The 144,179-nt window shown below is 34.0% G+C and overlaps 2 protein-coding genes and 1 pseudogene across 2 annotated transcripts; 2 read left to right on the top strand and 1 right to left on the bottom strand.

The window, feature by feature from the left end:
- Positions 1-8,469: 8,469 nt before the first annotated feature.
- LOC114079386 (ovostatin homolog 2-like) lies at positions 8,470-63,708 on the top strand. The gene is made up of 37 exons (XM_027920629.2): positions 8,470-8,534; positions 8,843-9,026; positions 9,931-10,087; positions 11,537-11,589; positions 12,076-12,096; positions 12,741-12,909; positions 13,493-13,577; positions 17,374-17,491; positions 20,455-20,566; positions 21,982-22,091; positions 22,430-22,588; positions 23,487-23,714; positions 25,272-25,326; positions 25,757-25,902; positions 26,260-26,409; positions 39,305-39,475; positions 40,261-40,405; positions 44,107-44,209; positions 44,664-44,892; positions 45,511-45,640; positions 46,991-47,109; positions 47,777-47,835; positions 48,546-48,622; positions 49,789-49,965; positions 50,658-50,739; positions 51,352-51,489; positions 55,039-55,060; positions 55,109-55,183; positions 55,557-55,722; positions 56,593-56,804; positions 57,656-57,865; positions 58,952-59,076; positions 60,159-60,249; positions 60,604-60,672; positions 62,384-62,486; positions 63,163-63,222; positions 63,633-63,708. The coding sequence occupies exons 1-36, from the start codon at positions 8,470-8,472 to the stop codon at positions 63,213-63,215; spliced, it is 4,368 nt and encodes a 1,455-aa protein (XP_027776430.2). The 3' UTR covers positions 63,216-63,222; positions 63,633-63,708.
- An 8,251-nt stretch (positions 63,709-71,959) lies between these two features.
- Positions 71,960-132,769, top strand: LOC114079384 (ovostatin-like). Its single transcript, XM_027920626.2, has 30 exons — positions 71,960-72,027; positions 72,623-72,806; positions 73,402-73,558; positions 85,278-85,330; positions 89,043-89,063; positions 89,654-89,822; positions 90,416-90,500; positions 92,645-92,759; positions 95,133-95,247; positions 96,950-97,059; positions 104,995-105,153; positions 106,057-106,269; positions 108,267-108,327; positions 108,879-109,024; positions 109,372-109,521; positions 110,610-110,780; positions 111,548-111,644; positions 114,850-114,991; positions 116,119-116,347; positions 118,172-118,298; positions 118,867-118,985; positions 119,928-119,979; positions 120,915-120,998; positions 124,248-124,424; positions 124,660-124,741; positions 127,536-127,692; positions 129,848-129,919; positions 131,015-131,180; positions 131,380-131,603; positions 132,662-132,769. Exons 1-30 carry the CDS (start codon positions 71,960-71,962, stop codon positions 132,767-132,769), a joined length of 3,813 nt encoding a protein of 1,270 aa, XP_027776427.2.
- A 167-nt stretch (positions 132,770-132,936) lies between these two features.
- On the bottom strand, positions 132,937-133,853 carry LOC114079383 (mitochondrial import receptor subunit TOM34 pseudogene; annotated as a pseudogene).
- Positions 133,854-144,179: the final 10,326 nt, after the last annotated feature.

The following is a 144,179-nucleotide window of genomic DNA, read 5'->3' as shown; positions in this document are numbered from 1 at the left end:
GGTCATCATTATCCAAAGTACATATATGAAGACACAAATTGGTGTGAATATACTTTGTATACAACCAGAGATATGAAAAATTGTGCTTTATATGTGTAATAAGAATTGTAATGCATTCCACTGTCATATACAAATAAAATAAATAAAAAAAAATAAAGGGGAGAAAAAAGGCCCAGAAAGCATGCCTGTGCTCTGCTGGGCAATCAACCTGCTTTGGCAATGGATCTGCTTCCACCTGGAGGAGGAGATTCTGTTCTCATCACACAAGGATGGCTACAGGGACTGATGGCAGCCATACCATTAGGAATCTGAAATAACCCAAGTATTTCTTCATTATGTGTTCTGAAGGAAGGTTCCTTGGTTTCTGATGGTTCCATTTAGGACCCGGCTACGTTAGCAGGACAAAGATCCCTTCTTCAGTCAGAGACAACATTCTCTTCAGTTTGTCAACTAGTCACTGAAATTTCAAAGCCTCTTCTGAGCAGTCTAATGAAACCACTCTGGGGCTGTGAGGGGCTTTCAAGAGAGGTCTCAGCACAATGTCGGTTCTCTCTCAGATACAACTTCATGAGCAAATAGCTTTTCCAAGTTGGCAGTTCAGGAGATAAGGAGAATTTCATGCCTCAAAGAAATAGGAAGGAAAGACAAGAAAGCAAACAGAAGACACTCAGGGATGATTCCATAGGCCAGGCCAAAAACAACACTGTAGTGCTTTGTCAAAACTCCTCCCAAAGCATAGATTTAGATAATAGATCTACTCACAGGAGCAGGAAGCCAGAGACTGTGCTTGCTTCATACCTGTGAGTCAAACTGCCCCATCTTGTGCAATGCCTTGGAGCACATTGGCACCATAAAAGAATATCATGTTCAAGGAACTCTGTTTCAGGTTATACTGAAAACTACTTAAATGGAGCACTTGTAATTGGCATTTCTTATTTCCTTCTCTTGTGCCAACACTGCTATCAAAGTAGTTTCCATACTGTTCTATAACTGGGTTGAAAAATGTCTTTCATATTAGGTTTTAAAATCTCTGTGTCGGAATCATGTCTTGCTAATTATTGAACACTTGCTACGTTTTGCAACGCTTGGGAGATAGTAACTAGTCAGTATTTATTTGTTAAATGGATGACATTATTTTACACAAACTATCATGCTTATTTTTATCCTCACCCAATTACTTGAAGGACTTTTCAAGCAATGTTCACATTACAAGCATTGACAGAGTCCAAAGGCAAGAGAGAAATGATGACCTTCAATTTGTTATGCACAGTAACTTGGTAATCTACCTTGAAGGTATTGTTGGAAATTCATGATCACCAATGAATGGACTGACTGATCATGAAAAAGCAATTAAGATAAATTATTAAATTGTCATACCTTGTTCCAAGAATGTAATAACAATTTAAATTTGCATGCTTGATATTTACTGTTAGAGTAACAACGTCAGTCAGATGGAATTTTGAATTGGCCTAAGGCAAACAGGATGTGAAATATACCTTTGAAACTAACTCCAGCATAGAAATATAATTTATAACCACTAAATGTATCATCACTGTATAATTGTGATATTAGAAAGTGGTAGAAAGATGAATGTGTGCAATTCCATTAAATAATATAAGAAGAGTAATATATAGATATTGTCTTTAAATAAATAATATAAAAAGAGTAATATGTAGATATTGTCTTTAAATATATCCACAGTAGTTACAGTGAGCTAGATGTACAGACTAAAATGATTATTTAGAGTAGTCTGAGGACTGCCTAGATCACAGTGAAGTAAGTTAGACCTACTCAGTTAAAGTTATTTCATTTCACTATTTCTTCATAATGAAAAAATAAAATAAAATACAATTTCCCAGTGCCTCCCTTGTTTTGCAAAGAAATACCTTCTTAGTTGATTTTACCAGTCCAGGAGTTGCTGATAGGAGGAAGAGTTCCCCCAATTCAGATGAACCCAAGGTAACACATTAGCTAATTATTGAGCACTTTTGTTTTAAATAGAAAACGGGAAAATCATACTTCGTATTCCAAATGTAGCATCCAATTTCCAGATTCAATGTTTTGATTCCATAATTTTATAATCAACTTTTTCCATGTTATATATATTGCTGCATCATCTAGCCTGTTTGTGTAACAACAGTTTGGGTTATGGAATTCAACAAAGTAAAATTAACACCTGAGGATTCTCAGTGGCACCTCTTTTGTGGAATCTTCTTTGATCCTGCTCCCCTCCAGGTAGAAAATATATGTTTCTAAAATGCAGGCTCCTCTACTCTTTCACTTACATGGTCTGGATTTGTTTTTGTGTTGATTTCACCAATCATATCTCCACATCCTTGAAAAAGCAAATCATACATCATTTTCCTTGATTTTACCCAATTTCAACACCTAAAATACATATTTATTGGTTAAGACATTTATTGAAAAGTGTGTTGACTGAATAATACTAATTGAAAGCAAAGTGTTTTGCTTAGGCCATGTTTCTCAAGATGGGTAGCAGAAATTTCTAGAAGAATGATTGTTTCTTAGATGAACTCCATAGTTATGAATGCTACATTATATTTTTATTGTTATTACATATTCTTTCTTCAATTTAACCATCCACCCCTTTAATGTTTTAGTATTTTCTCTTGCAAAAAATTGTGGAACTAAAAGTGTCTGACCTATATAGTGGTGGTAGCATTTAATAAGTTTTTGTGCCAGGCATGGTGGTGGTACATGCCTGTGATCCCAGCAGCTCGGTAGGCAGAAGCAGGAAGATCATGAGTTCAAAACCATCATCAGCACCTTTGCAAGGCCCTAAGCAACTCAGTGAGACCCTGTCTCTAAATAAAATAGAAAAAAGGGCTGGAGTGACATTTGTTTAGTTTTGTCTTTTTGTCTGTGTGGAATTAAATTGTTTAGGCAAATAGAAGGATAAAAACTGATCCTAAATGATCTTGGATAAAATTATGTCTGACATTGTTAAATTTTGTTTACAGTGTTGAAAAAAATGTAGTAATCATTCACTGGGTCCTGCTTTAGACATCTGTTTCTTTGCTACTTTATTTTATTTTATTGGTATATTTTAATTATACATAACAGTGGATTTAATTGTTACATATTTGTACATGCATCCCCCATTACTTCTTTTCAATAACTTATCAATGGTTGTGAATATTTTTTAGAAAATTTTTGAAAAACTAATGATCAGACAGTGATGCAAGAGATAACTTCTGAGAGCAAGAAGGGTAGTTTCACTTTTATGAAGCAGCTTATTCTTTTATGAGGAAAAAGCGATTTCCCTTTCAATGGATTGCCATATTAGAAACTGAAGAGTTTTATTTATTTAAAGCATAACTAACTTCCTAAACACCACTGATCTTGGGCAATACTCTTGCAGTGTTAATTTTAAATTTTATAAAGGTGAAAAAAGAAGTTTAATATGTTCTCACTAGCTCTCTAATAAAACTATTTTTATTAAGTTCTTAATGGATTATAACACCATATAGCTAGAAAAACTCAACAAAATATTTTCATGTTTTAAAAAATGTGTAAAACATAAAACAAGTTTTTTAAGGCATCACCTCAAATTTAGTTAAATGGAATTAGAGAAATAAACAGATAGAAACATATGTTTTGTTTTTGGTAGTGAGGATTGAACTCAGAGGTACTTAGCCACTGAGCCACATCCCCAGCCTTTGTTTAATTTTATTTAGAGACAGGGTCTCACTGAGTTGCTAAGTACCTCACTACTTTGCTGAGGCTGTCTTTGAACTCATGATTCTCCTGCCTTAGCCTCCTGAACCACTGGGATTACAGGCATGCACCACCACACAAGACATATCATCACCAGTATTTTTCTACCACTGACCTTCTTCCCTTTTGTAAATGGTTTCCCCATGTAATTATATCAAAGTCCATGATGATAATCTCATTCCTGTACTATAATGACTCCCAATTCTATATCCATATCTATTTTCCAGAGCACCAAATTATTTCCATTAACTGAAATCACCTCTGTTGAACTGCAGTTTCATCCTACTTAATATATACCAAAGTTAAATCCTCCCTTCATCTATGCTTATTTTGTCTTTAAGTGCAAAAGCATTCATCTTTAGTGTTTAGTTCCCTCCTCTCTTTCCTCTTCAATCCCCTATCAAAACAGCCTCAACTTCTAAGAATTGGAGTGAAAAAAATCTCTCTTCAGCTATTTCCATTGTTCAGAGTCTGAGCAAAGCTTTATATGTCTTTCTTATCATTACCCTCTTCTTACTCTTTTTTGTTTATCATAAAATAGAAGCGTTGTTATACTTACTGCTCTTTGCTATAGCATTCAGACTTCTTTGCACAAGTTACAGACCTTCACAAGGCAAACATATTTTAATCCGCTCATTGATTTATTTCATACCACACTCTTCAAGGAGTGATATCTTGGCATGGCTTTGATTTGCATTTCCATGCAAATTAGTGATTTTTGGCATTTTTCATATACTTGTTGGCCATTTGTATATTTTCTTTTGAGAAATATATTCATTTCTATTTATTCAAATCATTTTCCTATTTTAATTCAGATTACATTTTTTGCTGGTGTTTGAATTCCTCATATGTTTAATATATTAATCCCTTGCCAGATGAATAATTCATAACAATTTTTCTCGATTCTGTTGATTCATTCCTTTGCTATTTATTTTCAAGCTTGTTATTGATAAGACACTCTCTTTCAATTTTTGTGTTTATCCTTTGTTCCTTTCCATCCCTTGTATTGTATGGAGTGTGATAGAGAAGTCCCTTTTCTTCCACCATCACTTAGCATAAGATACGGGATACAGACTTAAAAACACACAGAGACTGGGAATATCAAACAATTATGACTAATATATAAGAGCTAATGGAAAATAGACAACTGCAAGACCAAATGAGTGTCATAGGAAGGATGGAAATTATAGAATCATAGGTGTTAAAAATTAAAAAAAAACAACACTGTAATGGCTATAAATAGCAGCCTTGATGGACTTATCAGTACACTGAACACAGCCAATGAAATAATCAGAGCTTGGAGATGTGGTAAAAGTAACTTTGCCATCAGAGGTACAAAGAAATGAGGGAAGGGGAAAATATGGCATAATAGACATAATATTGTATAATGAGTTAAGAAATTACAATATAAACATAATTGTGGGTAAAATAATTATCAGAAGAAACATTTGTGGTAATAATGGTTGAGATTTTCCAAAATTAATAAAAGAAATGAAACCCTGAGCACTCAAAGCTCAGGCTCACCAAGCAGGATGAATCCTTCCCCCAATCAAGTATCCTTTTCAGGCTGCTGGAAAAACTAAACGTAATTAGAGGAAATCTTGAAAGAAAGCAGAAAGAAACTAATACCTTAAATATGTAGGAACTATGATGAGAATTACAATGGACTTCTGCTCAGAAAACATGAAAACAAGAAGTAAAGTGAAATAGTGTTGAAAGAAAGTGCTGAGGCTGGGGCTCAGTGGTAGCACCCTTGCCTGGCATGTGTGAGGCACTGGGATCAATCTTAGCACTGCATATAAATAAATAAAGGTCTATCAAAAACTAAAAGAATATTTTTTTAAAAAATGTGCTTTAAAAATAAACTATATTATAGAAAATACTTTGACTCATGCTCAGGTGGAATGTGATCAAGTGGAGTTGACTTGAAATGTCTTAGGAGAGAAAGAAAATACAGAAGAGAGTATTGAAATTCATACATTCAAGTAAAATTGGGAAACAATGGGCAGTAACCACAAGGATGGACTTTTAACCCATAACATTACAAGATCTTGTCAAGTTCTCTATTCTTATGTTTCAAATTTGGAGAAATACAAGGAAACAAATTATTCTGCATTGAATATCATCCAATTTAGTTGGCAGAGATATTTAAAGTCAACTTTAGGTTTGTGTATTATTAGTTCTCTGAGTCTTATTAAATCAACAGTTACCCTCCAAGTGCTGGTGAGGACCTCTGTAGTCAATTGTGGTATCAAATAGCTTTTAATTCTCATCAGCCCAAGGACCTCTGCTTTCTATCTAAGTGGTTAGAGGGAAAGAAGAAAATTATCTTTTTTGCCTTAATTCTAGGATTATTTTACTAATTTAAAGTTACTGGAGTGCATTGGCCTTTTATTTACAAGTGTGCATGAGAACAATAAGACAGTGGCACACAGCTGAAGGAGACTTCTGGCATCTAGGCCTCACTTTGTTGCACATTGAAATCACCTGGCAGGTTTACCAAGTGCTGATTCGAGGCTCCCACCTCTAAAGACTTTTCTTTGTTCTGAGGTGTAGACTTAACATAGGGATTTTTAATGTGCAGCCAGACTTGAGAAGCTAGAAGAAGTTCTTTCAGCACAGGAACATCTACCCTATGTTGAGTAGTGGTGGGGCAGTGAGCATGCCCTTTTTTACTCATAAATGTGGAGACATCATGATCTCTTTATTTGTTACAATAGTCTTTCTTGCCACCTACTCTCCAGGTGATCTTATGAGGATTAATAGCTCAGTGTGAACTCCAGAAACACATTTGTGTTTTCTGAGGATTGCATGTAAGTTCCAGCACCAGGCCCAGCGCCTGCTACATATTCATGTTCAGCTGCTGACTTTACTCTCTTGAATTTCCTAACATCCTCCGGCCTCTCCTTCTTTTCCTACCATCACCTATGCTACCTCTGTCTTCTTCTTGCTTCCTTTTTATCTTCCTTTCTTCCTCCTTGTCTTCCTTTCTTCCCTTCGCTAATAGAAGGTAAAATCCTTCATTTTGTCTTATTAATTTTGTTATCTTTAGGAACCTAGCACCAACCTGGATGCATACAAGTTCTCAATAGGTATGTTGGGTTCATATATAAATTTTCTGGGATCAGAGCCCATTGGCCAGAAGACTAAGCTGATCACATGAAATTATTTTGGTATATCACGTTCATGGAGGGCGAGCTACCAAGAAAGCATGTTGGTTCTCAAGACAATTTTTAAAAATAGTGTATGACATATACTTTTGATAACACTGAGTTGTCTGGATAACAGCAAGAAAATTAGGGTCATTTATTCAACATAAAAGTTTTGCATTTGGAAATATACAAACACTTTAGAGAAGTTTCACTACTTTAGATTATTGGCCTTGGATATAAATATTTGGTTACTCTATACACAATCTGCTTTGTGGTGTCTTAGATGCTGGAGAATGAAAACTGGTGTGTTTCAATTATTTTGAAGATAGTAACTTAATTTAATATGAAGAGTCATTCTAATCATAAGCCTAATAGGCTGTCAGAGGAAAGGGTATCAGTCAAAACCAGAAAATAACAGTTTGAGGTTCCATTGGAATGAACTTATACCTTAAAATTATCAGGGAAGGCCAACAGTAGAAAATTAGCTTCTCTAGCAAATTTGAAGAGAGTTGGCTTTCTGTGCAGGGTTGAAGGGAAGGCATACAGAGACAGAAGTCCTAGATGGGAATGAGTAAAGAAGTAATGTCTCAGCTCTACTGAGAGCAATGTGGTCAGAATTTTCATAAACACTATTCTGTCTTGGTAAAAATATGTGGTCAACAAGGAGGCCCTGTTCTCACGTGCTTTAGATCTCGTAGTTGCATGTATTTTACCACTTGCCTTATAAGTCCTCAGCTATTATGTAACACACTGCAGACTGTCAAGAGTTTTCCAGTTTCTTTGCCATGGCTTGTTTGCTTTATAGAAATGAGATGTTTTTCAATTAAGATTATGGTATTGTTGTTTGCCAAGAAGTGGTGTGTGTGTGTGTGTGTGTGTTATTCTATTTAAAGATTTATTCCTATGTTGGGAGAAGATACTGAACATGGGTAAAGTAAACGTCATCAAGAAAATTATATTAAATGTTGAATGCATATCAACATTTTAAATGTTGAATTCTGCATTCTGAAATTATAAAAGAATCACTTAACAATTTCAGTTATATATAAAATCAGCCTATAAGGAGATCTGTTTGCATCATGTTTTGGCAATATCATAAATGCCCCTTCTCTCATAAGTCTGAAAAATTTACGTTTTGGGAATTGGTATGATAATTCTTTGGAGAAGCAATTTCTTCCAAGTGCTACCCTGGTGTAGCAGTGTTTTGATAACTGCGGTTAGTCCTGTGAGTGAAGTTTGGAAATGTGTCCAAAGTGTCACACAACTAGTTTCTTTGTTTTTCCTCTTTCTTCCTGTCCAACTTGTGCTGCTGATTCTAAAACCAGAGCATTATTCAGTGAACTTAAGCATGAACTTTATATAAAGTGATACTCCCTGGAGAAGAAATAGGAGATGTGATTTAAATGTGACAGGTGGGTCTCCTGACATTTGCTCCAAAAAGAAATTGATCTTTCATTGTGCATGACTATAAAAGCAATGATATAAAAAGGCAGAACAGAATGAAGAGAGAGTTGAAGTAGCTGATTTCTAATGAGAAAGTTTATTTTAAAGTTGTTGCTGTTCAGGCATTGGGATTAAAATGGTGCCTACCATTTTGCTGAGCACCTTTTTGCTTCATTGGACTATTGCTGTGGCTTCAGAACTGTAAGGGAATACTCACTATTTATACTAAACTACTAAAAATATGACCTTGTTAAAATAAGTCCAAATAAAATTTAATTGTCTTTTATCATTTCAACTTCTACAACTGAGTGCTGATTTTTCCTATAAGTGCTTAGCAAGCATAACATCTTAATCTTAAGACATCTCTTTCTCTACCAAAATTTGTTGTAATGCTACCTATCATAAAAGTGTATTTTAGGAATATTTCAATAAGCTAAAATAGCTTCTGGTGGATGTTATGTATTTTTCATATTCTTGTTTATAGAATGTTGGTTATTTTCTTTGCATAGGCAATATATCCTGTGGGTCCCCTCTGTGATACAGAGTTATTCTGCAGAAATAGCTTGCCTCCATCTTTTAAACCTCAATGAATCTGCATCCTTGAGTGTTTTCTTAGAATATGATGGATCTAATACCACAATTTTTGACCTGTCTGTGGGAGAAGACACCTTCTATGCTTGTGCAGATTTCAAGGTGAGGAACTGAATTTACTATTTCAGAGCTGCAGATGAGGACATTAAATTATTATTAAAAGATTATTTTTAAATAACAAAACTAGATTTTGGATGAGTTGTAAAAATTAGGGGGCACAATTAGGAATTCCAGAGAGGCAAGGAATAAAAGGAAAATTTATACATGCAGCAAGACTAATGAAATGTTGCTAATCTTCTATCATAAGAATTGATAATGAGATAACTACCTCACTTTAGATAGTAAAAATGTTTCACATTGTGAGGAAAGAAAATTTAGGGAAAAAAAGAAAGGTTTGAATTCAGGGCAACAGCAACAAAAAAAGTAAATGGAAGTCAAGAAGATACAAACACAGTTTATTAGAAAGTGTCCTCATGCTAAATTAAGCAATTGTAACAAGCAATCATTAATTCTTTTTTAAATTTTTAAATTTGTTTTAATTAGTTATGCATGACAGTAGAATGTACTTATATACTTTAGTATATCATACATAGATGGAATATATTTTCTCATTTTTCTGAGTATACATATTGTAGAATCATATTGGTCATACAGTCACATACATACATAAAGTAATAATGTCTGTTTCACTCTACTATCTTTCTAATCCCCACATCCTCTGCCTTCCCCTCCTTTCACTTCCCTCTACCTAATCTAAGGTAACACTATTCTTTCTTTTTTTTTTTTTTGCATTACAATTCTTAATACACATATATACCACAAATTTTGTATCTCTATTTGTATTTAAAGAATGTTGACACCCAATTCAACTCTTCATACATGTACTTTGTATAATGAGGTCCATCACATTCCACCATCCTTGAGTTCACAAGGATCTCTCTGCCTAACAAGTCAAATTAAGACATTATTTATGATTTTCAAACTCTCTGCTTTCCTATATCAACAGGTCTCTCAGAAGTCTTCTGAACAGTTTGCTTTTGTGACACTCTTGGCTAAGGGAGATACTCTTACAATCTTTGAGAGGAGATCTGTAGCAATCAGTTCAGAGGAGAAAGTAACTTTTGTGCAGACAGATAAGCCCATCTATAAACCTGGAGAGAATGGTAAGTCAAAAATCCCCTTTCCTTTGTATCATTGACTTTAGAAATATATTCTTCAAATTAAAAGCAATCCAAACATGTAAGATTTAGTCATGTTATCCTCAATATCATTGGATCATAAATTTTAAAAAATCTTATTGATGATCTAGGTAAAGTATGGGATAGTACCCTTTAACACAAGTCACTGAATATTTTGATTTGTAAAATTTACCCATCTTCCCCTTCCCTGTGTATAAACTCTAGTAACATAAAGGTATAAAGGTTCAAGCATGGAATGGGGAGTATAATTGATTTATTTGAATCATTGCTCCATAGTTTGCCAATTGGGCAAGTTAATTAACCATCTTCTTTTTTTAAAAACATCAGAAATTTATTAGTTGCTCAAAACATTACAGTGATCTTGACATATCATATATCATACATTTGTTTCAAATGGGATATGAATTCTTATTATTCCCACGTGTACAGATTGCAGGATCACATTGATTATACAGCCACGTTTATACATACTGCTATACTAGTGTCTGATTAACCCTCTTCTTAAGGTTCAATTATATCCTATGTAGAGAAAATGAAAATTTATCTCAAGAATATTGTGATAATGAATAGTAAAAGTGCCAATATTAAAGAGTGCCTAACACATAGTAAAGATCTCATAAGTGATATTTATTATTTTCACTATTATTACTGATTATCATAAGTGTAACTAGATGGATGATAACCTAGGCAGAACCCTGTATTTTTTTTATTACTATAATAAGAAGAAGGTGGCAGAAGGATGCAAAACTAGTGTTCCAAAGGGATTGGTTTTGGCTTGGTTAAAAAATATATATTGGGTTTTGTCAAATAAGTTTTCATCTTTGGAATTTAGTTTTCTCATTTTTAAATTTAAAGTTGATTAAAAGCATCTTTACATTTGGTCCTGATGAATATTATATGTTGCTATGGTTTATTGAAAAGAAGTACATGAACTAAATACAGAATTTTTATACTGAGATTTTTTGCTGCATTATATCATCTCTTCTGAATTTATTAAGTGTTATGATGATAGCTTCTATATTCTGTATGCAAAAAGAATCAAAATTTTTCTTTTCAACTGTTAGCTAGCATCAATTTAGTTTTTTAGGAGTACTATGTTCTCTCTTTCATCATACATTTGACATATTGTTCCTTCTATGACTATTTCTGCCACTTGGTCTTTAAGTGTTCCTCTGGCTCTTGGGGTAAAAGTCTCTGCTGGTAGCAGCAGCCAGTGTGTCAGCTTTGGTCATAGCAAAACACAATTAAGAGAAGAATGACAAATGCAATAAGAGATATTTCTTTCCCAGTGAAACTCAGTCTCAAAGGGTCAAATTGGAGCTGGGAAAAAAGGGGAATATGGTATTCTGTGATAGCAGGACAATTTAATTTCTTTATGTATTTGAAAAAGATTGTTCCTTTGTTTCCTTTTAGTTAAATTTCGCATTGTGACATTGGATACCCGCTTCAAACCTATTGAGGATTTGGTGAGTTCAGTCATTTCTAATGGTGCAATAACATTTGAACATATTAAACAAATCCATAGCTATCTAACACATCTTCAGGAAGCTTTCTAAATGCATGCAAATAAGGTTCCAAAGTAGAGTACAAGATAGGTATAACTTCAGTGCTAACCTCATATTTAAATATAAACTTTCATTTATAGGGAGTTGAGTTACAATTTTTTAGGTCTTTTTATCAAATAAAGAAGCGCGTGTGTGCGTGCACACATGCACACACACACACACACAAAAAAAAAAAAAAAAACACACAAGTTGCATGAAACTTCTTTCTACTTCCCAGAGAAATTTAGGTTCTATTTCATATTTGGGATGTGTTTGGCACTTTTATCTATAGAAATTTTGTTCTCTGAGAATCAAGGGCTAATTCTACAAGATATCATATGTATAGTACAGTATTTGGCCAAAAGAAATGTGCTATTAAAGTATTAATCTGTGTTTTCTCTCTTTCAGTATCCTTTAATCACACTTCAGGTAAGAGAACTGCTTTTTGTATCCATTATTTTAATTACTCATATAAATAATGTATGTCTTGTTCTTGTTTCTATAATTAGAAATCAAGATGACTGAAATAAAGAGAAGACAGTCTTTATGTGCATTACTCTGTAAGGCATCAGATTGAGATCTAAATTAAAGTCTGTTCCTTTTTATGTTAGCATGTTGGGCAAATGCAATATCTTGGGTTTTATGGAATATAAAAGATTAGACTCTAAAGCAGATATATATTTGAAAGGGTCTGATTTTGGTTGCCAAGCCCTTTTCAGTCTTAATTAATTCATATCTTATTATAAGAAAATGGAAAACACAAATACCTAAAATATAGAAATATATGAGAAAGTGACATTATTATAAAGTGGATTGTTTGCTTTTAGAAAATAATTAACAGTTTCCTTCTACCAGTTTGTCTAAAGTATTGTGGCCTTCAATTTATTTGCTATCTTATGCCTATTAGTAAATAGCTTGAATTTTAATACATTCAGAATACATTACTGAAGTGATGTTGTTTTAATGATTTAAGACAATTAGTTCCATATAATGATAGTACTTTCTTTACTTCTAAAATAAAGAAGGAAAGAAAAATATGCAATTTCTGATTGTCTTTATTTATTGTTTCCTAGGATCCTCAAAACAATAAGATTTTTCAATGGCAAAATGTGACCTCTTTCAGAAATATTACCCAACTGTCATTCCAATTGATTTCAGAACCAATGATTGGAGATTATACAATTGTTGTAAAAGGAAAATCAGGAAATACACTGATACATGAATTTACTGTTAATAGATACGGTAACCAATTTCTAGGTTTTATTTTCTCATATAAATGAGTTCAAATAAATGAGTAAAATTTTACATTAGACTTAGGCGAATGTAGGTGAAGCTTGATTTGGTTTTCTGCAATCATCTTCTGTTCTCTTATCAATCCTTTCTTGCTCCTCACTCATTATTCTGATCCCTACTTATCTGTTTCCCCTAGGAAACATCTATTTTTTAGAATCCAGATAGTTTTCTAGAATGTATTTAATATATTTCAACAACAACAACAAATGAACCCAGGGACTTGTGTATGCTTGGCAAGCACTCAACCAACTGAGCCATATCCCAGACCCTGTAAAGTTATGAGGACAGGAAAAAGGAAAAAAGAAGGGAGGGGGGATACTGAATTCTTAATGAGACACTATCACTTACTGTGGTGGACTAGTTTCACATACAAGTGGGGGCAATTGAAACATGGTCAGCACAAATGTAAAAATAGGAAAAAATTATGCCATCATAATTTTTTATGCATCATCACTATGGTTATCTACATGATTTCCATTAGTTTTTCTTCCAGCCATATGGGAGCTGAAAATATATATCTCTTTGTTTTCAGTGTTGCCCAAGTTTGAAGTTAAGGTCAGTGCTCCACAAACAATAACTATTTCAGATGATGAATTTCAAGCGGACACATGTGCTAAGTAAGTATTTATTATGATTTGTCCCCACAGGTAACAGAAAGCTCAGAGATAACAAAATAGTTTAGCTATTAAATTTGTTCATATGCTCACATTAAAATTCTTAGAGTATTTTTGAATATTTGAAAAATATAAAGGAAAATGTAAGAAATTAGCTATAATTAATTGTACTCATTGTCATTAACATTGTGATTAGTTTTCCTGTAATCTTTTAGGAATATTTTCTTTGACAGCAATCTTACCTTCTTATCTACAATACTTAAGAAAATATTTTTTCCTTATTATGTCATCCTTTTAAACTATTCTAATTCCTTTCTCTATCAACATATCTTTACATAGTTATCTTTAGCAAATTCACTGAACCATTATTATTTTATTATCTAACATGTGGGCTGTTCCATTTTATTTTTTTAGTAATTAATAATTTTGTAGCATGTACCATTCTATATTACTGTATAATAACTTTGAATTAACAGTTGTTTACTTAGAAAAGATTTACAAAAGGGGAAATACCAAGACAAAATAGATAAAAATCTTGTAATCTTTTGATTGCCTTATTGCTCACCAAAGTATTGTGCCAAGGTACAATTCCAACAGCTGGTACAAAAGTACCTACCTCACTTAGTCTTCACAATCACTGAATATTCCCATAAAAAATAAAATGAATATGAAAAGAGGGGAAAGAAAATCTAACATAGATACAATAAAATATTATTAATTGTATCTTTAAAATACATAAAAATAATAACAGAAAATGAGCTATTGAAATTGTCATAGTGGAACTAAGGAATTTTATACTTTAATTTGAATTCACTTGAGTCCTCTTAATACAAACAATCCAAATTTCTATTTTCTCCTTGGGAAATTATTTCTGATTACTGATATGCTACTTAGTGTCAAATCTCTCTGGCATATAGTGTAAAGTTTCAAGAAGTCAGAATAATGATCGTAATTTAAAGTAATGTAAGAAATAACTTTTCCAACACTAAGGGAGCCCTTTGATGACAGAACCAGGATTTACACCTGGGCTTTATGGCTTTAAAGATACTTCTTGATTAATAATTCCATTATACTTTATGTAAACACTTAAAATATCAATATTTGCCATATCTGTGAAATAATTTATGGCTGACATAAATTACTATTTTTTTAGTATTTTGGCAGTATATTAAAGATACATTATGTAAAGAACTGTATAGTAAACATGTGAGGATAATTTTTGAAGTTCTTCAGAATCTTGGAAACTTTTAGTCTTTTTTAAAGTAGTATTTAATATCTTTGAATTCTAGGGAAATGATCATAAAATTTTTCAGAGTTTCAATGTGAATCTGTGTCAGAATTAATATATGTGAGATTACATATTATCTGTTAAAAATCATGGGATAATCAACATAAGAATGAAGAAATCAAAGATCATAAACTGGTTTTGCTAGAAAACCCTACAGGAAGCCAGAAATTTTAATGCCTTTCGCATTTCTAATGTATTCAAATACCTTGTATTATGCTAAGAAAGTACAACCCCACAAATCAGGAGACCCAAAATGTTTATGCAAAACTTTCTAAGCCAAACACTAACATGAAATTGATTGTTTCTTACATTACTTTAAATTATGATCATTATTCTGACTTCTTGAAACTTAACATTATATGCCAGATACATTTGACATTAAATAGCATATCAGTAATCAGCAATAATAATCTCCTGCCACATGACCAGGCAACTACATAAGAGCTGTGCTTGCTGCAAAGATGTTACTGAGCAGGCTTTGATGGAAGGACGTGAAGTCACTGTCCAGATCTCAATTAACACAATCAAGGAGTTACCTTTTGGGGGTTGAATAGTACTGTACCAGTTGTGCCCAGAGATTTAGTTGGAATGGCTAAGGAAAACAACAGCAAAATTAGATTATTTTAGCAAACAATTTCAGAAATGAATTAGGCTTTTAAGAGTGAAGAAAATTTACCTACAGATAAAGAGATTTTTAATAAATTCCATTAGCACCATCAAAAGCTTTTCAAATCACAAAGGGCTTTCCTACTCTGTGCTGCATGAAGAAGTAAACTACATGTTCCAGGGACAAACCTTAGTCTGTAAATAGTTGTATGATAAAAATTTTATTTTATAAATAAAAGTTAGAAGAAATAATAAGATATTTGTCTTATAATTCTTACATCTTACATGCATTAATGAGACCTAACATTTTTGGCCCAATCTTAGTTCAACTTCTATTTTACATGTGGTTGATAATTAGAACTAACAAATGATTATAGTAATTTAAGTTGAATCAAGATGTCAAAAGCATAAAGTATTTTTATAAAAAAAGAGAAATAGGTTAGCGGAATGACAGGAGAACAGACCATGGAGTGAAACAGATCTGAGTTTGAGTTTTCATTCTTTCAATCACAACATGGGGAAGTTAGCAAATCTCAGTTTACTAATCAAGTTCACTGGAAAAATTAAATCATATAAATAAAGATCTGGTACAGATCAAAGTCCAACAGTCATAAAAGCAAAATATTGTAATCTATAAATTTCCTAATATTAAGATTGATTATCTCCTATGTATTTGCTCTCTATTTTTCTAAATCCAAGTGGAAAGAATCCTTAAGTTAAAAAATACAAGGGGGAGAAATGAATTACAGTAGAGGGGGTAGAGAGAGAAGAGGGGAGGGGAGGGGAGGGGAGGGGAGGGGGGATAGTAGAGGATAGGAAAGGCAGCAGAATACAACAGACACTAGTATGGCAATATGTAAATCAATGGATGTGTAACTGATGTGATTCTGCAATCTGTATACGGGGTAAAAATGGGAGTTCATAACCCACTTGAATCAAAGTGTGAAATATGATATATCAAGAACTATGTAATGTTTTGAACAACCAACAATAAAAATTTAAAAAAATTTAAAAAAAGAAAAAAAACAAACACTGATATTGACTAGCTTTGTGTTTGGTTGAAATTTTGTTGTTGTTGTTGTCAATGGATCTTTATGTATTTATATGTGGTCTGAGAATGGAACCTAGTGCCTCACACATGCTAGGCAAGTGCTCTACCACTGTGCCACAACCCAAGCCCACTGGTTGAAATTTTTCAAAAATTTGCATTATAGTTTTAGGAGAAAATGAGGTAATTTGTGTTGTGCTTGTATTATGCTAAGAAAGTGCAACCCACAAATCAGAAGACCCAAATGTTTATGCAATGTACTATGTACAAAAATACTTTCTAAACCAAACACTAACATGAAATTGGTTGTTTCTTACATTACTTTAAATTATGATCATAATTCTGATCACTCCAGAAGGTATTATAATTTTATTCAAAATATATCCAATTTATGTCAGTTCCAGAAATTTTTTGATTTTTGGAGTGGCAAAATGAGCATTGTTACTTAAAATGCTGATCTGGACATACTTCAAGAACCTGAATCATCCCAGATTTACTTACTTAAATACATATTTTCTGCTAAAGAAAGAGTCACAACTAATTTTTTTCTGATACTTCTATCAGATTAAAAATTATTTTAAAAAATTAATCATTAAATTTTATTTGTTGAGATTTTAAATTACTTCAGATACTATGTTATTGAATTTGGTTTTTTAAAAAGCAGCCACATCCTCCTAATAAATCAATTGACCAATTCTGCGAGGAAGACAGTGCCAATAGGTGAGGATTTGTAATTGAATTGGGTTAGATTCAAGTCTTCATAGTTCAGAGATTTCATGTATAATTGTTGAAAGAGTCCAGAAAATACTGCTCTCATGTCATTCATCTGTAATCACAAGTGCACCTTTTCCCACTAGGTACACTTGTGGCCAGTCTGTGCAAGGAAAAGCCCAAATCCGAGTATGCAGAAAATTTTTTTCTTCTACAAGTTGTGAGAATGAAAACAATGAAATATGTGAGCAATTTATTGCACAGGTACTAACTATAATACTAAAAAAATCTAATTTTTGGCTATTTTATTTCTTTGATTTCATTTATAAAAAGGACTTAACACTATTTTCATTTTGTATAAAATGGAGGACTCAATTACAAAGGGTAAAAAATAAGGAGAAAATACAATGTCTAAAAGTTTCTTACTCTCTAGGCAATGTATATTGTTATTTATTTATCAGTTTTTAGAATTTTTAAAATTTGAAAAAGATTTTTTTTGCGTTCTTCATTTTATATACTAAGTGGCCTCCCCAATCTTTAAATAAACTAATCTGCATTATTTTTCACTATGCAGCCTAGACTTGTCCTTTTAATACAGCTTATGTTCAAACATCTGCAATTCAGATCATATACATCTATTGCTTTAGATTTGCAGTGGTATGTGTATGATGCTGGGGATTGAATTTGGGGCCTTAATATGTCCCCACACCCTGAGATTCATACGTCAAGCCCATAGTTGCTTTCTTCATCTATAACATCATAACTTTAAGATAATGACTCCACCCATTTCTTTTAGTGAGAATTGACTTTGGAATTCCCGTAGTGAAATTTGCATATATCCCATAGTATATATCTGGTTGTCCTGAAGTTACTCCTCAAATTTGATGATCACCCTCTAGGTAAATATCAATAATTGCATATACAGGCAAAAAGAACCCCTAACTTTGTACAGGAAATGCAGGCTAAGAAGTGTTAAATGAATTTCTTCCACATCAGTTGCACATCGTTTCACTGAGGTTGTGATGTAATGCAGTCAACCATTTTACCTAGTGAAAGGTGTTCATTCAGCTAATGTTTTTTCTTTCCCTATATGAAAAACATAGCATTAAAAAAATCTGATGCAACAATCTCTATGTGAGAAGTTTTATTTATTTGAAACATTCCTTGGAGTGAGTTTCCTGAATCTAGGAAACTATAGATTGATATAAACATAAAGATTATTTCAAGAAATATTAGCATATTGCTATCCATAAATTTTAGGCATTCAAATTCTTGTCAGCAAAACATGGGAGTATATTTCCAAAGTTATTTCTAGCAATATATTTAAGACTTCAATTTTTTATCATTTTGTCAGACAAATTTATTTTGTTTTAACATGTATTATCTAATTCCTAGCTAATTTGGGCATCTTTTCATATTTTTGTTATTAATTTGGATTTGGTCTTTTGAGAACTATTAATTGGCTCTGCTTTTCCCTATTAATATAAAACTAAAACTTTCTTTCATTATAAACATTATTCTCTATCCTCTAAGCAAATTTTTCCAGTATATTTAATTAAGTCAAAGCATTGACTTTGAAATTATGCTATTTTTGACATCCCAAGGTTCTTACCATTTATGGGTTTCAGGATTATGGAGAAAATGTCTGATTTGTCCTTCTGTTGTACATGTAACTACCTAAGTATGCTTTAAGAGTATTTCAATTTCTTTAGTAAACATAAAATTAATTTTTTATATGTTTAATATAAGAAGTTTGTTTTCTCCCATATGGATATTGAGTTCATAGCACTCATTTTACATGTTTGCTTTCCCTCTTCATTCTAAATGACTCTTGTGTTTGCCTATTGTATAGGTTTTTAGTATAGTCTTATGTTATTTTGGGGTCATCATCATTAGCCTTCATCTTATTAATTCTTTTTCCTAATATTTTTAGTTGAAACTTTAAATATACAGTCATCCCTCCCTATCAATGGAAGTTGGATCCACAACCCCCATATACGAAAATCTATAGATAGCCGGGGCGCTTCTATAAAAGGGTGTAGATTTGCATATAGCCTAGCACATCCTCCAGTACACTTTAAACCTCTCTAGAGTACTTATGATATGTACAAATGTACATGTGATTTCAATAGTTGTTATACTGTATTATTAAGGAATAATGACAAGTAAAAAAGTCTGCTTGCGTTCAGTGCAGGTACACTTTTTTCCAAATATTTTTTCCATTATTGGTTAAATCCATGGGTGTGGAGCCCACGAATACAAAGCTTCATTTAGTAATACACATATTCAGTGCTTTATATTTTTCTTTCGCCACACAGCTTAATATTATTTGATGCAAAGCTTTTTCCTTTACCCCAATATCTAGATTCTTACTAGTTTACATTATTTTTCTCTTTGAAGGATTACTGAAAATGTTTTTCTCCTAATTTTAAAGACATTAAGATTCTTTTGGCCACTTTTAATTATTTCATTTTAATTTGTATTATTTAGACAAAGTAGAAGTAATGTTTTTGATGTCATTGATAAAATAGTTCCTAGTCTAGAGGAGTACACACTCTACAAACTACACACTTGTTTAGCTCCAACACCTTTTAACTCTGTGGCCTTGAGTAGGTTATATAATGTACTTGTGTTTCAGTTTATTCATCCTTATAATTGGTTTAATAATAGTGCCTGGCTCATATGACAGTTTTGAGGACCAAATGAATTGACAGGTACTTCTGTTTAAAATTTAAATTAGTAAATATTTTTTTCAAATAAAACAAAATCTTTTAAATTATTGATGTTACTGGTCAAAGGTTATCTACAGATTTTTCCTTATTTTAAATGAACAATTGATCTGAAGAAGTGTTTATTTTGATGGTACACCTTTAAAGAGTGATTCTTTTCCACCTGTTTTAATGCCTTTCAAGATGATTTTAATTAAAAGTAATTAAATATTACTTTAAAAATATTATTCAACTTCATTTCCATCCTTTAATCTCTTCCCATTGACACTGCTTTCAATAGAATTTATTTTGAATCTGTAAAATAAAGATTATCTACTTTACCTTTTTTTGATATGCTGATATAATCTTTCCCCTCCCCTCCCTTCTCCTCTTTAGTTTTTTTTCTTTAATTATTTCAAAAGTCAGGGTTGGTGGTTATATACTTTTGCTAAAATTTCATAGTTTTTAAAATACTCTTAAATCCCTAACTTTTCCACTATATTTCTCTTTATTTTTCAGTTGAAAAATGGTTGTGTTTCTCAAATTGTACATACAAAAATCTTCCAATTTTATCGTTCTGGACTTTTTATGACATTGAATATCAATGTAGTTGTTACAGAATTTGGGACAGGTAAGAATTGAATTTTATGTACAACTGGGATATCAGCTTACTGGGAAGAAGCTTTTTGAGTTAGCAGTATGTACAAAATACACATCAATTATTGCTCAAACTGGTAAAATGTACTTTTTGCCTTTAGGTCAACTTGAGGTTTGTTTTTGAATAAAATTCTCCTAATTATATTTAAAGATAGAATAATTATGTAACTTTTTTATATTTTCATCTGTTTTTGTGACTCTATTAATCAGAAGTAGTAGACTTGAGCTAATAAATTGGCTATTCCTTTTTAATTATATATATATATATATATATATATATATATATATATATATATATATATATATCAATTGATAAAAAAATTACCAAAGTCTAACATCTGATTTAATTCTCAGTTTTTAAAATCTATGTCCCCAGGACCAATCCAGTTTTTTTTTTTTTTTAAACACAGTCACATTTTGTTTACCTTGCTTAACAGCTATAAGCAAAGTAGAGAACTTCTGTCAAATACTCAACCCAGAGTGGCCCACACCCTAGAATAACTGTTAGGCTCTTTATGGAAGTTTATCAACCCCTGATTTATTAGAATTGGGAACATTTGCAAGTGAAAAAAAAACTATTAGTGAGAAAATAATTTTGTACTATGTATGTACAAACTCATACATATATAGTGAGTGCTCAGTAAATATTTGTAAAAAGAATAAAAAACCAGGAAAGTGAGATTTTAATTTGGGCAAGGGAACCAATTGAATTGCTCATAATTTCTTGTTACTTAAAAAGGGGTTGGACGTATGCTATTTAGTGATTTATGTACATATACTTGATCAATATTGTGATAGCTCTCACAATAGGTGAGTTTGTCACACTTACTATTAGCAACTTAGCTAAATATATTTCATTCTGCCTATTTACTTGGTTTTTTGATATCTCAAGCCATTTCTTTTTACTTTGCTTTTCAAATCTGAATAAAGTCTAAATATTACATTTATTTTGTAGTGTCGAGAAAGTTTTCAGAAAGTGAAAATCCTATTGTGGAGATGTTTAAGATATTCTCCATCATAAAGTTACAAGCCAGAACTGAGTGAATTGATAGGAAGGAAGAATTTGAGAGCATTTTCTCCTGCTCCTGATTTAATTATTTCCATACTAACATCATCATTCCTTTTGAAGATACAGATTGTGTGTATTTCAAACAATTTACATCTCCTTTTCAATATAGAACAAAAATGTAAACCTGTGTTTAGAGAGTTCTCACATGTACCATGTACCTTAAGCTTTTTTTTTTTTTTTTCTTTTGGGGTTTTGAGATTGAAGCCAGGGCCTTGCCCATGTTAGGCAAATGCTCCATCATGGAGCTATATCCCCAGCTCTGAAATATTTGGTGGAATAGTTAATTCTTTCTGGACACTGTGTTTCCTCATTTCTTACAGGTGTACAGATCAGTGAAAAGACCTCCATTTTTATCACTCCATTGCTTGGCAGAGTGAACTTTGAGAATACGGACCCTTTCTATAGAAGAGGAATTTCTTATTTTGGAACTGTAGGTTTAACTTTAAAAAATGCAGGTCCTATTTCATTTTATTAGATCACTGATTATCCTTTGAAAATTTCTGGATACTTTTTTTTCTACTTTCATAATACATTTTCAGTATTACCATGTCTGATATACTGAAAAAGTCCTAGGCTAACAGTAATAAATACAATCTTAGCTGTTTCCATATTTTATATATAAACACATAAATACTTAATGAAACATCTTTCTGTTCATTAGAATTTAAGAAAATTTCTATTGTGTGATCAAAGTTAAGGACAGAAAATTATTTCTCTGTAGGAATATGACATTTTATATTCAAAGAGTATTAACATTTTTTTGTACAGCTTAAATTTTATGGTCCTAATAATGTACCTTTGGTGAGCAAGTTATTGCAATTGGAGCTCAATGATAAATTTATAGGAAATTACACTACAGATGAGGATGGTGAAGCTCAGTTTTCCATCGATACTTCAGATATATTTGATCCAGAGTTCAATCTGAAGGTAAGACATCAAAGAACAGATGAAGACTGGTAGGTATCCCACGTCATATTCAAATGTTAGTAATTTTGAACATTAGGAATCTCTCTCTCTCTCTCTCTGTCTCTCTCTACCTCTGCCTCTCTCTCACTCTCCCTCTCCCTCTTTCTTTCTCTTTTACAGATCCTCTCTCTGAGGGTATTTTTTTTAAATTATTGTTTATTTTTAGTTACATGACAGCAGAATCCATTTTGATATAATTATTCAAGCATAGAATATATCTTATTCTAGTTAGAATCTCACTCTTATGGATGTGCATAACAGTGGGATTCACTGTGATGTTTTCATATATGTACATGTGAAAATCACGTCAGATTCATTCTACTGTCTCTTAAAAGACAACATATGTTTTGTTATTTGCTTGTTGGTTAAATAATGTGTGAGATTTGCTCAAGATGATGAGAAGATAATGATACTACAATACAATCATTATAAGTTCTATAACAACCAGTATTTTCTTCTGAGGAGTTAGAAATAGCTCATGAAGAAAATTTGGCTTTTTTTTTCCCTCAGATCATTTCATACATAAATAAGGGAAATACTCTGATTTCTCTTTTCTGCTGCTTAAATGGAATTTTGCAGTTAAACAATTTGTCAGTCTTCAAATGTAGCTTCAGGAAACAGAGATTACATTTCATTCTCTTTCAATCAAAAGTAAGAAACAATTTATTGTTAGTCTAGTAAAATGTTTATACAATTATGGTATAAAAGAGAAAGCTATTATTATTTCACTTCCAATAACTCCACAATGAAATGTCAGCCCCAAGCTAAGTTTCCTCCTTGCTTGGAAGACATGTCTTCTGTTACTGTCTTTGGAAGTCTTTGCCTCTCTAAGATCCTTCTCTTTCTTTTCTCATGTCAGGCTTCATATGTTCAACCTAAGAGCTGCTATCCTAACAGCTGGTTGACACCTGAATATTCGGATGCCTACTTCAGAGTCTCACGCTTTTATTCACGAACCAGCAGCTTCCTGAAGATTGCTCCTGAACCGAAACAGCTTAGATGTAACCAACAGAAGATTATTACCATTCATTACTCCTTAAATCCTGATGCATATAAGGATGATTCACATGTCAACTTCTACTATTTAGTAAGTCTCAGTTAGTGTATTCTTGGAATCCTGCCTAATTATGAGTCTTCTGAGCACAGGACAGTTCAGACAGTGTGCATTAGTTGTGCCATGCCAATCTGAATGAATTCCACCCTCTCACTTTGCTGGCAAATGCTACAGGATCCATTAGAAACAAACAGATAAAATGCTCTCAGATTATTTGTTTCCCTAAGATTTAAAAACTTATTATTCAGAATCTGCTTTTTTCGGTATTCAATTATTAATTCATATCAGGTGTTTAGAACGCTTTGTAATAGTTGAATATTAGGCAGATGCAAAAAAAATACAATGGAAGATTCACTTTGATAAGCAGTAAAAGGAAGTAGCTGGCCTGTGTCTATCCATTTTGTGTCTTCTGCCGCAGTCTGGCTGGGCACAAAATCACGAGCCACTCAAGCAGGAACAAAGTTTATTTTTTTGAAACTGCCGCCAATGTCCGGTACCGCCCGGGAAGATTTTTTCCACCCACGCGGCCTCCTCCTGACCCGCAGAGAGAGCTCCTCCCCCGGAACTCCCTCCTACTGTACTTCCCCAACCAATGGGAACTCTCCAGGAGTCCCATAGCCGGCCTAGGTGAACAGCAGGAGTCCAATATCCATATGAATGCAAATCTTAACATAATCATATCATCTCAATGGCTAGCTGGCGTCACCTTTAGACTAAAAATGCCATGCATCATATACTTGGCTCTTAGCAGTCTTCAAGGCAGATTGCAGAGTGACAGACAGACTTGGAAATTAAGGCAGCCCACCCTCTTGTTGCTTCTTGTTGTTTTTGTTGTTGTCATTGTCTTCTTCTTTTGCTTGTATTTTTGCGGGTGTGGGTGGGTACTAGGGACTGAACCCAGAGTCACTCTACCACTCAGCTCCATCCCCAGCATTTTTACTTTTTTAAGACAAGGTCTCACTAAGGTGCTTGTGGCCTTGCAATTTTTCTGAAGCTGGCCTTGAAGTTGTGATGCCCCTGCCTCAGCCTCCTGAGTCACTACCACACACAGCTTCCACCATCTCCTCTTAATCAGACAAGTTAGTCCATCTTGGACAGGTTCTTTAAACTCCTTAAGCCTTGGTTTCCTCAGATGTATATATGTAATTAGAAATGATAAGTTTTCCCTCCTAGGGTGGGGATTCCATGTCAGGTACTGCCCTTGTATGTATTGGCTGGCTTCATCAGCCTTACGGAAGTCTCATTTTTACAGCTAATGGAACAGAGGCAAACAGATAGAATGATGTGTCTTAAATCATATAGTTGATGGAGATTAGATAAAGACATATTCAGAGCCAGAAAGTCTGGATAAAATTCTCCTCCTCCTACAGTGCATTTCACATTGTTCACAGAGTTTCTAGTCCATGATAGGCTCCCAATCTATTGTGGTTACTTTCTGTTCTTCTTCAAATATGCCAAGTTCACTTTTAATTTGTGGAAGCTTCCGTATCTTATGTAACAGAATTATCATGAGATAATTCATTATATAATGACAATATGATATGATATTAGGCAATAGATTTCATAGTGTGTTTTCTTTGTCCTGCACAGATGATGGTGAAAGGAGCTATCTTTGTCAGTGGACAAAAGGAAATCAAAAACAAAGGTGTATATAATGCAACCATTTATAAATATGTACTTTACCTTTTTTCTCTTTGAGGAAATATTATTAGAGAGTCTAGAAGTTGAATTGAAATAAGAGCACTTATTTCAATTTGAGGACAGAGTACAAATAGGATGGCTTAAAAAAGCTGCTAAATAATTGGATAAATGACAGTTTGACCTCTTTCTACTATTCCCAGGTCATCGAGTACATTACAGAAAAGGGATTTCCAAAACCAGAGTATTCTAATTACCTACATTACCCAGTCTTATTTTTCATATGTAGTTGGCATTATTTGATTTGCTTGTCTTTAAAACAAAGCCTAATTTGTGCTTTATATCTTATGGATGATATAAGTCATTCTCTTTTATCTAAGCATACCCAGTGATGCAAGAAATTTTTGGCATTATCTGTTAATCTCCTGTTTACACAGCCTGGAATGGGAACTTCTCATTCCCCATCAGCATCAGTGCTGATCTGGCTCCTGTGGCTGTCCTCTTTGTCTACACCCTTCACCCCAGTGGAGAAATCGTGGCTGACAGTGTCAAGTTCCAGATTGAGAAATGTTTTAAAAACAAGGTGATTTTTCTTCTATGTGTGACCTGTCCAGAGTAAGAAGAGTAAGCAGTTTGCTTCTTACTACCTCCTTAATGGACCACTCTGATCTTTACGTGGCAATCTCACAATAAGTAGGGGTATCAATAAAGTTATTAGGGAATCAGAGAATTGCCAAAGGGAAAGAATTATCCTTGACAGTAGTGCCAATCCCGAGATGAGAGAAGGGTGGTAAAGGAGATGTCCCTTTAAGGAGAGTTGAGGGTGAACATGGGCTGGAGGAATATATGTACAGAATCTATAAGGATTTCTTTAGAAACTATTGAATTTATTCAGATTTTCCTCATAGAAATCATCTCTATTCCTTTTCTTTCTCTTCAGGTTAGCATAAAGTTCCATAAGGAGCAGGGGCTTCCTGGCTCTAATGCCAGTCTCAATCTTCAAGCAGCTCCTGACTCATTCTGTGCCCTCCGGGCTGTGGATAAAAGTGTCCTCCTGCTGAAATCGGAACAACAGCTATCAGCTGAAAGTGTAAGATCCCTGATTTCCTATCTGGACTCTAAGTCTTACCCTTCATATGGAGCTTATGTGACATGGAACATGTTGAAACTATTGACTATTTCTTCCTTTGTTACTTTGTGAATTATTCACTTATTTTCTTTGACTTACTCAACACTCATAGTAAAACATAATTCTATAGATGATGTTTATTAGTTCAATGGGGATAATAAGACAATGGAGATCCAGGAAATCATCTTCATCATGGTAGTCAAAATTAATATCATCAAAGATGGGAAGATGGATCTTGTGTACCGTGGGTGTAATATCCTGAAAAACACATCATTTTTTGTGGTATCCTCATCAACATTTACACTTAAATTTAGCATTCATTGATAATTCTTGCCTGAACCAATATTGTTATAATAGTTGATGGTGGTTTTTCCAGTTTTACTTCTTCCTCTTTACTTGAGGACACACTTTTTTTTTTTTTTTACTCAATGGTACATAATTTATTGCTATTCTTAATTATTTTTATGTTCAAATTGTTCCAGGTTTGTTCAGTAGGAAAATCATCAAGTTGGTCTCCATGTCCTCTTTGGTATGTCCATATGCTGGTTCTAGCACTCACCAACTTTCTACTTTAAGAGGTTCCAGAATTATGTTGTACATTCTTTGCATTAATCTTAAAAATCAGTATTTTTCCAGGGATCCCTGATTTCTAGTATAGAATAATAGTAATCTAATTTATCTTGTTTCATTTTATAGCTATCTAGTTGATACAACACCATCTTTGCTCTGTTAGTTTAAAATATGACCTTTGTCATATGTTTCTATTTGTAGTTATGTTTATTTCTGAATTTTATATTCCATTTCACTGGTCTGTCTTATCATGTCTCAGCCCCACACTGTTTTAATTATAGAGAATCTGTGGTAAGTACTAATTTTTGTTGTGAATCAAATTCTTTGGCTTTCCTGGGTGCCCCAGTCACTTCAATTTTATGGTTCCCATAGATATTCTTGTTGATTTTATGTACCAACTTATTTCCAAGTTCTCAAATTCCAGCCTATTGATATTTTTTGTTGTAATTACATAGACTTTATAAATTAACTTAATAATTTCATCTTTATGGGATGATGTTCTGATTAAGACCAATAAATCTCTGTTTATTTGTCCAAGCATACTTTTGTGTTCTTTGTGAATTTTAGTTTTAAATAATTCTCTTAAATAGTTTCTTACTAAGCTTACCAGCATTTAGCTTACCAGCATTTTAACTTTTTTTCTGTTTACTGTAAATAGATTTTTTTCCTTCCATTATATATTCTAAATGTTTTTATTTCTGTTCTTGGGAGTTATTTTTGCATAGTAATTTTATATTTTGCAAAATTGCCAGATTGCTTTTGGTTGAGTTAGTTTTCCATTGGTTTTCTAGGGGCTTTTAGATATGCAACTATATTATCAGAAAATAGTTTTACCTTTCATTTTTCATTTTATATGATTATTTTTTCCCTTAACATGAGTACAGTACCAAATTGCAAGGCAACAATAGCATTCTTGCCTTGTTCTTAACCTTAGTATAAATGACTAGTGTTTGGTGCATTTGTGTATCATAGACTCTTACCAATTTTCTTTTTCTTTTGATGAAAATAATTTTTTTAAGCTTTTCTTCTATACTAATGTCAGTTTTGGCATATTGTTATTTTTTAAGAAATTAAGATATTTTATATATTTTAAATTTTTTGTTGAAAAATGGACTCTCAATAATTTTACTATGTTGCATCACTACATTCCTTTTATTTTTATGTTTTCCTGTATTATATAATTGTTATTTTGTATATTTGTACTTCTTTCCTTATTAGATTAATTAGTAGTTTCCCTATTTTGCTCTTCTCCCCAAAATAGGATTTTAATCTATCAGTAAGATGCAGTATGGGTTTTTTGGTACTCGATCACAATTTATCATTCCCTTAGCAGTACTTCATTTTGTTGTTGTTGTTTTTAGCTAGTTTTTTCTTTAACATAAAATTTACACAGTTTTCTCATTTTTTTTATTGGTTTGAATGTTTAGGAGTTTTTCTGTATTGTGTGTGTGTGTGTGTGTATGTGATGCATGCCCCTGAGGATCAACCCCACGGCCTTGAGCATGTTAGGCAAGTATTCCAGCATTGAGCTATACCCAACCCTGATCTCTACTTTCAAAAATATCCCATGTATTCTGATATGTGATGATGGCTCCATTTTTATTTTAAAGAAATTCTTCAATTTCTGTTTGCATTTGTCCTTTCATCAAAAATTTACTTACTAGAACATTTTTTAATTGACCTGTAAAAATGCCTTTTTATTTTGGAATTTTATTTTAGTTTCAATTTATAGTGTCTCATAATCAGTAATATTTCTATTTTATAAAGTCTACTGATATATTTTTGTGCCCAAATACGTTTTTTTTTTTTTAATTTTTTATTGTGGGTTGTTCAAAACATTACAAATTTCTTGACATATCATATTCCACACTTTGATTCAAGTGGGTTATGAACTCCCACCTTCACCCCATACACAGATTGCAGAATCACATCAGTTACACATCCATTGATTTACAAATTGCCATACTAGTGTCTGTTGTGCTCCACTGCCTTTCCCATCCTCCACACTCCCCCCTCCCCACCTCTCCCCTCCCCTCCCCTCCTCTCTCTCTACCTCCTCCACTGTATAACCCTGAGGGTCTCCTTCCATTACCATGCAATTTTCCTTCTCTCTCCCTTTCCCTCCCACCTCTCATCCCTGTTAAATGTTAATCTTCTTCTCCTGTTCTTCGTCCCTACACTGTTCTTAGATACTCTCCTTATATCAAAGAAGACATTTGGCATTTGTTTTTTAGGGATTGGCTAGCTTCACTTAGCATAATCTGCTCTAATGCCATCCATTTCCCTGTAAATTCTATGATTTTGTCATTTTTTAATGCAGAGTAATACTCCATTGTGTATAAATGCCACATTTTTTTTATCCATTCGTCTATTGAAGGGCATCTAGGTTGGTTCCACAGTCTTGCTATTGTGAACTGTGCTGCTATGAACATCGATGTAGCAGTGTCCCTGTAGCATGCTCTTTTTAGGTCTTTAGGGAATAGACTGAGAAGGGGAATATCTGGGTCAAATGGTGGCTCCATTCCCAGCTTTCCAAGAAATCTCCATACTGCTTTCCAAATTGGCTGCACCAATCTGCAGTCTCACCAGCAATGTACAAGTGTACCCTTTTCCCCACATCCTCGCCAGCACTTGTTGTTGTTTGACTTCATAATGGCTGCCAATCTTACTGGAGTGAGATGGTATCTTAGGGTGGTTTTGATTTGCATTTCTCTGACAGCTAGAGATGGTGAGCATTTTTTCATGTACTTGTTGATTGACTGTATGTCCTCCTCTGAGAAGTGTCTGTTCAGGTCCTTGGCCCATTTGTTGATTGGGCTGTTTGTTCTCTTATTGTCTAATTTTTTGAGTTCTTTGTATACTCTGGATATTAGGGCTCTATCTGAAGTGTGAGGAGTAAAGATTTGTTCCCAGGGTGTAGGCTCCCTATTTACCTCTCTTATTGTTTCTTTTGCTGAGAAAAAACTTTTTAGTTTGAGTAAGTCCCATTTGTTGATTCTAGTTATTAACTTTTGTGCTATGGGTGTCCTATTGAGGAATTTGGAGCCCGACCCCACCGACTGTAGATCGTAGCCAACTTTTTCTTCTATCAGACGGCGCGTCTCTGATTTGATATCAAGCTCCTTGATCCATTTTGAATTCACTTTTGTGCATGGCGAGAGAAAGGGATTCAGTTTCATTTTGTTGCATATGGATTTCCAGTTTTCCCAGCACCATTTGTTGAAGATGCTATCCTTCCTCCATTGCATGCTTTTAGCCCCTTTATCAAATATAAGATAGTTGTAGTTTTGTGGATTGGTTTCTGTGTCCTCTATTCTGTACCATTGGTCCACCCGCCTGTTTTGGTACCAGTACCATGCTGTTTTTGTTACTATTGCTCTGTAGTATAGTTTGAAGTCTGGTATCGCTATACTGCCTGATTCACACTTCCTGCTTAGCATTGTTTTTGCTATTCTGGGTCTTTTATTTTTCCATATGAATTTCATAATTGCTTTCTCTATTTCTACAAGAAATGCCGTTGGGATTTTGATTGGCATTGCATTAAACCTATAGAGAACTTTTGGTAATATCGCCATTTTGATGATGTTAGTTCTGCCTATCCATGAACAGGGTATATTTTTCCATCTTCTAAGATCTTCTTCTATTTCTCTCTTTAGGGTTCTGTAGTTTTCATTGTATAAGTCTTTCACCTCTTTTGTTAGGTTGATTCCCAAGTATTTTATTTTTTTTGAAGATATTTTGAATGGAGTTGTTGTCCTCATTTCCATTTCAGAGGATTTGTCGCTGATATACAGGAATGCCTTTGATTTGTGCGTGTTGATTTTATATCCTGCCACTTTGCTGAATTCATTTATTAGCTCTAATAGTTTCTTTGTAGACCCTTTTGGGTCTGCTAGGTATAGAATCATATCATCTGCAAATAGTGATAATTTAAGTTCTTCTTTTCCTATTTTGATGCCTTTAATTTCTTTCGTCTGTCTAATTGCTCTGGCCAGTGTTTCGAGAACTATGTTGAACAGAAGTGGAGAGAGAGGGCATCCCTGTCTAGTTCCAGATTTTAGAGGGAATGCCTTCAGTTTTTCTCCATTCAGAATGATGCTAGCCTGAGGCTTAGCATAGATTGCTTTTACAATATTGAGGTATGTTCCTGTTATCCCTAGTTTTTCTAGAGTTTTGAACATAAAGGGATGCTGTACTTTGTCAAATGCTTTTTCCGCATCTATCGAGATGATCATATGGTTCTTATTTTTAAGTCTATTGATGTGGTGAATAACATTTATTGATTTCCGTATATTGAACCAGCCTTGCATCCCTGGGATGAATCCTACTTGATCATGGTGTACAATTTTTTGATATGTTTTTGTATCCGATTCGCCAGAATTTTATTGAGGATTTTTGCATCTAGGTTCATTAGAGATATTGGTCTGTAGTTTTCTTTCTTTGAAGTGTCTTTGTCTGGTTTAGGTATCAGGGTGATGTTGGCCTCATAGAATGAATTTGGAAGTTCTCCCTCCTTTTCTATTTCCTGAAGTAGCTTGAAAAGTATTGGTATTAGTTCTTCTTTAAAGGTTTTGTAAAATTCTGCTGTATACCCATCTGGACCTGGGCTTTTCTTAGTTGGTAGTCTTTTTATGGTTTCTTCTATTTCCTCAATTGATATTGGTCTGTTTAGGTTTTCTATATCCTCCTGACTCAATCTGGGCAGATCATATGACTTAAGAAATTTATCTATGCCTTCACTATCTTCTAATTTGTTGGAGTATAAGGATTCAAAATAGTTTTTGATTATCTTCTGTATTTCTGAAGTGTCTGTTGTGATATTGCCTTTTTCATCCCGTATGCTAGTAATTTGAGTTCTCTCTCTTCTTCTCTTCGCTAGCATCGCTAAGGGTCTGTCGATTTTGTTTATTTTTTCAAAGAACCAACTTTTAGTTTTGTCAATTTTTTCAATTGTTTCTTTTGTTTCGATTTCATTAATTTCAGCTCTGATTTTAATTATTTCTTGCCTTCTACTTCTTTTGCTGTTGTTTTGCTCTTCTTTTTCAAGGATTTTGAGATGAAGTATGAGATCATTTATTTGTTGGTTTTTTCTTTTTTTAAGGAATGAACTCCAAGCAATGAATTTTCCTCTTAGAACTGCTTTCAATGTGTCCCATAGATTCCGATATGTTGTGTCTGTGTTTTCATTTATCTCTAAGAATTTTTTAATTTCCTTCTTGATGTCTTCTATAACCCATTGATCATTCAGTAACCTATTGTTCATTCTCCAAGTGATGTATGCTTTTTCCTTCCTTCTTTTATCATTGATTTTCAGTTTCATTCCATTATGATCAGATAAGATGCATGGTATTATCTCTACTCCTTTATATTGTCTAAGAGTTGCCCTGTGACATAATATATGATCTATTTTTGAGAAGGATCCATGTGCTGCTGAGAAAAAAGTGTAACTGCTTGATGTTGGGTGGTATGTTCTGTATATGTCAATTAGGTCTAGGTTATTAATAGTGTTATTGAGTTCTATAGTTTCCTTATTCAACTTTTGTTTGGAAGATCTGTCCAGTGGCGAGAGAGGTGTGTTGAAGTCTCCCATGATTATGGTATGGTGGTCTATTAGACTCTTGAACTTGAGAAGAGTTTGTTTGACGAACATAGCTGCACCATTGTTTGGGGCATAAATATTGATGATTGTTATGTCTTGTTGGTGTATGGTTCCCTTAAGCAGTATGTAGTGTCCCTCTTTATCTCTTTTGATTAACTTTGGCTTGAAATCTATTTTATTTGATATGAGTATGGACACTCCTGCTTGTTTCCGAAGTCCATATGAGTGATATGATTTTTCCCAACCTTTCACCTTCAGCCTATGTATGTCTTTTCCTATCAAATGCGTCTCCTGTAGGCAGCATATTGTTGGGTCTTGTTTTGTGATCCATTCTACTAGCCTGTGTCTCTTAATTGGTGAGTTTAAGCCATTAACATTTAGGGTTATTATTGAGATATGGGTTGTTCTTCCAGCCATATTTGTTTATTTCTGTTACTAAACATGGTTTGTTTTCCTCTTTGATTATTCCCCCCCCCTTTACTGTCCTACCTCCCACTGTTGGTTTTCATTGTTATTTTCCATTTCCTCTTCCTGTAATGTTTTGCCAAGGATGTTTTGAAGAGATGGTTTTCTAGCTGCGAATTCTTTAAACTTTTGTTTATCGTGGAAGGTTTTAATTTCATCCTCCATCCTGAAGCTTAATTTCGCTGGATACACAATTCTTGGTTGGAACCCATTTTCTTTCAGTGTTTGAAATATGTTATTCCAGGATCTTCTAGCTTTCAGAGTCTGTGTTGAAAGATCAGCTCTTATCCTGATTGGCTTACCCCTAAATGTAATCTGCTTCCTTTCTCTTGTAGCTTTTAAAATTCTCTCCTTATTCTGTATGTTGGGCATCTTCATTATAATGTGTCTAGGTGTGGATCTCTTATGATTTTGCACATTCGGCGTCCTGTAGGCTTCTAGGATTTAGGATTCTGTCTCATTCTTCAAGTCTGGGAAGTTTTCTTGTATTATTTCATTGAATAGACTTCTCATTCCTTTGGTTTGGAGCTCTGTACCTTCCTGTATCCCAATGACTCTTAAGTTTGGTCTCTTAATGTTATCCCATATTTCTTGGATGTTCTGCTCATGGTTTCTTAACAGTCTTGCTGAGCTGTCTATGTTGTTTTCCAGTTGAAATACTTTGTCTTCATTGTCTGATGTTCTATCTTCTAAGTGTTCTACTCTGCTGGTAGTATTCTCCATTGAGTTTTTAAGTTGGTTTATTGCTTCCTGCATTTCTAGGATTTCTGTTTGTTTTTTATAACCTCTATCTCCCTGTATAGTTGATCCTTTGCTTCCTGGATTTGTTTGCGTAATTCGTTGTCGAAGTGATCTTTCATTGTCTGATTTTGCTGTTTAATGTCTTCCTTGATACTCTAGATCATCTGAAGCATGTATATCCTGAATTCTTTATCTGACATTCCATCTGCTGCAGCTGTTACCTCTTCTAAAGTTGCGTTGACCTGCATTGCTTGTGGTCCTTTCTTTCCTTGTCTTTTCATACTGCTTGCGTATCTTTCCTGCAGGTGCGGGCGGCGGCTCTGCTCTATCCTTATTCCAATTGGGGTGTCGTGGCTACCACGCCGGCAGGTCACTGGGCCTGTTCTGGGAGCTGGCGGCGGCTCTGTTCTGCCCCTACTCCAATTGGGGTGACGAGTGTACCACGCTGGCAGGCCACCGGGCCTGATCCGCCGGTCGGTTGCAGGTTTGCCTACCCTGCAGGCGCGGGCGGCGGCTCTACTCTGCCCCTACTGCAAATGGGGTGACGTGTCTGTCGTACCGGCAGGCCACTGGGCCTGTCCCGCTGGTCGGTCGCAGATCTGCCCACCTTTCGGGCACGGGTGGAGGCTCTGCTCTGCCCCTACTCCAATTGGGGTGTCGTGACTACCCCGCCTGCAGGACGCTGGGCCTGTTCCTGGCACGGGCGGCGACTCTGCTCTGCCACTACTCCAATTAGGGTGGTACCACGCCGGCAGGCTCCTGGGCCTGATCCGCTGGTCTGTTGTAGGTCTGCCTACCTTGGAGGCACGGGCGGCGGATCTGCCCTGCCCCTCCTACCACGCCTGCGGACCCCTGGGCCTGATCTGCAGGTTGATCACTGGTCTGCTCACCCTGCGGGCACGGGTGGCGGTTCCGCTCCGCCCCCACTCCAATTGGGGTCACGTGACCACCACACCGGCAGGGCCTGATCCGGGCGTGGGAGAAGGATCTGCTCTGCCCCTACTCCAGTTGGGGTGACGTGTGTACCACACTGGCAGGCCACTGGGCCTGACCCGCCAGGCTGACACAGGTCTGTTTACCTTGCAAGCGCGAACCGCGGCTCTGCCCTGCCCCTCCTACCACGCCCATGTACCACTGGGTCGCGGGTCTGCCCACCTTGTGGTTGCGGGTGGCGGCTCCGCTCCGCCCCCTCTCCAATTGGGGTCACGCGGTCACCACGCTGGCGAGCCGCTGGGCCTGCTTCGGGCGCTGGCGGCGGCCCGGCTCCTTCCCTCTGGCTCGACGACAAATTGAGGAGACTCGGGTGACTGTGCCTCACCCCCCCTACCAGGAGACCAACTGCTTATGTCACCACTGGTATTGATGAAGTTCCCTCCTCCGCCGCTTTCTGTAGACGTCAGATCTCTGCCATGTTGGTATCCTATGCGAATGGCAGCATTTCGTTCCCCTTGCCGGGCAACCAAAGCACCGGGTGAGTCCTGACCGGCCCTCAGCAGGACCCGGACCGAGAAGCAGTTTCCGCGGGCTCCTAGCCCCGGGCCAGGGAAGTTCCGGGAGCCGGAACTCGGCCACTCCGTGCTCGGTGTAAGCTCCTATAAATGTAAGCTCCAAGAAGCAGTCCCCGCGGGCTCAGTTCCGGGAGCCGTAATTCGGCTGCTTAGAGCTTGTTGTATGCTCTGGTAGGCGCAGGGTCCAAGAAGCAGCCTCCGCAGGCTCAGCAGCCCTGGGCCAGGGCGGTTCCGGGAGCCGGAACTCGGCCGCCCCGCGCTGGGTATTCACTCCGATAAGATCAGGTTCTAAGAAGCACCCAGGCGCTGAGCCCTAGCAATCTGTCTGCAAGCCGCAGGCGAATTGCAGCCTGAAATTACCTGTTCTATGGCTGAATGAGCTGCGGTCAGTCGAAAACAGCGGTGGTGACGTCAGTTTACCAACATGGTGGCTGCTGGCCTCCTCTGTGGTCTGACCGGTGTGGAGAACCGAGATGGACCGCTTCCTTCCCCCGTCTCGAACCCAGAATTCAGCCCTGAGTACGGTGCTTGCGCGGCTGGCAGAAACTGCAGCGCTGTAACCCTGCGTCTCTATCCCAGCGCACGCTGCAGATTCTAGCCGCGGGGCGATTTGCTGAATAAGCAGTGTTACCCTCCGTGCGACAAACCTCTCACGTTTGAGTCCCCGTAGCTGATCCTCGTGCGATGGAAATCCTTCCTCCAGGTTCCGGAGCACCCCACTATTGCTGGAAATTCCTAACAAGATATCCTTTAGCCGTCCTGACTTGTCATACTCCCACACAGTGAAGCAGCACACGGGGGCAATGCACTCCCCTTGCCGCCATCTTCCTTCCCCCAAATACGTTTTTGACAATGCTTCCATTTGTTGAGAAGATATAGTTTCTATTATCTTATTTAGTACCCTTAAATCTGATTATTTAGATTTTTTTATTCTTGCCTATTTTCTTAAATCCACTTAGCCTGTCTTATACTGAAAGTAGTATATAAGAATACCCTGTAAGTATTGTTTTCATATTTTTCTCTCTCTGTAGTTTCTGCTTTGTTACATGAGACACAGGTATTCATAATTGTTGAAACTTTATTATGAATTGCAGCTTTTCACAATATAAATCACAATTCTCTGTTTTACTTGAAACATTTTGGCCTTAATTCTTATTTTTCCCTGATATCAGGAGGACTGCAATCTCTACCTCATTATTTTCATTTACCTGCCCTTTAAATTTAACTTTGTTCTTTGAAACACTAAAATTTTGTGCTTAATTATTTTTATATAAATATATCTTTGGGTTTTGCTTTTTTTTTTCTAAAAAAAAAGTTGTTTTTGAAAGAGAATTAAGTTTTTTCACTTGTATTGATAATGATTTATATATTTAGACTTGAATTCTATCATTATTTTAGTTATAATTACTGTTAAATCATTATTGTTTTTTGTACTTTGTTAAAGATATCTTTTTTTCTTTTTGGTATTTATGTCAGATCAAAATTTTGTTTTAGTGGTTATATTTTTTAATACCGTAATCTCACTTTTTTCTTGCTTAAACTTTTTTTCTTTCCTTTTGCAGTTATGGAGCTCAAACCCAGTGTCTCACACTTCTTGTTTAACCCTGAAATTTAGTTAGTTTTTTTTTTTTTTTTTTTGTACCAGGGTTTGAACTCAGGGGCACTCAACCACTGAGCCACATCCCCAGCCCTATTCTGTATTTTATTTAGAGACAGGTTCTCACTGAGTTACTTAGCAACTTGCCATTGCTGAGGATGGCTTTGAACTCATGATCCTTCTGTCTCAGCCTCCCAAGCCACTGGGATTACAGGATGAGCCACCATAGCTAGTTATTTTTAAGTAGTATTCTTGACTTATACCTATTATCTACTCAACAGTTAATAATCTTATTTTAGTTTCTGCCTTTCTTTGCCTTTTGTTTCATTTTATAGTTGCTTCTTTTTCTTGTTTGAACATATAATGCTTACATTCTGACTTTTTCCTCTTATCTGCAATGTTTTACCAATTTCCTCATCACTTTTTGGTTACATAAAGCTCATTCTCTACTGGTTTCCTCAGAAGGTCATATAGGCTTAGAATTCCCTAAAAGACTTCATATTCCAAATTGTTTTTCTAAAGACTTCTTCACACATGAAGACAGTTATTTGTACATTAAATTCTTGGCTCATACATTAAATTACTTGGAATTACAGCTCCAATATTGCCTTGCTTTTAATACTGTATTTAAGAATTCTGACTTCAGCCTAATTTATTTTTTTGTTCTAGGTTATTTGACCTTTTTCTCTGAAGGCCTCGAAGGTTTATCCGTCTCAATACTTAAAATCTAATAGTTTAAGTAAAATATATCTCAATATTTATTATTTGGTTGAAGCTTTACCAGTAGAACCATGGAATATATAGACTACATTTTTTATTTCTAAAAATTCATCTTGAATTATAATTTAACATTAAATTTTTTATTTTTCCCTTTCTTGAAAGACTCCATCCATGTAGTACAACTACTTTGTCTGCTTTGCAATGCAACCATGTTGCCTATGACCTGTTTCATTCTTTTATTTTTCTCCAAAACTGTCTTTAGAGTTTTATTATGATCATTTTCTCTTGAGGTCTTTTGTACTTTCATACTTGCATTTGATGTGTTTGTTTATTTCATCTATTTTGGAGTTCATTAAATTGTTATTTTATGTTTTTTTTTTGTTTCACCCATTTTTATTCTATATTAAATTTCTAATTCACAGTGTTTTAAAATACCCAAATGCCAGCATGTGAACATTTCATTTATACTGACATGTTTGGAGATGGCTTTTCTCTATTTATTTATTTACTTAATTACTTGAGTAGAGATGTTTCATCAGCTGAGATGTTTTTATTTGCAGTTTTTATTTCCCTTATAGCAATTTTATATGGAGTTATTTTTTTCTAATTCTTAGTATTTTATAGGTAGTGTTCATAGGTAAAAATACTTTTTATGTTATTTTACAAAAATACTTTTTTTTTTTTGTACCCAGGATTGAACCCATAGATGCTTACCCACTGAGCCATATCCCTAGCCCATTTTTATATTTTATTTAGAGACAGGTTCTCACTGAGTTGCTTAGGGCCTCATGAAGTTTCTGAGGCTGACCTTGAACTTGGGATCCTTCTGCCTCAGTTTCCCGAGCCCCTGGGATTACAGGGTGTGTCACTATGTCCTGCCAAAAATAATTTTTAATGAAAAATTCTTCTTTTGTTTCTGTAGTATCCTTAATGTTATCCCATTACATCCTTTTCTCCTTACCTGCCCTGTCTGCAATAGTCAGTACCCCACCTCTCTTGATCAAATTATTTTCCAGTACAAATGTTGGGCTTTATTTTGAGTTGATTCAATGTGTTTCTTCTAATTTCCATGTCATTTTCTTTTATTCATGATTCTCTCAAACTTTCCCTCTTCAGTTCTATGCACCCTCAAATGTTTAGTGTCATTAGGAGCTCTCATCTTCCACAAACAATTGGAAGATCATAGAATTTTTCTCTGTGTCTAAGTCATGTTAATGATATAAGTCAAGGATATTATTACTTGCTCTTTTTTAAATTTGGTATTTTCTTATGAAGCTACATGAGAAGATTTAGAATCAAGCAGTTAATATTATCCTCTGGACCTGGAAATAGACTTAGCATTATTAATAAGAATAATGAATTCTTTATGTACTAAGCTTTGGATTAATCAATAGCTAGATCTCAACAAACTCTTTTATACTCTCCAAAATTCTACACTAGGGTGGAAAATTTTTGTGAATATGACGTTGACTGCCTAAAATAAAGTTGGTTTCTTATTTTGAAATAATAAGTCAACTAAAAAAATCGGATTAAATATTAGTCCCTTGTTCTTAAAGAAGAGGAAAAGAGTAAATGATTATGACACAAAATTTTTCAATTTTGTTGTTATAATAGGTGTGATTTAAACCACTGAGAAACATATGGTTTTCCACACAGGTGTACAACCTGCTTCCAAACGTAGAACCATATGGTTATTTCTACCATGGTCTCAACCTAGATGATGGTAAGGTGAACCCTTGCATTCCTCAGAAGAATATGTTCTACAATGGTTTGTATTATATGCCTATAAACAACTATGGAGATGGAGACATCTATGATATTGTCAGGGTAAGACCATTGAAGATTTTACAAAATATTTTATCTCAATTTTAATTTTAGTATTCATAATGTCTGTTTAATTGTTTCTCACCTAATTTGAGATTTAGTTTCAGTAATTTGCTAATACAGTATTCCAAACTTGTCTTATATAAAATGAGACATTATTTGTTGAGTTTTCTCTTTTCTGTTGAAAATATTTTGCTGAAATTATAAAGCTTCAGGTTAGAAGTAATGAGATAGTCACCCAATATATCATCCAAAAAAATATTATGCAGAAAAAGTCAAATCAAGAGGCTAAAATATAGTCTGGATTCCATATATACCTAGGCTACAAAATAGCTGTGCTGAGGCTTTCATGAAAGGATGTGTATAATAGAATCACAGTTGTATAAGAACAGGGCTATTGAATCAGACAGACGTTAGCTCAAGTCCCAACTCTTCAATTTACTCAGTGTCCATTGTGTGTATGTGTGGGGGGGTGCTTTTTCTGTTAATTAGCTAGTGCTGATTTCATGAGTAATATTGAATAATGATGTATAACACTTAGCAAAATGGTAACACATAAAAATAATAATTATTATAATTTTTCCTATAAATTAGGAGTTTTCCCTAAGTCAAATAGAGTGGTGACACCTATGACCCCATACTCTTGCTAGCACAGAAAATATGCTTATTTAAGATCTATTTATTACTACAATACTATAAGCCTTTTGTATGTCTTACATGAAAGGAATGAACTTTCTGTTTGTTTCTTTTCTTTCTTTCTTTTTTTTTCCTGTTTGTTTCTTTAAAAGGACATGGGTCTGAAAGCCTTTACCAATCTCCATTATCGGAAACCAGAAATATGTTCAGAGGAGAATAATCTGCCATTCCCTAGGCCTGTCTATCTAAAAAGAGGAGAGTATGCATTGATGCAAAATGCTCCAGCTAGAAGTGCATGTGCGTAATCTAGAATTTTGTGTTGGGGGATATTCATAATGACTCTTAAAATTAGGTGTATTGGGGATAAAACCACAGAAAATTTGGAATTTAAGTGTGAATTTTAATGTTTTGGGCTACAACTAGACACCCTAAAGTTCAGTAAACAGAATAAGACAGGCTAGAAATATTATTATTATTATTATTTTTCTGGCTATAGGGAATAATTGTCTTTAGATATGAGAGGAATTTTATTTTTATGGTAGAACAAAAGAAATGTATAGGATCAGGCAGTGTGTGGTGATGTGTGAGAGGATAGTCATTATAAATGAGTATGACAGAGGAGAATGAGATCCCTTATGTGGCCATCATATCTTTATTATATAGAGAGAACAAAGTGCAGAGTCAAAGGCAGAAGGTATTTTATTTTAGCTTATTTTTTATTAGTTCATTATAGTTATACATATATTTTTTTGGCTATAAGGAATAATTGTCTTTAGATATGAGAGGAATTTTATTTTTATTGGTAGAACAAAAGAAGTGTATAGGATCAATCAGTGTGTGGTAATGTGTGAGAGGATAGTCATTGTAAATGAGTATGACAGAGGAAAATGAGATCCCTTATGTGGCCATCATACCTTTATTATATAGAGAAAACAAAGTACAGAGTCAAAGGCAGAAGGTATTTTATTTTAGTTTATTTTTTATTAGTTCATTACAGTTATACATATATTGGGGTTATTTTGACATAATCACATGTGCATGGAATATAATTTCTTCCACTTCAGACCCCAGTTCTTCCTATTTCCATCCCTTTCATGTTGGCCATTTATACGTATTCTTTTGAGAGGTTTTTGCTTTGTTCTTTTGCCCATTTATTAATTGGGTCATTTGGGTTTTTATTTTTTTGTGTGTGTGTTAAATTTTTTGAGTTCTTTCTATATTCTGGATATTAATCCCCTGTTGGAGAATCCCTTGTTGATTCTTGTCCTTAACTCTATTTTAATGATAAATTAAATTTATTGATTTATGTATGTTGAACCAACCTAGCATCCCTGGGATGAAACCCACTTGATCGTGGTATATTATCATCTTTCTATGTTATTGAATGTAGTTTGCTAATATTTTATCAGGGATTTTTGTATGTATGTTCATCAGACATATTGGTCTGAAGTTTCATGGAATAATTTGAGAAGTATTGGCATTAGTTCATTTTTAAAAGTCTGATACAACTCAGCTGAAAATGCAGCTAGTCCTGGGCTTTTCTTTGTTGAAAGGCTTTTAATTGCTGCTTCAATCTTATTGCTTTATATTGGTCTGTTTAGGTTTTCTATAACCTCATGGTTCAATTTGGATAAGTCGTATATGCTTAGACATTTGTCAATATCTTCTGGATTTTCCAGTTTATTAAAGTATAACTTTTTAAAATAATTTCTAATAATCCTCCAGATTTCAGAAGGATTGGGTGGTATCATTTTTCATGTCAGATTTTGTTGATTTGGGTCTTTTCTCTCTTTTGGTTAGTCAGGCTAAAGGGTTATCAACCTTGTCTATCTATGTCAGTCTCATGTTCTGAAGGCAGAAATATTTTAATTCCTGGATAGCCATAGAGCTGGTTTCAGAGATATGTGTTCCAATACCAGTCCATTTCCAGTTAGAAGGACTATAAGTACAAAACCAGGAAATAATCTTGGATGATTAATATAAGTATGCAGATTTCTAATATAGAAATATATTCAGGGAAGCAAAATAGAACAAGTCCACCATAATAGAAATGAAATCAAAGCTGTATTCCCAATGCATCTGAGAGGACTTGAATAGCATTCCTTAAATCCCTCTGGCCTCACATGGAGATTAGTCTAGTGATTAAAGTGGGGCTGATTCTGGAAATGGGTGTTGGAAGTTTCACCTGAGGAAAATTAAGGGCCTGAAGACTTTATGTAAGGATAGGTTGAATGAGTATGTAAGAGGCCTTATAAATTCTAAAAGTTGAAACCACTTTGAAGTCTGGTCAAGATGTCTACTCTTACTAATGGATTAAACCATATTTAGTGATCTTTATCAGAATGTCTAAACTTTTCTTTATCCATAATTAAAATATATGGAAACCCAAAGCTATTCTTTTAAATACTTTCTCTTTAATCATTCATTTATTAATTCACTCAAGAAATATTTATTGAATCTGAGTACTGAGTGTATGCTGTAAATACACTGACTTAATCTCTGCTTCTCTGGAACTTTTCTTCTAAGAGGGAAGTATTACAATTAACAAGGTATTTACAAACACTGGGGAATAGTGCATTAAATGGAAATATATAACTTTGAATAGACAAAACCTAAATTTCTCAAGATCCTATGAAATGCTCCTAGGGGAATAATATACGGAGACCTGAAAGATAGATGATACTGTATCACAAAAAAGAGAATGATATTTCAAGTAAAAAGGGAACTACTATAAAAGATGAATTAAGAAGCCCTGCTTGAGAATAGCAGAAGGTGAGCTCAAGGCAAGAGCTCAAGCCCAGCTGAAGCAAGAATGATAAGCAAACAGATCATGAAAACCTTGCAGGGCGTTTAAAGAGTTTAGAATCCATTCTAATTCAATATACCATTAACAAGCTTTAAGCAGACAATGTACTATGTGTTTTTAAATGATCTCTATGGCAGCTATGAGGAAAAGGGGATTAGGATGTAGACTGCTTAAGAGTTTATGAAATTATGTAAATGTTAGTAAATTCAGGTGAAAGACAGTGGTGGCTTTGGATTACTATCAAAAGGCAGTAGAAATTTAGAAGTAAACAACTTACATGTCTATAAGTTATTTTCAAGTTGTAAATAGATGACATTTGTAGGTTGATGAGTACTGGAAAATGCAGGGTAGGTAGGGATCAAAGATAATTCTGACTTGGGTAAATGGAGAGAAGCAGAGGGATACATAATGAATTTGGGACCAGTTATGTTTCAAATGCCTGTAAAGTATCCACAAGAAATGCATGCCCAGATGCATAAGTCTAGGGCTCAAGATAGAGTTTAAGTTGAAAGATGAGACTGAAGAGGCATCAGACTAAGTATTACAATTAAGTCATGTGTCAGGGTATCAATGGGGAAACAGTACATAATAGAAGACCTACAACGGAGTTGCTAGGAACAAATCAAGAATGAAGAGTTTTCATCCTTCAAAACAGACAAGAAAAACACTAGGATAAGGTATTGTGCAGGTTAACAGTAGTGCTTATTCGGGAAACAACACTGTTAAAGTATGTGAGATACAGTCTACAGACCACAAAGCTGAAAACCTGTTCTTGAGAATTATAAATACTAATGTCAGAGTTTATGAAATTATGTAAATGTTAGTAAATTCAAAAAACTAATGTGCTGTTTATGAATTTTAGCAAAGCTAATGTTAGCTAGTGGAATTGACAGGCATTGGTATGTCAGATGGGAAACTTAATTAAATCAGTAGACATTACTTTCTCTAAATTTGACTGTGGAAGAAAAATGTATTCTTATTCTTTTTTATTTGTTATTGTTTTTAATGTAGAGGTTCAAATCTCAAAATGTTGATAGATTGAGATTTCCCTTTATCAACAATGAGTACCAGGAGCAATATTCTGTGTTGCTTCACACACACTAAGTCACTCTGGGCATGTGTACTTCACATATTTTTATTCTCTTTAAATAATTCATTCTCTCTCTCTCTCTCTCTCTCTCTCTCTCTCTAGCTGTTGAGTTCACAGCAGATGTCAATTATGCGGAACAGGCTATAATTGAAACAGTAAGAACAAACTTTCCTGAGACATGGATATGGGATCTTGTCAGTGTTGAGTGAGTTTTTAACAGTTTTCTTTGTGTATCTTTATTTCTGTTTTGTTTTTCTTTTTATTCATTAGCTTATGCTCCTAGATATTTATAACTGTGCCATATTTGTAAAATATATAGTATCATTCACTTATAAATACCAATCATTTTTTTTGTCTTTTCTTCTAGATTTTTTTTTCACCAAAGATTTCTCTTCTATAAATTTCATTCAGATAGATGTAAGCTGATTCTCTTAAAAAAAAAAAAAAAAACAACAAAAAACTAATGTGTTGTTTAAAGAATATAATCTTTCTAAGGTTAAGTTTTGTAGAAATCTAGCTCTCAAGATTTTTATCTAATGACCTTTCCAAGCACTACAACTCATTTTTTTTAACCTTAAATCAATATGCTTCTGCTTACTCTGCACTGAATTCAGGTTTTAGTTCAAAGAATGTGTTTTGGTAATCATCATTCCTTGCAGTTCCTCAGGTTTTGCAAATCTTTCATTCCTCATCCCTGATACCATAACCCAATGGGTGGCAAATGCCTTCTGTGTGAATGGTGATGCTGGATTTGGTATTTCATCAACGGTCTCCTTGGAAGCTTCTCAATCTTTCTTTGTTGAAATCGTTGCCCCCTTTTCAGTTGTTCAAAATGAGCAGTGTGATTTGATCATCAATGTCTTCAGTTACCTGAATACCTGTGTAGAGGTAAGTTGTTCTCTTTTATATGGAAGCCAAAATCTAACAAAACTAAAAGTTTCTTAATATTCTTCTTCAACATCACTGTATTGTCTATACTCTCAAATGCAAAATGATACTATAAAGGAATAGACTTGGTTCCACATTCCTCAAACAAAAGCAATTGCCTTAACTCACAGCAATGATTTGTATAATGTTTTGAGAATAGCATTTCATAATTTTGCACATTTCCCCATATTTATCTTCTTACAAGAAGAGTCATCTGGTATCTTTTAATTTTGCTAACTTAAAACAAAGTCAGCTGGGCATGGTGGTATACACCTGAAATCCCAATGGCTTAGGAGGCTGAGGCAGGAGGATCATGAGTTCAAAGCCAGGCTCAGCAACAGCGAAACCCTGTCTCAAAACAAAATACAAAAAAAGTGTGTGTGGGGGGGTGCTGGGGATGTGGTTCAGTGGTTCAGTGTCCCTGATTTCAATGCCTGGTACCTCCACCAAAAACCAAACCAAACCAAACCAAACCAAAACAAAACAAAATCAATAAAGCTGAATTGTCATAAGAAGAAAGATGGGATAATAACATTACAGTATTTAAGTTAATGAATCACTGTCTTGGTTCTTTTTTAGGTATCTGTTCAACTAGAAGCATCTCAGAATTATGAAGCCAACATCAACACCCTGAAAAGCAATGGCAGTGAGATTATCCAGGCTGGAGAGAAGAAAACATACCTCTGGACTCTGATACCTAAGAAATTGGGTCAGTAGCTATATATTCCTGCCAATCTTCCATGAGAAACAAGCCTTTTCAGTAATCTGTTTTCCTTAAATTCTCTAAATAAATATTTTTTATTTTTTTCATTATTCTGCATTAAAACTCTATTCTTGGGCTAGGGTTGTGGCTTAGTGGTGGAGTGCTTACCTAGCATGTATGAGGCACTGTGTTTGAGTCTCAGCACTGCATATAAATAAATAAAATAGAGGTCCATTGACAACTAAAAAATATTTTAAAAAACTCTATTCTTATCTAATTTCTGGTTGCTAATATATAGAGCAAAATCCCATTCACTTGCATACATATATAATGTTATTAAAATACAACATAAATGTTGCTGGGTAGGTGAGTATATGTCTCTAATCCCAGTTACTTAGGAGGCTAAGGCAGAAAGATTGCAAATTCAAGGACAATTTTTAAAAGGGGCCAAGTATGCAGCTAAGAGGTAGAACACTCCTGGGTTCAATCTCCAGTTCCATAAAAAAAATTATAATACAAAAGCACAATATAAATGTTAATTTCTATAACATGACAAGTCCACACATCATATCCTAAATAAAGATCACGTTTTCATTCATTAATGTGCCTTATTTTTTTTCTTTTCAACACCCATCATTTATTCAAAATGTCATTAATATAAAAATTGTTTTTCAATCACAGTGACCAATTATTGGGATTTCTTGGACATTTCTTGGAATTTACTAAATATGTGACAAGATATCAAAGACACTGAACACTTGAGTGAGGACCAAACACTGAAAAGGCTTTTGTCTCAGGGCATGTGTTATCTGTAGCATAGGAAACTAAATTTAGAAGTATCTTGTTGAAGACATAAGGAAGGGTGAAAGCTAAAAATCACAGTAAAAATTCTAGATGTGATGTGCATAATACTAATTATGAGTAATTTTTTTAGAGGTAGAAAGAAGTTTTTTTTAATCTCCTGTCTCATATTCATTGTATTATTATTATTATTATTATTATTATTATTATTACAGCAAAGAGTATATTTATAAGATCATTTTTGTTTACTGATATTAATGTGCCTTGGATTATTTTTTATACAGTATTTAAACTTTGTCAATTTTTAGCCTATGCAAAGTCTTCAAAATTTTTACTTTGAAATTTATTTATAAATATTTTCATATAGGATTTTGAGATGGGTGAAACAAAATTTACCACATTATCTTTTCCAGGCAATGGAAGAAGCCAATTAATTTGCTCTGAACAGTAATATAATAATCATCTACTCCAAGATATGATTCAAAGATTCTAACACTTTCTCATTGTGCAAGGAACTGATGGTAGACTTAAATTATATTTGGGAATATTTTCCAGGTAAAGTGAACATCACTGTGATTGCTGAGTCCAAACCAAACAGCGCCTGCCCAGGTGAAGCAACTGAGCAGCAAAATCTAAACTGGAAAGACACTGTGGTCAGAAGCTTATTAGTAGAGGTGTGTACCTGAAAACTATCAAGCTCTTTCTAATAAGAATAGATACTGTCAAAGAGGCTAAATAAGAAAAGACATTCTTCTTGAAAAGAGTTAATTGAGCAAAGTTACTTTTGATAGAAAACGGTCCATTTTAAATGAGTTAAAATATAAAAGTCTTTCTTTAATTAATACCTTAACCAGGATAGTGAAACTTACAGATTTTGTAATTTTTTTTATTCAATCCTGACTTATCAGGCTTTCTATGTACCTACGCCCCCTCCCCTCTCTTTTTCAACTGATTCTCAAATCCAGAAGACAAATCTACTTGCCCTACACTCCTGAGCAGTTCCTGTCATCCTAAAAAAAAGTTGATATCACATTTCTAAGCATGTCCCTACTCTACAAAACACTCATCTGTCTGCTGGAGATGCAGGACAGGATCAGAGGAGTTTAGAGTGTCATCCAATGACACAAGGTTGTCCTTGTTCAACCAATAAGAACAGAGAGTCCAAAAGAGTAGAGCTAATGTACAATGACATTTAGATATGTGTGAAGGGGACATGAACAGATCTGAAAACGCAGACATTACCAGCCAGGCCTAAGTGAGACAATGATTTACTGCTTTTCCTTTGTGAAAAGATGATGCAGACTCATTATCTTGTGTTTCCTTTTGTTTACTCTTTGATAGCCGGAAGGTGTTGAAAAGGAAATGACCCAGAGTTTCCTTATCTGTACAAAAGGTAAGAAGTTATTTTAGGTGGTAAATTAGTCCTAAAGAAAATTTATCAATGGGGTCAGTTTATTGTATAAATTTAGCAAACAATATATATATATATATATATATATATATATATATATATATGCAGTTTTTTAGTTCACCTGTGGCATTGTTCTTCCTCAACCTGTTTTTCTTAATCTTATGTATGCTTGACTCCTTTTTATTATGATTATCACACGGTTTTGGTCATTGAGAAATCAGGATTATGTTTACATAGCACATAATATAACCCTTGCTTTTGTACTCTTAGGATCAAATAATTCATAAATATATCACTAATCCTCAATTGCCTTCTTTATGGTCCTCAGGAGTACTATTTTACCTGGACAATGGTGATCTGATTTTAATATTTAACCAGAATCTTCAAGATGTACTTTTTATATGGACTGTTTTAAATATCTTAGTCAGAAGTTTTTGCATCTTTACTTTTTACTGAAGTATGGTTTAGACACTAAACTCATGCCAAATGGGTGCTACTAAAAAACACAGAAATATAGCATCTTCTGAAGATATTACTATACTAAACTAGACCAAACCCTTGATTTAATTTCATATAACAAGCAATTTATAAAATGAAAATAAATAATGAAATCGGTTTCTAATGTGTTTTTAAAATCTATTACTTATGAAAAGAAGTTTTCACATTATTTTTTATGGATGTTTTCTTTTTAGGTGCCAGAGCCTCTGAGGACATAGTTTTGGACCTGCCAAATGATGTAATAGAAGGCTCAGCCAGAGCCTTTGTCACTGTTGTGGGTAAATAGATTAAATTTTGTTTCATGATATTTGACAATCTTGGTTGAGGTGAATTTCCTAAAATAATAGAATGGAGAGATTTTCCTAAGCTATCAGAAGAAATTATTGTTTAGGTCTTCCCTTGTTTGTTTCCATAGGAGATCTAAAGGGATTATAATACCATTCCCAAACCATGTGTTGCCAAGAAACATTAGTTCTGGCAGATGATCAGGGGTGCTGGGATTTTCTAGTAGAAGGAAAAATCTGTTTTATAAAAGGAAAAGTTCTTGTCTACCATCAACACCCTTTGGAGAGAGAAAGATTACAGTTTATACTTCATAGGATCAGTTTCTCCAAAACAAACAAGCAAAACACGCTTTCCTAACTTCCTATTTTCTCTGGTTAAAGAGATTTTCTGAAATATTTTTCACAGAAGAAATCCCTTTAATTCTATCTGTGTTAGTCAGTTTTTTTTTTGTCACCATGGCTAAAATACTTAACCAGGAACAACTTAGAGGAAAAGTTTATTTGGAGCTCACAGTTTGAGAGGTTTCAGCCTATAGACCGCTGATTTCATTGCTCTGGGTGAGGCAGAACATCATGCTGGAAGTTATGGTGGAAGAGTTAGGCTCACCTCATGGTAGCAGAACCAGAGAGGGAAGAGGGGAAGGGAAGACATGACAAATGCATCCTGCCAGGGCATATTTCCAGGGACATACCTCCTCCATGTATGCTTCACCTGCCTACATTTACCAGTCTCTTTAAATGGATTGATTAGGTTACAGCTCATAAGCCAGTCATCTTGCCTCTGAATATTCCTGTATTAACACAGGAGCTTTGGGGGATACCACATAAATAAACCATAGCACTTCTCTTCATATCCATCTACCTGGAATTACTTTATTAAATTTTTTTTGTTTTTACATTTTAAACTCAAAGTGATTTTCTAATTCCCCTATGCCTTTTTTAAATATTTATTTTTTAGTTGTAGTTGGACACAATATCTTTATTTTATTTATTTATATGTGGTGCTGAGGATCAAACCCAGGGCCTTGCATGTGCTAGGCAAGCACTCTACTGATGAGCCACAATCCCAGCCCTTCCCCTATGCCTTTTTAATCTTTGGCTATTCATGCTGAGACGGCAAGAATAATTGATAGGACTTTGTGTTTTTCCTGTTTCCACAGGTGACATTCTAGGAGTTGCAAAGCAGAATCTGGATAATCTTGTCCAAGTGCCTTATGAATCTGGAGAGCAGAATATTGCCCTTCTATCTTCTAATACCTATGTCCTTGACTACCTGAAATTTACTGAACAATTAACAGAGGAATTTAAATCTAAAACTTTCTTTCTCTTATCTAATGGTAAGATGACTTAAGTAATTTCTGCCCATAGTTAGTCAAATTGATTGCTAATAACATCAAGAAGTCATAAAGCTGTAATTATACACTTGTCTGGTGGAGCAAAAGTGAATCTGAATCTAGCCAGTCTGAGTCTTAGGTATGTTTTCTCTTTGACTTAAAAATTTGTGTGGGCATTTAGCTTCATAATCTAGTGCTGTAAAGATTCAAATTATAAATTAATTTATTTTAATGCCAAATGTTTTGACAGAGTACCTTGTTTATTGTTGTTGTTAATAATAGATGTAAATGATTTATATTTCATCTCCTGGATTTGCTTTCCAGTTGTGTTTAATTGTAGTATTGAGATTTGTATGCAGAAAGGGGCATATAATGTGATATTAAGGAAGCATGTGCTATAAAGGAAAAATCCAAGAGCATAATGGCTTTGTTTTACCCTTTTTTCAGAAAGGTAAAACTAAATAAAGTAAAATCATCTTTAAGGGAAAAGTATGGATTAGTAAGCAAAATGATGAGACAGTTATTAAGCTAGGCATTTTTCCCAGGAGACTTATTTGCCATAAAAATGCATAGGAAAGAAGTTATTTATTCCCCATATGGATAGAGTATCCAACTGTGAGAAATTAAAATAAGAAGTATTCATCATTCTAGTATTTTTTGTCTAAAAAATAATTTCCTACTACATTGTATTTTAGGTTATCAAAAGCAGTTGTCTTTTAGAAACTCTGATGGTTCATATAGTTTGTTTTGGCAGTGGAATCGGAAAGGAAGCATATGGTGAGACAACAATTTTATTTTCTATAATATAGGAATTATCTGAGGAGGGCTTAAAAGGAGGCAAGGGAGGATTGAGTTCAGTGTAGTTTTTCCAGCAAACTAGATTTCAAAGTGAATTTACAGAGAAGAATCAGATAAAACCAAATTATTTTATTATTCTAATTCTCATGTGACAATTTGCCTATAGTCTCATATAATTTGCTTAACAGCTTGATCATTTCATGATAATCTCTATACTTGTACAGTTGGTTAACTTCATGGAAAATGGCACATTCTACTCTACATTTCTCAGCATTCCATTTAGATTTAAGAAAGTGATCCTGATGACGGCAGTTTTGTCTCCATGTACATATAATCTAACAGACTGTATAGCAAGACCTTTGAACTTAAACAGGCTAAAAACTACCTGCTCTAACTTATACAGATTGTTTTTCATAATATTTTACTAACACCAAAGAAATAGCCACTATCAATCAACATTGGTTGCCCTCAATATTAGCCAAGGTGAACGCATTCATCACCCAAAGGGAACAACAGTGATGAGTTGGCTGGGGAGCTGACATCATCATTTCTGTTTTTATCCAACTTTTGCTTTGGCCGTCCACATTACAGGCTCACTGCCCTTACTTTTAAGACATTGGAGAAAATGAAAGAATATGTATTTATTGATGAAACAGTTCAAAAGCAGAGTTTAATCTGGCTTTCAAGCAAACAGAAAAGCAATGGCTGCTTTGAAAATGATGACAAGCTGTTCAACAAAAAGGTGAGGAACTAATAGCAGAGACATTCCTTGTTCCTCTGCCTACCTGTTCCTTCTCTTACCTCTGGCCTACTGTATCTGGAATAAGATCACTTGGTGGGGGGAATGTTATGCCTTCTGAATCGTCTGTAGTCACAGGCCTGTGGTGTCCTGGTCAACAGCATGGTTCCTGTTGTATGCACATTTAACCATAGCCAGGATACAACTCTTCCCAAATTTCGCATACATTATTAAGTCCTTAGTCCTTCCATTGTCAATCCTTTGCTATAAACAAATTGAAAAGAGGATAGAGAGGAAGAGAAGAAAACTTAGAGAGAAAATCTCAATAAATTTGGAGCCAAAGAATATTTTAAAGGAAAGGGAGAGCTTTGAGAGTATGAGAAATTTAAATTTGTACCTATTCATGGGATCAAGAAATCTCAGGGGACAGTATCGAGTAATTATCATTGTTTCAATGAGGAAGGCTATTCTAATACCCTCTCAAGGAAGTATGAATTGGTCAAATACCTATAATGTAAATGAGGTGAAGTGTGTTCTTGGCAGGACTCACTTTTTGCCCTTTCCTGCCCACATTTAGGTAAATCACTAAGCATTCTTCCTTCCTTCTTATTTCTGTTCTTTGAAGATAGCTATCCATCTCTTCCCCATCATGTGTCTCCTCTAAACTTTGTTTCCCTTTGGATGCTTGAAATCTCCTACCCTGATATGTTAGCATAACCTAATAGCTCCTAAAAAATTTCCTGGGCTTTTCCTCTGTAACATTACTAATAACCACTCTTAGTTTTGGAGTGAGGACTATAAATTTAATCATTACAAAATATGGATGAATAGTAACTCCTTATGAAATAGGACAGAAGAGTCTGGACACCTAATGAATTTTCAAGAAGCAGGTTTATTGGCTGTAGCTGTCCAGTCAAGAGTATGACTCATGCCTGAATTCTCCTCTAGACCAAGAGTCTAGAAATTGGAACTTTATACTTGTTGAATCCCAACACAAAGAAAAGACCACCAACTACAATTTTTAATCAAATTAAAGCAAGCTTGTTTTTGTGTACACAAAGGGAGCTGATCAGCAGCTGTCTCCCCTAACATAGGCTGGAAACCAGCCCCCAGCTCTCCAGGAACAAGGTTTTATAGCACAAAAAGTTGCAAAGGTAGGTGCTTGGGAACTTACAGATAATAGGATTTTGACAAACATAATATAAAGACAGATAGTAGGTTAATGATCTACAAGGCATGATATTTCAAGGTAGGGAGTAAATTCAGATCCCAACATCAGAATTTATGAGGCACCGCTGAGGTTTCAGAAAGATCTGTTATCTGGTCAGGGGGAGCCAGGATTTATGAGGCACCACTAAGGTTTTATAGAGAGGGTTGTTTCCTGGGCAGGGAAAACCAGGCATTGGTGAGTTCAAGGCATGGGCAGGAATTCCAAACAAGTTTAGAAATCGCAGTAATTTATAGTAAAAGAGAAATTAACTTTTCAGGATTTTGTGACGAGATGGCTCCCAATCTTAAAATGGAATTAGGCTGGGTTCATCAATACCCAGTTCAAAATTCTTTGAACTTTATACATTGGCATTTTACATTTTTGTGGAGGTCTACATAAAATAACTTTTTTATTTTGAGTTCTCAGAAAGTGCTTTTTAGGCCAGACAGAGGTTTTAAAAGTTTTTACCAAGAAAACAGAGAAATATACTTTTGTGTCACAAGCTTGACTCTAAATTTGTCATACCTTTTGTGTGCAAACCTGGCTTTTTACAAGAAAGAGGAAGCTTCAAACCACAATTCCTTTTACAGACATTTTGCTGATACTATTTGTAAAAATCTTTCTGACAAAAGGAGAAGCTTAATTATGGTCAGGGTCTTTTGGGTGGGGGTACCTGGTCTACTTCACTTAATGGTATTTAACTTCTTCTTTTTTTAAAATGGTGCTTGGAATTGAACCCAAGGCACTGTGCACGCAAGACAAGCATTCTACCAAGTGAGCTATATTCCCAACCTGGTATTTAACTTTAATGCAGTTTATTTTATATTACCCTCTTTAAGTTACTCCAGGACCCTTAGGAGAAGAGTTATTGTTCCTATGTAGAAAAATCAATGACTTTTTAATGTTCTCTTTTAAACCACCTTCTCCACATCTTTCTTCTTATTGGATGTGTTACTGATCACTGCTTCTATTTGTGTGATCTTACCCAATCCATTCTCTATGCAGTATAGCTGGCCCTCTGTATCCAAGAGCTCCACATGTGTGGATTCAACCAGCCTAGGATTAAAAGTCTTTGGAGCGGAATGAAGGATTACTTCTGTATTGAACATGTACTAACTTTTTCCCATGTCATTATTCCCCAAACAATATAAGCGCTATTTATAGCAATGTAGAGCTATTTAGTATAGCAATTATATCATATTAGGTATTGTAAATATTTTAGAGATGATTTACATTATACAGAACCTAGGCATCCAGGGTTTTTTTTTTTTTTTTTTGGTATCTGCAGTGCATCCTGGAACCAATTCCCCATGGATACATAGGGATGACTGCAATTAAGTGTGTGTGTGTGTGTGTGTGTGTGTGTGTGTGTGTGTGGTAGATTATGAGAAAGAAAGATGCAAGAGAAAAATAAAAACGTGGCAGAAGAATGGTGATACCACTTAACTATAATTTAAATGTACTGCTAATCACATCTTACTTTGGTGTCCACCCTGTGCTATTATTTGCACCTTGAAAACTTTGTTCTTCAGAAATATTACTTTTCTGAAGAAAAAATATTTCTTTTTTTCTTAGATAAAATGAGAGTTTTGTATTAGATCATTGGAACTCAAATGCCAGTCTGAATGCTATTTGCATCAGAATCACTACAGTACTCATTACAACTTATTTCCCTGAGCACCCATTTCAATTCATATTTCTGAGTTTTTAAATTATAATCTCTTGTGTGGATGCTAGCTTATTTAATGCTTGAGTTTCTTAGGGAACTTTTATACACAGTCAATTGCAAATTACTTGATTTATAGTTTTTTGATTTTCTTTTTTAGTTTTACATTGTAAGACTCTACCTGACAACTGTTACCTCCTAATAATTTTGCATAGAGTTTTCACTGACTTTCTATTATACCCTATTACAAATTCTTTATTTGCTCTTTTCAAATTAATACCAAATAGTGTCAAATTGAGTCATATGAGTTTCTTGGAGTTCCTGCTTAATACCAGGCCACATAAATATCAGATATGCATTAAATATATTTAAAATTTTGTTATGTTTTATTTAATCATTACATTGGATCTTAATTGATTCCTGTTCAGATAGAATGGATATTAATTAGCAAGTTTAAAGTTTTTACATGTTTTGGTTTGAGGTTATAGCTTAGTGGTAGAACACTTGCCTAGCATATGAACCCTTGGGTTTGATCACCAGCATTGTGCGTGCATGCACACATGCACACACACACATACACATACACACACAATTGCATGTGTTCAAGTGTTTTATGAAAAAAGGATATTTGTGATATTTGTCCTGGTATTTCTTTCCACTTAGCTTCACTGCAGAAGAACAGCTGGTTTTTGGTTGTCTACTCTCTTATGTGACTCACTGTTGTTCTTTTTAGGGTGGTGATGAAGAGGACATTTTACTCACTGCATATATCGTTGGAGCGCTCCTTGAAGCTGGGCTCAATTCCACTGTATGAATTCTCATCAACTTCCAGTTTCAGCATCTGAATGCACATTAAATAGACTCTAGATTAAGAGTGGTTCAAAATTCTTGGAGGAAAACTGCCATATTCTTATTACCTAAATTTTGTTTCTCACATAGTAATAATAACATTACAAATGTATTTCAGTGATACTTTTGAAGTATATTACTTTTAAGTATATATGAATGAGTTTATATGCAAAATATATTTCAAAAATATACACGCATATTATATATTATATAATAATATATATATATATATATATATATATATATATATAAAATGAACAATGACTAGTTTAAATATCCAGCAAGCTTATACAATGTTGGGAATCATTTTAAAATATGTTTTTCCCCACTAGTTTCCTGTTCTGCGCAATGGGCTCTTTTGCCTAGAGGAGGCATTGGAAAGCGGTGTCTCTAATGGCTATACCCAGGCAATCCTAGCTTATGCTTTTGCATTAGCTGGAAAAAAAGAGAAAGTGGAAGCCTTATTCCAGATCCTGGATCATTCTGCTATAAAAACAAGTAAGTCATAACATTCAATTTTTCTATAGGAGATGATCTTTAAAACAACATGATGTAACTTAATACACAATCATTTCCTAACCCTGGCTTCACTAGAATGTTCCTACTGCTCTTAAGAAATTCAACTGTTTCCCTTTTTCTTTAAAGAATACTGTGTGTTTTAGATTCCTCTCTTTCTCTTTTCTTTTAGATTCCTCTCAAATGAGTATAGTAATGTAAACCAGGCACAGCAACCATGTTATATACAGTATCTTCTTCTGTTTTGTTTTGGTTTTGGTTTAGTTTTAGCAGTTCTTGAGAGGAAACCCAGGGCCCATGCATGCTAGGCTAGTAATGTACCACTGAAATACATCAATAATCCATGCTTATGAAACTTAAGCACATACCACTTTTGCCCTTACATAGTTACTCTTTGGAGTTATATTATTTTTCTAGAGCTATTAAACAAAAGACCACACTGACTTAAACAACATAAAATTATTTACTCACAGTTCTGAAGAGCAGAAGTCTAAGATGAAAAAGTCAATAGGTATACTTTTTTTACTTTAACTGGGCATCTCCCTGTCTTCACCTGGTTTCTCCTTTGAGTATAAGAATTCCTGGAGTTCCTTCTATGTCTCCAAATTTCTTATAAGAACATCAGATTAAATTTAATCCCACCCTAATGAACTCATTTAAACTTTATCTCTTCAAAGATCTCATATTCAATCACATTCTGAGGTCCCAGGAATTAAGACTTCAGTAGATGAATTTTAAGGAGGCATAACTCAACTCATAACAGAGGCCAAAAATGGAATTTTCCCCCTCCTTATCTATAAGTTCATAGGAACTTGTTTTTCAGACTATGTGAAAATTCATCCTTTTTCTCAGATAATGTGATATATTGGGAAAGAGAAAAGAAACCCAACACAGAAGAATCCCCATCCTATACTCCTTGGGCACTTTCTGGGGACAATGAGAAGACTTGCTATGTGCTGTTGGCTGTCATTTCCTGGAAAACTCAGGACCTCAGCTATGCTAGTGAGATTGTGCAGTGGCTGGCTCAACAGATGAACTCCCATGGTGGCTTCTCTTCCAGCCAGGTGATTGATGTGGGCCTGCCATTTATTACAAAAATGCAGAAGATGATATGCCATAAGAATCTAGATAGCAAAGATATTCACCAAAATTTACCTTCTAAGATGAAGAACATTAGATAATATATAAATCATCTTAGTCAACAATTATTTATGGGACAGTTATTGTACATCAGATACTCTATTAGGAAGTCTGTATAAACAAATGAATAAAATGAGGCTCCATATGTAGGAATTTACACTAGTTTACAGCTCCAATTTAAACAGTAAAAGTAGAATGCAAGTCTAGAAATAATTTCTACTACAAGCATCAGAATCTCAGTACATTAGATATCTGATGACCCTGTAGTCAAAGTATATATCTATGAAGAAGAAAGATTTCTTTCTAATTCTATGCTCTAAACATTGAAAAAAGTAAATGATAAGAGTGGATAACAGGAGAAATCCATAACCATAAAAATAATGATTTCTTTCTTTCCCTAGTGGAAAAAAATGAAACTTCAAGGAAATATGATTTATTTATACACGAAAAATGTTCATTTCCCTCCTATTTTAGTCTCAGTGTGTCATTAAAACCTTAGGCAGAGATTATATGTATAAATAAAATTATATCTATTATATTAAATATCATTTAAAACCTTTTAGAAAACTAAAATCAAATTAAGTTTTCTTGAAGACTGTCAAATGGCAACTACTTATACAAGTAAATATATTTTTTTATTGTTCAGGATATTGCTTCTTGATGTTCTGTTGACTGTTTTAGGGATATTTATATGAATTGATTGAAGATTTACAAATGATGACTAATATTGCCTCATAACAGAACTTGGGTCATTGCTTGTACTATTTCTGTGCAGGACACCATAGTCTGCCTTCTTGCCATAACTCGCTACATGAAATTAACCTTCTCTAGTGATCAAAACACCGTCACCTTTAGAAGTGAACAATCCAATGAGATTTTCCAGATCAACAATGATAACCGCCTACTGGTTCAACGTTTAGAACTAACAAAAGCACATGGACAATACACAGTAGATGTGGAAGGACACGGCTGCACATTTATCCAGGTAATAGAAATCAACCTAAGAAGACATAGAAAAATGTTTACCAGTGAACTGGCATCAGACCAATTGTTCAATTGTATATGAAGGGTTATTTTGCCATTTTGTATTGTTCTGTGATATCTCTATTCTTGCTCTCATACATGTTTTCTAATTAATAGCAGAAAATACAAGTTATTTTATGAAGAATCACTCACATATTTTTATGAGTTCATTTTAGCTATATATACTATTAGGGTTCATTTTGACATGATTTTAAAACCAAGGAATATAATTTGCTCTAATTAAGTTTCTTGTACTCAATACATTGTAATGGTTCCAATTTTCACTCTTCCAATGATGTAAACCCAACTCCAATTTCCAATCATGCAAAAGATGCTGTGACATATTAATAAATAACAGTTTTTCTTAGTATGTATGTACATGTCAGTAAGTTCTCTGGGAGGCATACTGTGGAACAAATATTCAGAATTATAGGACATTTATCTTTATTTAACTAAATTATTAATTATTAATCTTTATTTTAACTAAAATATATCAGCAGTCTCTACATGAGTCTAGAGACTCACCCAGGTTCATAAACAGTGGTGTCATCTAGCCTTCTAGTTTTGTTAGTCTTTTGGCTATGAGAAGCAAATATATTGTAATTTAAATTTGCATTTATTTGATTATTTATGGTTATGAATATTTCTTTTTTATTTTGTTGGTTCTTTTTAGTGTACTCACTGTTAAGTCTAGATGGCTAGCAAAAGTTTCTTGAGGAATATTGTCATTAGAAAGTATTCTACCTTCAATAAATTTTGTTGTGAAAAATTTTATGTCTGGAAGCTGAGGCTGCAGCTCAGTGGTAGAGCATTTGCTTAGCATATGTGAGGCACTGGGTTCGATCCTTAGCACCACATAAAAATAAATAAATAAAATAAAAGATCCATCTACAACTACAAAATATTTTTAAAAATTATATGTCTGATGAAAACTAAACCTGATTCCTTGATGATAAGTATATAAAATGCATTAATAATAGGCTTAGAGAACAGTTCCTTCCATTCTTAATACAGGATGAATTTTCTCATGATATGTCATCCTTTCTAGGCAACCCTCAAGTATAATGTGCCACTCCCTAAGGAAGCTTCTGGATTTTCCCTTTCCTTGGACATAGTAAAGAATAACTCCTCAGATACATTCCAGGCTAATTTTGATCTTACAGTGACTTTCAAGTAAGTGTTGCATTTTGATGTCAGCTCCCAGGTTGGAGAATAGTAATATATAAAAAATAATTAAATAGAAGAGAAATAACAAAATATAAATGATGCTACCTGAGATAAGTTCACATGGTAGTGGTGGTGATAGTTCTGCAGAACAGTCACTTGCCAGCTTTGTGTACAGACACCACCATTTAGTACATCTTTAGCTAAATCAGAGCTAAGATTATAAGATTATGCAAGTACAGTTTGTACTCTGTGCAAATATAAATGGAATATTTCACCATGCTGATATTAACAGCAATGCTTTTATTTATTTATTTATTTATTTTGTGTGTAATTATTTCTAATTTGGTACAATGGAGACAGTGTATTTTCTTCTCAAGACAGGTATAGGTGGCCCTACAGTGGAAATTCCACAAATTTTATTTTATACCTAGAAGAGCCAAATATTAGATTTCTACTTTTTAGAATGGAAAAAAAATCATCTTGAATTCAAATATGATTTATAGACACTAGAGAGTTTTATCATAAGTTAATGTCGAAAAAAATTATTTGGGGAGAGTGTACCTAGGATTTCTAAATGAAAAATCTCTTGAATACCACAGCCATGGAGTAAGTACATTGTGGAACTCTTAACTTTATGTCCCATTAATGCTTTCCAGAGGCAGAAACAGGTCTAGAATATGTGAGGGCATATGTGTACCAGAATACTGTCCTTCAAACTAAGATCTCTTCTACATGTTGTGCCAATCTAAGGTTAGGATGAGTATAAGTAATATAAGAGTATAAGCTTTACTTATAAGTTTTGACATTGAGATCTCAGGTGAACTTAAGAGCAGTGTTTAGGGAGAGTTTAGATCTAGATACTTTCTTATAGCTCTGTTGGTTTGTATCATCTCATTTATTATCACTCTGGTTGTACCAATTTTCAGATGTTTGAGGATAAATTTTCTAAGGTCTTTCTTCTTTAGCTTTTGCCTTTCCTCCAGACTTTTAGCCTATCAGTATTTATCCATCTTCCCCCTTTACTATGAATTAAGTCACATTTCTAAACTGATGTCTAAACTAATGTTGTCATTGTTTTAAAATTTAAGATATACTGGAATTCACAATAACTCCATTATGGTCCTTGTGGATGTAAAGATGCTATCAGGATTTACTCCCATCCTGACATCCATTCAAGAGGTAAACAGTTGAAATACAATCTTTTGGTACAGAGAAAATTACCCTTGTAAATAGATGAAATAAACCATTGGTTAGCAAACAAATCCATGTAATTTTTAACTTAAACATCCTCTTTAGAGTCCACATTTGTATTTTTGCTGTGACATAACTAGAGGGATGATGTTTTCAATTTGGAGCAATTCACAGTCATTTTCCCCCCATGGCTCATAGTATATTTGTTTGGTTCCTATGTGTGCTTATATAAACACCTCATAAATAATAACCTGACAAAATAACAACATGAACATACAATTTGGGAATGCTTCCCTCTGTATTCTAATGTCTAACTCATCTTCCCTGCCACTTTCTTCTAAGCTTGAGAACAATGTCCAAGTAATGAAGACTGAAGTAAAAAATGACCATGTTCTTTTCTACATGGAAAATGTAAGTTCACAATAATTTTTTTTGTTTCATGCCTTTTTTTGTTGTGTCTTCTGAAAGATTGTTGGGTGTTTCTTTTTCATATAGACATAAATTAGAGAGTTTACAAAAAATATGAGATATTAAATATCCTGTCCTACTGATCCTCTTCTCCCTGTTAACTGTAAAGTTGTTTAATTCAAGCTTTGGTTACCTGAATAGATAGTTCTCAAGTTTAGAATCTTCACCTCCCCATTTTTCATTCCTAACAACATCTGACATAGTCTGGTTACTGAGTAGAGATATATTTTACTCAGATTTTTCACCACGGTAACTAAAAGATCCGACTAGAACAATTTTAAAGGAGGAAAGTTTATTTGGAGGTTCATGGTTTCAGAGGTCTAAGTCCATGGAGAGCTGACTCCATCCCTCAGGGCTCAAGGTGAGGCAGAACATCATGGTGGAAAAATGTGACAGGTGGAAGCAGCTTACATGGTGATCAGGAGGTAGAGAGATAGTCCATTCACCAGATACAAATATATATACCCAAAGCCATCTCACAATTCCCACTTCCCCCACCCACACCCTACCATGTCAGTTACCAATCAGTTAATTTCTATTAGGGGATTAATTCATTGATTGGGTTAAGACTCTTATAACCCAATCATTTCTCCTCTGAACCTTCCTGCATTGTCTCACACCTGAGCTTTTGTGAGATACTCCACATCCAAACCATAACAAGATATAATTATTTCATCATTTGACTTCAATTCCAATGAAGGTGGAGATAATTTTTTAAATTCATTGAAATTGTATATATTTAAGGTGTACAGTGTGATGTTTCATATGTATTTGCTTAGTGAACTGAGTGTTATGATCAAATTAATTAACACAATATCTCTTTATATAATTACCTTTTTGTGAAGATAACACTTAAGATCTATTAGCAAATTTTGAGTATACAGCAGAGTATTATTGACTATTGATCTCATACTTTAGATCTTTATAACTTATTCATTCTATATAACTGAAACTTAGTACACTTTGATTCCCTGACAACTACCATTCTGCTTTCTGCATCTGGGAATTTAACTTTTTATATTTTACTTCTAAGTATGATCATGCAGTATTATTTTCTTTATATGATTTATTTCACTTAGCATAATTTCCTTCAAGTTCATCCGTGTTGTCAAAATTGAAGATTTCCTTCCTTTCTAAGGCTAAATAATTTTCAATTTTGCATATGTACCATGGTTTCTTCATCCCTATCTGTTCACAAACACTTAGGTTATTTTCATATCTTGGTAATTGTGAACAATGCTGCATTGAACATGGGAGTGCAAATCTCTCTTCAATATAATAATCCAATTTCTTTTGAATGCATACTCAGAAGTGGGATTGCTGAATCATATAGTAGTTCTACTTTAACTTATTTAAAGAAACTTCAAATTATGTCATGAATTTTAGAGCCAACCTTTCTATATACACATCACTGCCACTCACATGAATATTCCTCTAACATTTTCAATTAAATTGCTTGCACCTCAATATAAACAATGGAACTGAAGGTGGTATACACTTTAACAATAGCTAGCTCATTGTTTTTGCTATTATGCAAGATAATGATCACATTAGATGTCTTTAATTGAGTAAATCATGAACAGCCTAGTGTTAAATTTCTCAGTAGTTTCTTTTTCAGACATGTTAAGATGTATTTATCATTGTTTCTTTCTAGGGTCCTGGTATAGTAAAAAGTTTCACTTTTTCTGTTGAGCAAAGCAACCTCGTATATAACATTCAACCTGCACCTGTCATGGTCTATAATTATTATGAAAAAGGTAGGAAATCTAACATTCTATGAGCAATGGGAGCTTTCCAAAGTCATCCTCTGTCTTGAAAAACTAAACAATGGATGGTTTTACATTGTATGATGATTATTATTACTCTGTGATATATTCCTGATTAGCCTATTTTCCAGTTACTGGAGTTTTTCAACACTTTATTTGTGATATAATGTGAAAAGACTCCCCTTTAACTTGAAATACAAACCATGCTAAGATTCTAAGTCTTTCTTGTTTTTTGTCATTGTTGTTGATTCCAAGACTTACCCTTTCTTGCTACCTCAATAGACTCACTTATGGGGGGTGGGGTGAACAATATTCTCAAGTGTTATAAGAGAATTTCAGTAGCTTATGTGCCAGAACAGTTCCTAATATGTTGTAGAAACCATAAAACTCTTCCCTGAAAGGTTGATACTATTAGTTTCTTGTTAAATGGCATATGAAGTTTGTCAAAAAGTATTTTAACTCTGTCTCTGTCATTTGCGAATTGAATGCATTCTATCAAGTAACTTAAATTTTAGCAGAATATTTATGGATTTCTAAAATGGAGAAGTGACTGCTTCCCTTGAAAATTTATTGAAAGATTAAATATAACATGTTTATATTGTCTGACATAGTCTGATTATGGACAGTTGGAGAGTCAATACGGATGGATATTCCTTTTATTTTTCAGATGAATATGCCTTTAATTCTTACAACATCAATAACATTCCAGTTTCCCAATGAATCAAAGGTAAGGAAATTACCAGTATTATAGACTTGAAAGCATCCCTGGTAGAAAAGTGAAAATATGAAAATTGAACAATGGATCAAGCCAAGAGAAGTCTGTAGTACCTCATAAGAATATGTACCTATGTGTGCTACATCACTATTCTGATGTTCATTAAAACTTTCTCATATTGTCTAAAATAGCTTTAAGAAGTGTATAGCTATTTAAGTATTTTTTTATCAACCTGTCATTTTTGTTTATAAGTTTGCAGGTCTATGTGCAAATATATTTATATAATTCATGTATACATTCTATGTATATATGTATATCTTCTGAACATGTATATATTAGTACATTTTTATGTCTATTTACTAACCCAAAAATATACACATATATGCATTTATCTATTTCTTAAACTATGTTTTAAATCCCAGGTGGAGAACTACTTCTTTTGACAAATTCCATTTCTGTATCAACCCTGAAGGAACCATGATGACCTCACATCCTGAAAAATTTGAAATCTGTTTTGTCTTTTTATCAAATTTTATTTCTTTATTATCCTATTAAATGCTGTCATTTCACGTCTGAGTGCCTCATTTTCATTTATTTTAGTACTCATTCATAGTTTTTATTCTAGAAAACTTGAGGCTTCATGTGATACCACCTTGTATAATGCCCTTTATTGTTTCCAACTCAGAATTCAAGCCTTTAGACATTATGAGATATAGAATTGGAATCTTCCAATATGCAAAGAAAGATTGAGAGGTGGAGGAAAGGAGAAAGATTATGTGAAAGTTGAAGAGGACTTTATAAAAGCTCAAGGAAACAAACATAAACACACAAACACAATAAAACAGACTCTTCTCAGTAAAATGTTATAAAGAGGAAAAAAGTAGAGAAGAGTCACAAATTAAGTGATAATTTTATTCGATTTATATGCAAGATCAAGAGGCTAATCTCAGAGCATTTACCTTTTTAAAATTTTTAAGTTCTTCTGAGTTTATAATTTATTGCTGAAAAGTCATACTCAATGTTAATCCTTTGCCTTATTTAACACCACTACTGTAATGAATAATGAGGCGAGAAGAGCTTTCAGGAAAAGGATTGAGGGTCACTATTTGGACTTTGGCTTTCATTGTTCAGAATAAACCTGGCACTCTCTGCAGGATTTGGGTAGAGGACGGACCTGCCCCAGTTGTTTTAAATATATCTCTTGGCTTCTGTGTTGAGAAGAGGTGGTAGGAGTGCAAGAGGAGAAATAAGGAAACTTGGTAGAATCTGCTGCAATGATCTAAGCAAAAAGTGATGGTTACTTGAACCAGTGTTAAAGCTGGGCAGATGGTGAAAAGTGAACAGGTTCTAGGTATGTTTTGATGGTAAATCCAATAGGTTTTCTTGATGGGTTAGATATAAGGAGTGATAAAAATAGTGAACAAAGATTATTTTAAATGTGTTTTGCCTGAGCTTTGGAAATATAGAATCATCATCATCTGAGCTGGTCATGGTTGAAATAGGTTTGAGATGGAAGATTAAGAATTCATTGGGGAGGTTTTGATGTTATAAACAGAAGTGGAGATATCAAGTTGGAAGTTGAATAATCAGTATAGGAATGTGAGAAAGCGAACTGTGTATTAAAAATATAAATTTGGGATTTTTGGGCACATTACTAATAATCTCTTCCCTTTCAGGAAGTGAGTCTGGATAGAGAAAAGAATCAAGAACTTTGCTGTGAGCATTGCAAGGTAGAGAAGGCCAGTTAAGAAGGAATCAGCTTGGGAGACCAAAGGAGGGGCGAGTGAGATGGAAAGCCAAGGGAAACTAGAAAGGAAAAAGTGTCAAGTGCTATTACTTAGTCATGTAAAATGACAACTGCAAATTGATCATTTACTTATGTAGCAGAAAACAAAGTTACAAACTGTTTGATTTTGGTCTCATAAGAAATATCATATACCAAAGTAACTGGATTCTGTTGAGACCATGGCCTGGTTCTACTAGGGCAGTGGAATAGGTTGCCAAAAGGTGAAAGAAAATGCCTGAAGATAGTATTCAAGATACAAAGTTTATTGGAAAATGCTTTCAGGGAAATTCCATGGTGACAGACTAGACAGCACCTCTGTCCCTCTTGGCACTTTGTCCAGTGGCAGCCAAATGGAAAAGTGACCCTTATCCTTTCCATAGTGCCACCAACTGTGTACTAGTTATTACACAGGAAGTGTTTTATGAGGTAGGCTACAGAAGCAGTGACATTGTTAGTTTGCCTAGTGTGCTTTGTTCTTTGTATGACTGGCATTCCAAGGAGCAGCTATTCTGGTATGCATGCAAGAAAGTAGTTCCTGCATATAACACTAGTTTTCCCCAGGTGTTACATAGGTGAGAAAGAGAGTTAGTGTCCTGTTCAAGATAGTAATTATTTGGATGTTCTGGTCTGAGCCCGCTTTTATTGTTCCCTTAACTTGACTAAGTTCTTGGGAATGGAAAGAGGAGTTTCAAGGACATGGTGTTTTATTGTCCTTTTTCAAGGATAGCATGCATTCATTCTTCTTACACCCCTAGCACCAGTATACTAGAAGAATCACATTTTTCTTGGAAGGAATTTCTTGAACTTCATAATAGCCCAGGGTACTGGTTCTCTTTTTACAGTACAAAATGTGAATTCTTGTGTTTTACCTTCACTAACTTAATGAGAATCTCTGAGATAGTCGTGCTTGAACTTTAGTCGCCAGAACTACCCAGGTAATGAGATTGTTGAGGTTCTTTCTCAGGAGTCTGACTCAGACCATCTGGATGAACATAGACTTTGTATTTTGAGTAGATTCTAAGGTATTTCTGGTACTGTTAGGCTCAGGAAAACAACTAAAATTTTCTGATCTAAGAGTGTAGCTTTGGCATAAAAGCTCTCCAGGCATTTCTCATATTGAACTGGTTGAAGGCTGCTGCTTAGGAGCCTTGCCAATTCAAATGTGGTTAGAAGAGTAGCAGCATTGGCATTGCAGTGAGCCAGTTGGAAGTGAAAGGTTTCAGGTCCACATATACTGAACCAAAACTCATATGTTGAGGAGATCCTCAGATGATGCATAGACATGTTAAAGTTTCAGAAGCCTTTTTGGACCATGTCTGAATGTTTCTTTCAGGAAACACTACACATGTAGTAGTACCTAGGGAGAATGGGGAACCTTGGGTGGAATGTCTCTCTGAGGATAAGGGAAATTCTCAGAGCTGAAATCATCTGACAACCCAAAGTCCCCAATATTTGGGATTCTGAGTGCTTCCACCATAAAGCAGAGCATCTAAGGGCATACTATAGTAGATCCCACTTTGGTTTAGTAATAAGGGACATATATATATATATATATATATATATATATATATATATATATATATATATATATATATATGCCAGAAGTGGCTAAGGAGCTATACAGAAGTGTTTCTTGGTGTGGCATCTGCAAAGACTTCACTCCTTGTTTAAAAGAGGAGAAAGTGGAGAAGAAGAAAGAAATGCAAAAGTAGGACATTCTTCCACTGCTGATTCCTTCCTTACAGATGGGTAGAAATAATCTCTAATTCTTCATGATCCAAATTGTGGCCAAAAAGGCAATAATATTTATATCCCAAGGATGTAGAGCATAAATAATATACAAATACTTTAATGGCACAAATGAGCTGCTAAATCAATCCCAGCACCACCATTCTTCAAGTTTGTTCCAATTTTCCATAGTAATTTGTGTATGAGTAGGAACTTGGGAGAGTGTGAGTATGTGACATTTCATCATTGTAAGGATTTATCCAAATGTTTGCTATGTGTCAGTCACTTTGCTAATCCCTTTAAGTATATTGATATATCTAATTCTTATTATACATTTATGACTTAACTGTTATTATTCCCAAGTATACACAAAAAGAAACACAGGGAATTTAAGCCACTCATCTGGTTCACTTATCTGGTAAGTGGTACAACCAGGATCTAAATACCAGCTGTAAGGCCTTCTCTATCACTGCCTTATGAGGAAAGGAAGGAAAATATTGTACCCTAAAAAGATGATGGTCATATACGAACATTTAAAAGTCAGTGTAAATGTAGTCCTCTCAGCCCCAACAAAAACATAACTATTTTTTATGAAAAAGAACTGCATCTACTGTAAACCATTCCCACCCAGCAAAGGGCATTCATTTCCCAACCACATTCTGCCTCCAAGACTCCACCTGCTTCCTGTGGCAATAAGTTTCTGGAAAAGTGTATGACTTGCCATGATAACTTAATGCCAGATCAAACAAGTTTACAGATACTCTATTATGTTCAGTAGTGGTAATCTAGAGGATGCAAGCTTCTATCTACCCTGACACAGCTCCACCAGAGTCCATTCACCTTTGGATCTCAACACAAGGAGAGACTTTCAGGGAGAAGACAGGTGAACACTGCTTACCTTATACAGCATGAAATACCTACCCACTGAGGTTCTGGAAAGAGCCCTTGTTAAGAACAGGTTCTTCTGGGAAAAGCCAAGTTCTCATTTGTTAAATGACTCATAGTTTAAGTTCCTGGCAAATTTCCCCTAAGCCTTTCAACTCTACCTGAGAAGAGACACTGAATGTTATGCAAACTGATGACAGCAAAGGTTGCAAAATGATTAGGTTTCTTTCCTGAAGTTGTGACTTTCTTAATATTCCCTTTAGGAATACTACCACACTATAAAGAAAGTGAATCAGAAAATATGGCAGGATGTAAGAAAAATGAGAGGTTATATTTCAAAATTGACATTGAAGTAAAAATATCCTTTCACTAGGAATGGAAGCATAATTTATTCTTACTCTTTTTACTTTTCATGAGAATATATGACTTATTTACTTTTTAAGAATATATGTTACTTATATATTCTTCAATCATTTTGCACTGTAGACAAAGATATCTAGATATAAATTTTTCTCTTATTTTAAATATAAGAAGTCACTGTAAATAAAAACACAGTATGTATCACCAGAATAAAATTCTTGCCATATATCCACAAAATAACTCATAATAATCTTATTTATATTTTAATTAATAATTACTGAACTTTTCATTAAAATAATTGCTGCTCTTTGGGGAAAAAATCAATTTGAGGTATTCCAAATACATCCTTGACTAGAACAATAGTCTTAAATTTAGGAGCATTTGTTCAAATTTTATTTGGAATGCTTGAAGCTCTTATAGTAATTCTAAGGAGGACTTATACCAATACATTTTTTAATAGTTGTGATGAGGTAAATCTCTGTTTCACAGGATGAGGGAATGGATATTAGGATGTAGGTGAATGAAAAGGGATTTTCATATACCCTGTAAATAGTATGACCCAACTTCCTGAAAACCCACGCCATCATTTTCTCCACTCTCTACACCACACCCTTAAATTTATTAATGATGTGTTTCTCTTCTTATAAATAGTAAAATCTTTTCTTACATTAAAAGGGGAATTCCCCATGAGGTGGCCTGAAAATCAGAAACAATTGCTATGTATCCTCTATGCAAATAACATTGCTATTTATTGACTTAATCAAAAAATCCTTGTTCAGATCTGTGTTCATATGTGCATATATCTTTCTGTATTTCTTAATGTTTCCTTTAAAACAATTATATTACCTTTATAAAATTTAGATGGTCTAGTATGGAGATATGTAACTATATATCTGTGTAGATAACATTTAATGTGCAGTTACTTTGTAGATCTGGGGAGACATCTCAAAAATAAGCAATCCTACTCTCAGTAAGATAAAATTTATTGTAAAAGATATAAGGATAAATAATATAAAGAGAATCATTCCATAAGCATTGGACTTTTATGGAAAGAGAAACCATATTTCTAAATGTGAGCCCCAGGTATACAAATTTTAGGTGCTACTTAGCAATACAGAGCATTTTCATATAGGCCAATGTAGTAAGCTCAATGTTGACATAAATTTATTTTCCAGAGAGTTATTAGTCATGTATTTAAAATTATAATTGCCTTTACCAAATCAAATTATATGTATGTGTGTAAATATAAATTTTATTCACCTTATAAAAGAGAAATTTTCTGCAAATTTTCCTCCTACTCAATAATTTGAACATTTGCATGTATTTGTGTTTTTAACATTTTTATGTGAACTTTCTGTTATTGATGTTAGACTTGGACTTCCAAATTGTAATGAGTTAGTAAGATTTTGGAAGGCATTGGACCTCCAGGTATCCCCCACTACTGCTGTGATTTCTGTTGTGCATTTTATTTAATAAGGGTATTCTATATAGAAGCAAATGTCTTACTGCATTTTTCAAATATTAAGTGACCATTTTAGATTCACACTTTGTAGTGAGTCTTATAGCAAGGGGAAAACAGACCCCAAGGAGTCAGTAATGGAAAAACAGAAAGAGTAGTAGATTTTGGTACTGCTTTTCATAAATAATATCATAAATGATCACCAGTCTGAGACTTTAAACTATCTGGCATATAAAAAAAAAGTAGTAGATTAAAGGTGTAAAGTCCACACTCTTGAGTGAGAGGGTTCAGTTTTCTTCATATTTGGTCAAAACCTTGTAGATGAAGAACCATAAAATACCAAGCTATCTTTCTAGGAGGAGTTAGGGATAAATACAATAGAAGTAAATAAAAATGAATACCTCACTAAGCTGACCTGAAGATTATATCATGATTGGCATTATTCCATTTGCATTGAATGCAATGCAGAACTGTAGAAGCCTAGGAGAAGACATTATTACCCAGAAAGGGGTGTCTGCCTTTTTGCATCAAAAGCCAGTGTGCTCTCCTTGGATAGAAAGACAGCACCCCAATAAGTGGGTTTGCTCACCAAGTCTGAGAGTCAAGGGTGCTTACTTACTTCAGAGACTTGCAATATCCCAGCTGTTGGAAAGCCAGCAACAAATCAAATCCACAGGCTGTGCCTTTGTGATTCTCACAGCCAAGTTGCACATATGACATGAAAACAAACAATTATGGTATAAAATGACATCCTGTAATAGAAATTTGTACGTAAGTAACAAGAGTTTAGGGAAGCAATAGCCAATTTCATCTTGGGAGTCACAAAATTTGAACTGAGTAACGAAGAATGAGAAGGAAATGTATACCTGGTAAAAAGGAAGTCAGAAATAGTGAGAGAGAGGGAGAGTCTAGACACATAAATGTACATGGAAAGATGAAAGAGCATGGCAGACCTAAGAAACTGCTAGTGTTTTCATGGAAGAAAACAAAAACTGTCTGTAGGGAAATGGTGGGTACAAAAGTATACAAGTACCTTAGTAAGAAGAAACTTGCTGGAGTTTGGGATTTATCCAATAGGCAGTAGCAGAACACTAGAGAGTTTTAAAGAAAAATTTATGTAATTAATTTGCCTCTTAGGAAAAAAAAGATTTTTATTCAATATAAAATGGATTTTCTGTTTAGTAAAAAGGGCAATATTAGAGGCGGAGCCTAATTAGAGACGTGGTAATATGATGAAACCACAGCAATTGTGAGATTATCCTTCCAAGAGCTTCTTACTTAATCAAAACTCTAGTGATAAAGGACACAAAACACTTGGCAATAAATTTGTAATGGGAAAGACTAAAATTTAATTTAAAAAGTGATTTTCAAAAACTTTCTTGCTAATATACTTTGATATGTTCACTTAGGCCTTGATGAGGCCTACCTAACTCAGATTCATCTTAAGTTTGCCTGACTATGGAAGTGAAAGTTATGTCCTCATTTCCTCCTCAGATTGTTTCTACTCTATTTGGTTCTATTTATAAGAACTAAAAAGGGATTTAACCTTGGTAAAGTAAAGGGGGCTGAGGTAGGAGGTACAAAAAGAACTAAAACCAAACCAAAACAAAACATTTTATTGCATTTTTTCCAAGGATTTTTGGGTATCAGTTTGCTTTAAGTGAAATGTGACTTTCTATAGTTATATCAATATAGTAATCTAAATTTATCTTTAAGAAGCCAACTGCTCTTTCTAAATAAGTTAATATATGTGCCATTTATTATGCACTTTGCTACATTTTTAAACATAAGAGCAAGAGAAGATAATTTTATAACAATAAATTTTGTTGATTACTATCTTTATTTTTCTTATAATTATTCCTTTGAATATTTGAGAACTGGAATTAATTATTTCCTCTTGACTTAGAATTTCAAGTATATATTTGGCATGCAAATTATACTATATGGAAAATACAACATCAACAATTAATAAGTAAAATCACATGATCATGTTTGAATCTTTTATTTTTCCAATCTGAGCTTCCATAAGTCCATTTCTATTATTTTTACATTATTCCCATTCTAATGTCTACATGGAACTATTGCCAGCCAAAAATCAATACTGTTATTTTCAACACAGATTTAGTTCTCAACCACAAAATAATGATTTAGCAAGATACCAATTTATTTTTAATGATTGAATTTATTGGAATGAAATTTCATTCGTGCTAGAAAGAGTCACTCATAGTCATTATGTATTAACTCTAGGAGTATTTTTCGTCAGAAGATGATGACACTCAAATGACACCCTAGTAACATAATAGACATGATTGATTACAGGGAGGTGACTAAAATTTCTAAAGTGTATCCAGTTGGATTACTTGTGTTATTCTTTAGGAATGATTCAGGAAATGGTCCTAGAAGTATTGCACGGATATATAGCTCTCCACACTTGGCTTTCTTGGGCCGTGAGAATGTCTGAGCTTCCAGCACATTGACCCACGTGTGGATATAACGAGCACAGTCTATTGACTTCTTTGTCTATTTGGATCATGAAGTGGATGAAAATACTTCTGGGTGTTCTTCTCTTTCATCTGTCTCTTTCTCAGTCTCCCCAAGTGTAAGTGATTGCATAGAATTTTGTTATTTCATGTGGAACCCAAATAGAGCTTGATATTAAAAATCAGAACTTGTTATATTTTTATTGCATTGATTAGATTTTAAATATATCCTTACATAGCATAGTAAACATGTTAATTTGTATAATGAATTCTGAATTTGAACGGTACCATTATCACTGTTAGCATGTCTGCTGATTAAATTATAACACAATATTTATACCAATGAAGAGATGTCAAACAATTGCTGGGGGAAAAAAGCTAGACAAACACTAGGCAAAAATGAAATGGAATGTGCGTATCAGTTCACGAGCAAAAGCACTGCATGAAGACACAGATGGTAATTTTCATAGAACTAATGACAAATTACTTGCTTTTTTGCAAGTGGTATTATTCTTGTTGAATTCACGAATCCAACTCACAGGCAGCATATTCCTATTTCATGAATTTAACATCCTCTAATTTAGCATGCTGTATGTCTCTAACATTGAAAAACAATACATATTTCTTAAACTGCAATCCTTTAGATAACTAAATAATAGCTAAGTATCAAATCATTTCTTTGACAATTTTAATGTTCCTGCTTAAATTTTGTAGGCAGTATGTTCTGCTGGTCCCTTCTGTTCTCCAAGAAGGCTCTTTGGATAAAGCTTGTGTTCAGCTTTTTAATGTGACTGAGTTTCTTGTTTTGACTGTCTCCATCAACTATGGTGAGGTCCAGACCAAAATACTTGAAGAGCAGGTTACAGGAGAAAATGTCTTCAAATGCTTCAGCTTTGAGGTAAACATTTCATTCTGCTCACTATAGAGAAAATACTGCAGGGGCATGAAAGGCACCCACAAAACTGACTTTTATGGACAAATGTTATTTGCTTGTCTATATAAAGTTATTTTAATGTTTTCAAAAACAATATACTCCTCAGTTTCAGATAATGTAAGTACAGTTATAAATGGAGGCAAGGAGAAAAGTCTATTTACTATTTTAAAAGAAATTTATTGAAGAGAAGAAAACACACACACACATACACACATACATATACACAGAGAGAAATGGAATATTTTAAGAAGGCTAGAGACGCAGCTCAGTGGTAGAGTACTTACCTAGCATCCTAGCATGTGCAAGGATCTGGGTTCAATCCCTAGTACCATCAACAACAACAGCAACAACAAAAAAGATAAAGGAGAATTTATTTAAATGATGAGATAATTTATCTAAATGATGTGACAGAAGCAAGAAAAATGAACAAGGTGGGTTATTCAATAAATGGAAACAACAAGTTATGGATTTAAATTCACTGGTTAATAACGCACAATTAGTCATGGAGATCTCCTGCCAAACACCAGTCTCATGAAGTATGTATTTATTTGCTCCCTAGGTTCCTCAGGCCAGATTGGACCCAGTGGCTTTCATCACATTCTCTGCTAAAGGAGGCACAATCAATCTGGAAGAGAGAAGAGCTGTGGCAATCAGCCCCAGGGAAAATGTGGTCTTTGTGCAGACAGATAAATCCATCTACATGCCTGGACAGAAAGGTGTGTATACCTACATTCTGTTACCCTCAGCTAATATCATTTATAGAATGTTGTAAATGATAGTACACAATACAAGCTCAGAAAATTTATTGCATTAAAATCTACTAGGGAGATTGCTTTAAAATACAAAATAGCTCATGTTACCTAAATGTTTGAAATTTGATTTCAGTATGTCTCGGGTAGGGAGCCTCAGAAACTATTTTTAAAGAATTTCTCAATATTCTAATAATATCTAGTAATGTATATGTTTGAAAACCATGACATTTCAACTTATGTGAATTTAGGAATCATGGTTGAATTAGAAATTAAAGAGCAACAAAGTGTTTCAAGAACATATTAAGAGCCAGGCATAGTGGTGCACAACTGTAATTTCAGCTACTTTGGAAACAGGCAAGAGGATCACAAATTCAAGGCAAGCCTGGACAACTTTTAGCAAGAGCTCCTCACAAAATTATAAAATGGGCCAGGGGTGTAACTAAGTGATAGAGTGCTTGCCTAGCATGCTCCAGGCCCTGTGTTCAGTTCTTAGTATCAAAAATACACATGCGCACACACACACACACACACACACACAGAGTAATGGAGAGACAGGTTCTCCTAGTGACTAAGTAATTGCCCTGCATGATGTTGAATTAAACTGAAAAGCCTTCTCCTGGGTTTAGAAAGAGGTAAGGAACACAGCTACAATCTTAAAAAGGCAGACATTTCTCATGAGCTAAAGGAACACAAGAAAACATGGAGGTAGAATTAACTCAAAAACCAGACCTTAAAATGTTAAAGAGATAAACTTATTTGGAGTAGAGAAAATAAATGGAAGGAATAAGAAATGAAGTAAATGACAGTTGAAGAAAAGCCCTGATTGTGAGCGGAAGTGGCATTTTCATGCAGTTGAGCAATATCTATGAGGCATCACTACGGCTTTGGGGATTATGCCATGATGAAACACTATGAGGATTATTCTGAGAAATCTGCACATATTGTTATAGCACATCGTTTTTGTAAGCCATTAGTATTGATGTTGTAATGAGTAGCACAATGTGCTTGGACAAGAAGAGTGGACATGAACATAGAGTAAAGGTTTGAGGAAAAAAACAGATCTGAGTGCTTCTATACTTCTGCTCCTCAAACAGGCTCCTTTTAAAAAAGAATAAACAAAAAATTTAAAAATATTACTTCTTTTGACATATGACAGGATCATGTTCTCATTAGACTTGCAAGTATGATCCTGTTGAATAATAAATTGAGATTTAATTTTTTATATATCTGTAATATAATATACGGTGACATTTATTTTTGATATACATATTGGGAAAATTCCATGCACTCATATTTTAAAGTTTAATGAAACATGCTGTTAAACCATTTTCATGTGTTAGTTAAAAATATATTTCATTTATGTGATGATCATTACTATCCAAAGTATATTTATGAAGACACCAATTGGCATGAATATTCTTTGTATATAACCAGAGATATCAAAAATTGTGCTCTATATATGTAATACAAATCGTAATGCATTCTGCTGTCATATATAAATTTTTAAAAAATTTAAAAATATAATTCATTTAAACTAGATGTATTTTTTATTACAGCATTGTAGGTATACTTAATAGTTGGGTTCATTTTGACAAAATCACACATGCAAAGAATTTTATTTCAATCCCCAACTTCCCCTCTTTAGCTCCCTCCACTCTCTCCCACTACTCTCCTTCCTTTGCTCTACTTTCTTCTCACTTCTCTATTTATTTTTGATTGGTACTTTCTACATATACATAATGGTGAAATTCCCTTTGGAATTTAACATGATTTTGTTAAATTCATTGGATAATTCCTTCCCTTTTCTGTTCTCCCTCCTTCCTCTTATTCTCCTACTGATCTACTCCATTGAGCTTTCCTATATATTTATGATATTTGATCCAGTCCCCAGCTGCCTTCATTCTCATAGATAGATAGATAGATAGATAGATATAGATGTAGATTTTTTTTTTTGCTCTGGATTTCACATTTGAGAGAAAAATTTGGCCCTTTATTTTTCTGAGTCTGGCTTATTTTACTTAGCCTAAGGTTCTCCATTTTCACCGATTTACCAGCAAATGCCATTATTTTGTTCTTCTTTATGGCTAAGTAAAACTCCCTCATGTATATATACTACATTTTCGTGATCCATTCATCTATTCACAGACATCTGGGTTTATTACATAATTTGACTATTGTAAATTGTGTTTCTATAAACACAGAAGTGGCCATATCATTATAATATGATGGTTTTCATTCGTTTGGATAAATACCAGGGAGTGGGAGAACTGGGCAAATGGTAGTTCCATTCCTAGTTTTTTAATGAGTCTCCACACTGCTTTCCAGAGTGGTTGTACTAATTTGCAGTTCTACCAACAATGTATGGGTGTACTTTTTCCCTGTATCCTGGGCAGAATTTATTAGTATTAATGTTTCGATAATTACCATTTTCACTAAAGTGAGATGAAACAGTGGTACAGTTTTGATTTGCATTTCCCTGATTGCTAGAGATGTTAAATATTTTTTTTCATGTATTTCTTGACCATTTGTGTTTCTATTTTTAAGAAATTTCTATTTAGTTCTTTGGCCCATTTAATAATTTGGTTACTTGAGGGCTTTTTGGCATTGAGTTTTTTGAGTTCTTTTATATATTCTGTTTATTAATCCAGCTATTTGAAGTTTCTGTTCTAATTACCAAGTCTTTGATGCATTTTGATTTCAATTTTGTACAGAGTGAGGAATAAGGATCTAGTTTCATTCTTGTATATATGTATATCCAGTTTTCCCAGTACCAATTGTTAAAAAGGCTATTTTTTTTCCTCCAACATACATTTTTGACACCTTTATCAAGTATCAGATGACTGTACCTATGTTGGTTTGTCTCTGCGTCCCACATTCTATTCTATTGGACTTCATGTCTATTTTGATGCAAATACTATACTGATTTTGTTATAGTTCTCAAGTATAATTTGAAATTGGATATTGTGGTGTCTCCTACATCACTCCTCTTGGTTAGAATTGCTTTGGCTATTCTGGGTATCTTGTTCTTTAAATTAATTTAAGGACTGTTTTTCTAGTTCTGTGAAGATGGTCACTGGTATTTTTCTTGGAATTACATTGAATCTGTATAACACTTCTAGTAGTATGGGCATTTTGACAATATTTTAATTCTTCCTATTCAAGAACATTGGAGGTGTTTCCATCTTCTACAGTGTTCTTCAATTTCCTTAGTGTTCTTCAGTTTTCATTGTACAGATCTTTCACCTCCTTGGTTAGATTAATTTCCAGATTTTTTTTCATGTTATTGTGAAAGAGATGTCCTTCTTGAATTCTTTCTTAGCAGAATCACTGCTGCAGTGTAGAAAATCTATGATCTATGAATGTTGATCTTGTATCCTGCTACTTTGCTTAATTCATTTATCAGCTCTAGAAGCAATTTTTTAGGTCTTCTAAATGTAGAATCATGTCATCAGCAGAGATAGTTTGAGTTCTTTTTCCATTTGTATCCCTTTAATTTGCTTCTCTTTCTTGATTCCTCTGCCTAGAGTTTCAAAACTATATTGAATAGAAATAGTGAGAGTGGACATCTTTGTCTTATTCCTAATTTTAGAGGAAATGCTTTCAGTTTTATTCCAATCAGTATGATGCTGGCTTTGAGTTTGTCACATATAACCCTTATATTGTTGAGGTAAGTTCCTTCTATCCCTAGCTTGTCTAGCATTTTTAACAAGAGTCTGTGCTGGATTTTATCAAAAGCCTTTTCTACATCTATTGAGAAGATTGGATGATTTTGTTCTTCATTCTATTTAAGTGGTGAATTATGTTTATTGATTTGCATATGTTGAACCAACCTTGTCTTCCTTAGATAAAGTCTACTTGATCATGAAATATTATCTTCTTGAAAAGTCTTTGAATGTGGTGTGCTAATACTTTGTTGCATGTATGTTCATCAGGGATATTGATCTGTAGTTTTCTTTATGCATCTTTGCCTGCTTTTGGTATCAGGGTGATACTCACTTTATAGAATGTTTGGAAGTAGTCCATCCTTCTCAATTTTATGGAATAGTTTGAGAAAACCTGATATTTGTTCTTCTTTAAAGGTCTGGTGGAACTCAACTGAGAATTCATTAGGTTTGTGGTCTTTCTTCTTTTTTATTTTAAGAGAGAGAGAGAATTTTTAAAATTTATTTTTTAGTTTTCAGCAGACACAACATCTTTGTTTGTATGTGGTGCTGAGGATCGAACCTGGGCCGCACGCATGCCCATAGGCGAGTGCGCTACCCGCTTGAGCCACATCCCCAGCCCCGGGGTCTTTCTTTTTTGGAAGGTTTTAATTACTGTTTCAATTTCACTACTTGATATTGGTCAGTTTAGACTTTCTATATCTTCTTGGTTCAATTTGAGCAGGTCATATGTGCCTAGAAATTTGTCAATATCTTCTAGATTTTTCAATTTATTAGAATATAAATTTTCAAAGTAGTTTCTAATGGTCCTCTAGATTTCAGAATTGTCTTGGTGATATCTCCACTTTCACTTCTGATTTTGTTTACTTGGATCTTCTCTCTTTCTTTTTTTTGGTTCATTTGACTAGGAGTTTATCAATTTTATTTATCTTTTCAAAGAATCAACTTTTTGTTGCATTGATTTGTTGTATTCTTCTACTATTCTCAATTTCATTAATCTTGGCTCTGATCTGTCTTAAACTGATTTTAGAATTAGTTTGTTCTTCCATTTCTGAGTCCTTGAGGTGGAATATTACTTTATTTGGTTGGAATCTCCCTTTTTTAATTGTAATTTAAATGTAGGCATTCAATGCTGTACAATTTTCTTCTTAGAACTGCTTTCATACTGCCCCACAGATTTTGATATAATATGTTGTATTTGTGTTCTCATTTGTTTCTAAGAATTTCTTGAATCCTTGGGGCTGGGGATGTGGCTCAAGCAGTAATGCGCTCACCTGGCATGCGTGGGGTGCTAGGTTTGATCCTCAGCACCACATAAAAATAAAGATGTTGTGTACACCGAAAACTGAAAAATAAATACTAAAAAAAAAAAATTCTCTTTCTCTCTCTCCTCTCTCTCTCTCTCTCTCTCTCTCTCTCTCTCTCTCTTAAAAAATAATTTCTTGAATCCTCTCATTTCTTCTTTGATTCATTCTTCACTTAAGAAAGTATTGTTCAATCTTCATGTGTTTGATTTCTATTATTTTTCTTACATTGGGTTCTAGTTTCATTCCATTATAACCCAATATGATGCATGGGATTGTATAACTTGTTTGTGTTTGCTAAAACTTACATTGTGATCTAGAATATGGTCTATTTTGGAAAAGGTTCCATGAGTTGCTGAGAAGAAGGCAAATTCGGCTTTTTTAGAGTAAAATATCCTGTAGGTGTCTATTAGGTCCATTTGAATTATCAATGGTATTATTTAGTTTAGAAATATCTTCATTGACTGTTTTGATGACATTTTTATTGAAGATAAGGATACATTAAAATCATTCTGAACTAAATGTATTTTTACCTTTTATATTATTTTTTTTCAGAGCATTTTAGCTTTCTTAAATATATTAAGAAAAATACAATTGTCTCTCGGTATACAATGAGAATTGGTTCCAGGACCAATTATCAAGCCTTATGGATGCTCACATTACTTATAAAATAGCATACTATTTCTGGGCATGATGACTTATGCCTGTAATTCCAGTGACTTGGGAGGCTAAGGCAGTAGAATCAGAAATTCAAGCTCAACCTCAATGCAGTTTAGCAAGTCCTCAGCAACTTAGAGAGACTATGTTTCAATTTGTTTAAAAAAATAAAAGTGCTGTGGATGTGGCACAGTGGTAAATATCCCTTGATTCTATACCTACCAAAAATATAAAAATTTATAAATTGCATAGAATTTGCCTAGAAATTATGCACATCCTCCATACTTTAAATCATGCCTACATTACTTATTACGAATACATAGGTAGTGTTTATAAACAGCTGTCATACTGTATTGCTTGGGGAATAATAACAAGAAAAAAAATTTTACATCTATACATATTCATGACAGATACAATTGTTTTGAATGTGAGTATTTTTAATGTCTGATTAGTTGAATCCTTGAATTTAGACCCCATAAAATAAATAGCCAGCTGTAATACCTTATCAGTTATTGTCCTCCAGGACATACTATTAGGATATATACTTACTCCAGGATATACTATTAGGTATAATTATCATGTATGAACATGAATATGTTATAACTATTTTTTTTCTAGTTGTTTACATATAATAGAACAAACTGAGTAGCTACAATTGTTCTCAAGCTTCAGTGACTAAAATTAATTATTTAAGAAGTTTGTTAATCCCAGTGGCTCAGGAGGCTGAGACAGGAAGATCATGACTTCAAACCCAGCCTCAGCAAAAGCTAAACAACTCAGTGAGACTCTGTCTAAATAAAATACAAAATAGGGCTAGGGATATGGCTTAGTGGTCAAGTGCACCTGAGTTCAATCCCCAGTAAAATCCCCCCGCCCCCACTAAAAAAAAAGTAGTTTGTTAAAAGTCCATTTTGCTCTGAAAGCAAGGAAAGTTTTAAAATCTGTGTTTAAAAAATAAATTTTATAGGTCTTTTCTTTTTCTGCTCAGGAGACAGAAAAATTGTTTTAGCACTGACCTGCTAGTTGACACTTGATCTTTGAGGTGGGTTTGAGTAAGTTGGGTTTTTCTTAAATCACAGGCTTCTTAGGCATCAACATGCTGTGACTATGCAAAGCCCAAACAGAAGGAGGTGAAAAATACTGACATTGTGGGAACTGAGATGTATGAGTATTTTCATCCCACACCCTTCCACTCCCCTTTCTCAGAAAAAGTCCAAGATCCAAGCCTCTTTTGATGTTTTGGTTTGTTTTTATGGTGTTAGATGGGCCTTTGCCATCACTTCCTCACTACAGAGCAGTCAAAAACATGGGAGTTCACATCAGTACTGGGGTACCAGAGGGAAATAGAAGCACTGGATAAGAAAACCAAGGTATTTATCAGTGCTAAAATTTAGACAGCACCAACAGTTTTTGAACCAACACTATAAATTTACTTGTGGTGGGTTTAGCTGTGCTCAGGAGGAGGAAGATTGTATATAGTAGACACAAGCAAATACCCAAGGAACGTTCCTAGATTCTTGCTAAGAAGAATTGCAGAAGGCAGAGGTTGGCAAGGAAGCTACTACTTCAAACAGCATAGAAATGTAAAAAGTTAATCAAAATGAATTTCTTTATTATTCTTATCCTATCTACTTTCTAATAAAGGACCTAATGTGCACAGAAATGGTTTTTCTATACTGCATAAAATGAAGGTTGAGTATTAGACAATTAAAGGATATACAGTTAAAAAAAAGTCATTCGCTGTAACTGTTCCTGGTTTACTTATTATAGCAGTTCTTCTTTTATATAAAGTATATTGCCATATTAACTATGACCTTACGCTAAAAATTCAGGGCACATATGATTTGTTATAGCTTCCTATGTGACCACTATCTTCATTTTGATGCATATCTATTTCTCATTCTGTCTCCTTCTAAGAAATTACAGATTATATGACATCAATGCAAACTAAAAATTTTACAAGAAGTTATTGATGACTGTCATAATAAATTTAACCATTTAAAACTCTTAAGAAAAGGTTTATAAATTAGCTACCTGCATTTTTTTAACTTCATATTTTCCAACTTTCAAATTTTTGTCCTTTATCTTACATTGAAGTATCTTACCTTATTGTGATTAAAATCTTTAACCAGAATTATCTGGCTGGCTGAAAATTATGTACTTGTCTGACTGGGATTTTCCTGATTATTGTAATCACTTCTTACCAAACTTACCTCATATCAAAAAAAAAAAGCAAAGAATTCTAACTCAGAAATCAGAAGTAAGGACAGGGTGGCCATGTAACTTGTCTGCTATCCCATAGATAATTTGGACAGTGATCCTTAAACAATTTAGAACAGGTTCCAACTAGTATAATTTCAGATTGCAAATTCCTCCCAAATCATAATTACCACCTGATTTTTGTTCCAAGAATTCTGTAGTAAGAGTTTTATTTCATTTGTTTAAAATACTTATCCTTCAAAACAAAACATTTTGAACAAAGAGATTTTTATTATTTAAACATTAGGCTTAATATTATAGTTCCCTTTTAAAGGTATATACTCATTGGTAAATCTTTAAAGATGTCAGGCACTTGAATAGAGGAAGAAATGAAACTAAAGGTTTTCCATTTCTGCTGGCAAGTGGGGCCTGCATAAGCTTCAGGCCTCTGTGGCACAGAAATGTGCTACAGTTCTTAATGATGGGCCCCACTTCTATTATCTCACTCTTGGCCTGCAATCCTAGCTTCCTAGGAGGTTGAGATCTGCAGACTGTGAATGCCACGGGTGGGGATAATGTGGGCTTCTTCGATGGGGCATTAGCTCAACTAGGTAAGGCTGCTGTGAGACACCAGGTCAGGTGTACCCTGGCATACCACACCTCCAGCTTGAGCTAGCATATTGGGCTCCACCTGGCCATGGTCAGTGCTCACTGCCCATGTTCCAGCTTGCCCAGGCCACTAACTCTGCCACTCCACTAACCCACTGCTACTTCTTAGTGGGGATTAGTAGACTGGCTGTGTGGTGAATGGCTAGGGAGTCATGCCAAAAAAAAGTTCACCAAAAATCTGAAGATGAATTAAGGTCCAAAAACAAAACTCTTAAGACTTAAGGAGAGATTATTTTAATTAACTTACTAGTCCAGAAAAAATAGGAGCACACCCACTCAGCAGAAAAGAAACTTATTCATTTATTATGTTTCCAGTGATAACCACCATCATCTTATGAAGAATATTGACAGTTTGGCACTCTTTTGGCAATAAATTTTTCCTAGAGGCATAAGTGAACAATGTCAAATTAAATTATATGACTGTTCAGTTTGGATCAGGTATCCATCCAGGTGACCAGTCCACAATACAAGATCATACAGAGTGGTGGTACTGTTAGGGATTCACTCTCCTAGATGTTCATACAAGAGAGGTACGGGATGGGCAGTTTTCCCTAGAGATATATACTCTAGTATTAAAAAAGAGCATTGAAGAAAATATTGCTTAACAAAGAAAAAATAAGGCACCCATGATTCTAGCATGTAAGAAATAAGTTAAATAAGGAAATCAGTCTCTTTTTTTTTGAGAAGAAAAGGATTAAAATTATTATAGACAGAAGTGACAGAAATAAAGATAGTGCTCATGATGAAATAACACAGAGGGATTTGCTAAATGGCTTCAAGTTAGGTGACACCATGGGGAGAGGCTAGATAGGAGGCTGGAAGGGAGGGGAGTTTAGAAGGGAGGTAAGGCTGGAGTTTTCTAGAGAGAAATATGTTACTTGCACATTAAGTTATTAAGACACACTTATTTCGCAATGGGAGGTTTTCTTCAGAGAAAAGATTTAGTTCTCAAAGGTTTGCTTTTATGACTATAGAAGGATTAAGTAGTTTAGGGCAACTCCAATGGCAGAGATCCAGTTAGTGTATCTTGAAAGAGACCAAGAAAAAGACCTTTATGTGTTGAATAAACTTAATGACAGACTAAAGGAAAAATCAGTGTCTAAATGGCAGTGCTAACAAGTGGGTGGAAGGATTGGGGCTAGAGGAAAATACTTGTTTAAGGTAATTGAGCAAAGGCTTCAGTAAAGTGAAGTTGTGCAACATGGGTGGGGAGAGTCATTCTGGGCAAGAGACAAGGGAAGCACAGTATTTCGCAAGTATATAGGGAAGTAACATTGGAAGAAATCCAGGATTTCTGATGTGAACACCTGTAGTTATAAAAATACCCTTTTATAAAATGTGAAAGAGTAGGACAAGAGTAAGTTTAAATGAGGAAATTGAGTTCATTTTTAACTGGTGATAATAGCTCAGTTAGTAGAGAGCTTGCCTTGCATGCTCAAAGCCCTGGGTTCAATCCCTAGCACCACCAAAAAAAAAAAAAAAAAAAAGTATCAGTGGAGTTAATTTTTAGACACATTAAACACAAGATGGTTTTTAAACAACAAGGCAGATAAGTAGGCAAGTAGGAAGTATGTTTTATAAATCCTTAGATTAGAAGAAAGGGTTGGAGCAGTGACTTTCGGGAGCCATCAACAGGAAATCACATTTAAAATCATAAGACTTAATAAGATTGGGATTTCTCTGCCAGTTTATGACAGGTCTATGATATACAGAGGCATTTTTTCTTTATCTTCATCACTTGACAATAATCCATGCACACACATATGAGTGATAAAATATATTCTCAATGAACATTTAAAAAATGAGTATGTGCATAAGTAAATTGAAATAAGAAGAGGGTCAATAGTCTGGAAGAATGAGATTAACAAAGCCGATCTCTAACTCAGTTTGAAAAACCCATTTAAAGGGCTTTAACCAGATGACAACACAGGGTTTTAACCATCTGACCCTATAAATGCATGGCTTTTTTCCCCAAAGTGTAATAACATTGACCTATTGACACAAATTTTGACACCAATCTTCACTTTCCTTAAAAGGACAACTAAAGGACCCCACCCCATGGAGCCTTTTAAAATGGTCTATGATATCTTTAGCTGGTAGAAAAGAAGGCCATTAACTCATTGAAATCCTTTATATTATTTAAACAGACAATAGCTACTTGCTTTTTTTTTTAAACAAATGACATCTAAAATACTTTCTCTTTAATTACAGCAAAAGGAAATTGTTTCATTGGAAGTGTAACTTCGGGAATTTGCTTACTCCCATTTTGGGTGCAGGAGGTATCAGGGATTGAACTCAGGAGCACCTGACCACTGAGCCATATCCCCAGCCCTATTTTGTATTTTATTTAGAGACAGGGTCTCACTGAGTTATAGGGTCTCCCTGAGTTGCTTAGCATCTCACTTTTATTGAGGCTGGTTTTGAACTCCCAATCCTCCTGCCTCAGCAACTCCAGCCACTAAGATTATTGGTGAACGCTAACACGTTCACTTATTCCCATTTTTAAGTCATGTGGACGATGAATTATTCCCATTAGAGAGACCTAAAGGGCAAAAGGTAACCTCAGTGCAGAAAAGAAATTGAAAGAACATTCTGTGAGGAAAATAGGGGCAAAAGAAAACACCTTTAAGCAGAATGAATTTCATTGACAGCACTGTAACATGGATTTGACAAGGGCCATCAGGCTAAGAACAGATAGGACATAAAGAAGAGTGGGAGAGTAGAGGGGCCTGCAGTTGCTTACACTGCATATTTTGGAAGAAGAGAATTAGTTAATGACCTATAGACAGGGAAAAAAAAGCATATTTGAATTAAGTCCACACAAAATTTCTGGGATGAATTGTACAAGTAAGATAAAGTTAACTTATCTCACTTGCTTCCTCTTTCTTTCATTATTTTAAGAAAGTAATTAAGCAACCTTGATCACATTTTATGATGGTACATGGGAGGAGAAAGTGCAGATGGCAGTAAAAGAATGAGAAAGTCATTTTACTGAACTCTTTCCTGAAGCTGCTTTAACAGTCCCAAGATCATAGCCCCTGTATTTGATTTGGATCACTTTGGATATATGTGTTTCTACTCATTACAGTTTGCGGTAGTCTCATGCTTTCTGATTCACTAGGTTAATCTATTTAGGAGAAAAACTGTTATGATAGTTTTTAATGATAAATAGTGTTTTATTTCCTTCTTCAGTGATGATTCGAGTTATGTCTCTGGATGATTATTTGAAGCCTGTTGAGGAAATGGTAAGTTATACTTGGAAATATGTTGAGCATATACATAGTTCTGTTTCTTGCCTTATAAAATTAATCTATGAAAAAAAAGAAATCAGACTTAAATTGTTAGTTCTGTGTTCCCATTAGTCAGTCTATGACCCATGGTGTTCCTCACTTAGAATTATAATACTTCTTCTTCTCCCTCATCCTCCACTTCTCCTTCTCCCCCTACTCTTCCTCCTTCTTTCCTCTCTCCCTCCTGTTCATCCTCTTCCTCCTTTTTCTTCTCCTCTCTCTCTGTATCTCTCCCTTCCCCCTCTCTCTTTCTCCCTTTCCCTCGCCTCCCTCCCCTCTCTCCCCCTCTCCCTCTTCCTTCTCCCTCTGTGTCTCTCTCTTTGATCAACAAAATAAATATATTTTCCAATTTTAATCAGAATTCTATAATTTACTGAACTCCCACCACTATAAAGCACTGTGCTACGTAAACTGTTATCCAAAGATAGAGAAGATATAAATCATTGATTCCTCCCAAATGATTACATTAGAACTGAGTTTGTTGGGAAGAAGAAAAATTACCATAAGGAAAGTGGCATTAAAAACATAAAAGAAAATGAATCATTGTATCCTTGGCATCTGGAAGAAAAGAATATGGCAGATCATAGGTTTTAAAATTATATAGTGGGTAAATTCTGTATTGAGTGAATGAGTATTATACAGCATGAATAACATTGTATAATGCTTGCATGAATGAATTTATAATGTCTGAATGAAAGCATTATGGTTGCTTCATATTTTAAATTATCAAGAATGTTAAGTGAGTCTGCTTTAATAGTCCCAAGATCTTAGTCCCTATATCAAGAGAAGCATTAATTTAAGTCATTTCCTCAGAATCAGATTCTGAGACAGAGAAAAATGAAAGAATAAATTATTAAGGAAGTGCTTCAAGAGAATTCAATATGGGAGTTGTGGGAAGCAGGACAGTGTGAAGGAAGAAGCCAAGCATGTGTGCAACTGGTTTCAGGCTAAGTCATCAGCCTGATGGGCAGGAAGCTCCAGAACACATGTTTGTTCCATTTTTAGAAATATTTTCATATTTCAGCACCAGACACTTGTTGGTTGGGGCAGTCCCCTATGTAGAAATAACCTCCCAGGAACTTGCCAAGAGGCCCAATGACAGGGCTCTCAAGAAGTTCAAAATTAAATGCTGCTAGTAGGAACAGAGCTCAGGGAAATTGGGGCTGGGTGCAAAGAACCAGAAAAAGTGATCTGATAGAGAGCATTGGCTACATCAGGTGTCAGGGAGAGGTGAAGCTAAGCCACTCCTTAAAAAACAGATGATCCAATGGTTAAATTAGGGATAGTAAGATATTTAGAAAGGGATTCGTGAGAACTAGCCATTCTGTTGTGGTGTCCCACATTGACTCATCGACTGAGCAGTTACATCAAAGCTTGTTAAGCTTATAGAAGCTAAATAGATGGTTTCTCTGTAGGTTGACTATTTCTTTCTCCTTCCAAATAATCCTCATCCTTAAATAGTTAAGACATCATCTCTTTTAATGAACATCTTTTTTCCCCATTTCCTATAGCTACAGTAATCTTGTAGAATTGCTTCTTATTTTTTAACTTCTAGAACATATACCTATTTTGAATGCTAAAAATTCTTTTAGTAATTTCAATCCTAAATCACTTCTAGGAGACACCAAATGCTCCCTGTTCTCCTTGGTTCAAGGTTGAAAGTCATTTTGTTTTTAAGGATGCTTTTCTTTTCTTTAAACAAAGCAGCAAATATTTCTACTGTAATCATTGAGTCAAACATAACTAGCCTTGACTAGGAGGACCATGGGAAAGTGCAGGGTCCCCTGAAAATCTGAGGGTCTCCCTTGTTAGGATCTTCTACCAGTATTGTTTGTTTTTATTGTCAATAAAACCAAATATTATCATCTTATTTCCACATTTAGTAATTATTGCATTTACACGAAGCAAATAGAATCAAATAATTCTTCTTCAAATATTGGTCACAGAAAATAATATCATTTGTATCAGTCACTTCTGGGAAAGATTCTATGGCATAGCAAAGAAGATTTACTTTTGTACCGAGATCAAAATTAATGTAGCCTTTCCAAAAATGGTAATGATTTGAAGATTACATTTTGTGTATTTTCAGACCAATATTTCTAAGGTCAACCACTGTTTCAGTATCATATTCCATTTAAATAAGTGACTCAATATATGGTTCCTTCTACAAGATCAGGAATTCATAGTAATTTTGATGACAATTACCAAAACATAGTAGTGATATAATTATCAAACGGACAAAGATATAGAGCATGCACCTAATTTCTCCTTCCCAGTCTTCTTTCCCTTCATTCAGAAGGTGACATGAAGATGGTCTTGGTCCTGGGCTGGTTGTGCAGATTAATTTTTTACTAGAGAAGATTCAACTCCATTTCAATCTTTGTTTTTGAAGAAAACTAGCATCTTAGAACAATGATATTATACTTTTACTTGATTTTTGCATACTAGTTTTGTGAAGTACTCTATCCTTAGTAAAAACTAGACAAAGTAATAAAGATTTTAAATATTAAACACAATGAAAATCATCTGCACTGGAAGCATCACAAATAGTTTTTAAAAAAGAGATAGTACTCTAACTTTGACCCTCATTATTAGAATTTGGTCCAAGTGGTCAACCTCTCCCTATGCCACCTATGGATAAGAGTTATTTATTTCTCTCCTGTGAGGAGTCCCATGAGAAGATCTGTATCCCTTAATGTTTGAGTTAATAACACATAGTAGTTATCTTCAACACCATCTTGACATTTCATCAAAGAAACCCATTTTATGATTCTATAATACAAATAGATACCCCAATTCTGCTCCTTTATTTTTCAGTTCTAAGAATTCCAAAAGCTATGGATCCTGTTTGTATTTCTCTACATGTATGTTTTATCATTTTATTAGATTTATCATGTTTTACAGTTTGTAGGGAGTAGCACTTTGTTTTGAGGGGTGAGTAAAGAAGCTTAGGTAGCTGTTTTAACTTACCCCTTAGCCTGTTCACATCTGTCCCATGGATTCTAAATTACAGGCTTCTTAGTTTTAGTGTCCTGAGAGATTGCACTAAGAGATGAAAAGCAAACGGTTGACTTTGTGGGTCTAGGGGGGCAGAGAATGGTATGCACTAGTGAGAACTGCGGGGCTGTGCAAACAGATGCAGGAAGGCAAAGGAGAGAAGACCCCGGGGCCAGATTTAAAACAAATGCCTAAGATTATTTACTCAACTTATACAGAAAAAAAAGCATAAAGAAAAATTAAAAATTTAAGATAAATAATATAAAACTTAAATGATCAAAGTATTTCAGAAGTCAACCAGCAGTGTAAAACATTGTCACTGCTAGATTGAAGACTGGCCATGGATTGTCCATAAGGAAGTAAATCATAAGGTCAGAGAAGTCTTTTTATTATGTTGGAAAGACCTAAGAACAGGATTGCTTGCTGAGAATGCAAGGTGTGCATTTGTGAAAGCAAGAAGTCAATGAAAATTCTTGGAAACTATGAGCAGATTCAATATACATAATAGACATTCAAACTTTCAGTCAGGAATTAATACTTGAGTTTTCTTAAATTATCTGCTTATGTATACTTACTTATTCAATAATAGTTTTATAATTAATCTCTGTACTCAGTGATTAAAATCAATCTTGAGAGTTCATATATTAACATTATTTTATTTTTATTTCAGTATCCAGTAATCACCCTCAAGGTAAGGTAACTGCAAGTTTAAGAGGGTTAATTTTCCACCTCCGTTTTAGAGCATCTCCTCAAACCTCAGTATTAAAAGGCAGTTGGCGGGGAACATTATCTATTTAAATTGGTAAGATATTATTTAGTTTGTGTAGCCATCCTCAAGAGAATAGAAATAAGTTATTTTCCTTCTCTTTGATTTAAATTCACATCTATTTTTTAATATGACAGGAAGCCAGTATAATTCATTTAACACTTATTGAATGTGTCTAAAAGTGCACTGGGGTCAAAATGTAGTTCACCTATAAGAACTGAAATTTTGATGCAGAAAACAGCTGTAACAAAATAATAATTCTAGAGATATGATAATTGAATCCCCAGTACTGCAAAAATAAATAAATAAATACAGACATAAAAATATACTAAATGCTCTGATATATAGAGATATGAATCCATTCAAAACAACAATCATTTCTCCATGGTGAATCATTTAAAACTTGTGTTTTAAATCAGCAGATTAGCATTTTAAGAACTAGGAAGTTACTTGATGAAACGTTATGATGAATGAAAAATCCAAAATGCAACACAATATACGTTATTCCTCCTCAGGACCCACAGGGTAATCAGATACAACGGTGGGTTAATGAAAAGGCTGTGAAAGGCGTGCTACCACTCTCCTTCCAGTTAATCCAGGAGTCCATCCTAGGATGGTATGAGATCACCGTGGAGATGGGCTCTGGAAACAAAGAATACCACTATTTCTCTGTGGAAGAATATGGTAAACATGCGGCTACAAAAATATGATATATTAATAAGAAAACATGTAAAACTATCCATTTTTCCGAAGGCCTGTACTTAGTAATTGTGCATCTCTGAAGCTTTCCTCTTAATCGTCACACATTTTTCTGTTGACCTAGGATGTCTATTCTATTTTTCTTTCGTGATGTCTAGAACTGAGTTAATATGATGGTTTCACTTTCTTTTTTGGCCATATTTATGCTTTGAAGCACTTTTTATAAAAAAAAAAAAAAGGAATTCACATTAGCTATGTAAGGAGGAGTGCTGCTTGTAGGATTTCAGTAAATCATCATAAAATTTCATAATGATATCATAATTCTCATTTTACAGATGAAGACATTGAGAAACACTTACCCAAAATCAATATTTCAGAAGTTATGGATTTGGAATGCACGCCCGCATTTTCCTATTCAATTTCAAAGTCCAGCCCTATGTACTTCTGCATCTTCCTAACACTCTTAATTAACAACAAATATTGGCAAAGAACCATGGATTATAAAAGGGGAAAATTGCTTTATATGAATGCCTTTATATAATGCCTTATAAGGTTGCCTTTTTTCTTTTTACGAACAGTGTTACCCAAATTTCAAATGACTGTGGATGCACCAGGAAACATCTTAATTGTGGACTCTGAATTCAAAGTTAATGTCTGTGCCTCGTAAGTACAAATTGTACACAATAAAATGATGTATTAATGGAAATAGAATAGAGTACAAAAGGTAGCTAAAAAGAAGCACAATAAAAAATGATGGAAGACAAAGGAAAAGGACAATATAAAATTACCTTGCTGATTTTACTTCAAATAATGTTAAATATAATTACATCAATAATTATTGGAATATGACACATGTTAAGTAACAGTTTGACTACTGATTATTGTCTTACAACATAACACATTGTTTTATACCATCCAATGCAGTATCTACTGAGTGCCCCTTTGTGGGTAATTATATTCCAAAATTAAATAAAATTAAACATTCCAATCCCTCAGTTGCACTAGCCACATTACATGTAACCAGTTGATGCTGATTTGGATAGTGTGAATGTACAATGTCATAAGAACTAGGAAGTTACTTGATGAAACATTATGATGAATGAAAAATCCAAAATGCAACACATTAATGTACTCCCACATTAATGTATATTCAAGCATACTTTACACATCCTAATATTGCACCAAACACAATGTAGTAATAAATGACTTTTAGATAATACTGGCATGATTTAAGAGGGAGGGGAAAGCTTCACATAATGGTTGCACCCCAGTATTTTTTTAAAAAAATACCATAAAATCTGCAGTGATTATGTGGTTGATATATGGAATTCCCATTTCAAGAGAGCTCTGCTGGTATTATCATGTGTTTACTCTGACTTCTTGATGAAAGTTCTTCTTATATTACATGATTAGAGAAGAAAAGCATAGGTCAAAATGTATCATAAAGAAAACTGCCATAAGATCTCAAATTGCTCCTGGGCAATCCTGGTACAATGTGTGGAGAATATCAAGGGCAGACAAGGACTTGGAGGGCACATAACAAGATGCTCAGTTAGTATATGGCAGTGGTAATAGCCAGACAGTTCAAGTAATTTTCTCCCTCCCTTTGCCACTAAATAAACAGTTGGCAGAAATTTCATAACTAGCAAAGACAGCAAGAATGCAAATATCAATTTATTTTATAACCTGTAATTTCTAATTATAAACAGAGTTTCTGCTTGTGTTCACCCTACACTGGAAATTTAGGATGGTAAAGAAGGGATGTGGCTATCTTGAGTGTAACCTCCAGAGTGGGAGGAGAAATAAAGGTCAGGAAAGTTTCACTGTACTTGGATTATAGAGGCAGACAAGTACCAGGCAAGTACCTGTGAGAAATGGAAATCCTAAGAGCCCAGATGTCCTGTGATTCTTGTCTGTGTCATTTTTGCTGGAGAAACATTGCAATTAAGTGTGATAAGGCTCTCTGGGAAAAGCCAACTGGAAAGCATAAAACATAAGTATAAATGAGTAAGTAGTTGAAGATTCTAACAATTTTAAATCCTAGCATTAAGCTAAAAAATTGAGCAATTTATACCTGGAAAAATAATTGAAGATCATCCATAATAAAAGCTTAGAAATAAATATGACTGAGTCAATAGTGTACCTTTAAAATTAACCATATTGATTGATACAGTAAGAATATATAATATGTATGTATATATACTGACTGAAAGAATGGATGGTGCTGAAGGGAGAATTAGTGACTTGGAAAATGAAATTGAGGAATTATAAAATGTAGTCCAGAGGATCTACCATTATTTCTTATAGACAATTTTGTTCTTTTAAACCTATTACTTGAATTTTTAATAATGATAATTTATTTGTGTACTTAGATATAAATAAAAATAAATATAATTTGTTTTAAAAGTTTAGTCCATAAGAATAATAAATGCTCATATACAATATTTTTGAAACACAAAAAAGCTAAAAGAAGTAAAGTACTATCCTAAGAAATGAAACAATCAATGATCTTGTATACCTTTCCCTTATTATTATTTTTTTCATTTATTCTGTATTTTAGTGACTTACATAAATTAGTTCTACATGTTGTCTAGTTTGACCATTTTAATTAAAATATATGTTGGCCCAAAGTCATCAGTTTAGTTTTAGTCAATACCATTGTTTAGATTTACTCCAGAAAATAAAATGTAAGATAACTTGTTGTGGCAATGGTGGTTTTAGGCACTATAAATCTTTCAAACAATTCTATGCAAACTAATTATACCATTGGATTTTATGGTTGTATTCTTGTTATATCATTTTATTAGATACACCTATGGCAAACCAGTGGAGGGGAAAGTTCACCTTAGTGTATGCAGGGCATCTACTTTTTATGGTACTTGTGGACCTCTCAATTCACTCTGTAAAAATTTTACTCTTCAGGTAAGAGGCACATCTGCAAAATCATAAATAACTGTGCATTAACCTTATGACCTCAGCTTCCATTTACCTTCCTTTCTTCTTGTTTCTCTCTTTAGAATTAAAAATTATACTTCTCTTCTATATACCTATTTCCATTTTTAAAATTTCTATTGTTTTTTCTTGCTAACTTCTCATGTTCTATTAAATGACAAAACACAGGTTGTATTACTGGAAAGCTCTGGAGTAAATTTCTATTAATTAAAAATGAATTTGGTTCCATATCAAAATCTATACTCTAACAATGTACTACATGGGATATATCTTTCACTTTATACTTTCTAGATATAGTCAGGGAGATATGAAGATGTTCATGTGTCTTCAAGATTATTAGATGGGTGATTTTTTTTCTCAATCTTTTCTCATTGGAGTTGGGTGTTTACAGAATTTCCAGATGGTACATATAACAGGCGAAATTCTTATCTGCTAACAAGAGGAATTAACTTTTCCAAACTCCTAAGGGGAGGAATTTCCTGAAAAGATTCAAGTAAACCTTGAGAACCAGCATCAGAAAATTGAACCAACAAAGCTAGGATATGGCAAGGACTTCAATTATAATTATGCCAGAGTTTGACTTGTTAATACACAACTGCTACTTACATCTCTGTATCACAAATAGCAGCACACCCACACACATGTACTATACATACACACACGTTATATATTTCTATTATTTATAGAGAAGAATTTTTGTTAAAAATAATTGTGAATCCTCTGGTTCTTAAGTTTAAAAGTTGAATTTGAACAATAAACAATAAAAACAGTAATAATTATAATAGCCAACATATTATGGTTGTGTCAAATGCTAGGATTAAGTAGTTCATATACATTTAACTATTAAAAGAACTGTATATGTATAGTACTGTTATTATCACTCATCTGCAGATGAATGGATTAAAGTAGGGAGAAGCTTAAGTATATTGCATGATGTCAAATGTATATATTAGTAGCATTGCTATATCCTTAGGCATTTCAGAGGCTACAGAATTTTCTCCATTTATTTATTCAATATTGAGTTCCTTTAATATATAAATATTATTGTGTTTAGAAGCTCCAGTGTTAAACCACACAGACCTGGTCCTGTCCTCATGGGGCTTGCTTTTTATGAAGTGGTCATTATATTTATTAGATGCACACTCAGGAAAAAGAATGAACCAATATAAGCCAAGAACATGGGGGTGGATAGATCCCAAAATGAATTACAAAGAAGCTTATGTTATGTAGATTCCCTTCAAAAGATTTGAGAGATATTTAAATTTAAAATACAGCAGGAGTGTAGCCTAAATGATTTACCTGACTGCTAACCTTTAACTCTAATGAAATTTACCTGGACCTTTAAGATTGTGGAACTGTCTTGAGGATTTCATTGAGTTTCAGGGGCCCTGAGAAGCAGCATATGATTCTGGTTTGGTATTATTTCTCTTGTTTTGGTGGTGCTATGGGTCCAACACAGGGCCTCACATATGCTGAGTATAAAATGGCATAGGATTTTAACCTGCCACTCAAGGACCCAGTTTCCTGATCTCAAGATGAAGGAGTACAACAGCAGCTCAGTTGTCCTGCAATAATCTACTAATCTATGAACACATTTCATCACCAACCTAAATATCTTTTAAATATTTTCAATTCTTTCTGTTTAACCATTTCCTAATTATGACATTTTAAAAAGTCCCCAATGAGGCATTCTAAGTTGACCAAATAGACATTGAGACAAATTCAAAGAATCTAATAAGAATAATACCTACCATTTACTAAATGTTCACTAAGTACCAGGCACTATGCTAACCACTTTACAGCAATATGGCTGTAACATCTTGCTTTATACCAAGTAGTAAGTGATAGAACCAATATTAAAATCCCAGTGTTTGACTCAAAAGCCTATGTCCTTAACTGCCATATAAATTTTAATTCAATAAATATTCAAGGCATAGTAACTACAAAACATAAAACACAGTTTCAAAACTGAAAAGGAATATGGTTGAAATTAACAAAATCGCAATATCACATCTGAGTAAATGTGATCAGATTTAGATGTGTTAGCTTATAGATTAACAAAGTAATACCGCCAGGAGTGTTCTGTTTAACTCATATTCTCTTTAACTCAGAATTGTGAGAGTTGATATTTGTTAACAATTCAAATGAAGTCAGAGTTAAATACATGAACTGAAATTTTGAAGCATATAAACACAATGAATTATTTTATAAAGTTCAAATTTGAGTAAAACATTTCTCTTAATGTTGCTTCCTGTAGGTTACATATTTTTTTCCAAAACTGGTATTTCTTATAGTCTTTAAAATTTGACTTATCTTTTATTATTACATTCATTAATGTTTCAGATGGGGAAAGATGGCTGTGTCTCCCAGCTTATTAACACAGATGCTTTTGAGTTAAACCGGGAAGGATATCAGAGTTACTTTAAAGTATACGTTCTTGTCACAGAAAGTGGAACAGGTAATGCTCCTTAAACAGTAAGACCCCAGTGGATAACATTTTCCTATTTGAACTATTATCTACTAAGGTTAATTTCACAATGTTAATATGATAATATAGTCATTTTTTGCATAGGATATGTTACCATTTTTTTAGATCCAAACTCTGTTTCTTATTTTAACCATAAGGTTTTAGACACCTATTGATGGATGGATAAATATTACTTTCAAATGAGACTAAAGTAGAATTCAGAATGCTAGTGTATTAGCATATAAAGGGAAGATATGTTTTGAATATTGGTATATTCCCTTTCCTTAATCATTGCAATATGTAACTGAGAAATATAGTGGTTGATTGCAAAATTTTGGGGGGAGCATAGAATCGAAACAAGGGAAGTAGAATATAGTTTTTTGAGAATATCACCAAACTTCTGAAAAGAAATTCAATGAAATATCTTTAACCCACAACCAGGAATATATTTCTAATGACTAATTTTTTATCTCTCTGATGCAGTATATTTCTCTCTCTTCATTAAATTCTTTTTCTTGAAATGGTCCTGTTCTGACCATTTCCTTTCTGTTAAAATAGACTTTCTTTAATTCACCTATGTGATATTTCAGTAAAAATTTCTGTCCATGATATCTTAAATACTAATATGCTTCAATCCATATTCAAAGTTTTAGAGATATCTGTCACATCCATGTCACAGGAAATCCATGTCCTGTGACACATCTGTCACAGGAAATTCAAGTAATAAATAAAAATTTAATGGATAATTAAATATATTTGTCACATTAAACAAAATAAATAATGAAAGGTAGCTAACTAAATGATAACATACATTTATGGCTGCAATGTTATACAGTCATTAAAAGAACTAGGTTTTTAGAAAAGTATCAAAACCTCAAAATAATGTTTAAAAACATAATGTCAAACTACATATTTTTTACAATGCAGATACACATATGTATTTACACACATTTATAATCCCAACTGCATTATTATAAATGATAATTTAAAGGATAAAAAAACTTGCAGAAAATAGTCTAACTTGTTAAATTTTGTTTTCTTTGGCATGTTTAAAAATTTGCATTATCTTCTTAAAATTTTTAAATTTCTAATAATATACATATATTACCTTTCTTACTATGAATAGATTAAAATGTATGTTTTAAGCAGGAAGATTGTGAAATAAAAGTTTCAAACCATTACTGATGAATAATAAGAAAACAACTGGGCATAGTGGCACAAGCCTATAATCGCAAAGGCTTGAGAGGCTAAGGCGGGAGGATCCAGAATTCAAAGCCATCCTCAGCAAAAGTGAGGTACTAAGCAACTCAGTGAAACCCTGTCCATAAATAAAATACAAAATAGGGCTGGGGATGTGGCTCAGTGGTCGAGTGCCCCTGAGTTCAATCCCCAGTACCCCCCAAAAGAAAAAAGAATAATCAGAAATCAGTGACGTTAATCCATCATGAAAGACTAATAAATGAATTGAACAGTGTATAAAGACCAAGAGTACTGGTCAAGAATGATAAGCTTTTTTGATTTTTCCCATCTTTATTAATTTACTTTACAAAACTTCTGAAAAAAATAACATGTATTAAAACTGCATAGAAAAAGTGAACTATTATAAAGAATAGGACATTTTGAGATTTTTTTCTATAGTTCGGTTTGGCTATATTTTGAGGATATTTTCCTAATAATACTTAATTTACTGCAGGTATTCAGCTTACAAAATTCATGTATATAAACATAGACTCATCAATGGTGAAGATTAGATTTGAAAATATGGAGACAATCTACAAACAGGGACTCCCTTATTTGGGCCAGGTAAGAAAAGTGATAACTTCTTTACTTTCTCATTCATTTATTCTCTCATCTATCTTTCACTTATTTGTTCATTCATTCATTCATCTATCCAATAGCTCTTTTCTGAGAAATTACAATATTAGAAACTCTGTGTTAAGCACTGTAGGATGATTTATTCTATTAGTTTTCAGAGACCCGTCTTGGTTTATGCCTTTTATGAAGTGGTAACTGTTAACGCTGTCCCATTTCACACACAAGTGTCCATGATTGAAAAATAAATTGTTTATTCTGCATCAGAATTAGGATTAAAAAAATAAAAGCACTACTATTTGCCCTTGAGGGTTTTATAGCTCACAGAAAATAGACATTAAACAAATAATTTTATAAACAATGAATGAACTATAGTCATGGGTGCTCTGTCAGTGAAATACTGACCATTTAGTAACTGTTCTACATTAGGGAATTAGCAAACCATACTCCTTGGGCAAAAGTCAACAGAGTCCTACCTTTCTATAGCCAGTGATTTGGAGTGGTTTATCATTTTTTAAAGATTATAAAAACAACCAAAGGACGTGAGAAAGAAACAATATTTGGCCCCATAAAGTTTACCATATTTATTATATGATCCTTTATAGAAAATTTGCTAAACTCTGGACTAAATAGTCATAGAAAGTTTCTCTAAGGAAGTGATATTTAAGTTGATACAAGAACACTAATAAAGTATTGCAAAAGTGAGTTACTGGACTAGATCTTACAGAGAAGTTTTTCTCAAACTTGATCCTGTGTCAGAATCACCCAGAGGGCTTGGGAAACAAATGTCAGTAACAGCCATTTTATGAATAAATTTAGATTAAAGTTTGGCTTTGGCAAATAGATAATTTAATATATGATAATTTCATTTACTAAGCAGCCATTGAGTATATGCTAACAATTTTTCTCCCCTTTATCTCAATGCATTTTTGTTTGAAATGTTTCCATGTTCTGTTACTTAATATGTAAAGTTGAGGATTATTATACCTTCAAGGAATAAAATTATTTTCCAAATATGAAATAATTTTCTCTGGACTGGTGAGTTTCCCTCAAACATTTTCATCAAACTCAAATGATTTCCAATGATTTCCTGGGTTCCTCTTCGTCTCTTACATCTTTTCAGTTCCATTTAAAAGCATATTCTATTAAAAGAACATTTTGTGAGAAAATGATATATTTTTAGCATCTTTTGTATACTTAAGTTTCTGGAGTATTGTTTAATAGTTTGTTTTTTTTAATTGGCTTAAATCTCCAAATTGAAGATCAAATATAATAGCAGACTTTTTGTCACGTTATGCATTTTGAGGAATCCATTTTTAAAAATCTAATCTTCCGGGCTGGGGATGTGGCTCAAGCAGTAGCGTGCTCACCTGGCATGCGTGTGGCCCGGGTTAGATCCTCAAAGATGTTGTATCCGCCGAAAACTAAAAATAAATATTAAAAAAAAATTCTCTCTCTCTCTCTCTCTCTCTCTCTTTAAAAAAAAAAAAAATTTTAACTTCCAGGCTTCTAAACACAAGAATTTTGTAAAATAAATTCTCAAGTCAAAGAATCTCCTTGTTTAAGTTTAACGAGAGCTCTCAGTAGTTTTGATTTTAGATGTTCTCTTTCTCTTAAGTAATTTTGTTATTGTGTGTGTGTGTGTGTGTGTGTATGTATTTCACATTAAATCTAGGCTTTGAAATTATTTATATTAACATTTCTAATATTCACTTATGATTTGAAGAAATAAGTCTACCACAACTTATTTTTCATTTTCTATTCCTAGTCTTGTGGGTTTTTTCCTCCACTAGTTGTTGGCTTTCTTATTTATCTTTATTTTTATTTTATTTTAAATAACATTTTACTATCATTCAATTTTATTATAACCTTTCTTCTTTGGATTTTATTCCTAACTTCTTGCTATGATTACTAAGGTTAAACTTTCATGTTTTCAAATGTTTACATTTCTAAGTACTACTTTACTTTTCATAGGTGTTTTTCTGTGCTATTTTTAGTTTTGAAATTGTGGTAAAATACATGTTACATAAAAATTATTATCTAAGTCACTTTAAGTTTAGTTATAATTATTTTTCATGATTTTACAGCATGTATTTTCACTTTCTCTTTCACCTAAGAATGACTTAGGGTTTTAATTTTTTTTTTGGTCTAATATTTGTGTTTGTGATTATACATTAAAAAAATAAGTAAATTTTTCTGGGTGTGTGATCCACACCTGAAATTTCAGATACTAAAGAGGTGAGACAGGAGGATCACAAGTTCAACACCAGCATGGGCAACTTAGACCCTATCTTAAAATAAAAAATAAAAAGGTCTGGGAATGTAACTCAGTGATAGAGCACTTGCCTGGCATGCATGAGGCTCTGGGTTCCATCCCCGGTACCTCAAAAAAAGAAAAAAAATAATATTGATAAAACTATAAAGAACAGCTAGCACTTCCCCTTTAAGAGCTTTATGTCCTGAGCAGTTCTCTAGGAACAACTATTTTAACTCTTTCAGAGATTCCCACAAATATTAATCTTCATTAATATTAATAATATTAACTGTCACTTTGCAAAACAAAGGATGAAGAGCAAACCTTTTACACCTGCCCCATCACTTCTACACTCTGTGCCCCAATGAATTACATATTTCTAAGTAGACATTCAATTGTTATATTCTGTTAGTATGTGCATCTATTTTTCACAGGATAACCAATTTAGGATTCTAGGATTAAATCTCATTTGTGCAATATTGGGTTCTTCTTTGCTATTATTATGTACATGTCACTACTAATGTTCAAAAAGTTCTAAAATTATTCCCAAAGTTTTAATTATATGGTCAAAATGCACGTTACATCTATCATTCTTGATCCATCTGAATTGCTCTCTGTGTTTCTCAAAAGTAATTGTCATTCTCAAAGATAATTCCTCTGATATCTTGATACTTCCCTTTGCTTTTTCCAGCTTCAAATGTCCTGTTTTTTAAATTCCATTTCCTTGGTTTCCACATTAGTTCAATGGATCAAGCCCTCTAGGCTTCTTGAGCAAGGACAGATGGTATTTGGAGAAGGTTAAATATTCTGCATAATTTTTAATTATTGGTTGGACATTTTTGGAGTTTGAATTAAATATTTCTGCAATAATTATGGATTTGTTAACTTATTTTTGTCATTTCTGCCAATGTTTGATACATATACACACACAGACAGTGTTGAAATTTTTTTGTATCATGTATGTAGCCTTTTATCCCTATTGGTACATTTCACTTCTCCCATTCTGCTTTAATATTTTAAAAATCAGTTTTTGAGTATCACTTTTAATTCCTCTGTTTTTAACCTTCTGTATATTTTTATGTATGTTGATGATGAAGAGTATCTAGATGAATTTTCAAATACAATATAAAAATTTTCCTTATTAATAGGTTTAACCCATTTCTTCATTAATGCTGGTAGAGGTATATTTACTTCTACCATGTTATTTTTGTTTTCTATTCCCATAGAGTTTTTTTTCAACCGCCTCTCTTTTTTTTAACCTTGTCTTCTACTCAGTTCTTAAAATTTCTCCTTGTAAGTTTTTTCTTATTTCTTAAGTATTTAATACATTTAAATTTCTATTTCTATTTTTATCCTAAAATTTAAGTGTTTTTGAAATCTTAATTTTTTAATTTCCAATTTTACTGCCTATTATTTCACATTAGACTATTTTAATTCATAACCACATCTGCTTAATGCATAAACTTGTTTTTGACAATATTTCTAGATAGTTACATACATTTATCCTAAAATTCTTCTAAATTATTCTTATCTGGATTTCCTAAACTGCTGATAATAAAAATTTATGGGCATAAGAGGTTATGAATTGTCTTTTAAGATATATGTCAAGGATCTGTCACATTTTCTATTTTAGGCTCCCATGCAAATGGTTCAATTAATTAGAATCCTCAGATCATGAAATGATAACATAGAACATATCACTTATTTTATTTATATGTTTATTATTTCTCCTTTATCTTTAGTTCCTCCCCACTCCAATCTTAATTATTTACTCTAATATACTTACTTATATTCTTAAAATTCTATGTGTAGACCTTTCTCTAAAATATATCCTCTGCAGTGGAATTGCTGGGTCACCATCAGATACATGTAAAGTTTGACTAGCTATTGCCAAATTGCTCACAATAATAGTTACAAAGTCCCCAGGAGAGACTCAGAGGTCTCACATTCCAGCAGCTCCAATAGCACTGCATCATCACATCTCAACATTTAGCATCATCCAATTAATCAATTATCTTGATAATCCATTGGGCTTTAAAGTGATTTGTCATTATTGCTTGAGTTTGCATTTATCATTTTACTCATTTGCTTCACCATCCCCTCATTACCTATTAGTGATTTGAACCTTCTCTTTTGAGAACTGCCTGTTTCTATTGGTTTATCATATTTAAGGATACCTTGCTTATTCTAGATATTAGACTATTTTGCATTTGGGTATTAAAATGTATTCTGCTTTTTATGAATCTGATGACATTTTGTTAAAAAACGACAGGTGACTTTTGTTAAAAAATATTTCAAATATTTAAAATATTATAGAAAAAGTATATAAACCACCATGTACTATCACTCAAGTAAAACATTTATAAACTTATGCCAAACTTATTTTCTACATTCAGCTATCAAATTAAGCTTCCCTTTTAGATTATTATAGATGTATCAGTCCTTCTTTAAACACTTTATTATTTTTTTCTAAAATAAATGGGTTTTTTAAACCTATTACCTCAATTCCATTATTCCATCCAAAAACAGAATAGTACTTCCTGAAAAATCAAGTTTTAAACTCTCTAACTATAATTTTTAAGTATATTTTAAAGTTATTGTAACAGAGAAATAATGTATCTAAGCATAACAGGATAGAAATAAGATCCATAGATTCTATTGGTTAATGTGTCTCTTAGTTCTATTTAAAATTAAAAGGATCCTCTTTCTTTTTTCTTTTGTTTTCTTGAAATATGTTTATTAGGAAACTGTAATTTTTCCTGCAGATTTTTCTAGAGGCTGGATTTTTCTGATTGCATCTGCCAGTTATCATTTAACACTTTTCTCTGTCTCTTACATTTCCTGTACTCTGGTAGTTAGATTTAGGTGCTTTACCATATTGGAGTTCATTTTTGTGGAGGAAGTCAAGAAAACTTCATAGATATCATCATATATTTTTCACAGAACAGACTTTCTTATTGTGATGTTGGCAGCCATTGCCAATAATTGCTTAGATACATTATTTCTCTAGCCACTGTCTCATAGTCTTGGCACTATTTAAATTTTTGGTCAAATAATACTTTGCTGTGGATTGCATCCTGTGTATGGCAGATGTCTAGCAAGATCTCTGACTTCTTGTTAAACGTCAGTAGCACAGGTCCCCTCCCCATTTGCTGCAGCTCAAAATGTCTCCAAACATTGCGAAATAGCTACTAGAGGGCAAAATACATTAGCTAACAAATGAAGCATGATAGAGTTTTGTAAACTCTAGAATAATAATTCTCAACAAAGGGGAATTTGAGATACTTTTGAGCACATTATCTAAATGATATTATTTTATCTAAAAATTAATAATCATTCCCTAAAATTTACTTGTCAACCATGTTCTAAACTTAGCTCAGAGATTTTATTTATTTTTCTCCTACACAGGATCTGGGTCTGAAGGGCGTGTGTGTGTGTATGTTTGTGTGTGTGTTTAGAAGCTAAGCCTCAGCCTAGCTACTAAAGCCCAGGTCTTTACCATTCCTTCTCAAATGTTCTTAATTCCTGAAGGTATAACATCATCTCCCCCTATGATCAGGAACCCCAGGATATCTCTTCCTATAGGGAAGAATTAGGAAAACTAACTGAGGTGAGTCCTAACTTATTACAGGAGAGGGTGATAGGTGACAGCTACATGGCTCAGGAATCCTTGGCAAAGTAGTCTGTTCTACCATAATATGATGCAGCTGTTCAGTGTGGATATATTTTCTTCATTAGCATTTGAAAGAGTTAGTTCTTGGAAACTAACCTAAGAGCTCTCATCTCCTTGACTATTATAGGGGGACAGATGGCAGTCATAAACAGATATGACTAAGTCTTTTTTAAAAACTTTTTTTTTAGTCATACATGACAGTAGAATGCATTTTGAAATATAATACATACATGGAATGTACATACATTCATGTGTATGTATGGATACTACATGACTAAGTCTTAATAAATAAAATTGTTTTCATTAAAAAATATGGTTGTGTGAAGTTGTCTCTTCCGGATTTTTAGATATTTCTTAATGGCAAATGCTCTGATCACTCCCTGGGATGGGCTGGTAAAAATCAATCATTCCTTTTCTACTTTTTAGAAATTAAATGATTACTCTGTGATGCATACTGTAGTAGCTGCATTATTATAAATTACAAATGGCACATCTGGCTCTGCTTTGAGTATTAGAGAACTCCACACTTGGCTCAGCAATGTTAGGTGGTCCTTTGGATGGCAAGTTTATTACTAGTACTATTTCATCTTTGTGCTATCTGCTGTAAATTTCAAAACTTCAGAGATAAGGTTTCCAGAGGTATCTATATTTGAACATGAAAATGGAGCAATGGTGTGGGCTAACAGGATAATTTCTCCGTAAGTGACAGTAGTAGTGTTATTGGATGGCTAAAATGATAGTGCTTAAATATGTAAGACACATGACACATAGAGAGTGTCATGTGACACAAAGAGAGTGTTGCATGCCTTTTGCAATCCTATTTCAAAGTAATGACAAAAAACGTCCCTAGGAAGCTTGTGGATTATTCCTTCTGTGACTAGAAAGGGCTCAAGGATCTTTCTTAAGTGTAACAAGATTAGAATAAATAAATGTCTGTGGGGATCATGGAAGCAGGGTATCATGTGTCAACGGCCTGTGGATCATAAGTTGAAACTTTTTATGAGGTCAAGCTATAAATTGATACTGAATTTAAAGGCCATGTAAGTGGTGCAAGTGAGGCATGAGTCTACAAAAGCCAAACAGGGACTGAAATTAGACTTGAACCAATAGAAAAATAACAGGTGCCAGAAATATCAGGGCAGGTGTTTTTCAGAAACCACATGAGCTGAAAAAAGGGTTGCTGTAAAAAAAGGGTTTTCCCCCTGATATCTGTGGCCTTAGATGTTGTTAAGAAATGTGCACTTCAAGGTTCATGACTGGCACAGATATTCATGTAGGCGTTATATCTACTACAAACATGCCAGTTTCGTAAGGAACTTTGAAAAGCTAATATTGCCTGTACCAGTAAGACAATGAGAATGAGATTTCTAACTAATAAATGATTTAACAGCATTCCCTGAAATGTTTTAGGGAGAAAAATTCTGAGTTATGAATTTTAGAGAATTTGACTTTATGCCACTATAAAGAAAGGATAGAAGCATTACAGAATACAGATTGGAGACATCAACGTATATGAGGAAAAAAAATAAGAAATTGATATAAGGCAGTAATGGTGAGAATGAATATGATAAATTATAAAGAAGAATTATAAAATTTTAAATTAAAAATATTTTATTAACAATTATAAATTGTAGGTTTGGTTTCAGTAGCTAAATGAATGGTTGGGCTGGTCATTGAAATAGGAGAAAAAGAAAAAAGAGAAAGTAAGTTGTAGCAATAAATCATGGCATTTTGAGGGTTTCTGTGATATTTTTATTATAAAACATTCAGTATACAATTATATATATGGACTTGAATTTCCAAAGATCTTTTTTGGAAGAAGAAATGGAGTTTAGATTGAACAAAATATTGATGGTATGCATCATGCAGTCAACAGGAATTGGAGCTACCTAGGAAGCACAAAAGGAGACATGTCCATGACACAGCTTGACAGTTTCATCAAAATTGATCCCCAAATTTATTAGATGCTTCAGAAATTGCTTTTCTTCCTCTTAAACAGATTAAATTGCTTCATCCTGACAACTCCCCCATCCCAAATGAAGTTATCCAATTGCACCTAAAGGACAAAATTGTGGGTAACTACACCACAGATACAAATGGCATTGCACAATTTTCCTTGGACACATCTAAGCTTACATACCCAAACATCACTTTGAAAGTAAGTTATCCAAAGGCAAGTAGAGAAAAACAAACAAGCAAAAGTATATTGGCTAACTAAGGTTTACATTTATGCTACATTTTATTTTTGGAATAGAAATGGGGGGGGGGGAATCATGTTAGTTTGAATTTAGAGTGCTACAAAATGGTTAACTATTAAAGAAATAGTCTCTATAAAATAGATAACTATTTTACAAATCCTGAGAAAGTGCAGGCTAGCCTACACATTAAAGTATATAGAGGAAAATTAGCTGAAAATAAGCCACACTTCACTTTTATTGTTGAACTAGAAAGAGAATTGCATTTCTATAGAGGAAAATACTTGTAAAATCTTGTAATCTATTATCATGGATAATGTAAAGAATTTCTCTGCACACATTCAAGAGAGAAGCAACCTAGTATCTTAAATGATTTAGTAATGACTAAATGTCAAATTTTCCTAGATATTTTTAAAGGACCTCACAGACTTGTGTGTTTGGTAATTGACTATTGTTAGATTAATCTCCTTGCACTATTTGATAAAAAGTTTTTTTCACTTTTCAGAAAATTCCATTATGTTATTATTTTCAACATCAACTTATGTATGCATTCATATGTTCTTCATATAATATTGAAAGATACAGTGTATACATACTTGTAAAAACATCACTTTAGTACAGAGCATAGTAAAACAGTGTAATATTACTGAAACAGGATTTAAATAATAAATCATAAAAACAATATAGTGGTGATTCTAGAGTATAACTGGAAAGTTGGATTAGGGAATTCAGTCAGACTTAATGAAGAATGGGCCTGAAATTTTCCTTTAGAGATAGAGCACCATGATGAAAAACCATTTTAGCAATATTCTTTCACTTATCCTTTCTTTTTACCTTAAAATAACTAAATTTGATTTTTTGCCTAGGCAACCTACAAGGACAATGAAAATTGCAATGCACGGGGGTGGGTGTTGCCTCGTTACCCACAAGCAGAGTACTTTGTGACCCGATTCTACTCCAGGACTAATAGCTTCCTAAAGATTGTCCCAGAGATGGAAGAACTGAAGTGCAACCAGCAGAAGAAGGTGACAGTGCACTACCTTCTCAACACGGAAGACCTTGAAGACAAAATCTATACAGTAAACTTCAATTATTTGGTATGAACTGAAACATTCTGCCCAAACTAGAATTGCTTCTTGACTTCTTGACTTCTTTGAACCTAATGTAAATCCTTTGGCCTGAATATCATGAAAAAGGTCAAAGTAAACATAGAAGAAAAAATTTAACACAACTGAAGTTTTAAAGCTCCCATTTTAAATTAAATAAATAAATAAATAAATAAAGAGGAACCAGACAGAGGATGTTACCCTAACCTTGATTCACTCCATCATCCTTGCCACTCTTCTTCATAGTTGCCCATTTTTTAAAATACTATCTCTCACTCACATTTTTCTTTCCTTCAGCATTTCCACAAACATTAAAGTATTTTGGACCAGTAAGTCTGGATGCCAAATTATCAGAATGGACACTATATAACTCCACACTAACCCTTAGCTAAGCTGGTGCAGGTGGAGGTACTGGTTGTGGAGAATAGGTCCTAGCAGGGCAGGGTGGGAACTCAGAGAAGTGACTCTACCAACCAGTACAGAAATTCTTCAACATTTCAACAGCAATATTGCCATATGGCTGTGCGAGGAATGTCAAAGAACCTTGGGTGAGAAGCTGAGCCTCTTAACTAGTCTGTACAATAACACTGAAATATCTCCCTGACTTTTGCGTCTCTCTTCCCTGCTGCCACGCCCTGCCCATCTCAGTATCCAATAGCTCCCACTCCAGAGGGAGCCCATTTTTAGGTCTGTGGGCAAATTGGTTTATTTCTCATTAGTTTCCCTCTTGAAACAGCTGAAGATCAACCCTTTCCTGCTCTGATAAATCTTTTATGATTACCTCTCCTGATTTCCATTTAAAATAGGAAGTTTGCCTTTCCCTTCCTTCCTTCCTTCCTCCCTTCCACCCACCCACCCTCCCTCCCTTCTTCCCTCCCTCCCTCCCTCCCTCCCTTCCTTCCTTCCTTCCTTCCTTCTTTCCTTCCTTCCTTCCTTCCTTTCTCCCTCCCTAAGTCTAAAAATCTAAAGTGATTGTTTTCCTTTTGGGTTATTTCAATCTTCTAATAGAAATACATTCTATAGCTTCCTGTCTCTATTAAAACAGCCAGCCAGCCCTTCTCTTTTGCCTCCTGTAGGGCCTCGCACTAGCCAGCTGCATTCTGCCCTTTGGCCTTCTCTACTGCTGACTCATGAGCCTGTTGTTTTTAATGACAAGCCACATCTATCTCAGGAGCCTCTCTCAACTTTTTCCCATTTGTTGTTCATAACCTTCATCTTTCCCTTTTGCTGCCACTGCACCTGCACCACCTGTACCCCCTTTTTCTAGTTGATTCTTCCCATCATTTCTCACTCAGGTGAAGTGAACTTTCCTATTCTCACTGGTAATTCAAGTCTTACTATGTACACTTTCACAGTACATTATTGTTATCTATAGTCACTCTGCTGTCCAAAAGCACACTGGAATTATCACCCCTAACTATAACATTGTATTCATTGATTAACCTCTTGTCATCCCTTCCTCCTTCTTACTCACCCAACCTCTGGCCACCACCATTCTACTCTCAACTTCTATGAGATCAACATTTTTAGATTCCACCTGAGTGGTATCACACAATACTGGTCTTTCTGCGCCCAGCTTAATTCATTCAATGATCTCCATTTCCTTCCATGTAGCAATAACATGAAAGTCTCTTGATAATGCCTCTGTGAACTGTGTTCCATTAAAATAAATAAATTTAAGTATAATTCAGGAATTACAAATATGAATGAAGAGTTTTTCATTTGATCATAGGAACTGATTTGGAATATGTAACACTAAATTGTTTTATAGGAAATTTAACCATGAATCTTAAATTCTCTTGAAGATTGTTAATAGGATTGTATGCTCATATACTTGTATCCTGAGTTCACTGGTAAACATTTGCAGTTATGTTGTTCAGACAAGGAAAACAGAAAAATTGTGTAAGTTTATAATTAAGTGAAGTTTGGTTTCTACTTTATAAACTTTGTCATAATATTTTTTCTCCTAGGTTATTGCAAGAGGTGTAATTGTTCTTCATGGGCAACAGAAAATTGAGAAGAAAGATGCTTGTGAGACCTCTAATTTGAGCATGGGATTTTATGCAAATAGAACATTTTAGTTGGGGCATATTTTATATATATATATATATATATATATATATATATTTTCAAGTCACAGCTTTCACATTTTAGGCCTTCTAACCCCAAATCACCCTTGGAGACCATGTAATACATAAAAATAGACAAAATATCAAAGAAAAATGATCAATTAATAAGTATTTATAAAGCTAACTATATTTAAAACATCATATATGGGAGAGAGCAATTGTTCCTTCTCTTTCTCTTCCAGGAAATACAGTAAAGTATTTGTACACTCAAACAAGAAGGAATAAACAATGAAAAAAAATAAAATTTTAGAGTTTGAGGTAATCAGAAATGTCCAACTAGTCCTTCCAGAGCAATTTATGAACTCCTTCTAAAAAGATTCCATAAATTAAATGTGTTAGATTGGGGGAGTCTTATTCAGAGGCAGTGGGTGGGATGTCTAGGAACATTTCTGCAAGATGACAGTCGACTGTTTTACCAAGACACTTCTTCAGTTTAAGCTTTTCTTTCCCCAGCTATGAAGGGCGTATTTTCCATTCCTATAGATGTTAGTGCCCAGCTAGCTCCTTCTGCAGTTATGCTGGTCTATAGTTTGCATCCTGAAGGAGAAATGATTGCTGACACCACCCGATTCCAAATTGAGAAATGCTTCAAAAATGAGGTGAGGAAAAAAGAGCAAAAGACTCTTTTTCAGATTTGTTCAACTTATTGGAAAACTAAAATGAATTTGAAGTGCATTGGGCTTATAACCCATTTACTCTGAGTTTAAAATGAAATAAAAGCTAGAATGGTAGTTAATATGTTAGACAATCAAAAAGTATCAGGATTAGGCATTCACTTTGGATGTCATTCCTATCCTTCTAAGTTATTGGTGTCATTAGAAGAGTAAATCAGAGAACCCTTCCAACTTGTATGTTTGAAAATTAAAAATAGTCTGAAAGGTGATTCTTCCCAAGTGGTTTGCAATACCTTAACCCCCCCCCCTTTTTGTTTTGTTTTTATTTTCAGGTCAACTTAAAATTTTCTAAAGAAAAAAGTTCACCAGGATCTACTATCAGTCTTCAAATCTCAGCTGCTTCAAATTCTCTTTGTGCTCTTTGGGCTATAGATCAAAGTGTATTGCTACTGGGGAATTATGGTCAGCTCTCAGCACAAAGCGTGAGTGAAATTACCTCTATTTATTACCAACTATATAGGGTTATGTTTTTACCTTTAGATATAAATGAGAAACCTTAAATAAACTACGGCACAAAGGAATTTTCTGGAATCCAAGGAAAAAATATTTCAGTTTAGAAATCAGGTCAAATGGACTTTATTTACTAATTATACATATTCTCTCATGCTAAAAGTTAGCTCTACCGCTTTTAAAAATGAATTAAAAAAATTTTAAATATTATTTTTATCTTTTTAAAAATATATAATATATATGTATATATACTTCTGTATGTATGTATGGACATTCTTGTACTATTACTATTATATCTTTATTATAATTTTTGCTATCTGGTAGTGCTAATTTTCTAGTCTTAAAAATTATGTTCACTGCTATGATTTATTGGTTCTTTTATATGAATTTTAAGATCAAATTCTTATTCTCTGCTTAGAAAATGAACTGTTGCAAATTCTTAAAATAATTGCATTGAATATATATGTTTACTTAAGGAGAAGTAACTTCCATATGATCTTGAGATTCCCATCTCTAAATATGCCTTATCTTTTCATTTAATAAATATTGTTCAATCCAGCTTTAAAATATATATATAATATATATACATAACATATATATATATATATATATATATATATATATATATATATATATAAAATATAATATTTGCTGAATGTCTGCTGTTTGACACATACTATATTGAGTGTCTGGTATATGTTATATAATTTTATTCTCAAACAGAATTTATATAATATCCCCATTTTGACAAATGAATAATTTTAGGCTCAGGGAGATTTAACAAATTAACCAAGGGCATTATCTGACAATGTATTTTAATGAGCCATCAAAGAATATTGAGACTTCCCTTTATCTGGAAGTTATTAAAATCCAATTGAGTTTCACCTATTTTTGTTGATTTTATTTCAAAATGATTAAGCCAACCATTATTTAAGTGACTAAATATCATTTCAGTCTTTATAGCTCTTCTTCCCGGGTAACTATATGTTACTCATAAGAAAAAGAATTTTAAAAATTGCTTTCTTAAAAAATATATAATTGATTCTCTTCTATCACTCAGGTATATAATCAGTTAAATTACAGGGAACTATATGGCTATTATTTCAAAAGTTTGAACTTAGAAGATGGCCCAGTAGTGCCATGTCTGAAAAACGAACAAATCCTACATAAAGGAATTTATTATGAGCCTGCGTTGGCTGACTTTGGAAGAGATGCTTATGATCTTGTGAAGGTAAGATGACTAGCATTAAAATGTTGACTGCATGTGACAATATATAAATAAGTAGAATAAAAATAATAAATGTCCATTGTGTGAATTTTTAGTCCAAGAATTATCAATCTAATCTATAATTAGTATTAATATCTGAGAAACTAATATTTCAAAAATATATTTATAAAAGAACTTATCATTATACATTTGTTATAAATGATAATATTACATGATATAATATTATAAATAATTGATAATGTCATAATATTGCTAAAAGAAAACTAATATCTCAGAGAATTATGTTTTATTGACACAGTGTTGTATGCATTTTATGCTGAGTCTCTAATATAAATACCCAAATATGTTGCTCCTACATCTGTGCCCCAAATTCAAATTCTTATGTTAAGTTATATACATTTTTGAAGTATTTACAAGTGAGATATTTTCCCTAGTCTAAGAAATATGTCAAATTCAAAACAGTGACAATATAGTGAAGTAGGAGATGAACTGGGGTCTGGCTAGTTTTTTAGTTTGTTTTCTGTCCTCTCTTATTTAAAGATTTTCCTCATTATCTGTTAATTAGGAAAACAAGACAAAGGTCATTAAATCTAAGAACCTAGGGTAATGGAAAACATAGACCTTAGAAAATAGCTCTCTCTAAATATATGACCAGTAGAGATGCAGAAATAAATAAGAGAAAGAAAGAAAAACATCATCAGTTTGAAAAAACTGATCAAAATGAGAGTCTGTACTGTCATATGATATAAAATTGATTTTTATCTTGAAAGGCAATAGGATTAAAAGTCTTCACCAACTCTCATCACCGGAAACCAGTGCTATGTGAGGATCTCAAACATCCAGGCTATGCTGATGAAAATTATTCAAGTGAGTTGTGATATAATGTAAAAGAGAGATGACAGCTTAACAGTCTTGTAATTCATCTAAACTGATCTAGGGCAAGGGGAGAGGATGTTGTTTTGTTCTGTCTTGTTTTATAATTAATTCAATAATTAATTCATAGCAAATGCTAGAAATATAGTGAGAATAAGGTAGGCAGATCTTTATATTCAAAGAGTTTAGACTGAATTTTGGATCATGATAATATATAAATGGCATAATTTCAGATGAACATAAGGGCCCTGATAGCTAATATTTATTGAATGGTTGCTATGTACCAAGCAATATTTTAAGCATTTTACATATATCAACCAATTTGCTCATCACAGGCTATAGATTAGAAACTGTTATCTCCAATTTGGTAGAGAGAAAATGAAGCAGAGCGAGGAGAAGTAGTTTACCCAATGCCACAGAGAATAAGTGATAGAGATGGGAGTGTGGTCCAGGCATTCTGGTCCCAAGTCATATTATATTATCATTATGTTGGACTCTTTTGAAAAAGTACTGTAAAGAAAATATAAGGGAAGAGAGCAGACCATGAGGATGCTGTTTTAAGTAAGGTAGTCAGCAAAACTCTCTATTAAGAGATAACCTTTGATCAGAAACCTGAAAATTTTCAAGTTCTATATAAAGAAATATCTGCAAATTTTAAATATGAAGACATGATAAAAAAGGAAAACAAGAAAAATACATAAAAATCTTATACAAAATTTTGCTAATAATTAGGAAAAATGATTAAAAGAACATCAAGAAATCAGTTCACATACATGCTAATAGCAAAAAGAAGAGAAAGAAAAGTCAGATAGCAATAACTGTACAAATGAACAAAATAGGAACACCCCACACACTACAGGAGGGAACCATAAGTCAGCACAGCCATATGTGGGTGAAAATCCTTAAACCAATATGCGTCTACCTTCTAACACAGCCATACACTTCTCAGCATATATACCAAAGGATTTTATTCAAATTCACAAGAAGCAAGAATGTTATGGGATATCTAGCCCATTGTTGTGTGTGCTGCCATAGAATGGAGACAACCCAAGGGGCTTTTACTAAAATGATGGATTAAAATCATGTGATAACTACATGCTATGGAATATTTTATAGCATTAAGAAACAGGATGAAGGCTGGGAGCAGTGGCCACGCCTGTAATCCCAGGGGCTCCTGAGGCAGAGGCAGAAGGATCCAGAGTTCAAAGCCAGCCTCACAATTTAGCAAGGCGCTAAGCAGCTCAGTGACACCCTGTCTCTAATAAAATACAAAACAGGGCTGGGGATGTGCCTCAGTGGTCTAGTGCCCCTGAGTTCAATCCCCAGTACTCTCTCTGCAAAAAGGAAAAAAAGAAACAGCAGGGATGTGTTTTAAGACCAATTTTTATGTGGGGAAAAGTAAGAAACATAGTAACATCCAAATTATACTATCATTTGCCTTAGTGAAAAATAGATAAATATTTTTCAAAAATTTTCTATTTGTCAAGTATATATACATATCCAGTATATACATAAAATAACTAGAGTATTAGTGGAGGGAAGAGTTCCTCAGGAAAAAGACAGGGATGATGTTTAGATATTTATATATCATATGTACTAATAATATATTATTTTATGTTTACTTTCCAAGAAGTAGAAATATGGGCTAAAATTTGCAAATAGAAATAGACACAGATCATAGTCAGCATTCAAGATTATCTAGGTACATCTAAAATAAAGAATCAGGAGACTGTCTAGATGAAAGGCATTTTAAATTTAATATGTACACATGAAACCTCCCATAGAATATGTTCTCATGACTAAGAATTATAAACTTCTGAGCAATATGTATACTTTGAAAGACTATGAAAGTGAACAACAAAAAGAAAGCTATCTTTAAAGCTAAATGGACCATTGAATAATAAGGAAAAGATATTAAAATGAATATTATATTGTTAAGGCATTTAAAAAGATGAAGTGAGCATTGGTGGTAAAAGTCAAAGGAATTTTGGTTTTGTTTTTTGTCTTTTAATTATTTAGTAGGATAAAGTATTTCCATACTAGTTGTGTAGCATATGTTTAAATACAATATAACAAAATATCAATGATTGATGTTTTCAGGGGTGAATTATTTGACTTTTTAATAAGCATTTGTAAAATTTTCACAGGTTTTTTTACCGAATATAAGATATACCTAGAAATGGAATTTTAAAGCTTTGTCAAAGATTTTTGTGAGAATTGGATGAGTTTTTTAATTAGTTCTAATCAGTTATAAATGACAGCAAATAGAGCACAACTCTTCATTTCTCTGGTTGTACACAATGTAGATTTGTACCACATGTGCAGTCATTACCTGTACCTAGGGGTAATCATGTTCATCTCACTCCACCATCTTTCCTACCCTTATGCCCAGTTCCCTTCCCTCTCTCCCCTTGGCCCAATCAAAATTCCTCCATTCTCCCCACCCCCACCCCCATTATGGATCAGCACCCACTTATCAGAGAGAACATTTGGCCTTTGTTTTTTGGGGATTGGCTTACTTCATTTAGCATGATATTCTACAGCTCCATCCATTTACCTGCAAATGCCATAATTTTCTTTTAATGCTGAGTAATATTCCATTGTGTATATATACCATAGTTTCTTTATCCATTCATCTATTGAAGGGTATCTATGTTGGTTCCACAGTTTAGCCATTGTGAATTTTGCAGCTATAAACTGAAGTGGCTATGTCCCTATGGTATGCTGTTTTTAAGTCCTTTGGGTATAGACTGAGGAGTGGGATAGTTGGGTCAAATGGCAGTTCCATTCCAAGTTTTCTAAAGATTCACAATACTGCTTTCCAGACTGGTTGTACAAATTTACAGTCCCACCAGCAATGTATGAGTGTGCCTTGTCATATAGGAAAAGTGCTTTCAATCCTGAGACATAGCAGTACTTCTGTAAGTGATGACTGCTATTATTATTAAATACTGCCCACAAAATATAATCCCATGTATTATGATATGAAGTTTGAGATATGAAATAACTAATAATTTGCTGCCTTCCTCCAAATATGTTGTATTTTATTCTATTAAGACTTGTAAATTTATAAATAACAATTTTGTGTATTTATGGGGAACAATTGGATGTTTCAGTACAAGCATGGATTGTGAAATGATCAAATCAGGTTAATTAACATACCTTTTGCCTTAAGTATTTATAATTTCTTTATGGTAAGAACATTTAACATCTTCTCCTTTACCTGGTGCTGAAGAACTACTATCAGAATCATATTCTGATCGTGCTCTTGGTGGATCTTATACTGAAACACTGAGGAAATCATTTCCTGAAACATGGGTTTGGAGTCTTATTACAACTGAGTGAGTTTTTAAATTATTATTATTTTTTTCTTCATTTAATTTTTTTTGGTCTGAGTGAAAATATCCATTGTCCTTCACAAAATGAGCGTGCCCTAAAGAGTAAAAATTAAGGGAGTGTGTCAAAATTCTGCCAAACCTGTGATAGGTTTCCACTAAATTCTCTTTTCTTCCTTTTACTTTCTCATTTCTTTCATTTATTTACTTATTTTTCTTACTCTGTTACTTTTTGTCATTTACTTTTATAAGAACTTGACTCTGTTGGAAAGAAAGTTTTATATAAAATAGTCTGGAATTTTGGTTTTTGTTGTGTAACATGGTGAACATGACACTCATCAAGTACACATGGATATAAGGGAAACAGGAGAAAGAAGAGGAACTAAAATGCTAAGGAATCAAAAAGGGCAACAAAGAAGAAATAATGAAAAGGAGGAAGAAAGGGACGAAGGGAGGTTGAGAAAAATGAATTTCTAAACAGCACCCAAAAAATTAAAGTACAAGGCTAGTGTACACATTTTAAACTTGAAAACCACTTATGTGACTCATATTTCTATGCTTATCATTAAAAGTAGACTAAACTAATCCTTAAATTATATATTCTGTGTAAATTAAATGAGTCCTTAATTACATGTATCCCGCTCACCCAACATTTCTAAATGCTTGAGTGTTTGAGACCATTCATGGTGTCCACTAATAACAAAGATAAAAATATACTCAGATAAAACCATCCTAGTATTTTATAAGAAAGTGAGAGATTTGTGTCTATGTCAAGTATTTTAGTAGTTTTTTTAATTTGGTAGGAATTGTAAGCAAAAATATACCCTCAAAAATATGTAGAGTTAAAAGGATGAGATCACAAATCTTAAAAAACAGAGTAGAAGCAAAGATAACAGTACTACAATAGGAGCATCTAATGCTCAGAACACAAATACCTGATTTTGAGCTTCTTTATAGATAATGTGTAACATGAAGCAAACAGAGTAAGAATAGAATAAAAAGAAGATTTGCTTACTGTAGTTTAGTAGCATTGAACTGTCAAAGGAAAGTCCATAAACATTTGAGTGGATGGGATAAAGTGATTATATGGTGACAGCTCCTCTCTTCAGTGTTATCTGAATCTCCTCTTTTAGCTCCACAGGAATAGCCAACCTTGGTCTGACGGTTCCCGACACCATTACACAGTGGAAGGCCAGTGGATTCTGCATGAATGACAAAGCTGGATTTGGCATCTCTCCAACCATCTCCCTGACAGCTTTTCAGCCCTTCTTTGTTTCCCTCACTTTACCCTATTCAGTGGTTCAAGGAGAAGCATTCACTCTAAAAGCCAATGTGTTCAACTATCTGAACAAAAGTGTTCAGGTACTAACTTAAGACTTCTTAGTTATATATATATATATATATATATATATATCTATCTTAGTAATAATATGCCTTTCCCGGTATGTCCTCCCTACATTTGAGCATATTAAATAGCTTTACCAACATTTTAGTGTGGAGTTTAGAAATACAAATTACCATACCTGGGTGACTGTGTGAAAATAAAATAATTTAAGACAAGGTTTATGAAGTAAGTCATCTGTTTGTGAGAGGAAGATGGATGGGAAGATTAAATGAGGAGATATGTGGCACCTCTATTTCTTCAACATATTCAAGAATTTTACACACAAGTCCCTCTGAAACAGAAGGATTTACAAAATTAGTAAGCTGGATATTATTAAATTGGAATTTCAATTGCTTGCCTTTCACCTTTGGATTACCTGAGGATATACAGAATATATGAGATTGTAGTAGCTTTGTGGACTTTTGACATCTGGAAGGTGGCTTCAAAACCAAATAGCAATTTCATATTAGAAAAAAGACATTTAAACCTGGGTTCATGTCTTAGTTTTAATAGATTCTAGTTCTGTTGCTTTGAACAAAGTACAACCTTTTTTAGTCTCAGATTAGGAATGTGTAAAATTATGTTAATAATAGCTATTTCACTGCGTTTTTATGAGCATTGAATGAAATAATATTAATAGTCTTGCACAAAACAATGCCGATAGGCATTGGATTTATCTTCCTCACCCTAGTCAGAATGGCAGTCATCAAAAATACAAGTAATAACAAATGCTGGAGAGGACATGGGAAAAAAAGGAACACTTTTACACTATTGGTGGGAATGTAAATTAGTACAACAACTGTGAAAATCAGTATAGAGGTTCCTCAAAAGACTAGGCATGGAAGCACCATATGACCCAGCTATACCACTCCTTGGAATTTATCCTGAAGAATTAAAGTCATCATACTACAGTGATACATGAATGCCCATGTTTACAGCAGCACAATTCACAATAGGTAAACTATGGAACCAACCTAGGTGTCCATCAACAAGTGAATGGATAAAGAAAATGTGTTACATATATACAACAGACATAATAAAATTATGTCATTTGGATGGAATTTGAGACCATTTTGTCACTCCTTTATTGATATCCATTTATTGGGTCAAAGTCACCAAACAATAGGTACAGCATGATGTATTCAGAATGCCAAGTAATATAAATAATCAACATACTTTTACTTTAACTGATACTATTTACTGAAAAGAATAAAGGGGGTTGTATGTATTGTTCAGTAGTAGAGTACTTGTCTGACACGTGCAAACCCCTTGGTTCAATCCTTGGGAAAAATAAAGATAAAATTGGAAAATAAATCATAAATATCTATTTAGTTTATCAGGATGCAGTATTGAGTAATAGTCATCTTTAGAAAAAAATAAGAGCATTTTTTATAATCAAGAAAGTTTCTATTTGCTTTTCTGTGAGACTGAATTGGAATATACTGTTCTAGATATTCTATATATGCTATGTTATGAAACCAAGATTCATAAGAGCTTATGTTAATTTATGTGATCAAAACATCAACTTATTTTGCTGCAGATCTCTAAAGAAATGTCTTGTTTAGTCACTAGTGCATTGATTGCTTTTTTCAAAATAATTAGTCAGAAAGTGCCAAAGGTCAAATTATAATAATTATGTAATGAGATTTTGAAGGTTTCCCCATGGTTTGGAAACCATTCTTCCCACAGCAGAATGTGAAATGGGAGAAATTTAACTTCTCAGGCATGTATGACTATATTATGTTTACATATGGAAAAGACTAAATCTTTTTCTATATTTTTTGCCAATGTGTCCTTCACAGATAAATACTGTACTAAAAGCATCTAGTTTTTACCAAGCCAGATTTCTCTCAACCAAGGATGAAAATGATTATATCAATAGCAATGAAAAAAAGTCCTTTACTTGGCTGGTTACCCCACATAAGCTCGGTAAGATTTTATGTAAGACATACTTTTATATAAGATATGCTTTTATATTCTTTTATAATGCTCCTAAGGGTTTGTTATACTATTTCTCTACTATAACAAATTTACCCATTTCATAGTACCACCATCCATTCTCCTATTCCTACTACAGCGCTCTCTCTCTCTCTCTCTCTCTCTCTCTCTCTCTCTCTATATATATATATATATATATATATATATATACACACTTAGTTGTATTTGAACACAATATCTTTATTTTATTTATTTATTTTTATGTGGTATCAAACCCAGCACCTCACACGTGTTAGGCAAGTACTGTACCACTGAGCCATAACCCCAGCTCCTACAATACTCTTCTATCACCTAAATCCAATATATCTGGGGATAGGAGTAGGGAGTTGAATCAGTTTCTGACTTTAAAATTTCCTGTTTTCTATGCAATTCTCAATTTAAAGTTCTGTACAATTTCAATTACTTTTACAATTTGCCTCAACTTAGATCCCAAAATGATCACTGCTTCCTTGAATCTTCATTCAAATGACTCTGCCATTCACATTTCTTGCCATTTCAGGTACAATCAATATCACCATTACAACTAAAACCCTGCAGAGGAGTAGCTATGCCAACAGGTCATCCATGGGTCAGGATATTGGTTGGAAGGATACATTAATCAAACCACTGCTGGTAGAGGTATGATCTTAATGGAAAACTGTGGTCCTTCATGTTTATTGCAGCACTGTTTGTAATAGCTAAGATGTGGAATCAACCTAGGTGCTCCTCAAAAGGGGAATGGATAAAGAAAATGTGGTTTATATCCACAATGGAGAATTATTCAGTCATAAAGAAAAATGGAATCATTTCATTTGAAGAAAAATAGGTGTAATTGGAGGAGAACATGTTATGTGAAATAAGCCAGATATAGAAAGACAAGTACTATATACTCTTTCTTATATGAAAAAGTTAAAAATGTTGATTTGAAAGTAGTGATTACTAGAGATTGGGAAACACAAGGAATAAAGATGAGGATAGAAAAAGGGAGGTTATATTTGCTCACAGTGTATATCACATTTATGCATGGAAATGTCACACCGAACCTCATAATTATGTGCAATCAATGTGTGGTAATTAAAAAAAAAAAGAAAGAAAGAAACTTAACGGGCTTTGAGGAGAAGCCTACTTGTATTTCAACATTTTTTCTTCATAAATAGATATTAAGTAGATGTTTCAAAATTCATAGAAACAGGTTTTATTCACTTATATAACAATACAGCACAATATTTTAATAAAATATTTGGGACAAAAGGCCAGAGATAGCCATTTATTCCACTCCGTAAAGAGAACATTTGCAAACAATGTTTATTATTCTTGAAATTGAGCAACAGAATTTTGGAGATTGAAGGATTTTTGAGAAAATTCTTGCCTTCAGTTTTTGTAACACTCAGCTTCTTTCATAGCATGCAAAATAAAATTTTCATTTCAGAATTATCTTGGACTTAAAAATTCATATATTCATTACCTGTTACAAATTTTTCAGAATGGTTTATTTATATATTATTAATAATTTACAAATGTTCTGAAATTACTTGAAACATGAAATTAAGTATAACTACCCTCTCTTCTTTCAACAATTAGCCCGAAGGTATTAAAAAGGAGGTGACACAAGGCTCACTTATTTGCACAAATGGTAAGTAGATATCTTTACACAGGCTTTCTGACATGGCAATGTTGAATGACACCTCCATTTGTCTTTGGGGATTATTCTTTTTTATCTCTAATATGTGGCTACTGGGAAAAATTAAGTTACTTTCAAAAATAAAAGTTTAACATCCTATGTATCAAGGTAATTGTAAAACTTTTAGGTCTTCCTTATTTCCTACACCATAAATCAAAAACCAGAGCATCCTAATTTTATTTAATTCTTAATTCTACTCCTGAATTTCTTTCCATCTAACCCTGATTCTTTCATCAAAATACTCATGATTACAAATGTTCTGTCCAAAGACCACCAACAGGGTAGAATGATCTCTAACTACTTCAAATACATAGCTTCTAGGACCTTCTCTTGTCAACCTATCTCGGAGCCAAATTATGGTAAGTCTTTTTTTCTAACTACTACATCACCAGAGATTCATTACTTACCCAGAGGTTTGACTCATATCTATTGTCTACATATCTTTCCATTTCACCAAATTCAACAACTAGCTTGCCGTATAAATAACAGAGTACAACAAATATTTTTCTATTATCTAACTTATTTTTCAGTGGCTGCTATTTTTTTGTTTCCTTATTTGTTTGAATGTTAAAAATGCAAAATTCTTCTAATCAGAGAAGCCAAAAGTCTCATTTTATTTTCTAATATCTTATCACCTCAAGGAGTATACTCAGGTAGTAGAGCACTGTAGCACCTGTGTAGAAATTATATTGACCCTGAATTCAAAAAGCCTGGATCCAAGCTAGATGTTCTCTTAATTTTTTTTTTCTGATTGCTTTATAGTTAGGAATAAGCAATAAGAAGATATTAAGTAATTTATTAATAACATATAAATTATAATATAAAACTCCTGGTTTTTAAAACAAATGAGAGTTCTGAGTTAATTGATGAACTTTTGTGTTTCTTAGGATCCACAGTATCCCAAACAATAACATTCACTTCACCAGAAAATCTTGTGAAAGATTCACTGAGAGTTTATTGGTCTGTTCTTGGTAAGTCTGAAATACTATGAGATGAGGAAATTATACATAGGTTTAGAAGAGGAAGAAAAAGCATTCCTATTTTTGCCCTGGTTCTATTTGTTAGCTTGTCATCTATTTGGGTTCCATATCTATCCTTCTGATTTTATGATTGATATTGATATATCTGACTAGATATTCAACTACACTCAGAAATCAATTGTCAGAAACTCTAAAACATCTTCATTTTTCTGGCTCTTACCTTTCCCTTTTTTAACTGAGATAGAGTCTAGCAATATTGCCCAGGGTTGGCAATCCTCTTGCCTCAGCCTTCTGAATAGCTGAGATTACAGATTGGTGCCACCAAACCCCAGCCTCTTTCCTTTTTATAAAGGTCATTGTAACTCTGGTACATACAATTTAGTCTCTCTATTGATCTTTCCATCTGGTGTCTCAATTAAAGACCACCACAGTAAAGAATAGTTCTGATGTGCTCTCATAAACTAGTGATTTTCAGAACATATCATGTAGGGCTAGTAAACATTGGTATTTCACTCCTTTTGATTGGAATTATAATACTGAGGCCAAAGCAAATAACATTCCACACAAAGGTAGTGGTTCTTGCAGGCCAATGATCGCGGGCAGACAAAGCCTTTTATTTCACTCTGCAGGCTCTATAAACATAGTCATCTTCAAATAAATGCAAGATCTTGAGGCTAATCAATAACAACTAATAAATACTTTTGGACATATGCCCAAGGTAGTTTTAAAATGGAGATCTGAGGGATTCAGTGGAAGGGCTCTGCACTCCATGTGGCATTATGGTTAATCCTCTTGTTGTCAAAGAAAAAGGGTGGTCTAGAAAAGTGCTCATGAGCAAAACAAGTCAAATCAAGAACATCCTCCAGCCTCCAACATCAAAACCCAAAACATGGGGGCTTAGCTGAGCTTACACTTTAGGCAAATCACTCTCATCCTTAAAACTATGCCCTAACAATAGATTGAAAGCATAATTATATTCATGGCAATCACCCCAAAGCATTCCATGAACTTATTTGTAAATAGTTTAATTTATTAAAATGGTGTTGAATTTACTTTGCTAGTATTTTGTTGAAGATTTTTGGGTTTATGTTCAGCAAAGTTACTGACCTACAGTTTTCTCTTCTTGAGTAAATGCTGGCCACTAAAACAAGTCTGGGAATGTACTATCCTCTTTAATGTCTTGAAAGAATTTAAGAAAAATTGGTTTAATTATTCTTTAAATATTTAATTGAATTCACTGTTTAGCCATTTGGTCCTGAGCTTTTATTTGTTTGGAGACTTTTTTATTTGTCAATCTTATTACAATTATTGTTCATATTTTCTATTTCTTCATGATTCAATCTTGGCAAGTTGTTAATTTCTTCTAGGTCATTTAATTCATTGGCATATAATTATTCAAAATAGTTTTTATGGATTCTATATATTGCTGAGGGCCATTGCTAAGTAAGAATGACGCATGGCATGACCCAGGTCATTTGCAGTGTCATTGCATGTAAGGTGACCTTGCTCAAGGATCAGGGCGGATCCGGGTTTAGGGCTGATCAGGGGTTTAGGGCATTCCCGGTTTAGGACAATCCGGGTTTAGGGCGGTTCCAGGTTTAAGGTGTACCCTGCTGGGAATAGGGCGTATCCTGCTGCCTCAGGTGCCCTGCTCCTTGAGTTCCCCTTGAGTTCTCGTTGAGTTCTCCTGGGATTCAGAGAGTATTTGGGATTTTGCCCAGAACGTGATTGGGGCCTGGAACGTGGATTTCCCGAGAACGTGTGTAGAGTGCTGGTGACAGTTCGAGAATAAAGAGTTGCTGTTTGAATCTACAAGGCTGTGTGGTGATTTTGTGCCCAGCCAGACTGCAGCAATATATCTCTGTGACATCCATTCTAGTGTCTTCTTTTTTGCTTTAAAATCTCTCTGATCTTATTTATTTGAGCCTTCTCTCTTTTTACTCAGTCTAGGTAAGGATTTGTCAATTTTTATTTATCCTTTCAAACAACCTGCTGCAAGTTTTTTCTATAATTGTTTTTTAAGTCTTTATTTCGGTTCTGATAATTTATTTTCTGCTTTCTGTTGGACTTAGTTCTCTTTGTAGTCCCTTCAGGTGTAAAGTTAGTCTGTTTATTTGACATCTTTTATTTTTCTTAATGTAGGCATTTATTGTTATAAACTTTCCTCTTCAGCTACTTTACTATATCCATAAGTTTCTTGTGGTATGTTTCCATTTCTCTTTTTCTCAAGATTTTTTGTTTTCTTTTGATTTCTTCTTTGACTCATTAGTTGCTCATAAGTGTGTATTTAATTTCCACAGATTTGTGCCTTTTGTAATTTTCCTTCTGTTGTTGATTTCTAGTTTCATATGATTTTCATCAGAACAGATGCTTGATGTGATTTTAATCTGTAGACTGTGTGCTTTGCTGTAACAGAGCACAGCAGATAAGAAAATTGACTCTCACAGAAGGCTACCTAGATTTGAATCCCAGATTTACCACTTGCTGTATCATTTTGGACAAGTTTCTAAACCTCTCTGTGCCTCATTTCTCATTGTCCCTTAAATGAACTTAATAATATCACTTACTTCATAAGCTTGTTATAAAAATTAAAATAAGATGCATAGATACCTCCAGATACATAGTCAGGCTATGGAAGTGCTAGGAATTGACAGGAAGTGTGTTAGGGAAGGGACTGAGTCCAGGAACTCTGAATCCATATTGATTTGGCTTATTCCTGACTCTGTTGCATCTTTTATGAATGATGGTGGAAATACTTTTAGCCTTCTCTGCCTCTATTTCTTCATAGATAGGAGCTGTAGTATCTATTTATGTTATTGTTCTAGGGATTGAATGAATTAGTGTGAGTAAAGTGCTCAGAAGAGTATCTGCTACATGTTTCATAGATGCTCAATTGGGGGGCCACATTTTGTCTCTTTTGATTGATGAAGGGCCTGATATTTTCTACTTCATCTTGGGACCTCTTAGGACTTTTGATTCCCACAATCTTTTTAGTTCTTTTTCTCTTGACTGTGCTGCTTGGGATAACAATTTCCCCCCTTACTTCTGTAAATAGTGCCTTAAATTATCTTGCTAATTTTATGGTATGGCCTCAACAAACAGAAAAAAGAGAAAGCTCCAATAATATTTTAAAAATAGTTATCATGAATATACATAACACAGAAATATCGAGAATAAACTAATTTTATTTATTTACCAATTTTTATGAAGCACATCATATTGACTTGATTGTCTTTTCAGGAGACATTCTGGGTTCTATCATGCAAAACTTACAGAATTTTCTCCAGATGCCTTTTGGGTGTGGGGAACAGAATATGGCCTTATTTGCTCCTAATATTTACATCTTGGACTATTTGAATCAAACTGAACAACTCACAGAAGAGATAAAATCCAAGGCTATTGGATATTTGACCACAGGTGAAACATTTAAAAGCGCTATTTTGTTTATCCAAGTTAAATCTCTGAATCCCAGCTGTTTTGCTTATTAAGTACATAAATGTACATACACATATATACATACATATATATGTATATATGCCTATACATGTATATATTTATCCACATGTAATAAACATAACTATTCAATTAATCAAATTTTCCTTCTGGACAATTGCTTCTAAACTGAAAAATAGTAACTCTTTTCTTATTTTAGGATATCAGAGGCAGATGTCTTATAAACACTCAGATGGATCATATAGTACCTTTGGACATGAAGATCAACAAAAAAATACATGGTTTGAATTTATTATTTATATCAGCAGTGAACTAGATATTTCAAAATATGTCTACTTTTAAATGGATTTTGGAGATTTTCTAAAAAGTATGGGTCCTGTCCTCCAAAGTATCCACATTATTTTAATAGGACTCTTGAGTTCTTTGGTTAAACATTTATGGAATTTCTATCTTTTACTTACCAAAAGAATGAATAGCAAATAAGCAAATCATTAGACAATACACAGTCACTCAGTGGGACAAAATAAGGGATGGGAAATCACACTTATTATATAGCAAATTATTCCAATTGAAACATTAACATCTTCCAACTCACCTTCAAAGATAGGGCCAACATTGCTTGTGCTGACTTGTGATACTACTCAGAAATCATGTTGTATAGACATGTACTCTCTTAATGGCAAATGAAAAAAAAAAAACCCACTAATTTGATTAGAATAATAGTTGCCAAAAATAGTGCAATAAGAACCAATACAAAATAAATTAAGCATAGGTTGTGTTTTTATTGTAATATTATTCTACTTGTTTTAAATTTTATTCCCATACAATAACTTTTAATTACAGACACATATTCACTCCTTGTTAATATGTCCTGAACATTAATATGGTTTTGAGATACAAAAAGATAAATAGTAATTAAAGTAATCATTGTTGTTTCTTTTATAATCGAGTATAATTAATCCCTGTAACAACCCAATGGAGCAGGTAACATTATAATACTTATTTTACATATGAAGAAATAGAAACAGTTTATTTATTGACAGGGCTACCATAACAAAGTGCCACAGACTGTGTGGCTTATCCTCTTACAATTCTGGAAGATGGACGTCCTAAGGTCAGTGTGATGGCAGAGTTGATTCTCTCTCCTTGGCTCCCAAGTGGCTACCTTTTCTCTAGGTTTCCCTAGTCTTTTGTCTGTCTGCATCGAAATTTCCTTTTCCTTCTATAAAGACACAAGGCACGTTGGATTAATGCCTAAACAAATATTCCACTTTTACTTTGTTACCTCTTTAAAGACCCTGCCTCCAAATATGGTCACTTTCTGAGGTATTAAGTGTTAGGACTTCAACATATGAAAATGAGGAAGACACAGGGCAACCCATATCACAGAGAGGGTAAATATATTCTTTTAAATGTACTCTGCTAATTATGTGGTAGAATTTTAATGTCTTTCCAGAATCTGACCTTTTACCTGCTCTAATATTTTGCCCCTGAGTACTATATGATCTCTGACCTCAGAATGTTTGCAGTACACTGAGAAAGAAAATAAAGTACATTGGAACACAACATGGCAAAAGATGTAATAAAAATATACACAAACTGCCATGGTAGCTCAGAGGCAGGAAAAGTTCCCCAGGAACTATATAATGACGTGTTTGTACACATTAACATGTTGATGAATCTGACCTAACACTTAACTGTAAGGAACACAAGTCTAAAAGGGAAAAGGATGCATATCTAAGTACACACCTTATTCATCATGTCTGGAGGAGCCATTTCAGGTAATCATCTGTGAGAACAAGTCACACATGCCTGAGCTTGACTGCTAATAGGTTTTCTTTAAAAAAAATATGTATTTATTTATTTTTTTATTTAATATATGACAGCAGAATGCATTACAATTCATATTACACATATAGAATACCTTTTTTCATATTTCTGGTTGTATACAAAGTATATTCACACCAATTCGTGCCTTCATACATGTACTTTGGATAATGATGTCCATCACATTTCACCATCATTTCTAACCCCATGCCCCCTCCCATTCCCTCCCACCCTATTTAGAGTTCATTTATTCCTCCCATGCTCCCTCTCCCTACCCCTACTCCCTACTATGAATCAGCATCCTTATATTAGAGAAAACATTCAGCATTTGTTTTTTTGGAGATTGGCTAACTTCACTTAGCATTATCTTCTCCAGCTCCATCCATTTACCTGCAAATGCCATTATTTTATTCTCTTTTATTGCTGAGTGATAATCTATTGTGTATATATGCCAAATTTTTCTATCTATTCATCTATTGAAGGGCATCTAGGTTGGTTCCACAGTTTAGCTATGAATTGTGCCACTATAAACATTGATGTGGCCGTGTCCCTGTAGTATGCTGTTTTTAAGTCTTTTTGGTATAAACTGAGGAAAGGGTTATCTGGGTCAAATAGTGGTTCCATTCCCAGATTTCCGAATTTCCACCAATTTGCAGGCCCACCAGCATGTGTGAGGGTGCCTTTTTCCCCACATCCTTGCTAACACTTATTGTTGTTTGTCTTCATAATAGCTGCCATTCTGACTGGAGTGAGATGGTATCTTAGAATGGTTTTTGAATTGCATTTCTCTAACTTCTAGTGATGATGAACATTTTTTCATATATTTGTTGATTGATCGTATATGCTCTTCTGAGAAGTATCTGTTCAGGTCCTTGGACCGCTAATAGGTTTACATAGGTATAACATTCTGTAACTTCTTATTAAATTCGTAGACATTAAGCGAAGAGAAATGCAGGAAGTCTACTTTGGCTCAAGGTACAGATAAAAGAATCTGAGAATACATCATAGTGGAGATAACCCTTCATCTGGGACACATGATGAATGGGGAGAAAGAAAAGGAGGCATATGAGCCAAATGAGAGGACATTTGAAAAGGAAGCAGATACACTATGAGGCTAAAATTTGGGGAAGAAATTTTCAGGATGTGAAACTCAAAAATCCAGTTGTGTCCAATCATCTATGCTAATAATAATGTTGTCTTCTTCTCAATGTTTATTATAAATATGCACCATATGTAATTTTTTTCCAGGCTCACTGCATTTGTATACAAGTCATTTGCACAGGCCAAACGCTACATTTACATTGATGACAAAATTCAATCTCAAACACTTATTTGGCTCTTAAGTATTCAAAAATCTGATGGCTGCTTCATAAATCATGGCAAAGTCTTCAACAATGCTTTGAAGGTATGCATGGAATTCTACCTTACAGTTTTCTATTCTTTCATCATGATCATTTAATGAATCCCAAAGTACCACTTCGGGAAATTTCTACTGTAATCAAACTGGAATTTCAAGTCACATAAATTAACTCTCAGGAAAACCAGTAATTTCTTTTTCTCTTCACAAATACATTATTTTGTTTCCATCAGTCAGATTTAAAACTAAAAGAATCTAACAGTAGTTGTGGGGCACTGTGGCAAGATGACTAAGAAAAGTATTAATGGAAATAAAAAATGTAAGAGAACCCAGATAATTACCAATAATTTAATAGTTAATCATTTAAGAAATTATTCTTGGGCAGCTAAGGCAGGAGGATCACATATTTGAGGCAAGGAGGGCAACTTATGACTGGGGATGCAGCTTAGTGGTAGAGAGCTTGCCTAGTTTACATGAGGGCCTGGGTTCAATTTTATGAATAACACATGAATAAAGGTTTTTTCTTAACTTTTTTAAAATTATTAGAATTTAATTTGTTGAATTCTCACTTGTTAATATCCCCAAGGTAGTGTTAACAAATGAATTTGTCTTTTATTTCTGAGCTTTTCCTAAACTTGTATTTTCTTCATAATTATCATGTGTTTATAGTACATCACAGATTTAATATAATTATTAAATATAATAAATATAATATAACATTTACCCAAATATTATCCCTATGTCAACAACTCAGAAGTAGCCACTGTTTTGGCAATTGTTTCCTTCAGTCATTTCCCCAATGCTATATAAACATAATTTGGATTATTATGTACTGATTTTTTTAATCTTACTTTTTTGAAACCTAATTTGTACATAATGATTTGCCATTCCATTAGAATAACTTAAAATCATAAAATAAATATCTTTTTGTATACTCCATCATATGGATAAATCATCAATTATTAAATTATTTGATCTTCTTGTATTAAGTGAAAACAATAAATAAGTTGAATATTAAATACAAACTAAAGTTACATAAAAATTCTTATATGTTCTCCAATTTTATTAACTTAAGGACAAATATCTACAAGTAAAATTTTTTGAAGTTCTAAAATGACACCAGACTGATTTTTAGTAAAGTTATGTCAATTTATATTTTCTCTATGTGGAGAGTGTCTATCTGAATCATAGTACTATCACTAAAACTGAGCAATATATGTATGAAAACAGTCTTCAAAAATGTAGGAACACAAAAAAACTGCTTTATCCTATTTCTGTTAACAGGTTAAACAATTTTTTTTCACATGATTACTTTCCATTTATATTTTCTCCCTTGTAATTTTCATTTAATCTTTGGAGTATCTTAGATTTTATTTACTACTAGTATTATTGTATAATCTAAAAATCATTTATTTGTCTACTCTAAATAGTTTACCATTTATAGCACCTCCTGATAATTACTGTTGTCTGGGCTTTCTGATTTTTGAGGCCATTTATATTGATGATGAAGTTCAGTCTCAAACTCTTATTTGGTTTCTGCTTTCTGTACTTGCTATGATTTCTTTCTGCTCTGCTTGTTTTGTTGATCAACATGCCTCTCTATTTTATGCTACACTCTTTTAATCATTGTAATATGTTAGTCTGCATTTTCCATGACACTTTCTAGGTTCTTTCTGGGGTGAGGATGAAGGAGAGAGTTGGGAGATGTTTGCAGAGCATCCTATGCCTCCTTTGATTTTAAATACATTTGTAGGACCATAATTTATTTTTCTAAGTTATGTTACTATTTCTATAAATGTTTTATATTTTCATGCACTATTTCCTAATTTATGAGAAGTATCTTTTGAGGATATGAAAATCTTTGTCCCCTAAATTAGGAAAACATGTACAAATCTGAAGTTTCCACAATACATTACATTTATTTTTCCATTCGTACATTACAATTATATGTAATAGTGGGTTTCATTATTCCATATTTGTACCTGCATATAATATAATTGGATCAATCTCATTTCCCTGTACCTTCCTTTCCCTCCCCTCTGCCCTTCACTATCTGCTTGATCTGATCTTCTAATTCTTCTAATTTTATTATTATTTTAATTGGTACATTATAATTATAAAGGCTGACAATACATTACATTTCAAAAGAAACGCTTCTTTTCCTCTGAATTTCATGAAACTGACATGATCATGTTTTATTCAGGGAGAAGATAATGAAATCTCCCTCACTGCATATGTCATCAACGCCCTGCTTGAAGCTGGTCATCCAGTCTCAGTAAGTTGCTCACAAGTGATACCACTAACTAGCTTCTTAAGAATTCAAAACTTTATGCTAACAATATAGTAATAGATCTAAAACTATATGTTCAGAGCTATTGCAGAATACTGCTGAACCAATTTCCTTCTGTTAGATTTAAATACAAGGTGTTCCCAAAAGGTATTGTGTGGGATGATGCAAGAACATTCAAAGGTAAAATGATTAGATTATGAGAGGTGTAACCTGATTTGGCGCAGTCTGGCTGGGCACAATTCAGGAGCCACTTGTCAAAAGAAATGAACTTTATTTTTAGAAAAAACACACCACACCACACAGCTCCTCAGCAAAAACCCTCAGAGCCCAACTGCCACCACCGGCTTCCCACAAGCCTCTCAACCTCCCCAACTCCTCCTGCTCTTGAGGCCAATTGGCTGGGTCGTGTGGGCGGAGCCAAAAAAAGTCCCCCAATGAGCAGTTCCTGGTCTGAAAGGGCGAGGAAACAGCCCAATGAGCATCCCCCCAGAGGAGCCAATCAATTGGCAGCTAGAAGTTTGTTCCGGTGGCTGTGAACCAGTCATCAGCTGGCAGCTGGAAGTTTGCTGGGGCCCCTTCGGCTGTGGCTCTCAACACTGATTGGTGCATTAGCTCACTAAAATGGATTAACTGGGTGGTGATTATAGGAAGGCAAGGTGTGACTGGTGAAGATGGGTCACTATGGATATGACTTTGGAATTCATATTTTGTCCTTGAGCAGAGCTCTCTCTGCTTAATTACTATCTTGTCCTGAGCTGCTTTACTCTAACAAGCCCTTCAACCATGATTGTTCTGCTTCATCTCAGGCCCATAGCTGACTGTGGGCTAACCCTCTGAAATCTTGAGCCAAAATAAACTTTTCCTTCTAAGTATTTATTTAAACAGTGATTTAATAGTCAAATCACACTGTTCAGGTAGAACTATGCAGATATTAAAAATAAATTCATTGAATTTCCCTTTGAACATTTCCGCACAAACAAGATTCATTCCTGATTTTTTTTTCTGGTAAAAACACACCTACCTGTATTTGGACATATGTTTTCATGTGCAAAGATTTTTTCTTTTCCTTTCCTTTTGCAGTTTGTGGCAGTTCAAAAGGGTCTCCAGTGCATAGAGGCTGCATCTAGGAAGAGAGTTCTGACTATCTATGACCAGGCTCTTTTGGCCTACACTTTCAGTTTAGTACAATATAAAGACAAAAGAGAATTCCTCATCAATGAGCTGAGCAAGAAAGCAAAGAAAGCAGGTGAGTACCTTTGCCATCTTTGGAATCACATGTTGAACAAGAACAATGGCTAGAAGGGGTATAATTAACATCCTTTCATGTTTCTCTGTTTCTAATTGTGGGGTTTGCACTCCCTTAGATATCACCGGTCCAGTTACATGCACATAAAATCCTGTACTTTGACATAGGTGCTATTGACTTCCCTTCACTTTTTTCTCAGGTGGCTCAGTGTATTGGGAACTGGAAGAGCGAATTTCTATGGAAGGCTCATCCTCTTTCTACTATCCTCAGTCTTCCTCTGCAAACATAGAGACAACCTCTTATGGCCTACTAGCCCTTCTTTCCAAGCCGAGGCTGACTTCAGAAGAGCTGTCCAGTGCTTCACAGGTTGTACAGTGGGTAGCAAAGCAGCAAAATTCCTATGGAGGTTTCTCCTCCACGAAGGTAACAATATCTTTTCTAAATCTCTAAGAAAACTGGGCACATACTTGGCCTTGGCAGTGTTGGTCTTTTAATGTATAAATTATATTTTTCCTGCAGGTGGTGGGGGAGTGGGGGTTGTGGCTCAGCGGTAGAGCGCTCACCCAGCACGTGCGGGGCCCTGGGTTCGATCCTCAGCACCACATAAAAATAAGTAAATAAAATAAATATATTAAAAATATATAATTTTCCAATTAAATTTGTTATCACTATTAAGCTTGCTATCCTTATTTCACCTGTAGCTCATAGTAATCTTTAATTGGTATACATTAATTGTACAGAATAGTGGATTTCAATGTGGTATGTTCACACGTGCCTATAATTTTTAAATTTGCTGTGTTTCAGGTTTGGGGGAATATTTTCTCTAGTAAGAACTGCAAGTATTTATTCAAAAGATAATTAGCTTTTATTTTTTTTTCTATATAGAAGAAAGCCTTTTAATGCAATAGCTTAACACACAGTTCAACAAATTCAGTCAGTTCAAATTAACTTCAACATATTACAAAGAACTAAGAAGCCTGGAGGGGCCACCACTTTGGGGAGGAGGGTGGGGAGGCGAATTGCTTCCCAGAATGGAAGGATACTGACCTCAAGGAGGCCCCTCTCCCCATCCCAAGAGGTGTGTCCATAACCATTGGGCTCTTGCAATAGCTTAGGTATCTCCATGCAGAAGGCAGCAGCACAGAGTCAAGGGCAGAGCCATCTAAGGATCACAGCTCTGTCTTCTCACCAGAGCAGGGCCTGGAAAAAAGGCACTGGGGCTGACACAGAAAACTGTGCCCAAGACAGGGTGGTGACAGTAGCTGCAGCACTGGAGAACCAGCTCAACAGACCGCTTTGGGTGTAGGTGGGCCAGGGATTTTAGCTTCTCCCCCACCTCTACCCAGGAGCTAAGTTCAGATTAACTGCAGAGAGGTGAGGTCTGATGCAGCTACAAAGGCAGCATTCAATCTGCAGCACACTTGAGGCAGCGACAAAGCCAAGTGCTTTGCTGTTGAGGACCTGCTTGTCTGATATGCTAGCTAACTGAGGCAGCAGGGTGGGAACAGGGCTCTAGCTTCACACTCAGCTCTAGCAAGGCCCTTTGTGGTGAAACCATGTCTGTGCTTGACTATGCTGGCTTAACTTGAACAAGCAAAGCCTCTCAAAGGTGGAGGCCACTGCTGTTGGAGGGGCTGAGGAGGGTATTTCAAAGCTCCCTGTGGGGCATGCTAGGTTTAGGGGGTGGCTGCAGGGGAGGACACCTCTGGCTTCTCTGGGAAGGTCTGACAAAAGATTCCTGCTGCCCTTTAAGGTTTTATTTCAGTTTCTGGTTAACTTCCTGCCTTAACATCTGTGCAGGGCCATTCCTGGGCTCAATTTGTAGGAGGCTGCTAATGTCTGCAAGGCTGGATTTATAGTCCTTGAGTGACTTGTAGGCTTGAGCCCATCTGTACAATGCTCTCATGTTCTTGCCATCCAGCTTGAGGGCTTCTGTGCAGTCCTTCACTGCCTCCTTGTCCTGATTCAGGACCAGTGAAGAGTGCTCTGTGGCTCTCCGTGGTAGATTCCAGGTTACTAAACAAGAGGCTTTCATTGTACTTCTCAATAGCTTTCTTATGGTTGCCCTTCTTTACAAGCTCATTGCCTTCTTCCTTCAGACCTCTGGCTCACTCCACATCCCCAGCAGAAGGCACTGTGCTCTTTGTAGTTTCGTTGGATTTGTTTTTGGTTGTCTCTGTGTTTTCTGAAGGCAAGGAATTCCACCTCTTCTGGTCTGAGACAGGCACCACAGGGATAGAGCGCAGCTTCAGGCGCCACTCAGGCCCAAGTGAATCCATGAGAGCTCTGGTCATTCTGTTGATACCTTTCAGGGCTGATGCCACACTGTTATCAATTTGCAGTACAGTCTTGTAGTCGACATAGGCCCGAGGATACTTCTCTAGGGCCTCATAGGCAGATGCTCGCCGCAGCAGAGGCTTCATGCTGAAAGGAACCAAGGCCAATACTGAAGTGCAGTCTTTGATGCAGTCTGTGCAGTTTCCATCCTTTAAGTGGCATGCTGCTCCATTGGAGTAGAGAACACTCTTCTTCAGGGTCTGAAGAACCTCCCACCTGCAGCAACCTCAGCGCGCGACAGTATAGCGCTGAGGCCTCCGCGTACTGGCCTTTGCGGAAGCTCTGGTTGCTGATGGCGCGGAGCCCCTCCACGGAGTCTGGGAGTTTGGAGGCCATCCCGGGGCCTGGCGGGCACACGAGGCTTTATTTTTTTATTATTTATTTTATTTTATTTTTGAGAGAGAGAGAGAGAGAGAGAGAGAGAGAGAGAGAGAGAGAGAGAGAGAGAGAGAGAGAGAGAATTTTTTAAATATTTATTTTTCAGTTTTCGGTGGACACAGCATCTTTATTTTATTTTATGTGGTGCTGAGGATCGAACCCAGTGCCCACCCCCAACATGTCAGGGGAGCACCCTACCGCTTGAGCCACATCCCCAGCCCAGCTTTTAATTTTTAAAAGTGGAATTTTAAAATAGGAATATCTACATGCTAAAAATTTATATTTAAAATTAAAGCCATAATTTTATCAAAAAAAATTGTATCAATGTTTTCTTGTTAGCAATGAGAATCTTTCTCTAATTGCAAAATCATTGGCCAAATCTCTTTTGATCTGATACAATAAAAGTGACCACTTATTCGCTGTAAAAATACATATCCATGGTTACTTATATATTCTTTCCTCTCTTAGTTCTCTTATTTCACGTGTGTTTAGTCTCCTGGTCACATTTCATTTGCATGTTTTCTAATAGGAGTATTCATCTTTTTCTTGATACTTTTTAAGATTTCTGAATACAATAAAAGTATCAGTCATGCTGATATATGTGATATCCTTTCCAGGTTTCTATTTTTCTTTCAAATTGTGTAATACTTTGGATAAATAGGTTTTTTTTTCTTTTCATTTTTAATTAATTCTATAATGTTGTTTAAAGATCTCACTTTAATAGTAGGCTAAGAGTAACAACAAAGACAAAACAAAAACTATATAAATATATGTCCATACATTTATGGATTAATTACATTTAATTATTAATTGTTTTCAATTATAAATTAATTTATGATATTTTGATATAGACATATGGTAGAGACATAACTTGTTTTTTTTTAAATTTTTGAGTAACAAGTTGTCTCAATGTCATTTATGCACTAATTAATCTTGCTACTTATTAAAAACACTGCTTTTATTGGAAAATAAAATTATATATTCTTGTCATTTTAGGCTTCTCATTTTTTTCACTAACTTTTAGCTTTTTATGTTTTAATATCTGGTAGTCTGACTCAGTAGGCATTTTAAAAATTTCCTTATTTCTTCTCACATGTGTTTTATATTAGATAACAATTTTGTCTTCATGAAAGAGTAGGATGGAAATGTTGCCATAAAACTCATTTATTAGTTAGGTACTGGGAATTGAACACACTGAGCTACATCCCTGTTTTAATCAGCTTTTATGCTGCTGTGACTAAAAGACACGACCAGAAAAATGTTAGAGGAATAAAAGTTTATTTGGGGGCTCATGGTTTCAGAGACTGTCCATAGACAGTCCACTCTATTCCTTGGAGCTCAAGTAGGGGCAGAACATCATGGCTGAAGAGTGACAGAAAGAAGCAGCTCACATAATGATCAGAGAGCAGAGAGAGAACTCTCCACTTGCCAAATACAAATATATACCTCATGTCCCCAGGGCCCCACCTCCTCCAGCCATACTCCACCTGCCTTCAATTACCACTCAATTAATCCCATCAGGTGATTAATTCACTGATTGGGTTACAGCTCTCATAACCCAATCATTTCTCCTCTAAACTTTCTTGCATTGCCTCACACATGATTTTTGGGGGACACTTCACATCCAAACCACAACAATCTCCAGTTCTTTTCATTTTTTATTATTAAGGTATCATTAAGATGCTGAGGACCTCCCTACATTGTGCCTGGAACTTGTAGTCCTCTTGCCTAAGCCTCCAGAGTCACTGAAATTACTGATGTACACTACTACACCTGGAACAAACAAACAAAAAACAAAAGCATTTATTTTTGATAAATTATACAATATTCAAGACAATATAGTTCACAAAACAATGAAAAATTAACAAAAATTGCAGTAGCTTTTAAAATCATTTTTGAATGAATCACAGCTATATTTGACTGTGATTTCTAAGTCCTATAATATGCTCTAATAGAATCCTGTCATTATTATTTTAGGATACTGTTGTGGCTCTCCAAGCTCTAACTCTATTCCAAAGGCTTACTTATTCTAAGAACAGACAAAATTTGGTGCAAATTTCCTCTGACAAAGCATTCAATATGGCCTTCCAAGTGAATGAAGAGAACCGATTGCTGCTACAACAAATTCCATTACCAGAAATTCAGAAAAACTACACTGTGGATGTGAGTGGTGATGGCTGTGTGTACATGCAGGTAAATCTGGACTTTTTCCCCTATTTATCACAATTGTCAAATACACATGAAACTAAGAAGTGTAGTATAACCAATATCCAGATCAACGTTGTTCACATTTTTTTCTATTTGCTTTACTTGTTTTTTCTTTTTTAGCTGAATTTTAAAGTAAATTAGAGGCATCATACCACTCCTAAGTATATTATAATGCAGGTCCAAAATGTTCCATTGTTTGGCCTCAATGCCATTATCACAACTAGCACAAGAGCATAATAGTTTATAATATAATTTAATTACCACCAAATCTGTTTTGTAGGTCTTTTCTTTTTCAAACCAGATTCAATCACGCAAATGCTTTGCAATTGTTCATTGTGCTTCATAAATCTCTTTTAACTTAATAGATCTATCCGGTCTTTTATATTTTTGTGTGTGTGACATTAACTTTTTGAAGACTCACACTATTTGTGTTGTAGAATGTCCTTCATTCTGGATTTATCAGATTGTTCTCTTTGGGGCATTATTTAATTTGTTGCCTCATTACCTGTGTTTTCTATTAACTGAAAGTTAATCTTGTATTCATTTTGCTCACATACAGAAATATATCACTCTTGATGTTATTATGTTTTACCATTAGCTGAACACCTTCAAATAATGGCCAAATTTCTTCTGCTGTTTTATTTTCTGCTTTGAATCTACCAATTAATATTTAAAATATTACATTGGAACCATGCAAAAGTCAATTTTTGTATCAATTTTCATCAACATGTCTTAACATACATTGAAGATCTTTGCCTATATAAGATATTTCAATAAGGGCTAGGAAGTGGTGAATATTAATTCTAACATACCTTCTGTTTTTATAGCTGGCATTTTTATACAATATAGATATGACAGAGTATATATAATAAATTAGGTATTAATGGACATTTGGATTATTTTTCTTCTTTCACTATTACATATAGTATTGTAATGAATAATATATGTAAATTACTTCAAACTTGGGCAAATGCAACTTCAGAATACATTTCTATGACTGTGATTATTAGGTCAAATTAAATCTTTAACTAAATGTATTTCCAAATCATGTTATTATTGATTTTGATTCATATTTTTTTATTCATTTAATACAGGTATTCTCCTTAATCTTGTAACTCTTGCATTATAATATTAGCTGTTTCTTACAACAAAAATCAGATCATTTTAATTATTTCCTCAAAGATAGTATGGATATAATTTAGCTATGCTATTGCTTAGCTGTGTAAGGTTTGAAAAGTTAGTAATCTCTCTGAACCTAATTTCCCTTTTTACAAAGTGAAGACTAAAGTAGCAATGGATTAACTGGGCCATTGGAAATAATTAGTTATTACATAAAAAGCACTTAAAAGGGAGTACATAGTATATGCTCAATAAATGTTAATTTATCATAACTACTATTACCAGTGGCATACAAAATAGGAAGCACATAGGTTCAAATTGATTTTTAAATTAATTTTAAACTTCAATAAGGAGGTAATAAATGAAAACTTTTTATTGATATGTAAAATATTCTATGTTTATTTAAGACAACTCTGAAATATAATATCCTGCTGCCCAAGAAGTCATCTGGGTTTTCCCTTTCTGTAAATACAGCCAATGCTTTCTGCAGAGGATTATTTGATTCAAAGTTTGATCTTGTGGTTTCAGCCAGGTAATGACATTTTTTATTTTGTTGGTAAATTAAGATGTGTCTCTACCTCTAATAAAGATAGCCTAAGTTTTCTTCCTGCCTTCAGGTAAAACCATACCCCAATCTTTTTATGAAAAAAGTTGGCCTATTTCTGTTATCTAGGGAAATATATTTTATCTTTTTTAAATTACCAAAATTGTGTGCAATAAACTAGATAAAAAATAAATATGGCTTCAGAAACGTTGAATAGAAGACAGAAAAGAGAATTGTACAAAAAAGTTTTATAAATTTCTCTATAATAATTGTATTTCCCTCCCAGCCACTTGGGAGGCTGAGAAAGGGAGATCACAAGTTCAAAGCCAGCCTCAGCAAAAGGAAGGCACTAAGAAACTCAGTGACAAGTTAGTTATCTCTCTGAACCTCATTTCCCTCCTTTACAAAATGAAGACTAAAGTAGCATTGAATTCACTGGGCCATTGGAAATAATAAGGTATTACATAAAAAGCACTTAATATGGAATACATAGTATATGCTCAATAAATGTTAATTTATCATTAAGCAACTAAGCAACCCTGTCTCTAAATAATATACAAAATAGGACTGGAGATGTGGCTCAGTGACCAAGTGCCCCTGAGATCAGTCCCCAGTACCAGAATAAAAAGCAAGAATTGTATTCCTCTCAAATTTCTATTTCATAAATTAACATTTATAGCATATTGTAGTTCTTACTTTGGGAACTCCAAATTCCAAAACAAGAATATTACTTGGGTCCACTTTCTATGTCCACTTGGAAATGGATTGAAATGTATGTTGTTTCATTTTGGAATACTACTAATTTCAGTTTATTCTGATGGTTTAGTCTCAGAACAATAAATGTAAATATATTTTATTGCTAAACTGTTTTCTTAAATAATGATCAACACTTATCTGAGTTTTAAATTTTGTATTTTTTAAAAGTTATTCTGGAAGGCACAACTCTTCCAACATGGCAATCATTGATGTGAAGATGCTCTCAGGATTTGTACCTGATAAATCTTCAGTTGAGAAGGTAAAGAATTAAATGCTTTTATTTAAAAGAGCTTCAGAATAGCTATAATGTATTGCTCTGTTTATACATTTGTCATAAATTGATGAAAATACAGCACATATTCTATTCTTAAGGAATAAAGATTAAATCACATATATATCCAATAGTACATTATTCAAAGTTCTCAAATTTATTTGAATTCAGCTAGTATCACACTCAATGGTGAATAAAAATTGAAAGCTTTCTCTTGAATATGTGAAACAAGACAAGGATGCCCACTCTCACCACTTTTATTCAATGCATTACTAGAAGTCCTACACAGAGCAAAAAAAAAGTCAAGAAAGTAAATAAAAGGCACCAATTAGGAAGCAAGAAGTGAAATTCTCTCTCAATGCTGGTGACATGATCATACAAAAGACTCAGCAAAACAAAAAACAAAACAAAAAAACAACTGTTAGAACTGATAAACAAATTCAGTAAAGTTATAGATTAAAGATCAATGTACAAAAATCAATAGAATGTTAAAATACTAACAACAAATTATCCGAAAAGGAATTTAATTTATAATAGCGTCAAAAATAAATGAAAATCATGGCTGGGGTAGTGGCTCAGTGGTGGAACACTTGCCTGACTTGTGTGAGGCACAGTGTTTGATTCTCAGCACCACATATAAAGATCCATTGACAACTAAAAAATATTTAAAAATAAATAAATGAATGAATGAATATATATATATATATATATATATATATATATATATATACACACACACACACACACACACACACACACACACTTCAGAGTAAATGTGACCAAACAGGTAAAAAAAATCTGTACATTGAAATTATATAATATTGATGAAAAAATTGAAGGAAACACAAAAAAGTGGAATTATCTTTCATGTTCATAGATTGAAAGAATTAATATTGTTAAAATACCCCTACTAACCAAAGCAGCCTACAGATTCAGTGCAATCCCTTTCAAAATTCTAATGGCATGCTTACTAAAAATAGAAAAAAAAAATTCTCAAAGTTTTGGGAACCAGGAAAAACTCTAAAGAGCCAAAACAATCTTTTTTTTTTTTTTCGTGAACTCCCTCACTGTAGCCCCTTTGGACATGTGTTTCAGCCTGTGTTAGGTCCTGGGTGTTTGGACCTTATTAAGGCATACAATCTTGTCTTTAAATTATCAACAAACTATTAATAAACTAGCTGTAGGAAAAGATTGGTTTATATCAGAAGAGCCAAAACAATCTTGAGAAAAAGAACAAGGGCAGAGATATCAACTCCTCTTTAATTTCAAAACTTATGAGAAAACAATTATAATCAAAACAGCATTGTATTATCATAACAACAGACATACTGACCAATAGAACAAGACAGAAACTTAAAAATATACCCAACTAGAATCAGTTGATTTTGGGCAAAGATGTGAAGAATACACATGGGAAAGGACAGTCTCTTTAATAAATGGTGCTGCTGAGAAAATTGAATATCTACACACAGAAAAAATGTAATTGGACCTTTGTCTCACACCATATATAAAAATCAACTCAAGATGGATGTCAGATTCAACAGTTGAGGTACTAGACAAACACCAGGGAAAAACTTCATAACATAGTCTGGGTAATGATTTCTTGAACAGAACTGAAAAATTCAGGCAACAAAAGCAAAACCAGGCAAATAAGATGGCATCAAACTCAAAAGCATCTGCACAGCAAAGAAAATAATTAGAAAAATGAGGAATTATACCCCATCAATGTATGATATATCAAAGTACATAAATGCATTCTACTGTCATGTGTTACTAATTAAAACAAATAAAAATTTCTTTAAAAAAGTGAAGAGATAACCTATAGGATGGGAGAAAATATTTGCAAAACACAATCTGATAAGGGGCTGATATTGAAATTACATAAGAAACTCAAACAACTCAGTAGCAAGAAAACAAATAATCCAATAAAAAACAGGCAAAAAATTTGAAAAGACATTTCTCAAAATAATAGATATAAATGACCAACAGATAGATACAAAATTCTCAAGACATCTAATCATCAGAGAAATACTAATTAAAACCACAGTGAGCTAACACCTTCCATATGTTAGAATTGCCATTATCAAAACCATGAATGATAACCAATTTTGGCATTGATGATGCAGAAGTAGTGCCCTTGTACATTATTGGTGGGAATATATTACTGTTTAGCCATTTTGGAAGAGAATGTGGGATTTCTTCAACAAACAAAATAGAATTACTGTACAGTCCAACATCCCCACTTCTGGGCAAATATGCAAAGGAATTGAAATTGGCATATCAAAGGGACATCTGTACTCCCATGTTCATTTCAGCATTATTCACATTGGCCGGAATAAGGAAGCAGCTTATGTGTACAACAGCAAACAAATGGATAAAGGAAATGTGGTTTGTGTGTACAGTAGCATATATGTAGAGTGGAATGCTAAACTCTAAAATAGAAATTCTGTCATTTGTAACAATGTGGATGAAACTGGAGGATATTGTGCTAAATGAAATAATCCAGGCAGAGAAAAAAAATACCATATGATCTCATTTATATGTGAAATCAAAATTTTAAAATGTGATGTCATGAAAACAGAGTAGAATGATTTGGACCAGAGTTTTGGGGCAAGAGGAAGAGCTAGTAAAAGAAAAGATGTTGATCAAAAAGTACAGCCTTTCAGTTATACCAGAGGAATAAGTTGTAGTGACATATGGAACTACAGGTAGACCATGTATGTTTTAAACCTGATGGAGGGATAGAGAAGTTGGTGCAATAATGAATATATTAGCTATTTTATTTGAATCTTTCTACAGTGTATAGATAGATGAAAATACCATAATGTACTCTTTAAATATGCACAACTATTATTTTCCAATTAAAAATAAATTTATATTGAAGTTGAAAAGGTAAGGTTGTGTTTAGTTATTCTATTCTATTCTATTATTCTACTTAATATGTTTTTTTTTTTTAGAAACCAATATTATATAGACAGATCTCTCAAAAATGTTGAACAAATGATACCCAAAGATTAGTATTTATTGTTGAAGCTACATGGAAACTTCACAAGTATTTATAAAGATGCAAGAAAATTACCAAATTAAAATTAAATATTTTTATCTTTGGATTATAAGTTGTTCATATTTCTAGTCCCCTAAATGTTCAGTATACTTTTTTGCTTTATTTTTAGCTTCAAGAAGATGGCAAAGTACAACGCATAGAAATCAAAACTACACATGTGTTTTTCTACTTGGAGAATGTAAGTTTAATATTATAATTTGATTTGGCTGTTGGTGTATATGCTACAGGCATAATTGGTTTTTATTTTTTATGTTTTTTCTCTATTTTCCTATGGGTATAAGTACCAAAAGAGAATTGTTTTATCTTTGCTTTTGTTTGTTTTGTTGTTGTTGTTACTTTCATTGTAGTTTCATTTTGTTTTGTTTTTGGAGGTGCTGAGGATTGAAACCAGGGCCTTGAGCATGCTAGATGCTATCAGTGACCCACATCTCCACCTCACCAAAAGAGCATTTTAAAAATAATTCTAAATATTTGAAATGGGGAAAAAAGTGAAAAATATGCTTTATATACTAAAAATATTCATTTATTCCTAGGTTACTCAAAAGGAAATTCAATTCTCATTTTCCATTGAACAAGATGCACTTGTATCCAACATCAAGCCTGCATCTGTCCAGCTCTATGATTACTATGCAACTGGTAAGAATTTTACTTCATTTGAGTGCCATCATATTCTGCATTTAATTATACATAAGCCAATTATTGCTTTCTCCACTTATAGTTTCTCTTTTTGAAAACTTCACTTGTTATTTGGTGTTTTTAAACATTGCATATCATCTAATACCAAGTACTTCAGAGTTTTAATAGCTAACATGTACAAAAGTTCATTTACAGACCATGGATAACATGTATCAAAGATCATGTGCAAAAGATCATACCTGAAAACACTTAAGAATGATCATATACATTTGTACAAAAGTCATAGGAATAAAAGTATATCTGACAGTTATCAATCAAAGAAGTTGTTATAGTAGCATAGGTGTATGAGAGCTTATTTATGAACAGATAATAAAGATGTTTTCTTCTTAAACAATGTTGTAAGACTGTTTCGAGTAACAATTTCTCTCTTCCAGATGAATTTGCAGTTGCAGAATACAACACACCATGCAAACAGATATCTTTTGAAACCTTTTAGTTCTCAGAGAAGTGAACTGTGATGGAAAGGAAGACACCTTTGAATTGGGATTTATGTTAAGAGAACATTTCCACTGTTTCAACCAAAGAAAAGTTTCCGAATGTGAAACTTGAACAGTGCAGCACTTGTTCAAGTTCTCCCACCCACAGCATTCTCCTTCAGTCACTCCACCACCAATTTCATTCTTTCTGCTTGAGGACTTTTTCCTGAAGTCCTGGTAGCCAGCTTAGCCTGTGTACAATTTAAAATGGGAAGCACAGGCTTAATGTTTCCAAGAGCAAACTTCAACTAGCAGAGATTAACCACTGGACAAATGCTCCTGCTTTTACTCAGGGAACTCCGGGGTCATTCCACATGCTTCTGGTAAAATCACCTTGAAACCAGTGTAAGATCAGGCAAGGCAGCGACCAAAGGAGGCAAATTTAAAAAGACCTCCGAATGAGGCTTTATTTGAGATATCATTCCTGGGCGAAACTTGATCAGACCGACAGAAACTGGAGAAGGGTCTGAGGAGAAACCGCTCGACCGGATTTGGATTTTATGGGGCTTAGGCAGAAAGGGAGGGGCTTGAAACAGGAAAAGGTGTTTTTAGAGTCCCTAGGCCCGCTGGAGTTGGTTGAGGGAGATGGCTGAACTCCAGGATTGGCCAGTGAGTCCTGATGATTGACAGGCGTCAGTCAGGAGATCCCGCTGATTGATAGGCTTTCTGTGGGTGCCTGATAGATGTTTTTTCCTGAGTGGGCTGCTTTATTCTAAGTCACCGCCACTGACCTGACAAACAGCATTTCATTTTCTCATGAATTGGCCTCTGTAGATACAGTTTCTTAAATTAGCTCTTTTGCTTTCTTACACAATCTCCTGATCTCTCACTGTTGTTTCCTGGGATCACCTCTGAAATGAATTATCTGCACTCCAGTCCTTGCTTCAGATTCTGCTTTCAGAACAAAGAAAATGTACCACAGCAATCACTGAATAACTACGTAAAATGTTTTGTTAGGTATGAAATATCTGTGTTGTTAATTTAGATCTAGTGTTTGTTTATAACGTAGAAAAGTAGAACTTTTACAACATTTGAATATAAATATTGCTATTTTGACAATTATTATCGAGTAACACCTGACAAGCATCTATGTATTTTATCTTCCATTTCAAAATTAAATTTCTTTTCTCAGTATAAACCTAGTGTAAAG

Source organism: Marmota flaviventris, chromosome 3 (genome assembly GCF_047511675.1).
Source record: "Marmota flaviventris isolate mMarFla1 chromosome 3, mMarFla1.hap1, whole genome shotgun sequence".
In the NCBI taxonomy this organism is placed as follows: domain Eukaryota; kingdom Metazoa; phylum Chordata; class Mammalia; order Rodentia; family Sciuridae; genus Marmota; species Marmota flaviventris.
Note: the sequence above shows the minus strand (reverse complement) of the source record. Positions and strands in the feature narration are given on the sequence as shown.

Excerpts from the sequence above, each read along its gene's own strand:
- LOC114079384 (XM_027920626.2), top strand. The coding sequence starts at position 71,960 with ATGAAGTGGATGAAAATACTTCTGGGTGTTCTTCTCTTTCATCTGTCT. Across the intron at positions 109,522-110,609 it reads GTCAGCTCTCAGCACAAAGC|GTATATAATCAGTTAAATTA; the intron begins GTGAGTGAAATT and ends TCTATCACTCAG. Across the intron at positions 118,299-118,866 it reads GGTTACCCCACATAAGCTCG|GTACAATCAATATCACCATT; the intron begins GTAAGATTTTAT and ends TTGCCATTTCAG.
- LOC114079386 (XM_027920629.2), top strand. The coding sequence starts at position 8,470 with ATGGTGCCTACCATTTTGCTGAGCACCTTTTTGCTTCATTGGACTATT. Across the intron at positions 9,027-9,930 it reads ATGCTTGTGCAGATTTCAAG|GTCTCTCAGAAGTCTTCTGA; the intron begins GTGAGGAACTGA and ends CTATATCAACAG. Across the intron at positions 44,893-45,510 it reads ACCTGAATACCTGTGTAGAG|GTATCTGTTCAACTAGAAGC; the intron begins GTAAGTTGTTCT and ends GTTCTTTTTTAG.